General features: G+C 43.6%; 1 protein-coding gene and 1 pseudogene across 1 annotated transcript; one reads left to right on the plus strand and one right to left on the minus strand.

The window, feature by feature from the left end:
* Positions 1 to 25,131: 25,131 nt before the first annotated feature.
* On the plus strand, positions 25,132 to 79,514 carry LOC124712437 (atherin-like). Its single transcript, XM_047242731.1, has 4 exons — positions 25,132 to 25,478; positions 76,567 to 76,714; positions 76,932 to 77,066; positions 79,107 to 79,514. Exons 1-4 carry the CDS (start codon positions 25,132 to 25,134, stop codon positions 79,512 to 79,514), a joined length of 1,038 nt encoding a protein of 345 aa, XP_047098687.1.
* On the minus strand, positions 35,363 to 35,480 carry LOC124712883 (annotated as a pseudogene).
* Positions 79,515 to 144,179: the final 64,665 nt, after the last annotated feature.

A 144,179-nucleotide genomic window follows, 5' to 3' on the forward strand; every position in this document is an offset into this window, starting at 1 on the left:
CATAATCCAGTTAATACACATTCGCAGGGAACCAAAGTTTTAGAGCCAGACGAAATCACATAAGGGCCGATGTAGTGGCAAACATACATCGTGACAAAACCACATTACATAAAGGGTAGTGAGCTTAAAGCATTGAAGGTGCATCATAGCTTCCTGAGGAAATAGACCACCAGGGATACCAGCATTAATGTTACACCATAAACAGTACAGGTTCAAAGCCTTCGAAAAATTGTCTTCAAGCAAGGTTCTACTGGTCGTTCAGTATATTACCGTCCTTGAGCTCCAGATGTTTGAAAATTTGTAACTCTTCCCATAGATCTAATCTACGCCTTTTGACTTCTCTGTGTAGGATAATAGTGTCTTCTAAATGTTTAGGCGTATGGCCGGCTATCAGAAGGTGTTCATCAAAAGTAGAGCTGTGTATATTCGCTCCTTTTTTACCTAATAGGTGTTCTTTATATCTTGTTTTCACAGCTCTGCCTGTTTGACCAATATAGTATGAAGGGCAGTTATTACAGGTTAGTTTGTAAACCCCTGAGTTGGAAAACCAATCGCCGGCAATCTCTACTGAATGTACAATATTTCTTTTTAAACTGATAACTGTAACATCTCCTTCTCTACAGATAAACTTTTTCATTAGAAGACGTTTTATCCTATACGATATATTACCCAAGAAAGGAATAGAAATAAATTTTTTAGCTTCTTTGCTATCAGTGGGGAGGCTGTTGCTCAAAGTCGAACAGTTTTGGGAAGTTTTCTTACTGAACATTTAATCAATCACATTCTGATTGTATCCATTTATAACCGCAATCGCTTTGATGACATTCAATTCTTTTTGTTGATCGGCAGGTGATAAAGGAGTAGTTACCATACGGTGAATGGCAGAATGAAAAAACGCCAATTTATGAGCTTTTGGATGAGTTGAGTCAGCAGGTCTAGTGTCAGGTGTACATATTACAGTTTGAATATTGTTGATTAATTCTTTGCTGTTTTTAAACGAAAAATTATTTTCAAATATGAAAGCATTTTTAATTTTAAAATGGAGGCGCCTAGTGAGTGTGTGATGTGGACTACCTATTCATTCACTACAGGGCGAATCGGGTGATTTTGATTGTGCAGTTTAAACAGGCTTCTGAGCACGGGTGGTTTCGGGTTCATATTTATGACCTTTCTTTTGGAAGTTATTGAACAAGCTGACAGAACTAGCTAAAATACGCCGGATTTCTTTTTGCAATTCCGCGGTTGGATCTACGGTAACCTCAGTGATGCCATTTTCCTCAAAAAACTACAGTCTTCTCTATATATTCAGTTTTAAAAAGCCACGACAGCAGTGTTCCCTTTGTCACTCTTAGTGGCTAAGGCGTCGTGTTCTCTCAGTTTACGATTAATGCTTTTTACTATACTATATATAACAAGATATAAAGAACACCTATTAGGTAAAAAAAGGAGCGAATATACACAGCTCTACTTTTGATGAACACCTTCTGATAGCCGGCCATACGCCTAAACATTTAGAAGACACTATTATCCTACACAGAGAAGTCAAAAGGCGTAGATTAGATCTATGGGAAGAGTTACAAATTTTCAAACATCTGGAGCTCAAGGACGGTAATATACTGAACGACCAGTAGAACCTTGCTTGAAGACAATTTTTCGAAGGCTTTGAACCTGTACTGTTTATGGTGTAACATTAATGCTGGTATCCTTGGTGGTCTATTTCCTCAGGAAGCTATGATGCACCTTCAATGCTTTAAGCTCACTACCCTTTATGTAATGTGGTTTTGTCACGATGTATGTTTGCCACTACATCGGCCCTTATGTGATTTCGTCTGGCTCTAAAACTTTGGTTCCCTGCGAATGTGTATTAACTGGATTATGTACCAGTGTTCGTAATTCTGTCTTGACAAGAGCCATTATTGTCAATTTTAAAGTTCTGACATATATACCGTTTGTGGGTTTCACTAATATAGTAATGTAATTTTTATATTTTGGCTGTATATGCGACTGGGCGTAATTCTCTCGGCGTAAGCGCCACCTGCTTTTTTTATGTATAACTACATTATTTGTACCAATGCTCCCATACTGTTATAACGGGAGTGTTAAACGCCTTCCTTCTTTTTTATTGTTACTTTATCTAAGGACGTTATTAATACTGATAATTTACACGTTGCCTTTGTACGCCAATTGGCACATGGTTCTCGCCATGAGCGCCACCTGCCCTGGTCTCAGAGCAAATACGCTCGCCGATTACACTCAGTCGGTTTGAGCTCTGCAAGATCCATGTACTAATTTCTATTTACGTGACAAACCCTAATCCTAGGGCTATACCTCATTTTGACAAATGGATCTATGCCGACATTTGTAAAAACGGCGATGGTACATTAGTCTTTACTAATGTAAAATTGTAAGTACCAGTCGTCGTTCTCATATTTCTGTAATGCAAGAGTTCTCTAATTTGTGTTAAAATTTATTCTTGGATTAAGTTTCATGCTTTTCTAATGTAAGCTATGATGTTCATTGTCCTTAGGCCACCTTCTGAAGAAGACAAATTTATATTTGACGAAACCTAGGTAAAGAATTCTTTATCCATTGCAACTGGTCGGCTGTTTATAATTTTATTACGTGGAACCGTTGCTGTTGTGCAGCTATGTTTAAAATATTTGTCAATACACCTAGAATTTCTCACTTGAAATGTAGATATCCCCATTTATATGAGTTACTTTCGAAAATGAAAGCACTCGGACCATACACGCGTTTTCACATCGCTACATTATCGATACTTGTTGTAAAAATCCTTGGCATAGGCTATATTTCCTCTAAATATTCTCTAATCAGGTAGAAAAATATCTTTTCTTGTCTGTTACGTTCTGCATCACAGGACTAGAATATTAAACTCATTTTTGGCTGATGACGGAGTGCTAAGACCATGCCCTACCTCTGTCAGAAGATGCCTCCTCGCTTTCAAACTTTCACTTCAGCTAAACAAATTTCTCGTCTCATACGAAGTCCTCTCAAAATAAAAGCACAGAGAAGTTGTAAATATCATGTTTACATTATGCGTCACTTTATAAACTCTATAATATAGCTGATTTTATTATTATGATCTTCTCGCCCAGATCTCACAATAACGAAAAAACTCCTGGTTAATGCTCCAACTCTCGGATCATATCCACGGTACTCTCAACTTGGTATCCAGCCGTCGAGCAGCACGTCATTGATACAAAATTGATAGTGTAATTAATTAATGCGATCATGAGAGCCCCTTTGCATGATGAATAATTTTCTTTGCTGCAGTCGGATAACACTCGCCAGGTAACCATTACAGACGTTTCCATGTCGTCTCTGGACGCTTCCCACAGTCAAAGTAAACACTCCCTCTGATACTAAAATGGGTGGTAACTGTCATCAAATAGCTGAAGACATCCAACGCTATTTGTGTTATGTCTCTTAGTTGTATTGTCATGCCAGTGCAAGTAAGTCACTTTGAATTCTGGTTTACTACTCCGGAACTAATCCTGCTGAGACCTCTCGGACTGTGAGGCAGTAGGATGTTTCGCTCTCTCTTCCATCCCTGGATTGCATGTGAACAGCTGTCATCGGGGCACAAACTTCTATCCTCGGCCGACAACCCACCATTCGCCATGCCAGGCAGCTGTTAATGATTCCAGACTCACAAAAGACGTCCCTCCTTCCCAGAGGGACTGGGCAGTTAAATGTCGCTGAACAATATGCTTCCCGTCATCACTTCTGCAAACCAAAACGATCTGAGATGTGTTTTCGAAATATCCAGGAAATGCTGACACAGTGAGCAATAGCAAAATACCAGCATACTGACCGCTACATTCCAGACATCTAGAAACGTATGTTTTCCTCAGAGTACAGACCTATAGAAGCGTTCCCATTACCTCCTGTCAGATTAGTGGGCGGATGATTCCAGAACTCGAATGCGAATCCCTGCAGGGAAGACGATGTTCTAGTACGAAGAACTGGCTTTTGAAACTGTCCGCAAAAGTAGTCTACTTCCGCCAACATACATTTCGCATAAGTACCACAAAGATAAGACACGAGAAATTAGCGCTCATACGGAAACACATAGGTAGTCTTTCTCTCTCGCTGTATTTACGAGTGGAATGGGAAAGCAAATGACTAGTAGTGGTACAGGATACCCTCCACCACACACCGTACGATGGATTATGAAGTAAGCATATAGATGTAAATTTAGTCAACCTATTAAGATGTCGGTCCATCCATTTATAGGCATACAAAAGGCACGGAAGAATGTTGTCTCTGATTAGTTGAGAAAACAAAAGACAGAACTGCCGCTGATTCTCTCTCTGTAGAAAACTAATTTTCTTATTGAAGTTATTTCGCAAGACTGTGTGGGAGGTTGTAATATGTTTGTCCACAGTACTTGGAGAAACGGCATACAGCTCACCTCTCAATTCGTCTTTCGTCACAGTATCGCTTACCTGTCGTATTCTCACGAATCTTCCGGTCTTCGATATATACCATTTGAATCCACCTGAGTTCGACGAGTAAAAGAGATTCCCCTCAAGCCAAATTACAGATCCCCTGGTAACAGTCTCGAAATACCCTTATGTTCCGGCAGCACTGTTCCATTAGAAGACTGAAGGGTAGAGACATATCGCAACGAGCAAAATAGGACACTAACGTACAAGAGGAAATTTAAAACCATGCAGAGTACTCATAGATTGCACAAAGAAAATCAAAAGCGTAACATGTACAATTCATCAGTATCGAATGCCTGACAATAAATATCCCTCCTTTACATGACCTAATTTCACTGACAGAACAGTGCCCCCCCCCCCTCTCTCTCTCTCTCTCTCTCTCTCTCGATATTTTTGTAACATCCAACGGAATAAAACTACAGACTTTGAAAATTTCGCTAATGTCACCTGGTAGAAAACTCAATAACATTTTACTGCATCCCCCTCTTCAGATGTACCGGAAACAAATACTGTCTGTGTGTTGACATCGATCATACGTGGTGGTCCCATTAAATATACTTTCCCATTAAATATACTTGTATTGGTCCACTGGAGCAGGCGACCAGTGATAAAAGTCGCTTCCATTGACCTGCGTAAAGTTTTGTCGCCTGCACTGGAGGAAGATCATATCCCACAGGAACCCTCTCCTTGTGATTAATAGTCTGTGTTGTTGTTTCATAAGCAGTTTGATACATTGTTCTTGCTGTAACACACTGAAGCGGTGTAAGACTACAGCTGTGCACACAGCTATACGTTATGTTTTTCTACCGTGACTCAACATCAGTGTTAGGTAATAAACATTCATTAACATGTTTCGATCTATTGGTTCTCACAGAACACTGGGCATCGCATGGTGTAAATTATGCTGCTGCCACAACGCACAGGATGCTTGAATAAATGACAGAGGTGGTGCATTTTATTGACAAAAATGTGGAATACATCGCAACATATGGAAACTGGAAGAGTGTACGGCATTTTGGAATGTTTCCAAACAGCTGTCCAGAGGTGATGACCTCTACATTTAATCTCATCATCCACAGTGACATGGTAGCAGATGTCTTCCATTTTCGAAGGGACCGAGAGAATGGATTTCTCAAATTGATGGTGCATATTCCAGCCAGGTACACGACAGCTGCTTCCGTGTCCTAGGTGGTAGTCATCCGGACCAACAAATCTTTGTGTCTTTCATTTTTATGACTTACAGTGCATAGTGTCCAACCACATGTGGAACAGGGAAGTATTCTACAGGACTTAAACCCTAAGAGCATGGGTAATATGCACCATCGGGTGCCTATCCCACAGGTGGAGGAATGGAATGATTTCCATACACCTAGGCGAGTATGTAGATACCTCTCGCATTTTTATCGTTTTTCCATCAGCTTTACGTATTCTCTACCAACTTCGAAATTTTACTATGTTTTTAGTAAAGGGATCCTCTCTTGCGATTGATAATTTGTGGGATACGACGATGCTACAGTACAGGTGACAAAACTTTACACTGGTCTGTGCAAGCGAATTCCATCACCGTCCGCCTGGTCCAATGGAGCAATACCTGTATATTTAATAGGTTGGCAACATATGCTCAATGTTAGCACACAGACTGTATCTGTTTTCAATATATTGGAAGAGAGGAACATGGTAATGTCTCATCGAGTTCTCTACTGTGCAATGTTATCGCAGTTTTTATAGTTCATAGTTTTTCTCTGTTGGATAGTAGAAAATAACGAGGGTGGAGAGAATCCTTGGGTGACGCACACAAATGAACCCTGAGGAATGCGGACTGTAGTACCTGTAAGTAGATTGGAGATGCACTGCAATGCAGTAGCAGAATCCTTATCCTTCTTCCAGTTCCCACATGATGTGAAGTCTTTCTAATTTTTCCAATAAGAAACACCACTACAGCTGCTCTTACTATCTTTCCTATTACCTACTGGTGCAGAAGAAAGCTTCGTTTGGCGCTGGTCTCACACGTCGTACACAGTTGGCGGAGCTATGACACGATGTTCTCATTTCTGCCGAGTGGTCAAAACACGGTCGTGTCGCATTAGTTCTGCTGACCCTATTTCTCCATGGGATGCAGAGATATAGCACTCTCCGACTTCCGCTCGGTTCGAGCTTAAACTGGAATGACAACGTGGAGAAAACTGCTGGTAGGGCAGGGCAGAGACAGAGGGATTCGCTTCGTGACAGCCGTACTGTGCGTGGATCGCGTGCTGGGCTGCAGGAGCATGTACGGTACTGCTCCAAGTCATAGGAACCCGCTTGCGGGATCAGCCGCTCGTTTGTCCGCGCTGTGGCTTCCGAGCTCCTGATTTTATGATATCGGGAGCGGACTTACGTGAAGATTATGACACAGGCGGCTGGTTTATCGGCAGCTAGTGGGAAAAATTGTCGTTGCGTGTGGCGGGCTGTGGCTAGGCGTGGTTTGGTGAGCGTCCTGTCAGTGCCGCGGGCATCTTAGCTGCCGTGGAGATTATCTCTGCCCCTCCGAGTGTTAGGGTACTCAAGACGTCAGGGCCTGGTCACTGGCCACATACCCGCGCTGTCAGGCGTTAAGCCCGTCTCACACGGAGCAAGATTCGCTGTAAGTTTTCTTCCTGGCTCGTGCGACGGCTGCCTTGCGGGCTCCGTCGTCTGCTAGCTGGCTACCTTGCTGGGAACCTTGTAAGATTTCTAAGATGGGTCCGGTGCTATTTTTCTTGCAATGTTCCCTGCGTGCTACCTGCGTTGGCCAATCATGAGACGTTTCGTTTGTGACGTCAGACGCGGAAAGCTTGGGCTGGAAGCTTTTGTTCATAGTTGCTAGAGGTGGGCCAAACGGTCATTCTGCAGTAATCATTATCATAGTTCCAGTTATTCTCTGATAACCGTTATTGTTAACGATTATTAATAACTGCCAAGTTATTTTTCGCTAGCGAATACCGAATACTCCGAGAGTTAAATAACGACATAGTTGGAATCCATCAGTTTAGTTATCAGTATAACTACGAGTAGTCTGAAATGGCAGGAATATCGGATGAATCGTGTCATAACCTGAGCTTATTAACTCCGGGTACATTTTAGTTGATGTTAGAACGATTATTAGTGTTTCATATTGTATGTTTGTAGGTCATCGGTCGCTATTAGAAATATTATCTTCGCAGCTGCATCAGAAAGTACGCGGAACTTCGCCACAGCACTGTTTAAGTAAAATGTTAACAACGTACGTTTTTAAGTATGAAGTAATATGTAAACTGAGTACTGTAGGTTAAATTCGAAGCTTAATTTCTTGTGCTGCTCACATAATAGAATAAAGTGTACAGCCTTGCAATACAACAAAAAATCTACGTAATGTGATAGATTCCTTTACTCCTGTGCTGTAAAGTCCGCAGCTCGTGGTCGTGCGGTAGCGTTCTCGCTTCCCACGCCCGAGTTCCCGGGTTCGATTCCCGGCGGGGTCAGGGATTTTCTCTGCCTCGTGATGACTGGGTGTTGTGTGCTGTCCTTAGGTTAGTTCGGTTTAAGTAGTTCTAAGTTCTAGGGGACTGATGACCATAGATGTTAAGTCTCATAGTGCTCAGAGCCATTTGAACCATTTTGTGCTGTAAAAGATAGTCCTATTGGGGAAAGTGTGAGTACGCTAATCCAAGTTTTACGTGAGATTTGGAAACTGCTCGATTTCTCCAGCTACAGCATGTTTATAACATATGAAGACATGCAGATCGAAAAGGTTGACAGTGTTACATTGCTGGGACTACAACTCGATAATAAATTCAGTTGGGAAGGGCATACCACATTTTTTCACTCTATTATTTCATAAGGGAGCATATTCTGTGGTAACTCATCAAACGTAGCAAAAGTTTTTTGCATGAAAAGCGTGTAATAAAAATCGTTTGTGGTATAAATTCAAGAACATCATGTAGGAACCTGTGTCAAGGAACTTTGTATTCTAACCACTGCTTCCTAGTATATTTATTCCTTAATGAAATTTGTTACAAGTATTTCCAACCAATAGCTCAATACATAATATCAGTACCGTACTAGAAATAGGTACAGCAATCTACATAAACGCCTAAAATCACTTACCTTGGTCCAAAAGAGGTCCAATATTCAGGAACATGCATTTTCAATAAACTGCCAGCAAGTCAGCAACCATTAAAAACTTGGTTTCAGATAAAGCACGGTTTACAGTGTGTTTGAAAGACTTTTTGATACAGAAGTATCCGATTCCACCCGTCATCAATATGCCGGAAATGGCTATTTTAAGTGTGTCCATGACGTCACTACACACACACACACATGGCAACAAACACGAAGATACATATAAATAATACAATAACATCAACCACCAAAAATACAATCAAGCCAACGGGACAACTGTGGGAAGTTGGGGGTTTTAGGGTGAGGACAAGCTAGTAAAAAAAACACACCATGATCCCAAAACACAAAATGAAGAACAAAAAGAAAAAAATACAGCATTCTGCTACACCAACAAAAATCTGCAGGATTCGGACACTTCCCTTGAACACTATAGACCTATAGACCATAGGTGACCATACCAAAACACCAATACCCACAACTAAAAGCACGAAAATTGGAATCGGACATTTCCCTTGACCTACATAGGTAAACCTCAGATGACGATAGCAAAACATCAACACGTACAACTATGAAAATGGGAATCGGTCATTTCCGGTGACCTATATAGGTCCACCACAGCTACTGATGCCAAAAACCAACACCTGCAACTGCGAAAAATAAAACCACAATCCCAAAAGTCCACAAATCAATCATCCCTACATAAATTAAGTCACATTCAATACTCCAAAACAACACAGCTAAAAAGAAAAAATTTATTACCACCAGCAAATTCCGGCACTGCAAACTAGATCGGCCAGCCGCCCCCCCCCCCGCCCCCACACAAACCAACTCATAAACACCGTGCCGTAATGACATTCACACACAACAACACCTTTTTACGTCGAAGCAGACGGGTGGAATCGCACGCTTCCATTGACCTCTCCTTCTACTCTCTAGATGAATATCGTAACAGAGACTGATAGACCAGCTTAGGTAAAAATTCTGCTATATTTCAGTTTTGACAGCACTTGGTTGCAACAGTCAAGATCGGGTATTCTGTGTATGATAAATTTATTAAAAGTGCGTAACTGTGTTTTAATCTGACAGTGTATCAATTCTGTATATATTATGAGTTACTGTAATATATTCACATATTTTGACAATCTCCTGACAAATGATGAGGATAATAATTATTATATTCAACTGTATTATGTTATTCTTCCTGACATGTTATTTGTCATTAGCGATGACCAGCGGCTATTTCCGAAGAAGTACGTAAATATTTGTTCGCTCCAGTAACTATCGTCTCTGAAATATCACCGGGGTCTAAGACTGGAGTCACTGTGTCAGGAACACAGTTATTCCGTTACCAACATCCAGGTTACCTGTAATGGTAGCCCGATAAGGCTGGTATTACACTATCAAATTTCTTTGTCAAAGATTTGATCAAAGATGTGATCCAATATTCCGTCCAATATATTTGACAAAGATCTTTGACGTAGCGCTAGAAGGGGTATTACCATGGAGGTAATACCTCCATGGGTATTACACTGTCATCAAATTTTTCGTCAAAGTTCAAGATGGCTGACAACAACTTGTTATTAACCGCAGCAGTTCTATGTACTCCAATTGCATTGTGTGCACATGCGGAAAAGAAGTGGGGGAAAAAATGGAACCATACATACGAGGTTGACAGTCTTCAAAGTCCTGGGATTACAACTTGGCAATAAATTCAGTTGGGAGGAGCACACCGCAGAACTGCAGAAAGGCCTTAACAAATCTGTATTTGCAATTCGAGTGTTAGCAGACATAGGCAACATAAAAATGAAAAAGCTTGCATACTTTCATTCCATACGAGGTGCATTCAAGTCCTAAGGCCTCCGATTTTTTTTCTCCGGACTGGAAAGAGATAGAAACATGCGCATTGTTTTAAAATGAGGCCGCGTTCATTGTCAATACGTCCCAGAGATGGCAGCACCGTATGGCAAATGGAATTTTACTGCCAGCTGCGAGAATGAGAACTGTTTTAAATACTTAAAATGGCGACGTTTTCCTTACTTGAACAGCGTGCAATCATTCGTTTTCTGAATTTGCGTAGTGTGAAAGCAATTGAAATTCATCGACAGTTAAAGGAGACATGTGGTGATGGAGTTATGGATGTGTCGAAAGTGCATTCGTGGGTGCGACAGTTTAATGAAGGCAGAACATCGTGTGACAACACACCGAAACAACCTCGGACTCGCACAAGCCGGTCTGACAACATGATCGAGAAAGTGGAGAGAATTGTTTTGTGGGATCGCCGAATGACTGTTGAACAGATCGCCTCCAGAGTTGGGATTTCTGTGGGTTCTGTGCGCACAATCCTGCATGACGACCTGAAAATGCGAAGTGTCATCCAGGTGGGTGCCACGAATGCTGACGGACGACCACATGGCTGCCCGTGTGGCATGTTGCCGAGCAATGTTGACGCGCAACGACAGCATGAATGGGACTTTCTTTTCGTCGGTTGTGACAATGGATGAGACGTGGATGCCATTTTTCAATCCAAAAACAAAGCGCCAGTCAGCTCAATGGAAGCGCACAGATTCACCGCCACCAAAAAAATTTCGGGTAACCGCCAGAGCTGAAAAAATGATGGTGTCCATGTTCTGGGACAGCGAGGGCATAATCCTTACCCATTGCGTTCCAAAGGGCACTACGGTAACAGGTGCATCCTACGAAAATGTTTTGAAGAACAAATTCCTTCCTGCACTACAACAAAAAAGTCCGGGAAGGGCTGCGCGTGTGCTGTTTCACCAAGACAACGCACCCGCACATCGCGCTAACGTTACGCAACAGTTTCTTCGTGATAACAACTTTGAAGTGTTTCCTCATGCTCCCTACTCACCTGACCTGGCTCCTAGTGACTTTTGGCTTTTTCCAACGATGAAAGACACTCTCCGTGGCCGCACATTCACCAGCCGTGCTGCTATGCGTCAGCGATTTTCCAGTGATCAAAACAGACTCCTAAAGAAGCCTTCGCCGCTGCCATGGAATCATAGCGGCAGCGTTGTGAAAAATGTGTACATCTGCAGGGCGATTACGTCAAGAAGTAACGCCAGTTTCATCGATTTCGGGTGAGTAGTTAATTAGAAAAAAAATCGGAGGCCTTAGAATTTGAATGCACCTCGTAATGTCATATGCGATAATATTTTGGGGTAAATCTTGAAGTCAAACAAAAGTTTTCAACGTCCAGAAGCGTGTAATACGTATTATTTGTGGAGTAAATTCACGGACCTCCTGCAGAAACCTCTTCAAAGAACTGGGTATACTAACTACTGCCTCTCAGTATATTTACTTCTTAATGAAATTTGTCGTAAATAATATATCTCTTTTTCCAACAAACAACTCAGTTCATATATACAATACCAGGAACAAAAATGATCTGCACAAGGACTTAAAAGCACTTAATTTAGTTCAAAAAGGGGTCCACTACTCAGGAACACTCATCTTCAATAATTTGCCAGGAAACATAAAAAATTTAGTTAGAAATAAAGATCTGTTTAAAAGGAACCTGAAAGACTTACTACTGGCCAACTCCTTCTACTCCATTGGCGAAATTTTTAATAGAAACAAATGATGTATTGTATTTACTCATACTATTAGTATTGTTATTTCAGCTTAAAAGAAAATCGACGTGTTCCACATCCACGAGGATCTCCTCAGCACGGATCTATGGAACGAAAAACTAATCTAATCTGGGTGAAGCCGTGGGTTTTACGACGACACGATAAAAGCATTCAACAAAACTTGTTACGTGAGCTTACAGTGGAAGACGTCAAGTCGTACATCAATTACTTGAGAATGGATGAGCATACATTTCTGTATGTGCTCAATGAAGTGTATCCTCATATCACAAAGCACAATATTCACTTAAGAACTGCTACATCTTCAGAAGACAGGCTCACTATAACACTCCGATTCCTTGCTACAGGAGAGGGTTATGTTAGGTTATGTTAGGTTAGGTTAGGTTAGGTCAGGTCAGGTCAGGTTAGGTCTCCAATCTTCTTAATCTATTTTTGTATTCAGGGTGCCTCACGTTGTAAAGCGCATCAGCTTCAGACATCTCTATTAATTTTGTAGTTGTCGGCACACACCAATTGTATTTACCGGCAATGGTTATAAAAACACTACAGACGACAGAACGCTGCAGCGATGATAGCGCTCCATGTGGTAAGATGTCACATTGCAGTGAACAGAAGACAAGCGGTTTCTTTGATCAAATATACAGCGACGCCCTAGATTTGATCAAATATTGGACGACATTTGACAGAGTCCCTATTACACTATGAAATATCCTTGACAAAGATGTTGGACAAAGATATTGGACAAAGAAATTTGATAGTGTAATACCGGCCTAACTGCCAGAGAGCGAGAACTGTGATCCAATAACGATAACTGCCAGAGGAAAATACCGATCTCTGACAGTTATTTCCATAGTCGCTCGAATTCCTTATGGTACCTCTCTTTATACTACCCATCCAAGCTAAATTGACATATGAGGCGGTGGCTTAAGGGAACGACCGTACTTGTTAATGCCTGTACTGAAGCTCCTATCAGCCACCGCTCGGACATTAACTTTATTTAATTGTTTGTGCTAAAAGTAACGAAGACGCACGAAATAGTGCACAGTTCTTATCAACAGATGGCGCGCAGTCTCACAGTTATTCCCATGGCCTATAGAACGCCTACCAAATGGTCTACCCTCTCCCTAGTTCCTAGCCAGATCTCCGATGAGTTGACGGGAAAGCGTAGTACGATCTTCGGTCAACAATGGCGCGAGGCACTGTTGACATTAGACAGTTATTGAAATAACTGCCTGTATCAGAGGAACGGTTATCGCAGTAACCGTTACTTCTCAGTAACCGGTTATTTCTATCAGTTACGTTATTTTTTGCCACCTCTAATAGTTGCTTTTCTTTAAATGCGAACATTTTTAGGTTAGGCTTTACCGTGACTGTTACTGACATTAAATGAAACAACAACATTTATACATGTGATGTGTTACGACAGCAAAAGGAACCTGTGATCACTGAAGGCAGTGCCACAAGTTCCTCCAAAAATCGTAACACAACACACACACAAATGTAATATTTACTAATGTAAACCCACCTGATGATGGAGGTTTAAACCTTCGAAACGCGTCGTGGAAATAAATAAAACGGTGACTGGTAACAGTGAAGTTGCTTTTCTGCTGTTGTGAGGTGCGGCAGGAAGTTATTATAACTATTAAATAATGGCACTGCAGTGGTCCAAGGAAGCGATTGAAGCATCGATATGTACTTATAGGGAAGAACAGTGCCTGTACGTCGTGAAAAGCGCAAACTATTATAATAAACACTTGCATGCAGAAGCACTCGAAAGAGATGTAAGTGCCGTGTGTCTTGTTCAACCATATACGACGAGAAAGGAGTGCTATAGCAAAATGCACAGTTTACGTACTCAGTTTAAAGCGGAGCACGCCAAAGTAAAATCATCGAAAAGCAGTGGTGCTGGGATGAACGACGTAAGTACAAAACTATGATTTTGTGTTGAATCAGACACATTTAAGACTATTTCCTAGAAATATCACACTGAATATTCAACCGATTTTTGAAAGCACATAATCTTGAGTGTTAATGGATTACGATGTAGCTTTCCCACGTACATTTTACTATGTTAATATGAACTTACAATTTTTCAGATATACAAACCATCTTTATGGTATTATGAGAAGTTAATGTTTGCCAAGAAAAAGCACAGCCATAGGAAAGGCCTGACTCAACATTCCATGCCTGAGGACAATGAAAGTGAAGAGGTAAGTTACCTATTTACTTAAGACAAAAACTGAATTTCATGGGTGTTAGACACATTGCATGTATAATTAGAATACTGTGCTCCACTGTCGTAGCTATTCATACAAAATCATGTAGTGGATAGTAGTTTTGCAAAATTATTTTTGAAAATGAGGTTATTCTGTTTCAATCTATTTAAGAAGCATAGTAAACCCTGAAGGAAATATTTTTAAAATTTTTTAACCTTTTAAAAACTGGAGCAAAGTAGCCCTAGTGTGGATTAATTTGCTTGTGGACAGGTATCAGTTTTCTCTGTAGTTTTGATATGGTTTTATTTCTTCTGTATGACTCCCAGTCTTCATCTGAACTTTCGGGTCGACAGAAGCGTCCGATCCAACGCGTCGGCCTTGACCCGTGACGTAAGGGTGTTGTCGTGTGTGACGTCATGGCGGCGCGGAGTTTGGTTTGAGTGTGGCTGTCTCCAGTTCCGTTTTATCTTATTTTATTTACTTTTCTGATCTGATCGTTCTATCTCGTGAGATTTTTTTTTTAATTTAAAAACACTTATTACTTATTTTAATTATGTTTCCTCGAATTTCTGTTTTAGTTTATTATATTTATCTTTCTGATCTGTTCGTTCTATCCCGTGAGTTTTTTTTAAAAAAGACAAAAAACACTAATCAGCTACTGAAGCATCTTTATCTTCTATGGGTTGCAGGGGTTACGACCCCTGGGGAGGTGGGTGGGTATTCATGCATGGCTGTCTTCACTTACACGTTGTAGCTACGCAAGGCGTCTAAATTTGTTTATATTTAGTTTGCCCCCCACCCAAAACACCCCATTTCCCGCGCTTGTCCCGTTAGTGTCATTAGGCTTCTTGTGGAAAGTGTGTGTGTTTGTTTTTGTTTCCGCCATATTCGTGACGTCATGGGTGAAAGCAGACGGGTGGGATCGGACGCTTCCATATTTCCTTCCTTCTATCAGGTTGTTTACTAGTACCTTTCACTGATTCAGAAGCATTTTGTGACATTTTTAGCAAATGTTCCATTTGTTATGGATTACTGAAATTCTTTCAGATTTTGCGTACATTGTAATTTGCATATTGGTGTGCTCTTGGCTTTTGTTTGCATCCATACGCACTGTAACAACATTAATCTCTTAAGCCATATTCCTTTCAATGTGTTAAGATTCATCCCAAGTAGCTTCAGGTGTAAACGACAGCAATGAAAATATTGTGGAGCTATTTTGATCAAATATGTCAGAGGGAAAAAGTTGCCTCAGTTTCCCAGAAATTGAGGCAAAGAACACTCCTCCCCCCCCCCCCACTTTTATAATAACAAAATGTGATTTAAATAGCAGTTACCCCTTATGTAGTAATTGTTTCTTACATTATTTACAAAACTTCAGTATGCTCAATTGTTCATTGTGATGTTATGCATTTCATTCAGTTATAGTATTGCAATAAATTTCAGAATGTTTTGCAATTTACAGACATGCAGTCTCTCCTCTTCTCAAAGTGTGGATATACAGCCATGCCCATATCAAAACATGGAACACTGTTATAGTCTTGATGTGGATGTGCTGAATGATGTCTGCATTGTGGAACCATGTGCAGAAGTACCACCGTCGCCGTCCCATTCAAAGCAGGGATGGAAGAAGGAAGAGGCCTGGTGATGGGTACACGAGTGCTGTTGAAGTAATAGCTAATAAAATATGTGTCACCCAAGACCGACAACAACCCTCGGCAGAGTTAACAATGGATAGTTGCATGGTATTCATTGGTAACCTTTCAAAGGAAATAAATAGCAGTGAAATCAGGATGCAATTAATAAGAGACCTCGTTAACATAACAACAGAGGCACAATTGAAAGACCTACAGAAACAAATGCAGAACTCAAATGAAATTGTGTGCCCCAATTTAAATTGATTGCATACATTGTGCATTTTGGTATAGTATTCTTTGCTTGTTGTATATGGTTGATCAAGACACACAGCACCTACAACTCTTTCGAGTGCTTCTGCATGCAAGTGTTTATTGTAAAAGTTTGTGATTTTCATGATGTACAGACACTATTGTCCCTATAAGTACATGAAGCTAAAGCATATAATTGAAAATAAAAGGTATTTAAAATTATTTACTTTATTCCTTTCTTCCAAGTTCCCTTTAATTTTGACTAACATTTTGGCCAACAATATCTTTATTTGTTGTGCAACATACAGTAAAGAAATATGCCAGTCATTGAATTATAAAATTGTCACTCCATTACTTCAATTATGCCATTTACTTATAGCATATCATTCCACTACCATATGAAATGTTGATAAAATAAACGTTTTTTCCCTGCTGTGAGACTTCTATTTATCTCAAACCTGAAATTTTATGAAAGGCTTAAGAGAGAGAATTTAATTGGCTCTGAAAAATAAATTTCAGCCTTTTCTTCAGCAATGCAATGACTAGAAGATTATTTTAAACTAATGACATAAATTCTATTGAGGTGGAATGATGTAGACATTTGTATAGTTCTTCTGAGATTTAATTTATGCATATGTTTACAATGCTTTGTTGAACTGCTTTGAGAAGTCTGTTTTAAGGGTAACTATAAACAAATGCGAGAAGTGCTATAAGGTCCTTTGTCCACTTACTGCACTTAACATGAATATGAAGCTCCAAATTTAAAGGTAATATTTCAGCTAATTGAATCAGAAATCAGTTGTTTAGCAAGATCCTTTTTATGATTTATGTGCGTTTCCTCATGGAGCTGAACAGCAACTTTACCAACAGTAAATGCACTCTCAAAGATTTAATGGAAATTAATGATAAAAGTCTAATGACACATGCAAAAAGGGAAGCGTAGATAAAGAAAGCTGGGGACTAGTGTAGCAGGGGATACAACCCGTCGGCTTTGGACAATGACGTCACAAGCCGCCAAACGAGAAGCGATTCTTCTTAGTGTTGTAGCTCCCTTCAGTAGCTGATAAGTGTTTTTTGGCTTTTTAAAAAAAATCTCACGAGATAGAATAAACAGATCCACTTTATTAAGCAATCAGTAAAAAAACGAAACTGAAACATAACAGCAAAAGCGAAAATGGTAAACTGCTCTCTGGCGACTTGTGACGTCATTGTCCAAAGCTGACGGGTTGTATCCCCTGCTACACTAGACCCGAAAGCTGTAGTGTTGACTCGTGAGGTTTCTAATAATCCTAATGCTAGCTGTACTATCAACATATTTCATATTAAACATTTTTTTTTCATTTTTGAAAGCAATTTTCCAGGAAGGTAATTAAATGCAATACTAAAATCAAAGAAACCTATGTTCATGAAGTATCAGCATCTTGAAAATAAGAAAGTGATATATAAGAAATAGCTAGAACAATTATCAATAGCAATTTCGAAATTAAACCGCTAATATTGCTACATTTGCTGCCATGGGGTTCCACTAGCCACAGCAGAGCCTTGGCTATTGCTGCTAGTGGCCACATTGCAGTCAACATAAGAGACTGTCAAAGAAACCATATAAGCTATGTCTAGTAAGGAGAACTGTAAAATAGTAAAAAGAGAAGTAAAACAGTACACTGATGCAGGAAAGAGGCCATTTAGTGAAATAGAAATTTCTCATTGTCTGAAGGGAATGACTAAAGTATAATCGCTGTAACATAATTATATACTAGCAAACCCAGAAATGCTGGACAATTGTAAAATATGTGTGGGAATTGGATACACATCTTAAGCACTCCTCTCTCCCCATCCTTATCTTAGCACTGTATGATCTTGAGCCTTGATTGGAATGTCTCAATATGAGTAAGTGCATCCATTCAGATAACTGGTATACAGAGTATTCTAAAGACTTCTGCTACTGAATTTTTTAGGACAATAATTTCAATGACATTTCACAATTTTAATCTGCGTAGGAATAGGATTACAAAGTTTTATAATCATAACCCACAAGTGCAACTGGCCTCTTCCCTGTAAATATGATTGCTATGATTAAAACAAAGCAGCACATTCTGTATACAATTTGATTATACATAAGTAAGAAGAATTATGATAGGGGAAACAACTTGCATAATGGTAGAAATGCCAGACTAAGTTGGTTGAAGCACTGTGTGAGTAGATTAAGCTGTACATTTTCACGGCATAGCAATTTCTTCCTTGCAGTAACTTTATGCAGAAAACCTTAAGACATTTACAAAAAAGAGGAAAAATAGCCTATGTCAATATGAATGTATCAGGTAAAAATACAAAACATATTGGTAAAGATCTTGCTATAGACTTTTAGTAACACCCCCAAATGTTCATTAGACAGTGTAAAAATTTGAAGCAAAATTACCCAAGTACTTTGAGATATTTTGTAACAACATTATGCAGAGACTTGCCCATGTAGTAGCATAGCCTGCATGAAAGCTTTGCACTCAACTATACATTTAGATCAGGCTGTTTCACTAGAACAAATTTAAATATGCCATTCTGAATCCACTCAATAGTAAGGATTTCTAAATCTCTTAATAGGTAAATTACTTCAAGAGTATCACCCATAAATGCAGTAGTTGAGATATGTAGCCAATCATAGTTTGAGTTCGAAAATAAGCATGTACTTATGTGACAAACAATAGCAGCTGGAATTTTGTGATATCTAATGATATGATTGTATTTAAGAAATGGATTACAGTTAAAATATCATGGGATATTTAAATAATACACAGAGATACAAGTCATCTGCATGGCAAGTAATTACAATAGGAATTTAACATGATAGGAAACAGGAGTAAAATAAGCAGTAACATTTTTAACCAATTCTGTTTATGCATTGTATTTGCCTATTAAAATTTAACAACTGTATTAGACAAATACATAATGTGACACATTCATGAATGAAGTCGGCCGTGGCATTTTCGAGACGTCATCCCGGTATTCACCTTAGTGACAAGGGGAAAACACGAAAATCCAAGTGAGGATGGCTTGATATTTACTTAATAAACAAATAATCCCATAACATCTAATGGCTACAGTTAGCTCAATCCACAGACACAGGGTAAAAAATGTCAGTTTTTACATGGCTGCTTTGTTCTGTACACTTTTTAAATATGGACACATGAACTGCAACAGTATTTTCTTCATAACACTTCACAAGCATTCTTGAACGTGAATCCTATCATGTAGTTGGTGTATCTGCAGCTGCATCTGGAACAGAAAACCAGAAACGAACAGCAGAAAATCCCTTATGCAGAAAAACAGACAATATTCTTGAATGCATGCACACTGATTAAGAAAGTTTTATGCAACTGATAAAAAATGGAAACCATATTTTGAGACTTTGGTTGTATTCTTTAATACAGATAACTATACATTTCAGTACATTAAAATGATTATTCTTAATATTCCACATTAAAGAGTGTGCATATAATGAGTGTAGTTCACTTTACTGTACTCTGTGACATCCAATACGAATAAAAACCAGAAGTAGCAGTCACTTTCACTGTATGAAACTGTTTAAAATACTGGGTATTCTTACTGCATCAAGTGAATACTTTCATCAGTCTATTGTGTATATCTAACAAAACATTATTTCACTGAGAGTTCTACACATAGCAAAACAGAAAGGGAAAGTTTGTTTCTAAATTTACCAACAAACTCTAACAGTATGTTTTATCATGGAGAAAAATAAGATTTTAGAATTACACAAGAAGGGGAAGAAGAATACTGAAATACATCAGTTTCAAGTGGCAGCTAATACATTCTTCATAGGTAATTCATACTATACAATCTTAAACTGCCTGGAGCAGTGGTTGCTAATCTAGAGGGTAATTACCATCCAAGAGGTAGAAACAGATGGGTTCAACTGTTTCAGTCACTAATTCCGAACTCATTACTACTTTGTACAACTAATTGTGATTACACATATCGTTAAGTACAATGAATTACAAATACTACAGCTAATGTGTGACGATATGATGTAGGTCACATTTTCTGAAACGAATGTATGAGTATGTGCCTCACATATTCCATCCAATTTGCACATACTTTGTAGCAGCGATCTACGACAAAATTGAGACCTCATAAATATGTAAATATATTCTAAGAGTTGTACATAGTTCTCTTAACCATATATTGCTTCATTATTCTCTTTCCAGTTTCAAACATACATCAAAATTAATAGAAAGTAGGTAATAGTTCTTACACTGCTAAAGGAGGCTAGTGATAGTGTGCCTGAAAATAGGCAGCAAAATTTAAGCCTGTTCAGGCCACAAAAATTTTCAGTTTGCCTTCAGTGTAGCATTCCCCTCTTAGTGATGTGAGGAGCTGCCAATAACAACATGTCCCATCTTGATAACAGGATTAGATTAGGAATATGCAAGTTGCCGAAGTGGCATCACATTAAAAGAAAGGCACTTTGCCATTGTGCCACACAAATTATTATTATTATTATTATTATTCACTTCTCACACAGAACAGTAGCAAAGTGATGGCTTCTAGTTACTGGTATTTCAAACGCAAGGAGTTTAAAAATTAAGTGGCTTACAAACAGGACTACAATGCACCAATTTTAAGATGTTGTTATGAGAATACCAACATCATTCTACAAAAACAAGAGGTTATCAAAAAGTATTAGCAACAAAAATTGGTGTGCAAGGGTAGTAGCTAATATCTGACTCCATGTAGAAACATTGTTTCACAAAGGTTAGGAATCACTGATACAGTGTTAATGGAAGTGGTTAATAGTGATATGGGATAACTACATCATCTCGACACCGTAAAATACTGTAATCCTGTGGTAATATCTTAAGTGCATGACGGGGGATGAAGACTCAGGTCAGAGGTGGGAACAGAAGTATGTCTACCAGTGTGGAGCCAGTTTTCCAAGCAGACTAAAGTTAGAGCACTGTGTAAAGCAGCAAATTTGTGATCCAGAGTTATCACTAAGTGCTGTTCTGTGTCAAAAGTGAACAGTAAAACCACATTTGTATTAAAAGTTATCTGGAGCAGACAGTACTTAAATCAAAGAACATTGTACAATAGAGGCTAAACAGATGAGCCAGTCCAACTGTTAAAATCGTAACCTCATATTTTAGAGGTTGGAGCATGCCCTATTTGACCATCCTGATTGATGTTACCCTCATCAAGGTTCTGTCAAGGCCACAACCAACCAGCTGTCCTATCCCAAAAGCATACTTATGTGTATATTTACAAACTATGTCTTTCCATTGTATTATGGTCACAAATACCAGATAACTGTTGATGATCCTTTGATGAGTGAATAAATAAGTAAAATAAAAATAAGCATAGACATCAGTAACAAATATTGTGCAGTACCTTACTACCACAAATACAGTCAGCACAAAATTATCTTCCAAAACTGTTAATTTGGGATACATAAATGTTTAGTAGGTCTTTTCATACCTTTTGCATAACCATCAAAGAAAAATATTATTTCATAATAGTGGCTCTCTACATGTCCCAGGTAATTGATCGTGGAGCTGTTATACAAAATAAGATCAGATTTTTGCAAGGTCTTGCACAGGTTCCCATCATTGCTTGAGATACATATAAATTTATATTTCTCTCTCTCTCTCCCTCTCTCTCTCTCTCTCTCTCTCTCTCTCTCTCTCTCACACACACACACACACACACACACACACACACACACACACACACAACACTGTCAATATGCCAAAGGACTGAAAATGAAACAATGAATAACAGTATTGAAATACCATGTCAGATGTTTTGTCTCACTTCTCTTGCATTGGCTGCACTATAATTTGCACTCTGAGCAGCAATGCCAGGAAGACATGGTAATTCATCTACAGTTGGAGGGATATTTCCTTGAGAGTTTCTGGCAAGTACAAAATAATGTAGCAAGCAACACACATTTGTAAAGAGCTCTACTTTGGAAACAGATTGTGGAATAGTCTGCAACAAAATTCTGAATTTGTTTGACATTATGCCAAAGGCATTTTCCACAACTCTATGTGCTCTACAAATTCTGTAGTTAAAAATGCTTTTTTCAGGTGTCATGTCACGTTCAGGATATGGTTCCATCAAATTTTCGTTTACCAAAAGCATCATCTGCCACAAACATGTAGGGAACACAGATGTCACTACCTGGAAGTGGAGACTTTGGTGGCAAATTTAATGAACCATCCATGAGTTTCATGAACAAGGCACTCTCTCTGAATATTGCACCATCATTCATTCTCCCATTTCTGCCAATGTCCACCAACAAAAATTTATAATTAGCATCCACTAGAGCTAAAAGAGCTATGCTGCGTGACCTTTGTAGTTTCTGAATGATGAACCATCAGAGCGCAGAGGCCTAAACTTGACACGTTTCCCATCAAGTGCTCCAATGCAATGCGAGAATTTCCAGAGGCTGTGGAACCCATCTTCTATTACTTTCCACTCGGCAGGATCACGTGGACACTGCAAATTACATTTTATTTCACAGTCGTGCCATACCAAGAAGAAAATCGTAGCAAATACTTATAGCATTTATCTTGAGCTTACCTGTATCGCATTATCTCCTAACACGCTTGCTTTGGCCGTCAAAGTCTCTGGTATCATTCGGGAGAGCGTGTTGTTCGCTATTCGTGTAGAATAGGCCAAATCCTTGTGTTTCCGGGCGCTAGGAAACGCAGTGTGACAGCAAGCCTAGAGACGAATATTAAACATGTCTCAGATTGATCGTTAAATCACGATGGATTATAAATAAAAATTAATTTTCTCTTTCGAACATATAATAATGCACTTACCTCTCCCGGGCCGTAATTGCCTGACGCATCTCCGTATCTTTCTTCTGAATCAGAGGCGAAACCATAGAAAACAGTTCTTCAAATACCAATACATCCATTCGTATAAAATTTGCAAAGGATGTACGATCTTCTATCCTATGAAATAAAGTCGTATGTAACAGTCATTATTGGTATATTTACAACGTCAAACAGTAATGAAATGGTGATACTTTTCAAACAAAAGTAGGTGTTATGCGAACAACCTCCACTCTTTATGAAGCATTGAGTGCACACCTTTTCCAGCGTTTCTCCTCTTAATCCAGTTTTTCGTCCATTCTTTCTTTCTACTTCTCTCATTAGCATGGATTTCTGCATCGTTTAGCACCAAAACAGCTAATAATGGCAGTTTGCTCTGAACATCTGTACCTGAAACAGCCATCTTCGTTCGATACAACATGCTGCCGATCTTGCACCGTGGGAGAGCTTCGGCATGGAAGATAGCCGGTTCCTTTGCCTGCAAGCCGGCATGCATCCACGCCATCTCGCAAACTTGCGGCGAACCTTGCTCCATGTGAGACGGGCTTTAGGGTTGGTGCGCTGTTGGATACGTATAACGGTGTCAACGAAGGCAGCGCTCAACACTCCTTAGGCAGTCCTTGACTTTGCCTCCGTTTCCGCCCCCGGACGTGGAAGACACGGTCACACTAGAGGTGATGAGGTCCTCAGAGACAGGGTTCACCATAGGGCGAACTGATAGACCAGGTTTAGGTTTCCTACTATGAGATCCGCTCATCCAAAACGTCCTCCCCCACCTAGATCCGGAAGAGGAACGTAAACTCATGATGAGTGTCATGAAAACCGAACGACGTAGGGAAAAGGCTAGGAATGAGTTAGCAGAAAAACATAGACCTGAAAGGAAAATCCTCCTTAACCCCACAACAGGAAAATAGAGAAAAAATTCTCGCGAAAACAACAGGAAAAATAGCAGCCAAAATCCGGACCAAACGACGCGCAAAGTCATCTGCGCGCAAAACCAAAGGAAGCAGAGGTGCCGACACGCTACCACTGTTCCCCCAGTTCAGAATACAGAACAATCCGGAAGCACCCCACACAACCGACCCCGAAACAGGCCCCAGCGGTGGCGAAGGGACAAACGAGACTGCTGGCCCCAGTAGGGAAACCCAACACACCACACCCAGCTCGCTCAGAACTACAGATGTAGAAGCAGATTCGGTAACAGAAACCCTCTCCCTACAAAGCCCCGACATCCCAAGCAATGTAGGAATAACACCCCCCCCCCCCCCCCCCCCCACAGACACAACACAGGGCGAGGACGGCGAATTCCAACTCGCACGCAAAACCACCCGCCACACCGTACCACCTACACATACCGGCCTTCAGCCAACACAGAATAGATTTGCAGCACTCACCGGCGACGCGGAAAATCCACCTGCCCCAGCCCCACAATAGACCGCTACACAGCGGCCGAAAATCGTCCGACTCCCACCCATAGTGGCCACATTCCCCACCGCATACAAAGACCGGTACACCACTATTAAAGACGCGTTAGATGGCGATCACTTCCAGACCGAGTCAGCAGGAGGGGATAAGATCAAACTGACGGCACGAACCCTAGAGGACTACAACACCAGAAAATCCGCGCTCATAGAAAAAGATGTCCCACACTACACCTATCCCATTGGAGCGCAAAAACCACTGAAAGCAGTATTCAGAGGCGTTACCAAAGCAACCTACCCAGAGGATATAATGTCCGCCATAACCACACAAGGTTACGACGTACGATCGGTCAAGCGACATGGCTCGAGCCAAGAAAACCCACTCTATGTAGCCACTCATTAGTGGACTCTCTCCAACACAGAAAAATTTTCCAGGAACAGAGACTGATTGCACTGGTGTGTAATTCCAGAGCCACTAAAGCAACGATCGAGGGCGGCTCAGTGCTTTAACTGCTAAATGATAGGGGACGTTAATGCAAGCTGCAACATGCCACCGAAATGTGAACGATGCGCAGGGGACCAGGCCTCCCGAGACTGCAAACGGGAGAAAGACGAACCCCTCAATTGCGCGGCGGAGGACATACAGCCACCTACTTGGGCCGCCTCGCACAAAAGCGCGCAGGCGAGCGCCGACAAGGGGACGCGAAGGCCACGGCCAACACAAATCCCACCAAAAAGCACGGCAGCACAAACGCTGAGCCACGCATGAAAGGCAGCAGGCCTGCTGTAGACAAACCACCAGCGGCAGCAAACGCACCCGCCAACAATGACAACACCCCTCCCACCACATATGCAGCGGCGCTCTCGCCTCAACCACAGACTGCCCCAAAACAAGCAAACCAGGCACCAAACAGGTACCGCACAAACAGACACACACACACCCAAACCAGTCGACAACAACACAAATACGCAAGCACAAAACTTCTCCACTGCCCTCACACAAATCATTCAACTTATGGCTATGCTCATGCAGTCAGTGAGCATGAGCTTCGAGAAAATCATGACCGAAATACGATCGACTCAAAATGTGCACGTTTAACGCTAATGGCCTCGTCCAACAGGCACTCGAGTTCAGAGAGTTCCTGGCGGACGAAAACATCAATGTATGCATGGTGTCCGAAACTCACCTGAGACAAGGAATCAGAGTAAAGGCACCGAAGTACCTCAGCTACAGACGAGACCGACCAACTGCAGGGGGCGGGGTAGCAGCCTACATTAAAAGGGGGATTCCACATCACCAAGTATATCTACCAGACATGACGCAGTTGGAGACAGTAGCAATTGACGTAACAACAGCCACAGGTCCGGTAACTGAGGTTGCGGCATACCGTCCTCCCACACGCCCCTTGGACGAAGACGACATCGCAAAATTATCGCAAATTAGAGGCAAGCTCGTAGTTGAGGGAGACATCAACGCAAAAGACACAGACTGGCATTCCAGGTGTGCAAACCGAGCGGGCCGACAATTGAAAAGGATCGCGCGCACACACCACTTACATGTGTGGGGTCCAGAGGAACCCACACACTTCCCCCTGAACGGCAACAGGTCAGACGTTTTAGACATAGCTGTTACGAAAGGTCTCGCAGGTTTTGTGGCCGCGAGTTCGCTGACCAGGACGTCATCCGATCACAATCCCGTAATCTTTGAAATCGAAGTGGGCGGGTGGCCACCGCCCACCCAACGTCCTACCGTTCATAGGCGCATAAATTGGGAACAATTCGAAGAAACTGAAACAGCAGAAATTGCAAATATCCCGCCCCCTCTAGGCAACGTAGATCAAACGCTGAGAAGTTTTACCGAAGCGATCCTACAAGCAGTAAAGGGCGCTACACCCAGACCCAATACAACCCCTTCCCCCACCCATGATTGCCACCCCAGCTGGTTGCCCAGATCAGACACAAAAACAGGGTCGCGAAGGAATGGAAACTAAAGCGAAATCCCAACACCAGGAGGTTGCTCAATAGGTTACAAAAAGAACTGGCGTCGCTCAGTGAGCACAGAAACCAGCAATGGTCAAACCGCCTCACGACACTAAAAGTGCAGGACAGTAGCCTCTGGCAAGCACCAAGCAGTTCACTGATGGACGCGCGAGGATACCGCCTCTGCATGGACAGAGAGGAGTAGTGTTCAGCGCCCACGTATTCGACGTATTCGAAAAACAGTTCACACCAGCAGAGGCACAAGACCGCGAGCATGAAAGAATAGTTAGGCAACAACTAGGAGCATTTCTCGCGGCAGAAGATGTCGCTGACAATGCACCTACCTTCTCGCCAAAGAAGGTAGTCAAAGACATCAGATCACTGCCCACCAAGAAAGCCCCAGGCCACGATCTCCTCACCAATGAATTGCCTAAAAACTTGCCCCAGCTAGCGATAGAAAAACTTACAGAAACCTTGAACGAGATCACACGATCACAAAACTTCCCTAAAGTGTGGAAACATGCCGAAGTGGTCGCTATCGCTAAGCCAGGGAAAGACCCCATCTTCTCCCAGAACCACCGCCCCATAAGCTTACTCTCCACGCTCAGTAAGTTATACGAGCGCCTCCCACTGGTTCGTATAGAACAACACATATGCAGAGAATGACTGCTCCCCCAATTCCAGCTCGGATTCCGTAAGAGGCACTCAGCACTGCACCAACTAATGAGAGTGGTCGACACCGCTACATAAGCCTACATAAGGCTATTGTGGCCTCGTGCTACTAGACGTAGCCAAGGCGTTCGACAGTGTGTGGCACACCGGATCGTTGTACAAATTGTACACACTAGGGTTCCCTGGCCATATCGTTAAACTACTGGGTAGCTACCTATCCAACAGATCCTTTAGCGTCAAAGTAGACGACACCAAGTCCACCGAGCGTAGCATACGCGCAGGAGTCCCAGAGGGGTCGGTGCTAGGCGCAGTATTGTACAACCTGTACATCGCCCCACAGACACAAACAGGGCAGTACACTGACGACACTGCGTTTTTCGCAAGCAGCAGCAACAGAAGAATCGTCACTAATATACTACAAAACCTGCTCGATAAAACGGAAACTTGGGTCAAGAAAAGCGTATCACAATAAATAGCGACAAAACCCAAGCAATAATGCTAACACAGAGAAGGAGAAAGCGCTCGAATGAACACCTTCTACCCCCTCCTAAACATGACCAACAGCCTCACGGCAACCACAGGAGTGAGACTCTTACTACTGCACACTAATCCGGCCCATTTTCGAGTAAGTCTGCCCTGTCTGGGGTTACGCAGGAAAAACACACATGGTGAGGCTGCAAAGGATTCAGAACAGGGCATTAAAACGCGCGCTACATGTCCCAACCAGACTCCTAACAGCCGACGCACAGGAGGCAATGGGAATAAAGTTTCTGAAAGGAAGATTCCGAGAACTCGCGCCCACGTTTTACGAGACCGCGAGCAACTCGGAAAATCCTCTGATAAAATAACTTTGGAATTACCCCCAAGTGCAGGAACCCTACAAAAGACCCAAAGCAATCCTGCAATAACTGCAGAGTCGAGAAAACAACACAGCATAACCGTTAGGAAACTAAGTAAAGTCAGGAGCATTTAACAAATGCTAACACAACCAAAAACCCCGTTCATCTGAAGGAAATGTCCAAACCCCCAACAGCCTACCGAAAGGAAGTTATATGCAGTCAGCAGCAGAGACTGAGGCACAGTTACAAGATGCAGTCGGACTGTCTGGCACCACATTGGATTTTAGTATATGGGGTGCTTAGCTTTTTCGAACCCATCTGCTGACTCGTTTCGAGATACGAGAGTGCTACGAATATGATTCACCAGTGGCTGTAATCATTAAAAGACATTTCCATAGGATCAAATGCAAGTATGTGCTTGAATGCTGAGGCATGATCGTAAACTGCAGACAGCATTTATACCAGAAAGCGTAACACTGTAGAACTGAAAAGCCCGTGTACTGGTCATAGGATTTTGTGCATTTGATAGTCGGTGTGGTCTCCCTCCACTACAGGTAACGAAACTTTACATAGGTCCGTAGAAGCACTTTCATCACTGGTAGCCTGCTCCAGTGGACCATTACATGCATATTTAATGCGATCATCACAGGTAGTTGATGCCAACATGCAGACGGTATTTATTTCCCGATATATTGGGAGAGAGAGACGCAGTAAAATCTTACTGAGCTTTGTACCAGGCGACGTTAGCAAAGTTTTTATAGTTCACAGTTTTATTAATTTGTGTGTTACAGAAATGACGAGGACAGAGAGAGAAACTGTAATTGTGGCTGGGTCTGTGCTGATAGCACATAGTCGTATTTCTAGCATGGTAATCATGATAAAGGAAATTATTAATATCCCTTCCTTACGTGGACTAGTCAGTCATTCGATATCAATGAATTGCACATGTTATGAACAGTCAGAAATCTATGCGAATTGCTCATAAAACATTGTTTCGGAGTATGTATTTTCTGATTTGAAGAGGCGCGTTTCGCCGCGCGCACACTCGTGGTAGTTTTCTGAAGCTTGGAGCAAACTGCATATTGGCACTGCCTGGCCTCGTAAGCTCTGTGTGAAAGGCTCGGCCGTCGGTTTGTATACGCTTCTTACGGCAGGGAAGGAGCCACAGCTGATCTGGCTCAGAGCTTTATGTTCCTTCCGCCAGAGAGCAGTTGAGTGCAGAACCTATAGAAGCACGATACATGGGGGCGCAAACTTCTTGTAATCCAGTTTTACAATCTTTCTGCACGTTAATGCTAATGCATTCCTAAACGCAAATTAATGCTTAATTAAATCGAATACAGAAATAATACACTTAAATATCGTTATAAATAGCTATATACAGGGCTATTACAAATGATTGAAGCGATTTCATAAATTCACTGTAGCTCCATTCATTGACATATGGTCACGACACACTACAGATTCGTAGAAAAACTCTAAAGTTTTGTTCGACTGAAGCCGCACTTCAGGTTTCTGCCGCCAGAGCGCTCGAGAGCGCAGTGAGACAAAATGGCGACAGGAGCCGAGAAAGCGTATGTCGTGCATGAAATGCGCTCACATCAGTCAGTCACAACAGTGCAACGACACTTCAGGACGAAGTTCAACAAAGATCCACCAACTGCTAACTCCATTCGGCGATGGTATGCGCAGTTTAAAGCTTCTGGATGCCTCTGTAAGGGGAAATCAACGGGTCGGCCTGCAGTGAGCGAAGAAACGGTTGAACGCGTGCGGGCAAGTTTCACGCGTAGCCCGCGGAAGTCGACGAATAAAGCAAGCAGGGAGCTAAACGTACCACAGCCGACGGTTTGGAAAATCTTACGGAAAAGGCTAAAGCAGAAGTTACCGTTTACAATTGCTACAAGCCCTGACACCCGATGACAAAGTCAAATGCTTTGAATTTTGGGCGCGGTTGCAACAGCTCATGGAAGAGGATGCGTTCAGTGCGAAACTTGTTTTCAGTGATGAAGCAACATTTTTTTCTTAATGGTGAAGTGAACAGACACAATGTGCGAATCTGGGCGGTAGAGAATCCTCACGCATTCGTGCAGCAAATTCGCAATTCACTAAAAGTTAACGTGTTTTGTGCAATCTCACAGTTTAAAGTTTACGGCCCCTTTTTCTTCTGCGAAAAAAACGTTACAGGACACGTGTATCTGGACATGCTGGAAAATTGGCTCATGCCACAACTGGAGACCGACAGTGCCGACTTCATCTTTCAACAGGATGGTGCTCCACCGCACTTCCATCATGATGTTCGGCATTTCTTAAACAGGAGATTGGAAAACCGATGGATCGGTCGTGGTGGAGATCACGATCAGCAATTCATGCCATGGCCTCCACGCTCTCCCGACTTAACCACATGCGATTTCTTTCTGTGGGGTTATGTGAAAGATTCAGTGTTTAAACCTCCTCTACCAAGAAACGTGCCAAAACTGCGAGCTCGCCTTAACAATGCTTTCGAACTCATTGATGGGGACATGCTGCGCCGAGTGTGGAAGGAACTTGATTATCGGCTTGATGTCTGCCGAATCACTAAAGGGGCACATATCGAACATTTGTGAATGCCTAAAAAACTTTTTGAGTTTTTGTATGTGTGTGCAAAGCATTGTGAAAATATCTCAGATAATAAAGTTATTGTAGAGCTGTGAAATCGCTTCAATCATTTGTAATAACCCTGTATAATTTGATTACAATTATGCCCTTAGATTTTGAAACTGAGAGACATTATTTCAATATTGGTATATTTCACAACAGCAGGTTTATTGGTACAGAACAAAAAAAACTAACGTATTCAACACCTGTTGAGCATCTGTTTTCCAAATATCGGTATAGTATTTCTGTTTATATTCGTTGCGATCATGTAATACAGTTCTGTACAAACGCGTTGTAGTTATTATAAGGCCAGTTAATTGACCGTATAAAGCTGTGTGCACAGTGTTATTTCTAAGAGAAAATTCAGTTGACTGTGAAAATAGCTAACATGAACAAAATAAATGAATTATTAGAAACGCTATTTAGCGACAGGACTCACAGTGAAAAAATTCAGATGAAAAACACTATGTAGGCCACTCTAGAATCTGAGTCTGCAGCAGCAAACAGAAACACGATGCCGTAAGTTCAATCCAGAAATTTACCAAAAGAGTAAATGGATTTGTGGCTGTGAAGAAAGCAACACTGTTTTTTGTTTTCCTTGTGTGTTATTTCGGGGGAGATGTTCATCGCTGTAAGACAGGAATAACTGAAATTTGGCACATATTGTTTAAAATGGAACTACATGAAATGTCAAAGCAACACATTAATCGTGTACTTTATCTTTCATATCTAGGCAAAACCAACATTCAGCAGAAATTAGATTTGCAATATAGACAAAAACAACTGACAGCCAGAACAAACGTGTAGAAAAGAATATACACACATTAAAAAAAAGCTTTGCGTCACCTCGGTTGAGGAGTGGGACAATCTCGACTAACAGTGCCTTTAAAAATAGTAGATAGTATGCCACGACGAATACAGGCATGCATCAATGCCAGAAGACGTGCTATTGGGTATTAGAGGTACCGGTGTGTACAGCAATCTGGACCCACCACCTCTGAAGGTATCGCTGTGTGGTGGTACAACATGCTATGTGTGGTTTTCACGAGCAAGGGAACCGACGTGATGCAAAGCTTTTTTTGATATTTAATACTGGCCATTAAAATTGCTACATCACGAAGATGACGTGCTACAGACGCGAAATTTAACCGACAGGAAAAAGATGCTGTGATATGCAAATGATTAGCTTTTCAGAGCATTCACACAAGGTTGGCGCCGGTGGCGACACCTACAACGTGCTGACATGAGGAAAGTTTCCAACCGATTTCTCATACACAAACAACAGTTGACCTGCGTTGCCTGGTGAAACGTTGTTGTGATGCCTCGTGTAAAGAGGAGAAATTCGTACCGTCACTGTAACGCATGTTGGAAGTGTACCATGAAGAAGTTCGTAAAGAATAAAACATGCCGAGTATGTTGCAATAATCGCAGAGGAAATCAAATGTGTGTCTTGCGAATTTCAATTGGCTATTCTTTTGCATTATGTTGTTGAGGGAAAACCGTTTAAAGATTTTGGAACGTTGTTAGTTCAGAATGTCAGAATGCTCGTACTACGGCTGAGAGTATTCTAAAAGAAATTGAACCATTAATTGGCGGTGACCGAGTAGCAGCGCGAGATTACCCGAGCGGTCTGTGGCGCTGCAGTCATGGACTGTGCGGCTGGTCCCGGCGGAGGTTCGAGTCCTCCCTCGGGCATGGGTGTGTGTGTTTGTCCTTAGGATAATTTAGGTTAAGTAGTGTGTAAGCTTAGGGACTGATGACCTTAGCAGTTAAGTCCCATAAGATTTCACACACATTTGAACATTTTTGTTGATCGAGCAAAACTAATAACTCAGAGTTACGACGATGCAAACGTTATGAGTGGAAGTCGAATGGGGTTCAGAAATTATTTAAAGACAAATACCCAAATGCAAACTACATTCATTGTTATGCGCAGCAATTCAACCTCATTATGTCTATGGCAGCCTCTGTTAATCGCAAAGCCCGCGTCTATTTTGCCCATCTATCTGGTATATCAACTTTCTTTTCTAACTCGCCACAGAGATCAAAAGTGGTGCCTAGCATTATTCAAAAAAGCTTGTCCCATGTGTGTGTCACGAGATGTAGTCACCATTCGCGAGTAGTAAAAGATGTTTCAGCGTAATAAGATATTCACTGTTTCAAAAACAAGTGAGAGAATGAAACTATTTTCTACTGTTGAAGAAGTTGGTTCGTACAAACAAAGACTGCAAGATAACGAATTCATTTTCCGGCTATCATTTTTCTATAAGATAATGCCTGAGACGTACTGCCGGCCGGAGTGGCCGAGCGGTTCTAGGCGCTGCAGTTTGGAACCGCGCGACCGCTACGATCGCATGTTCGAATCCTGCCTCGAGCACGGATGTGTGTGATGTTCTTAGGTTAGTTAGATTTAAGTAGGTTTAAGTTCTAGGGGACTGATGACCTCCGCTGTTAAGTCCCATAGTGCTCAGAGCCATTTGAACCATTTTTTTGCGACGTACTTTTTAATCAGCTTCAGAAGAAGATAACCGAACCGACCAAAACAAACCAAGACATCCAGAACTTTGAAGTGGTAATGCTAAACATCAGAGATGACATCGACTCCATCCTTGACGAGTTTAATTTCGAAAATGATGAAACGACGCCTGCCAAGAAGCAACGGATTCTAGATGGGCATAAAGAAAGGGATGCTTTGGGAGTGTGCGATGCCATCCTTTCTGAAATAAAATTGTTTCCAGTTCACTGGACACCTCATTGCAGCCAACTTGTTTTGATGTAAATCAGTTTCACAAATTTTCCAGACAAATACCTTGAAATTATACACACATATACATTTCTGGAGAAAAGAAAGTTAAAGGGTGAGCTGCGTGCTTTTCAGTGCTGAAGAGAATAGAAACGTACCTACGAAACACCATTAAAGAAGACCGACTGAGTGCCTTTTGGGATGCTATCCTGTGAAAAGTCCGTGTGTCACATTGAAGATTTCAGTTTGAGAGTGACAGATTTATCTGCCAACAAGAAGGAGTGACGAATGGATTTCCAGCACGGTTCCTAGTAATTAGCTGTCTTTCCAAAGTCATGGAGTTGATGCTTTTGGTGAGTACAATACTTTTAGTTTTGAATGTTGGTAATTTGATTAAATTTCGGAAAATCCAGATTACTAGTTCGAATAATTTATACACGCTCTATTATTTCTCGTACTGGCAGTCGTGTTGTAGCGAACACTTTTCTGGCAGTCGGGCGCGAACGTAAAAGAAACGAGGACTTTTGGCTGTCGAGGGGAGAAGAGCGGAGTGGGGGGACAAGTCACCCCTCCCTCTCACAGGGCTGCCCCTGGGGACGCAGCACCGATGTAACAATGGACGTATGGATCGCTGATTACATCTGGTGTTGAGGGAGTTGTGTTCGAACCCTGTGACAGAGCAACATTGTTTGCTTTCCTTATTTTGAAACGAGGGCAGAGAGCAATCAGCATACACAACTCAAAGCAAAGCGGAGCGAGCACTAAACCGATCCGTAACGGCTAGAGCGCAATTGTTAGCCGAGGTTGGCAGTGTTGTTAACGTGACAGTTCAGGCCCTATCTCCACCGGTATCTAAAGCAACCATTCATCAAGACACCCCCTACTTGCGACTGCTACGTAAAACTGATCACACACACCCTGTGAGCAGTGAAGAATTGTGCTGTTGATAGGTGTGAGCGCGCGTGCACTTGTGTGTGAGAGAGTTTCGGAGTTAGTGTTACGTTTTATATCTCATGCAGACATGCGAAGAAGATAGCTAAAGCAACCACTCTCTCTCTCTCTCTCTCTCTTTCTCTCTCTCTCTTTCTTATACAAACGCTTGCTATCGTATTCTCCAAGAATATATCAAACTCTTACGTGGATAAGAAGGGCGCTGTTGTAGTAAGTGTTTACTTCTATTTCCCTATACGTTTTGTTTGATATAATAGCTTATGAAATACATGAATTATTGATAAAATTCCGTAATATGTTTGATGCTACCAAAGTAATTTTTTTTGGCACCGCCACTAAATGCCTCAGCGGCCGCCACAGGTGATAGTTCACCTGTCAGCCTTCTAACTAATGGAACCGTGCTGTCGGAATCTGACGAGATTTCCCTGTTAGTCTGAATAAGTTTCCTTATAGTCTGAAAGTTTTCATGATTCCCTCATCCGGCACTTCAAATGACAAGTTGTAGATACGTTTCTAATACCATACTGAGATTGCTGTATCGTAACGTTACTGGCGGTCCCATCCCTGTTGTTGAGCTTCCAAATCCCATTGCCTGTCTTCGCTACTGTTACTACTTCTTCTTGGTTGCCTGCTTTTACAAAAAAAGTGAATGCAGCACAAAATCTAGCTGCAACCCGGTGATGTTTTCGACAGGGATTTTCAAACCATGCAGTTACGAATTTCAAATGCAATTGCCCTTTCGTAATTCCGGTCGAACATGCATTGCACTGCGTCACCACTGTTTACTGTTGCCATAGCTTCCAGAAACAGTTACTTTTATTCCTGCCCCTTCTACTTAAAGATCAGCACTCGCAAAGGCGATGAGCGCTGCAGCTCGCGCGGCGAACACCGCAGGTGGCTGGCGCGGTGCGGGGTCGGTCCGTTGGTCTGCCGGCTTCGGCGGGGCGGCCCGTCACCCTCGGCTACCTGGCACTCAGTGGAGCGGCGGCACACCTGTTCCCAGGCGGTCACCCATCCAAGTTCTAACCCGGCCCGATGTTGCTTAACTTCGGGGATCGGACGAGAATCGGTGTATTCCACACGGTATGGCCGTTGACGATGGTGTAACGTAATGGCACGTCGTAAGTTGCGTGTGGCGAATCCGTCGCCTACCGTGCGTCTGGAGTCCTAGAAGGCTTCGACTTTGTCAGAGGCACCGTACGCCCGACGTCCCAGAAGCGATTGCCGAATAGCAGGCGGGCCCCCACGTTGCGTGGGTGAGGCGATGATCGATGCACCGTCTGTCATTAGCTTCCGACACTGGCGAAGGACACATCTCGTTCCTGCTGTGTGGCGCAGGGCTTAAACACGGCGGAGCAGCGGAAAATCACAGTTTCAAAAAATGGGCTCTGTGCTATTTGAGAAAAGATCTGCGGAATCGCACAGTTTCCTTATTTTCCTGTCATTTTTGGCAGTTTTCCTCAAATTGATATCATTAATCTTGTGTCATTCGTTTATTACAGTGATGTAATGATTATGAAGGATCAGAACGGTAGCATGAAAAGAGGGGGTGGCGGGATGAAGCGAGAAAAAATCAAGGGAACCAACAGCACCTTTTTTGTTTAACGTTCATAAAGCTTTATTCAGCTGGTTATTGGCATACGAATAAACATAGTTGAGACAAGTTTCCATTTACATTTCGTTTCATTGTTTTCCTTTTAAAAAGTCCCTTTATTTGTCCTTTTCATCGAAAGTCCTTTTTGTCATTTAGATTTTTATCACGATTAATGTCATCAAGTTACATGTTTTATGCTGTCAAATATATATTATTACAACTGCAAAATTTCATGAGAGAATTAGAATTACAGTCTACAGTTCCGCTGTATTTAGATGGAGTCTTTTCTAAGTCGGTTTCTGGTATGACATCCGTTAATATTTGGGGGGTCTTATTTTGTGTGAGCTTGTTAACCCATTTAAACATAATGTAAAACGGATGCAAACAACAGCAATCTATGGATATAAAATGGGTAACAACATATAAGAAAAAAATTTGAAATATTTTATGAGTTTTGCACTTCGGAAATTTACGAGAAAAGGTTTTCGTTCCTTTTTTTTATTTTAGGAGGTTTTAGTTAGCTGCGAGTTTGGTGGCACAGTTGACATGTGGTTATCGCATATAAATAAAGAATATAACTATGATTATACCATGGTTTACAACACTTCAACATATTTTTATGAATAATTTAAAGAATGAAATCTCCCAAACGCCGAAATTCACACGTGCAAAACTTCCGTTGGTTTGGTGGAACATATTTTTACCAAAGCCAAAGGGACAGTGCATACACAACAAATCAAAACAAGGTAAATCAAAACGAAACAACATTGCATTTGGTTTGAAACTGAAGAGAGAAGGGAATATTTTTTTACGACAACATTTCAATTGGTTTGTGCAAATTTTTGGCGTAGATTTTTCCGTTGTGTTTTTGCCGGCTCATTTCGCAATTTTCAGGTAGAAGGTGAGTATTTATTTTCTTTTTGATTTTGCTTACTCTGCTTGTCACTCAACCCTGAGACCAGCACAAAGGCACGTAGCAGACGACACTGTGTCGCCGCGCTGCTGGAGTTTCCCGGCGGGCGGGGCGAGACCGGGAGCTGCTGCCGCCTCCCTCCCTCCCGTCTGCGCAGCGAGGGGTGGGCCGTGACGTCACGCGGGCTGCGTGGCTTTCCTGAAAGCCGCCTCGAGTGCTACTTTCAGGAAGTTCATAAAGTCTGTCTTGTTCTTCTCGGCAACCGTGGCTTTTTTTCTTCCCATAGATGTGATTGGTAGTTTATTAGTCTGTTTATTCTAGTTTGATTAATGAGTGCACTGTCTGGCCCAAAATCCATAATGCGCTTTCCGTTTTCTGTTTTGGGAAGGGTTTTGTGCCTGTTGCGGTCAGTAGCTCCAGTTTTATGCTCGTCAGTGTCGTTCTGTTTTTTAGCGCCAGCATCCATTTGCACGCTTCCCATATTTTTGCTGCGTTCCCGCATTGGGATCGGTGCTCTGAGGTGTCAGTGCCATCACTAACTTGGTATTTATTCGACGGTCTGAGGTTGATTGCCGCTAGTTCTTCGTTCGTTAGTACGGCGTCATTGATGACTTCGTACCCGGTTGTTTTTATCTCTGAATTTAAGGTGAATTCTTCGAGGTTCTGCCACTCTTGTTTCCATTTTCATTGCGTTTTTTTAATCTTTGAGTCGCGCTTCTCCTCTTAATTCTGTGCACAGATTTCCAGTTCTTCTTGTGCGTGGGTCGTCGGCTGTTTACGCTACGTGTGCTTTTTGCAGGGAAAATTCTCTGATATACTTCGACTTCAGTGGTATCTGTGCTACGTATTTACGGGCGCTCTTTCTGATTCTGGCCTGTGTGTGTTTAAAATGGCGGCCGGTAAGCAGTTCGCGTTTCTTTCTGCCGTGCTACTTCAACGATGGATCAAGAGTGCTGCTCATTTTCTCTGCGAATCGACGAGGCCCAGTCCCCCTTCCTGTCTTCCCAGTGTGCACGTGGTGTGCTGCACTTTGAAGATTTCGCGCCGTAGAAGGCAGTGTGTATTGCCCCTTCTATGGCTCTCACAATCTCTTACGGCGGGTTTGTCACTTGCGCCACAAACCACTCTTTTGAGGGTAGCTCCTCGTTTATGAGTCCCGCCTTTTGGAACAGATCCAGCTCTTTATTCCCTTTAGTTCTGGCAAGGCCTGTTATTGCAGTTCTGTATGGCAGTTTTGTGGCGCCATTTTCTTGGGACACGAGTATAATTGTAGCCCAGGGCATTTGCGCGTTTCGACCGCAGAGTACCGTGCACCGTCGTCGTTTCCGCGTTTGTTGCCGAGCGGTACGAGTACGGTTTCTGCCGGGTTAATTTTTGTCCCTGCCGCGTGTTCGAAGTCTCGTAAAGCTTCTTGGCTTCTCCGAACATCTGCTTTTCTCTTGTACAAAAAATCCCACGTCGTCGGCGAAGGCTTTGCATTTGATTGACGTGACACGCAAAGTCATTCCGTGGATGGAGTTGCCGGTTTTCGCACCAGGAGGTCGAGAGCAGTGGCAAACAGGGCCATCGAGAGCGGGCGTCCCTGCCTCACCGGCCTCCGGCCTCGCACAGGTTTCGTGTTTCGGCCGCGCTCTGACGCCGTTCAAGTGGCACTGCTCAGGACGTAGGTGTCACCGACCCTAGTTCTCCCCTACAAGAAGGGTAGCGCAAGTGATCCACAAAACTACCGCCCAGTATTCTTGACATCGATTTGTTATAGAATCTTAGACATATTCTGATGGCAGGCAGGCAAGCATCTCGAACAGACCGATCTCCTCCATGCCAACCAGAACGGACTTCGGAAATACAGATCATATATAACCAAACTCGCACTTTTCTCACGTGGCATACTGCAAGCCATGGATCAAGGTAATCAGGTGGCTGCAGTGTTTCTCTGTTTCCGAAAAGCATTTGACTCTCAGTACTACACCTACGTTTGTCATCAGAAGTGTGAACATATGGGGCGTCGAGAGGGATTTGTGACTGGACCGAGGGTTTTTTGGTAGGGAGAGCGCAGCACGTTGTCTTGTACAGAGAGTCATCGACAGATGTAGGAGTAACTTCTGGTGTGCTCCAGGGAAGTATGCTGACTCCCTTACTGTACATGTGAATTATACACCTTGCGGACAATATTAAAAGTAATCTCAAACTTTCCGCCCATGAAGTAGTTACCTAAGATGAAGGACAGTCTGAACGAAGCTGCACAAATATTCAGTCAGAGTTTGATAACATTTGAAAGTGATGCAAAGAGATCCAACTTGCTTTAAATGTTCAGAAATATAAAATTGTGCACTTCACAAAACGGAAAACGCAGTTTCCCATGAATATAGTATCAATGCCTCACAACTGCAATCGGTAAACTCGTACAAATACTTGCGTCAACACTTACATGGGACGCGTCTGACCTCGAACACTCGAAACCACGCGAAACCGTACTTAGACCACCGTTTTTTTTATGATCGATCGGTATTCTATGTCATTTCCATGCAAAACGTTGTATTCCACCACAAGTGACAATTTAATAGAAAGAAACAAAGCTACATAGGAGGGAAATTATACGTCATTCAGTGACGTCAGTGTACTATTACATTTTCAATCAATAGTGCAGATGCAGGATTTCGATGAAGTGGTTAAAACAAAGTGAAACAGAACAATGAGAACACCTCACTAAAGCCACGTTTTTACATTCATAATCTCTTCCGCATTCAAGCTGTCCAATAATAAAAGTTACATTAATTTCATTTTATTTTCAAATGACAATATTGGTACATAACCTGCCTTTCTCCAAGCATATTGCCACATAGGCGCAGAAAATTGATTGTAAATCATAGAGTGAAGTTTGATGCTGAAATTCCGACCCCGTACCTTCACTTGGGGTTTGGCACACTGTACTCGTGCAAAATCAATATTCCTTCTGATACAGATTTTATATTGCCGAAAGAAGCAAACAACAGAGAGTGAAGTTTGATGATGAATTGCCGACCACGTGCCTTCATTTGGGGTTTGGCACACTGTACTTCTACAAAATCAGTAATCCTTCTGATACAGATTTTATATTGCTGAAAGAAGCGGACATCATAGGGTTCGCAATATTTTGTTGTTTCGGTGGCAGTATCTTCAACATAACTTCTTTGTTTGGCAAACTTGCGTCTATAAGGGTACGATCTGTATGACCTGATGAGAAATCACACGCTCTTTTCAATTGTTACATTTTCCGGCCAAAGACTGAAGTTAGGAAACTTTTCACGTTTTCTGTAGTCATTTCTCCACTTTTGCTTGCCCCCACATGAATGTTTCGTGGGCAGGTTAATTCAAATAACTTTGAAATACTTGAACCGAAAGCGCCTTGTGCCTCTTGGAAACAAACTGATAAAGACACATCAGCTGTATTGCTGTGAGTAGAGCTGTATAGAGACTGCAACACGCTAGCTGTAGTTTCCTTTCCTCTGTGAGACAGTGTTGATGATGAAGACATTTCATATTGGAATTGACTCTGGTCACTGTACCATACATTTCCTTTAACCACACCCTGGTCTGTCATAAACGCGTTCACTTCCTCCACAAAATGTTGTGCCTTCTGACGTGTACTCTTACAGTGTTTTATTTCCTTACATGTGACAAACATAGTAGTATGGCTGAATCAAAGGGCATATTCAGCCTTAAGATTGTCCATAAAAGAAATCGAAGCTCTGAAATCGTCCAAGCTAACCATTTTAGATGCTTGTAGTGGCCACATTTGCAGATGCCAATAGTGAACATGCTCTACCAAACTGCAATATTACATGCTCTTCTATAGTTTGTAATTCTGACAGCGTGTTTCCTTTGCAAAGCCCCTGCTCTCTTTTTGCCAGACACATAATTTAGAATTGATCTCCAATTTGATTTACTTTAATGAGGCGCGATACGTGCATTAAGTTTGCTACAGGAAATGAAGCCACGATTGTGACAGTCTTAATAAATGTTCTCTAGTAGACTGTCATCAATATCTTCTAATACAATGGGCCTCGATTTTTGGGTGGCGATAATTGGTATTCATTTTGACTCTACTGTCCCTGTTGCTCTGGAGATGACCGTCGTGTACCCCTTGAACAGCCAGCCACCTTCAGGTCCAGGTTCTTCCTGTCCTTCAGAATCAGTATATCTATCCAGTGGATCCGCATAATTTCTGTGTCATTTCCATTATATGTCTGAATTATTGTGTTATAGAACATATCTGCCAACTCCCTATCCTCGAGCCGGCCGTTGTGGCCGAGCGGTTCTAGGCGCTTCAGCCTGGAACCGCGCGACCGCTACGGTCGCAGGTTCGAATCCTGCCTCGGGCATGGATGTGTGTGATGTCCTTAAGTTAGTTAGGTTTAAGTAGTTCTAAGTTCTAGGGGACTGATGACCTCAGATGTTAAGTCCCATAGTGCTCAGAGCCATTTGAACCATTTTTGAAACTATCCTCGACCCCGATTTCATTTCCATGTCCAGCACGTCACAACTATGTCCCTGTTACTTGGACCACAGTCGTAGCATTAATTCTCTTCATGATATCACTATAAACAGTTTACACAACAGCCGGCATGCGAATACTAGGAGACACATTCGTATAGCAGCTATGTGACCCGCGCAACTGAATCACTTGTTGGTGCCGTTTGATGGTGCTAGAAGAAATGTGCGGAGTTCTGCATGAATGTGACACAGACCACTGTTGTGTTTATGATCGTGTGTTAGTCTAAGCATAGTTTCGTGCGGTTCCGAGCATTCGAGCTCAGAGGTGTCCCCTGTTATTAGGGAACGATCACATAGGCTCAGTCACTGACGAAGCAGACAGCAGACTTCGGTTTATTGTAGAACACTAGGGAAATACAATCTACAAGGGAGACTGGTTACAAATCACTCATGCGACCCACCCTAAAATACTGCTCAAGTTTGTGAGACCCGTACCAAATGGGACTGAACTACATCTACTTCTACATTATTCCTTCCCAAGCCAGCTGACGGTGTCTGGCAGAGGGTACTTCTGGTATTACTAACTGACCGTCCCCCTCACAGTTCCACTCGCGAATGGCGCGTGGGAAGTATGAGCGTCGGTAAGCCTCTGTATTAGCGCTGGTTTCTCGAAATTTCTCACCCTGATTATTTCACCAGATGTAAATGGAAGATAGTAATATGTTTTCCGACTCTTCTTCCAGTAGTAAATCTCTCCGTGATGCACAACACCCCTCTTGTAACGTCTGCCAATGGAGTTGGTTGAAAATCTCTGCAGCGCTCTCGCGTCGACTAAACGATCACCTGACGCAATGCGCCGCCCTTAGTTGGGTCTTCTCTATCTCTGCTATCAGTCCTACCTGGTGAGCATCCCCGACTGATGGACAGTAGCCAAGAATCTGTCGAACAAACGCCTTCTAAGCCATTTCTTTCGTGGATGAGTTTCATTTCCTTAAGATCCTTCCCATGAATCTCTGTCTAGCATCTGCTTTTGCTGTGTTTGTGTTAAGTGTTCATTGCCACACTGGGTAGTTACTCCTACATATTTTACAGTAGATGCTGTTCCTAGCAATTTGTCATCAATAGTGTAGTTTTGGGCTTACAGGAGTTGATTTCTTTTCCTTTGTATGCGCAATATGTTATATTAATTTACGTTAAGGGTAAACTGCCAGAGGCTGCACCATTCATCAGTCTTCTGTAGATCGTTTGCAAATCGATAGTCTTCCTGGCGTTGCCACTTTCTTATAGACAACCGCATCATCTGCAAACGGTCTTAAAGAGCTTCTGGCGCTTTCTACTAGGTCATTTATATACAATGTAAACAGCAACGGTCCTATCACACTTTCTTGGGGTACTCTGGAAATTATCTTTACCTCTGTCGATTTTGTTCCGTTCAGAGCGATGTGTTGAGTTCTGTCTAAATCCACTCGCAAATCTGGTCCGATACTTGGTAAGCTCGTATTTTTTCGCTAAGTGGAAGTATGAGGCGGTGTCAAACGTCGTCCTGCAGTCAAGAAACAGGGCTGCAGCGCTGTGGATAATACGAGGGAACAGAGCGAGCTGAGTGTCGCAGGGTCTCTGTTTGCGTAATGCGTGTGGATTTCTATAGAGAAGATATCCGTTCTCCAAAATTCGTCATTATACGTGAGCGTAAAACATGTTCAGTAATTCCACAACAGGTTGACATCAACGAAATAGGTCTATAATTATGGCAACGTAGTAAAAAAATGGTTCAAATGACTCTGAGCACTATGGGACTTAACTTCTGAGGTCATCAATCCCCTAGAACTTAGAACTACTTAAACCTAACTAACCTAAGGACTTCACACACATCCATGCTCGAGACAGGATTCGAACTTGCGACTGTAGCGGTCGCCCGGTTCCAGATTGTAGCGTCTAGAACCGCTCGGCCACCCCGGCCGACGCCAACGCATTATCTTGCAATCAGTACGGGGCACTTGTCCTTTGAGTAGAGGGTGAGATCTGCAACCTTTGCTTGTGATTTTATTTGTGAGATTATTCCGGAAAATACATTTATCACTTCTCGCCTAAACATGTTATCGAACCACGATAGGGTAATTCCCTGCCACGAGTAGAAAAATGTTGATTGTGTAGCTCGTGCTTTGTTGTGAAATATTGATAGTTGAGAAGGTTATTTTAATCTTTCAAATACTGCACCACTGGACTGTTTTGCTAAAATGTTGGGCTAATTATCTGTGGATAAAGTGAAGTTTGCGACAGCTCTTAAATATCACAGAGTCGTCGGCGTAAAGATCTGTTTCGTGACCTATCTGTTTAAGTATGTCGCTCCCCTAAAAAGCGTACGGTACATAACGGGGACTCACGCACTCTTGTAGTAATCCTTCCTCAACTCATCCTACCTGACTGAAACGGGAAGTATTCACTATAAGTAATTGCCGCTTTGGAAGGAAGGAGTGTGTAGTCCAGATTATGTGCCTGAGGCACGCGAATTGGTTTAATTTATAGGTGACGCCAGTGCGCACGACTCAGTCAAGAATTTTTGAATGCCTAGAGACAGTGAGTGCTCGTCTGTTCTCTCTGAAGATGTCAGCTGTCCCGCGAGAGCCGTCTTACTTAGCTTCAAGACCCAGTATGGAGTGTGGAAAGTTGGCATATACAGTAACTGCCGACGTGTCGCTCGGTTAGTGACGGCATAACAAGTTAAATTACAGAGCCATTTAAGCAGTCATTCCTACCGACATCCATACGCAACTGGAACGAGAAGAAAGTCTAATACGTGGGACAGCGGGTTTACGGAGTGTGGGAGAGGGTGTATAGAAGGCAGAGCCTCAGAGCGTTGGAGTCATACCTGAGGGGGGAAGGCGAGCAGCGCAGTCCTGGTACGAGTTTCACACGGTTTCCTTGGGCTCTTATAAACCGAGAAGTCTTGAACAGCGCACAATAATCTTGGTAATCCGGGCAATGTTATTGGAAGCAAATGAGACTACAGATTGCACTTTTTAATATTGTCTAGCGAGACAGTGGTTGTTAAGGTAATCTTTATGAGTAATTTAGCATACAACCACTAATATTAAGAGCATAATCCACAGCAACGCGTTCTGGGAGTCAAGCTCCCATCACGTGACTGTATAACTTAATCCTACATAAACTGCACTTCAAATGCATTTAATGTCAAAGTATAAGAACAAATAAATGTATTTGGACATGAAGTCTTCGTCTTACTTTACCAGAGCCTCTGCTCCACTTATCCGTGTTTCCGCACATTCTCCAAAGCGTTGCTTCCGTGAGCCGCTAAACAGCGGTCACATCAGCTGCCTCACAGTGCACCGCTAGTTCGTAAACATGTGTACTTACGGCTCTGCCAGACTGCACTGAGCCACCAGCCGTTCCTAAACATTCCAAAGATGGTACAAAGCGATGGAGAGACACCGTACTAGTAGTAACCTGTGCCAAATTGTTCAAATTTATCGTACTAACGCCAGCCTTAAAATAATGTAGAGACAGTTGCAGAAGGCATTACCATTCTCGCCAAACTTAACCCGGTGGATTGCTATTTCACGTTCCTCAAGCTGGTCCGGTTTCTGTCCTTTCTCCTCTGCATGTATAACCTCTAAGTCACCTTTTATGCCTTTCATATGTTGGCAACCACCGATCTGCCGTAATTGTCCAATCTAAAAGTGTTTGTACGTTCCCTGTATCTTGTCGAAAATTTCCTGCCTGTTTGTCCTACACGTTTCGCTTCACACGAAGTACACTGCATTCTATGAACGCATGCTGCAGTAAACGTCGGGTACGTTGCAAAGGCGGTAAATCGTCTTAGTCACAGTGGCAAGAAGAAACGGATTAGTCTTACCGATTTACCACTGCCTTTCTCCGCCTGTTATAAACCATTAGTGTATCGATCGCTGACTGGGATGGGTGCTTATGCCATGCGGAGGCTAACTTCCGTTGTGGATGAGTGAGGAAAGAAAGGTAGGAACGTGAAGGAACCTGCTGTTGGCACGCAGAACGCGACTGTCGAGTAACACTGAGGAGGCTGCCGGATTTGACGGCCGGCGCCCCCCTCCCCCCCCCACCACACACACACACACACAACCCTAAAGCAGCCAGCGCCACACGGCGTCACTTCACGAGACATCGGCCAAGTTCTGAAGTACCACGGTCAGACTGACGTGCGGTCTCATGCTCGGAAAACTTATTTCTCCACCTCTTCTGCTCATTTGCGATGAATACCGGCGCTGGAATTTCTTCCACCATCAGAATTAGAACAGCTTGTTCCCAATCGAGCACCACTGATGCAATGCTTGTCAGAGATCACGACTTGGCATGTGATTTGAATACAAGGAACCTAATCCAATTCGTATCACATATTGTGAGTACGTCTGGCAATCCAGATTTAGGTTTATCGTCGTTTCCGTAGATCACTTACGACAAATCTGGAATGATTCATTTTGTCAAGAACGTCACTTCCTTCTCCAGTCTTGTCCTGTTCCGTCTGTAATGACCTCGAAGAGCCGTTAGGTCCCCAAGCTTCATTCCCTCCCCCCGAACGATGTCGCGTATTGGTAAAGAAATGAGCGTCGTATTCGTAGAGAGCAGTTTGCAAACCAACATCCAGCTTTCGTGAGTTATGCTTCCCATTGCTCCGTAAGTCGCCTCAGGCGAATAACAAGATGATTGCTTTATATTGGCTCTGTGCTATCCGTATGCAAATGAGCTATCGCAACGTTCCCAATAATTTTGATTTGGAGAAGTTGTAACACCCCACCCATCACTTATCTGGTTTTGGCGTGTGTTCACCCCAGCTAATGACTAACATATCAACAGAGAGTGCAAAACTGCTGCAATATCGGATAACACAAAGAAAGTAAAAAGGCCCTGTGACGCCTGATTGAACTGCGGTGGCAGTGTTGACATTAACTGATTCAGAATTGATACCTTTTTTAATTAAAAAAGGGGTGCACATTGATGTTATATTCAGCTATTGAACACCAGATGCAAATGTTGAACATAAAATTAATTAAGAAAGTGATCTGGGGTTTCAACTACTTGATTGAAAACAGATGCAGTCGATTAGCACAAATTTATTTTAACTCACGTCCTTCAATCATCACATTACATGACTCTCCAACAGGCAGTGGGAATAAATTGTGTTTACGTGGAGTAAAGCGCGATAAATCAAAATTAATTCCTATCGTCTGACCCAGGCGTAATGCGAATTGCGAGAAGAATTCTACAATACACGACCCATGAAATCATGCCCATAGCCTTGAGACGTTTTGAAATGTCTTGCTGTGTCACTCCCACTAACAGTGCCAATTCTTCGTGAGTCTTTACTCAGCAATGTCTCCAATTCTGCATCTTCGAAAACATTGTCTCTTCCACCACTATGCCTGTCTACGACGTTCAAATCACCGCTCTTGAAGAGTTGAAACCACTCGAGACACATTCTTTCACTAATAGCGTCCTTACCACACGTACTTGAGAGCATTCGATGAGCCACAGCCGCTGTTTTCTTCCTAATGCCGCAAAACAATAACACCTCCCGCAAATGACGAGACTTAGGCTCGTAAACTAACATTTTGAATCAAGAACAACTTTATGATGCAGACACAAATATATAGATTAACGTTTGAATGAGGTTATGTTGACCGAGGTCCAAGCTAACTGTCTGACGTCTGCGATCTGTTTCTTTCGACCGCTACTTACCGTTGTCGCCACCTATCGGCAAATGGCGGAAGCAAAGTTGTACACCTTTTACATTCCTGCAAATACAAAGAAGGGAAAGAACCACAGTACAAATAGAGAAAAATAAGTTCGACTTAGACGGGTCCTTCAAAATTTCTGTATAATCAGACACACTTTTGAGGACCAAAACATTTCTCACGAGATCTTCAGCTTCTGTAAGATTACAATGCATGTTTTAGAGGTACACGAATCACTGAACACTTCCTTTGTAAGTTTCACGTTACAGTCCATGTTATTAATACTGAGGTTGCGTTTTACATTGTGGTACACAAATACCTGCAGTTGCGCTGCATAATTCTTTTTGTGACGTGCCGCACAAGAAGTTAGATTTATTGTTTGCCGCCTTAACTTCCCTTTCCCTCTCATTGTGACCTACCAAGACAGAAAAAAAGTTAGTCACTGCTGCATTGTGTTGCTTAAGAAACGAATAACATAAAATAAATAGTGACGATAAGCCTATAATTCATACAAATTCATTCATACAAAGGAAAGGAAGTGACAAAGAGTATCAAAGTAATCATCGTCTAATGGTTGGAGTTCTGAAAATGCGAGATATGTCTTGAAAATTACGGGATCCGGGATTTTCGTTCAAATTAAGTGAATATACCGGATTTCCCGGTTTATACAGGATGGTTGGCAACCCTACATACGTGCGTCATCAGATTTTCCTGTAACAAAACAGCGCGCTCGACAGTTACTTTGAAGAGACGTCGCGAACGTTGGGCTGCCAGATGGCAGCACGGGAGCCTACCGTCCCCACCGCTTCGCCGGACGTCCCCCACCCTTAGCTGCCCTACAGGCGTTGTTAACGCAACGCATCAGTACTCGAGACTAGGATCCGGGAACGTTGGGGATTACGTATCTGTGAGAAAATACAGAATTTTCTCGTAATTTCCTTAAATCACTGCAAGTGGACTGCCAAACTCTCGCCCACAACCTTTCATAAACTTAACCCACTCTCCTCAGTCCCTGGTGACTCTGACGTCGACGAGTCGCTTATCCGGTGTTTTTCTTTTTCCTTATTTTTTTACTTGTAATGCTTCTACTAGCGTTTGTAGATTATTTCTGTATTATTTCTCACGTCTGGCATTTTAATAAAACGAAAGGACGATCACTACAATGTCGAATCAGACTGCAAAAAAACCATTCCGTTTTTACTGCGAACTTTGTGCCTCCGCTGAGTGGTTATTTAAATATATTACACTGAGAAGGGAGTGAGACAGTGATGCAGCCTATGTCTCATCTTATTCAATCTGTACACAGACCAAGCAGTAATGGAAAGCAAGGAGAAATGTGGGAAAGAAATCGAAGTTCAGCGAGGAGAAATGAATATGTTGAGGTTTGTCTGTGATACTGTAATTCTGTCTGAGGCAGCAAAGGGCTCGGAAGATTGGTTGAATGGAGGTGATAGTGCATTAAAGAAATTTTTTTAGATGAACGTCAGTAATTCAAGGCAACGGAGTATATTCCAATTGGTGAATCAAGGTAACAGAGTATATTGGAATTAAATCCTATAGTGTTGAGAGCGTTAGATGAGGAAATGAGGCGCTAAAAGTATCATGTTCCGCGAAAATCAGGAATACAGAAATACAAGTCGCTGAGGAATGAAATAAATAAGAAGTGCGGGGAAGCTAAGACGATATGGCTGCAGGAAAAATGTGAATACATCGAAAAAGATATGATTGTCGGAAGGACAGACTCAGCATACAGGAAAGCAACGGTGGTAACATTAAGAGTGCAACGTGAATTCCACTGTTAAATGCAGAGGAGAGAGCAGATAGGTGGAAAGAATACATTGAAAGCCTCTATGAGGGTGAAGGTTTGTCTGATGTGATAGAAGTAGAAACAGGAGTCGATTTAGAAGAGATAGGGGATCCAGTATTGGCATCGGAATTTAGAAGAGCTTTGGAGGACTTACAGTCAAATAAGGCAGAAGGGATAGGTAACTTTCCATCAGAATTTCTAAAATCATTGGGGGAAGTGGCAGCAAAACGACTATTCACGTTGGTGTGTAGAATATATGAGTCTGGCGACATACCATCTGACTTTCGGAAAAGCATCATCCATACAATTCCGAAGACGGCAAGAGCTGACAAGTGCGAGAATTCTCGCACAATCAGCTTAACAGCTCATGCATCGAAGCTGCTTACAAGCATAATATACAGAAGAATGGAAAAGAAACTTGAGAATGCGCTAGGTGACGATCAGTTTGGCTTTAGGAAAAGTAAAGGGACGAGAGAGGCAATTCTGACGTAATAATGGAAGCAAGGCTAAAGAAAAATAAAGACACTTTCATAGGATTTGTCGACCTGGAAAAAGCGTTCGACAATATAAAATGGTGCAAGCTGTTCGAGATTCTGAAAAAGTAGGGGTAAGCTATAGGGAGAGACGGGTCATATACAATATGTACAACAACCAAGAGGTAATAATAAGAGTGGTCGATCAAGAACGAAGTGCTCGTATTAAGAAGGTAAGACAAGGCTGTAGCCTTTCGCCCCTACTCTTCAATATGTACATCGAGCAAGCAATGATGGAAATAAAAGAAAGGTTCAGGAGTGGCATTAAAATACAAGGTGAAAGGATATCAATGATACGATTCGCTGATGACATTGCTATCCTGAGTGAAAGTGAAGAAGAATTAAATGATCTGCTGAACGGAATGAACAGTCTAATGAGTACACAGTATGGTTTGAGAGTAAATCGGAGAAAGACGAAGGTAATGAGAAGTAGTAGAAATGAGAACAGCGAGAAACGTAACATCAGGATTGATGGTCACGAAGTCAATGAAGTTAAGGAATTCTGCTACCTAGGCAGTAAAATAACCAATGACGGACGGAGACGGGAGGACATCCAAAGCAGACTCGCTATGTCAAAAAAGACATTTCTGGCCAAGAGATGTCTACTAATATCAAGTACCGGCCTTAATTTGAGGGAGAAATTTCTGAGGATGTACGTCTGGAGTACAGCATTGTATGGTAGTGAAACATGGACTGTGGGAAAACCGGAACAGAAGAGAATCGAAGCATTTGAGATGTGGTGCTATAGACGAATGTTGAAAATTAGGTGGACTGATAAGGTAAGGAATGAGGAGGTTCTACACAGAATCAGAGACGAAAGGAATATGTGGAAAACGCTGATAAGGAGAAGGGACAGTATGATAGGACATCTGCTAAGACATGAGGGAATGACTTCCATGGTACTAGAGGGAGCTGTAAAGGGCAAAAACTGTAGAGGAAGACAGAGATTGGAATATGTCAAGCAAATAATTGAGGACGTAGGTTGCAAGTGCTACTCTGAGATGAAGAGGTTAGCACAGGAAAGGAATTCGTGGCGGGCCGCATCAAACCAGTCAGTAGACTGATAACCAAAAAAAAAAAAATTCACCTGAGCGCAGGTAGTTAGGATTTTGAATCTCTCCATATTAATCTAATCTATCAGACACAGTTCCTGCGTTTTCGTCAGGGTCTACAGTAGAGCTGCGCAGAATGTGCCGATAGTCCATTTATCTGCATAGTTTACTTTTCCACGCTCTTAAGTATGGACAGGGACTGCGACTGTTGTGTCCGGATGCGAGCCGAGTTGGCGACACTTCGCTCTCAGCTTCAGGCTGTGATGGCTTCGGTTACACAGCTAGAGGCTGTAGTGGATGGGCACAACTGTTGAGGGCTGGCCGTGGGGATGCAACGGACGTCCGAGCCCTCCGATCGGTCCTCACCGGTGGCCAGCCCACTGAGGTTGACGCCTCACATGTGGTCGACTAGGAGGTCGCCCCGGGGCGTAGCAGGAGGCGAAACTCTTCCCAGAGTTCGCACATAAGGCCCCCCCTGTTTGTCTGACAAACAGGTTCCAGGTGCTCTCTGTGGCTGACACTGTCGCTGAGCTGGATGCTGTCACCTGTCCTGTTTCAGAGGAAACCTCTCAGCCTGCAAGATCCGGACAATCACAGAGGGTGGGATTATTGATAGTTGGGAGCTCCAATGTTAGGCGCGTTAGAGGGCTCCTTAGGCACATTGCTGCCAAGAAGGAAAAGAAAACCAATGTGCACTCCGTGTGCATACCGGGTGGAGTCATTCCAGATGTGTAACGAGTCCTCTCGGATGCCATGAAGAGTACAGGGTGGAGCCAACTGCAGGTGGTTGCTCACGTCGGTACAATTGATGTGTGTCACTTTGGATCAAAAGAGACTCTCTCTGGTTTCGAGCGGCTAACAGAAATGGTAATGGCTGCCATTCTTACTTGCAGGATGAAAGCAGAGCTGACCATTTGCAGCATAGTCGACAGGACCGATTGCAGACCTCTGGTACAGAGGCGAGTGGAGGGTCTGAATCAGAGGCTCAGACGCTTCTGTGACCGTGTAGGCTGCAGATTCCTCGACTTGCGCCAAAGGATGTTTGGGTTTCGGGTTCCACTGGTCAGGTGTCCACTATATGCAGGAGGCGGCTACATGGGTAGCAGGGGCTGTGTGGCGTGGACTGGGCGGTTTTATAGGTTAGAGGGTTCGGGAGAACACAAGAAGGGCTTCAGTCACACAGGGTGCAGGTCGAACACAGGATGAAAGTTGATACAGGAACCATCGGTATAACGGTTGTAAATTGTCGTAGCTGTGTTGGGAAACTACCAGAGCTCCAAGTGCTAATAGAAGGCACAGATGCTCAAATCGTTATAGGCATTGAAAGCTGGCTAAAGCCGGATGTAAGTTCAGCCGAAATTTTTGTGAAGAAACTAACGGTGTTCCGAAAGGATAGGCTAAACACGCTTGGCGGTGGCGTGCTTGCTGCAGTTAAAAGTAGTTTATCTTGTCGCAAAATTGAAGTAGATAGTTCCTGGGAGTACATATGGTCGGAGGTCATTGTTGGCAACCGCAATAAAATGATAATTGGATCCTTTTACCGACCTCCCAATTGATGATAAAGTTGCTGAAAGCTTCTAAGAAAACTTGAGTTTGATTTCAAACACGTTGCCGACTCTTACGATTATAGTTGGTGGTGACTTTAATTCACCCTCGATATGTTGGCGAAAATACATGTTTAATTCCGGAGGTACGCATAGAACATCATCCGAAATTGTGCTAAACGCATTCTCTGAAAATTATTTCGAGCAGTTAATTCATGAGTCCACGCGAATTGTAAACGGTTGTGAAAACACACTTGACCTCTTAGCAACAAATAATCCTGAGTCAATAGCGAGCATCAAATCGGATACAGGGATTAGTGAACACAGGGTTGTCGTAGCGACATTGAATACTGTAACCCCCAAATCCTCCAAAAATAAACGAAAAGTATACCTATTCAAAAAAGCAGATAAAAATTCACCTGACGCCTTCCTGAGAGACAATGTCCACTCCTTCCAAATCAATAATGTAAGTGTAGATCAGATGTGGCTTGAATTCAAAGAAACAGTATGGGCAGCAGTTGAGAGATTTCTACCAAGTAAATTAACAAACGTTGGAGCTGGTCCTCCTTGGTACACAAAACGGGTCACAAAACTGTTGCAGAAACAACGACACAAACATGCCAAATTTAAACAGACACAAAATCCCTACGATTGGCGATCTTTCACAGAAGCTCGAAATTTAGCGCGCACTTCAATGCGAGATGCTTATAACAGTTTCCGCAACGAAACTTTGTCTCGAAACCTGGCAGAAAATCCAAAGAGATTCTGGTCGTATGTGAAATATGCTAGCGGCAAGACACAATCACTGCCTTCTCTGCGCGATAGCAATGGAGATACTATCGAAGACAGTGCTGCCAAAGCAGAGCTACTAAACACAGCTTTCCGAAATCCCTACACAAAAGGAGACGAAGTAAACATTCCAGAATTCGAATCACGAACAACTGCCAACATGAGTAACGTAGAAGCAAATATCCCCAAAGTAGTGAAGCAACTTAAATCACTTAATAAAAGCGAGTCTTCTGCTCCAGACTGTATACCAATTAGGTTCCTTTCAGAGTATGCTGATGCATTAGCTCCATACTTAAAAATCATGTACAACCGTTCGCTCGACGAAAGATCCGTAGCCAAAGACTGGAAAGTTGCACAGGTCACACCAATATTCAAGAAAGGTAGTAGGAGTAATCCACTTAATTGTAGGCCTATATCGTTAACGTAGATACGCAGCAGGATCTTGAAGCATGTATTGTGTTCAAACATTATGAACTACGTCGAAGAAAACGGTCTATCGACACACTGTCAACATGGGTTTAGAAAACATCGTTCTTGTGAAACACAACTGGCTCTTTATTCGCATGAAGTGTTGAGTGCTATTGACAAGGGATTTCGATTTCGGATTTCTGGATTTCCGGAAGGATTTTGACACTGTACCACACAAGCGGTTTGTACTGAAATTGCGTGCTTATGGAATATCGTCAGTTATATGACTGGATTCATGATTTCCTGGCAGAGAGGTCACAGTTCGTAGAACTGTCGAAAAGTCATCGAGTAAAACAGAAGTGATTTCTGGCGTTCCGCAAGGTAATGTTAAAGGCTGTTTGGTGTTCCTTATCTATATAAACGATTTGGCAGACAATCTGAGTAGCCGTCGTAGGTTGTTTGCGGATGACGCTGTCGTTTATCGACAAATAAAGTCATCAGAAGATCAAAACAAATTCAAAAACGATTTAGAAAAGATATCTGAATTGTGCTAAAAGTGGCAGTTGATCCTAAATAACGAAAAGTGTGAGGTCATCCTCATGAGTGCTAAGAGGAATCCGTTAAACTTCGGTTACACGATAAATCAGTTTAATCTAAAGGCCATAAATTCAACTAAATACGTAGGAATTACAATTACAAACAACTTAAATTGGAAGTAACACACAGAAAATGTTGCGGGGAAGGCTAGCCAAGAGTGCGTTTTATTGGCAGAACACTTAGAAAATGTAACAGACCTACTAAGGAGACTGCCTATACTACGCTTGTCCGTCCTCTTTTAGAATACTGCTGCGCGGTGTGGGATGCTTACCAGATAGGACTGACAGAGTACATCGAGGAAGTTCAAAGAAGGGCAGCACGTTTTGTATCATCGCGAAATATGGGAGAGAGTGTCACCGAAATGAGACAGGATTTGGGCTGGACATCATTAAAAGAAAGGCGTTTTTCGCTGCGACACAATGTTCTCACGAAATTCCAGTCACCAGCTATCTCCTCCGAATGCGAAAATGTTTTGTTGACACCGACCTACATGGGGGGAAACGATCACCACGATAAAATAAGGGAAAGCAGAGCTCGTACGAAAAGATATAGTTGTTCATTCTTTCCACGCGCTGTACGAGACAGGAATAGTAGAGAGTCGTGAAGGTGGTTCGATGAACCCTCTGCCAGGCACTTAAATGTGATTTGCAGAGCATCCATGTAGATGTAGATGTAGATGACGCGCGTGTCAAAACATCGAAAAGAGAAGCGACCGATGAATTGCAGCGTGGCATGAACTACTCTGACAAACGATTTGACAATGAAGAGACCTTGTACAAAGCTTTCAAAGCACTTTCATTAATTGGGAAACAGTGCTTAGTCTTAGAATTCGTAGAAGTGACGTCTCTATATGAACTTCGTGTAGGCGAGGATCTGATGTTCGAAGAATGTGTACAACTGAACACATTTATTAAGGATGAAGTGCAGAATTTTTTAAGGTGAAGTCGCATGATAAGTGTATGAAATTTTTTCGACGTTATAAAAACAGTGAAAACTTGTACGAAGTTGCCTGTTTCGTGTTTTTTATACCTCATTCCATTGCTGCTCTAGATCGAATTTTCAGGCTGATGAGGAACACTTAGCGAGCTAAGAGAAACCCTTTGCCAACACCTCCATTGCAAATTGAATTAATGGTGAACACGATTCAGTCAGTTACGTTCCTGAAGTTTCCTTGTTTTATCGGCGGGGAAGAGGGGAAGATCCTACTAGGAAGGTTAAAAAGCGAGCAAATATATCAATAAGGCAAAATGCAGTGTTTTGTTTTATTGTATTTTGAATTTTTGCCTAAGTTCGTTTTGTCTAGGGTTCGTAAAAAAATCCCGATTTAGTTCAGAAAGAACCTGGCGTCGATGGTCGCGGGTACTGATGGGAACAGCCGAATATAAACATTCGACTCAGTCAGTTGTTGGGAAGGAATCCCATCACTCGGCTGTACGTTTACTTATCGGTTGAACTATCCATTCATTTCTTGGATTGTAACCGACCTGTGTCAACAACCGACGAGTTTAAATTTAATAGAATGGCTATGCCTCCGCCATGTTTGTGGCAAACTGAATACCTGTCAGGCATTTTATGTGTAATCAAGGGCGTCGCTGCTGTGTCACCGCTCGGAATTGACTTCGACTAACTTCGAATTCTTCATGCCAGCTTGAATTTTTCTCAAAAAACAGTACACTTGCGATTTGTATGTACAATGACAGCAACAAGGAAAGTTGTAGTCGAATTAAGGATAAACTTTTCGATGTATTGTGTTGTTGTATAAGTTCGTAGCCTTTTTTCCGAAAGTTTAATAAACACAACGCATACATAGTCATCAATAATACATTCTCTTTGACTATTTACAAGTCTTCCAACACTGGGCAGACGAGAAGAACCCGTTTGACCTAGTTCGGACTGCATTTTCATCTGGAAAGCAAGTCCCTTTAAGTTTCTTCGAAAGAGATGGGAAAATGTGGAAATATATTAACTGAGAAATCCGAACAAATATGTAAGTGGGAACGCCTCTGTGGGTGAAAACATTGAATAAACTTGATACAACAGTCAAGGACTTGTGTCAATTGATTGTCGCACGGTATGCGAAACCACTGAAATCCAGAGAGTGGGTGACGAACATCCACACAGCCGACGTGGCTGCAGAGACTGGTCACTCTCGACTGAAAAAACCGATTGGCCAACCGGTTATCAGAAAACATCCGGTTGTCCCGTCTCTAACCGTAAGTACTGTACAACAGTACAGCTTAGTCGGCAGAGCGAAGGTAAAAACTGCGGGTTCTAAACCCAGCTCTAACATTCCAGCCTGCTTTAAATGGGAGGACACTCCGTTGCAGAGTGAATGGTTCATTATGCACAATAAAAACGTACAGCAAGTAAGAAAATGCGAGAAAAATTAGTTGTGTGGTGGAACGGCGCCTATTCTCGGGCCCTGGGCCACCTGGACTGGGAAGAACCGCCGCCTCGCTAGCGACTACTCCGGGCCTCGGCTCCCTGGCTGAGACTTTGCTGCGCAGTTCGCTCTCATAGCACGTCGCGTCTTACTGTCTCGATCGGCCTCGGCCGCGTTTCGTGCGGCGTCGCGAGGTGAGCAGCGGCCCTGTCTTCAGGCGGCTGTCGAGCACGGAGAACCCCCTCACACCCCCGGGTCAATGCTCGGGGACGTCGCCGCAGTCGTTCTGGAGCTCACAGAACGATCGAAACTGCGTGCACAGCCGCAGTTTTCTCCCACACAACGGCTCCCCAGTCGCTTGGGTTACAGGAACGCGCCACCGCTCCCAGCCGGGAGTCGCCTCTCTGGAAGCGCACGACCTCCGACGTCGCACGGAACCTACAAGGAGAATGTTCTCAATTGCCACCACACTCATTTTAACCAATTTTAGTGCATTCAGATTACTAAACAGTAAGACATTATCCAGTAAAAATCACGCTGGTGACAGAATTATAATAATACGACGCAAAAAAACATCTATGACCACAGATAATTCTAAAACTGGGACAGCCACAGCTAAAATAGTTATACACTATTGACTGACAATTTGTAGAGTAGACAGTTGTTTAAATAAAGCTGTTAAAACTATAAAATATAAAACTGAATGAAGGGTCCGATACTCCGCTGTAGCAACACTAGCCTGATGACCAGGATGACTCTTACTGAATAAAGACAGACACACCAAACTGTTGGACTCCTCATTCAGTTTTGTATTTAATAGTTTTAACACGTGTGTTTAAGCAACCGTCTGCTGTGTGAATTGCCAATGACCACGTACAGCTATGGCTACACTTGGCAGCGTCGCCGTTATGCCCACTAGATCAGTGGTTTCCACTTTTCCTAACAACGTTAACCCAGACGAGATGGAGTATGGTCCAGTAAGGGCGCCTTCAAGGCCCCACTCACACGAGCCACGGGAGACGCGCAGAGAGCAGCTGCTCCTTCGCCGTCGCTGACTGTCGCGCCTGCCTCGCCGCCGTACTCCGGTTGTGTCATAAAGTCTGCTGACCGGGATGACTCTCTTTTACTTATGTTACTGAATAAGAAAAAAAGGAGTTAATTTAAAAGTAAACACACGGTGCCACTATTTCTCGAAGGAAGAGTAGTTAAAGGTTTACAAAGAAGGCAGGCATCGAGCCAGATGACTGTGCGCCGCTTAATTACAAAAACTTGCTCTAGATACTGTTCCTGGGTTGTGTGATTCGCACCACAGATTGAGGGTCACTGAAGATGGAGCAAATAGAAAATCACCAGATTGACGTGTGTTTCAAGAATTCATTGCTTCTTAAAAAGTTAACTTACAATGAAATTAAATTTCCTCAAAGCAGGCAGTTGCATAAAGGCTCTCATTACTTTCCTCTTGCAATCGTTGTTCATAAGTTTCTGCGTTAATGCAGATACAATTTCTTTTTAGAGAGTTTTCGGGTAGTCTCTGTGGGGCTAGAAGATACACTTAGGTGACAAAAGTCACGGGACAGCGACATGTACGTATACAGACAGGGCCGTTTCCACAGCCCGTGCTTCCGAAAGCCAACGTTCAGCGTGCTGCTGAACGCTCAGGAACCCCGCGAGTTGCGCACACGGCACGTCGGCCTCCACGTGGTGTACGCGATCGCAGCGAACTGTTTACGAAATGGATGCGCGTAAAATTCCTACATTAGGTCCACGAGACGCACATTTCCTCCATTGTCCACACGCTAGTCATCTTGCTGTGTCTGTCGTATACACAAAAAATTCAATATCCATGGACATGTTTTAAGGCAGAAAGGAAGGTACCACGTCCAGTCAATAAAGGACATCGCCTTGTAAAATTTCCATTATAAACAGTGCGATACGAATTTACAATAGTTCTCCACATAAGATAAAAATTCTTTCATTATTCTCACTTTTAGGAAAACCCTAAGGTGACTTTCAGTTGGTCACTGTAGCTACTCAGAAGCCAACCGAACAAACTCACTACTCGAAAAGAGCGCACTTATATTTATAAAACAGCGATTGTATACATTCATAAGAAAGTGTCAGAACCTATCAAAAACGTGAAGGTTAGAACAAAAATATCTGGATGTAGTGGCACGTGAACCATCAACACATAATACTTGTCGATACGAAGTTGTGGCGCTCCTCAAGCCGACATGTAGACCACGATTCTTGCTTGGATGACCGTCTCGCATCTTACCATCTCCTGCAAGCTTTAATCGTAGGTATACTGCTAACTGAAATTTAATTATAACAATTTGTACCAATGACGATATCCTTCTGATGGATCCTCAACATGCCGTTCCCTTGAAATGGCGTCCTCTCGTAATAAGCAAGTTATAATAACTCTTTCACCACGGATACTACGTTTTTCGTCATTTTATTACAACGAATCGTACAATCAACTACGGGTCTGCGACTGATCCTCAATTTGCTCGTGCTCAGAAACGGCACATATAGCCCATATATTGGCTTCAGCTGGAGGGCCGCGCGGTTAGAGGCTCCACGTCACGGACTGCGCGGACCGTCCAGCCGAAGGTTCGAGTCCTCCCTCGGCCATGGCCATGGGTGTGTGTGTGTTGTTCTTAGCATAGGTTAGTTTAAGTTGGTTTAATTAGTGTGTAGGCCTAGGGACCGATGACCTCTGCACTTTGGTCCCTTAAGAACTCACACACATTTGAACATTTTTCAACTAGAGGCCAATATGGCGCCTCACATCTCTGTACTGAAGGGAGATGCTGGCCGATGTGGCCGAGCGGTTCTACGCACTACAGTCTGAAACCATCAGTTTCGAATCCTGCCTCAGGCATGGATGTGTGTGATGTCCTTAGGTTAGTTAGGTTTAAGTAGTTCTAAGTTAAAGGGGACTGATAACCTCAGAAGTTAAGTCCCATTGTGCTCAGAGCCATTTGAATTTGAAGTGAGATGGCGTGCGTGTCACGTAGGTGACGCTCTGCCGTCAACGTTCAAACGCGCCTTCAGAGTATCTGACACGCTAGATATTCCTCCGCATTTTCGGAAAGACTCCCCTACTTCCACGCAATGACGCTGGAAACTCGGCACGCTCAACGTTCGGATGCAAGGTCCACGTGCCGACGGCTTTAGGGAAGATTACGTGGCCATCTGCGGTGGCAAAGTTTTAGTGGCGGCAAAAATCACTTTCAAATGAAAATGTGAAAAAAACTGAGCAAATGAGGAGGAAAACTGAAGAAGAGGAAAAATCAAAACACCGAGTTGTTTTCAAAAGCATACGGACCAGTTACTTAATGAGCCTTTTTAGTTACTTTGACGAAAGTGTACCTCTAATCTAACGCAGTCGCTACTGCGTTCGAAACGGAAACAAACCATGACCCTGATTTCCATTGCTCTGCCGTTGGACGTTAGTGGTGGCGGTTGATCAGGGTGTGTGTGGAGGGGGTGGGGGTGGAGGGGGGGGGGAAGGGGGAAGCGCAGGACAACGGGCCGACGGATGGTAGTAGGAACGAGGGGGCGTTATTTTTCAGTTCTCGCCTTGGGCAGCAAACCAGCTATACTTTGTTCATTATAATAATAAACCTATTCTAAACATTACGGCATGTCTTCTTCCGCGTTTTCTTGAATCTCATTGGATTTCGTTTCACGTGGAGCGGAAGGCAGCTGTGAGAGCAGTACAGTCAAGTACGATAGTAAGGATACGTTTTATGCTGTGTTACACGCATATAGACTGAGCAATAATGCGGGACAAGGGCTTTACCGGCGCATTAAACTTGGACAGCACTGGCCAGCCAGTGGTCCAACTAACCTGCAAGGTTGCGAGCAGTTGCGGTTTAGACATGAAAGAGACGAGCAAAGAAACAATATAGACTAGAATGTCATTTAATTTTTACAGAGAATGAAATAATATTGGGCGAAACTGCAGCACTGCCACGCGCTTCTTAGGTGACCAGACGGAAAGTATAACATGCTCTCGTTCTCACCCGGCAGTATTCTAATTACAAACAAGAGTGATGAAAATTTCTAACTTAAACACAGGGTAATTTTTCTGGAAGAGCTGTGTGTGACGCAAAGGCATACTGCAGGGAGTTCACCGTACTGTCGAATGCTGAAGCCATTGAAAGTATTAATATTACTGCCAGCCGTCTGGCAATCTTTTAGCACCTTCGTTATCCGAATCCGAGAAATACGTTTCTGTTCTGGAAGTGTCATCTGCTGCGTTGATAACGAGCCTATCAGCAACAGAATGCACCTTCTTTTATAATGAGCCGTTCTATATCCTCTAGTGTTCGGCAGTGACGTGTGAAAGAGCTGCGTGCGTTAGTTCCAGTACGTCTGGCAGCTCAACAGTCTTGTTACTTCTCGGGCAAAATCCCGTGACTTGCTCCCAGATCAGTTCTGTCGGGTTCATATTGTAATGATACGGTGGCAAATGTAGAAACGCGGCATTTGTATGGTGTGCTCGATGCTGTGAGAATGATTGTTTTTCATGTTTCTACGACATTTATCTACATCCGTGGTATAAAACGATGGACATAGTCCAAATAAAGAGCATTTGGTTTTTGCCTTAAAAAATTAAATTGTTACATTTTATTAATTTCAGCAACTTTCATTAACAGTCTTTCATAAAATATCGATAATTAAGAATTTCTGTTTGAAATGAAAATATGAATTGCACGTGCAATACGTAATTCGAAACAAGAAAACTTGTATTATTCATAAAAAATGATGATGAATTTTACAATTACGAGATGTAGGTATTTCAAACCAAACGAGAAAAAAAGGACGTTGGCCGAATTTGAATCAGAGAACAATGAACTACAGAATGCTACCATGCTACCATCACTCTAGAACGGTACCATTTCCGCTATACGGCCAACCTGGTCTCAGCTGTGACTACTACAATCCCTCGAAAAACTTTATAGCCTATAATCTCTGTAAATTTAAGAAAAACATTAAGAAAAGCCTATTTCACGTGACTTTTTAACCGTGTTCCACACGCGTGTGTCACTACGTAACAGGAAGCAGCCTCAGCCATTTTGATACTGGGCATTGACAACGCGACAATCAGCACAACAGTGCAGAGGCTTTACACGATTTTTTAAATAAATACATAACTTAAAAGTGATTAAGAAAAACTTTTATGGCTGTTAATACAGTTGAATATATCAAAGTTTCATTTAACGTAACTTAGTAATAACACACCGAGGCGCCAAAGAAACTGGTATATGCATGCATATTCAAATACAGAGATATGTAAACAGGAAGAATACGGCGCTGCGGTTGGTAACGCCTATACAGGGTGGTCCATTGATCGTGACCGGGTCAAATATCTCACGAAATAAGCGTCAAACGAAAAAACTACCAAGAACGAAACTTGTCTAGCTTGAAGGGGAAACCAGATGGCGCTATGGTTGGCCCGCTAGATAGCGCTGCCGTAGGTCAAACGGATATCAACTGCGTTTTTTTAAATAGGAACCCCCGTTTTTTATTACATTTTCGTGTAGTACATAAGAAATATGAATGTTTTAGTTGGGCCACTTTTTTCGCTTTGTGATAGATGGCGCTGTAATAGTCACAAATATGTGGCTCACAATTTTAGACGATCACTTGGTAACAGGTAGGTTTTTTAAATTAAAATACAGAACGTAGGTACGTTTGAACATTTTACTTAGGTTGTTCCAATGTGATACATGTACCTTTGTGAACTTATCATTTCTGAGAACGCATGCCGTTACAGCGTGATTACCTGTATATACCACATTAATGCAATAAATGCTCAAAATGATGTCCGCCAACCTCAATGCATTTGGCAATACGTGTAACGGCATTCCTCTCAACAGCGAGTAGTTCGCCTTCCGTAATGTTCGGACATGCATTGACAATGCGCTGACGCATGTTGTCAGGCGTTGTCGGTGGATCACGATAGCAAATATCCTTGAACTTTCCCCACAGAAACAGATCCGGGGACGTCATATCCGGTGGACGTTAGGGCCATGGTATGGTGCTTCGACGACCAATCCACCTCTTATGAAATATGCTATTCAATACCGCTTCAACCGCACGCGAGCTATGTCCCGGACATCCATCGTGTTGGAAGTACATCGTCATTGTGTCATGCAGTGAAACATCTTGTAGTAACATCGGTAGAACATTACGTAGGAAATCAGCATACATTGCACCATTTAGATTGCCATCGATGAAATGGGGGCCAATTATCCTTCTTCCCATAATGCCGCACCATACATTAACCCGCCAAGGTCGCTTATGTTCCACTTGTCGCTGCCCTCGTGGATTTCCCGTTGCCCAATAGTGCATATTATGCCGGTTTACGTTACCGCTGTTGGTGAATGACGCTTCCTCGCTAAATAGAACGCGTGCAAAAAATCTGTCATTGTCCCGTAATTTCTCTTGTGGCCAGTGGCAGAACTGTACACGACGTGCAAAGTCGTCGCCATGCTATTCCTGGTGCATAGAAATATGGTACGGATGCAACCGATGTTGATGTAGCATTCTCAACACCAACGTTTTTGAGATTCCCGATTCTCGCGCAGTTTGTCTGCTACTGTTGTGCGGATTAGGCATGACAGCAGCTTAAACACATACTTGGGCATCAACATTTGTTGCATGTCGTGGTTGACGTTTCGCATATGGCTGAACACTTCCCATTTCCTTAAATGACGTAACTATCCGGCGAACGGTCCGGACACTTGGATGATATCGTCCAGGATACCGGGCAGCATACATAGCACACGCCCGTTGGGAATTTTGATCACAATAGCCATACATCAACACGATATCGACCTTTTCCGCAATTGGTAAATGGTCCATTTTAACACGGGTAATGTATCACGGAGCAAATACCGTCCACACTGGTGGAATGTTACGTGATACCACCTACTAATACGTTTGTGGCTATTACAGCGCCATCTATCACAAAGCGAAAAACGTGGTCCAACTAAAACATTCATATTTCTTTACGTACTACACGAATATGTTATAAAAAATGGGGATTCCTATTAAAAAAAACCGCAGTTGATATCCGTTTGACCTACAGCGCCATCTAGCGGGCCAACCATTGCGCCATGTGGTTTCCCCCTTCTAGCTAGACGAGTTTCGTTCTTTGCAGTTTTTTCGTTTGATACTTATTTCGTGAGATATTTGGCCCGGTCCTATCAATGGACCACCCTGTATAAGTCAAGAAGTGTCAGGTGCAGTTGTAAGATCGGGTACGGCTGCTGCAATGGCAGGTTATCAAGATTGAAATGAGTTTGAAGTTGGCGTTGTAGTCGGCGCACGAGCGATGGGACGCAGCATCTCCGACTTAGCGATGAAGTGGGGATTTTCGCGGACCATCATTTCACGAGTGTGTCGTGTATATCAGGGATCAGGTAAAACATCAAATCTCCGACATCACTGCTGTCGGAAAAAGATCCTGCAAGAACGGGACCAACGACGACTGAACAGAATCGTTCAAAGTGACACAACCGCAACCCTTCAGCAAATTACAGCAAATTTCAGTGGTGTGCCGTCAAAAAGTGCAAGCGTGCGAACCGTTCAAGGAAACATGATCGATATGATCTCTCGGAGCGGAAGTCCCACTCGTGTACCCTTGATGACTCCACGACACAACGCTTTACCTCGTCTGGACCTGTCAACAACGACATTGGACTGTTGATGGCTGGAACGATGTTGCCTGGTTGTACGAGTCTCGTTTCAAATTGTATCGAGCGGATGACGTTTACGGGTATGGAAACAACTTCATGAATCCATGGACCCTGCATGGCAGCGTGGGACTGTTCAAGCTGGTGGAGGCTCTGTAATGGTGTGGGGCATGGGGATGTGGAGTGATGTGGGACTCCTGGCACTTCTAGATACGACTGTGACAGGCGACACGTAGGTAAATATCCTGTGTGATCACCCGCATCCATTCGTGTCCATTGTGCATTGGGCAATTCCAGCAGGGCAATGCGACACGCCACACGTACAGAATTGGTACAGAGTGGCTCCAGGAACCGTCTTCTGAGTTTAAACACTTCCGCTGGCCACCAGAGTCCCCAGACATGAACATTATTTAGCATATCTGGGATGCCTTGCAACGTGCTGTTCGGAAGAGATCTCCACCTCCTCTTACACTCTTACGGATTTATGGACAGCCCTACGGGATTCATGGCGTCAATTCCCTCCAGCACTACTTCAGACTTAGTCGAGTCCATGCCCAGTCGTGTTGCGGCACCTCTGCGTGATCGCGATGTTAGGCAGGTGTACCAGTTTCTTTGGCTATTCATTGTATATCTAATACATAAGTAGGTCGTACTTCCAAGAGCGTAACAACACCACTATACGTGTGCTACGGCCCTGACCAAGCATCGCGTGTGTGTTTTTTTTACATCATGTTTGTTCTTATATGAACGGAGTATAGCAACGACCTTGTGTACAGATGGCTGTAGTACTGCGTACACAAGGTATAAAGAGGAACTGCGTTGGTGGAGAGTCATTTGTTCTCAAGCGATTCATGTGAAAGGGTTCCGACGTGATTGTAGCCGCACGAGGGGAACTAACAGAATCTGAACGCGGAATGCTAATTGGACCTAGAAGTGTCGGACATCGCATTTCGCAAAACGTTACGGAATTCAGTGTTCCGAGATCCACAGTGTGGAGAGTGTGCCGGGAGTGGCGCATTCCAAGCAGTGCCGCTCACCACGGACAACGCAGTGACCGGCGGGCTGCAGTTGACGAGCGAGAGAAGCCGCGTTTGCGTAGAGGTGTCAGAATTAACAGGCAAGCAATACTGCGTTAAATAAACGCAGAAATCAATGTGGAACTTACGACGAACGGGTCCTTCAGGACACTGCGGCGAAATTTAGCGTTAATGGGCTGTGGCAGCAGACGACCGACTTGAAAAGTTTTGCAAACAGCATGGCACCGTTTGCAGCGCCTCTCCTGGGCTTGTGGCCGTATCGGTTGGACTGTAGACGACTCGAAAAACGTGATCTGGTCGGACGAATCCCGATTTCAGTTGGTATGAGCTGACGGTAGAGAGTATAGTGGAAAACCAAAGAAGCAGTGACCCAAGTTGTGAACAAGCCACTGCGCAAGGTGGTGGTGGCCCCACAATGGTGTGCCTGTGTTTACATGTGATGGATTGAGTCCTCTGGTCCGATTGAAACGATCATCGAATGGAAACGGTTATGTTCGTCTACCTGGAGGCCACTTGCAGCCATTCCTGGACTTAATGTTCCCAAACGACGATGGAATTTTTAAAGATGAAAATGCGTCATGTCAGTAGGCCACAGGTGTTCCCTATTGGTTTGAAGATCATTGTGGACAGTTCCAGCGAATGATTTGGCCATCCTTATCATCCGACACGAATCCTGTCGAACATTTATGAGACATAATCGAGAGGCTACATTTTACACTGAATCCTGCACTGGCAACACTTTCGCATCTATGGACGCCTATAGAGGCAGCACGGCTCAATATATCTGCTCGGGATCTGCAGAGAGTTGCAGAGTTCGCGTTACGTCGAGTTGCTGGACTATGCCAGGCAAAACGACGTCCGACGCGACGTTAGAAGGTATGCCTCCACTTTTGTCACATCAGTGTATTTTGAATGTACTTTTGGTATTCTCGCTAAAAAGTGTAGAACTTTTGATCGGCCTTTGTATATACAGTCTTAGACATAAAAACTGACCGCCGGCCGGCCGCCACAGAGACTAAGTCCGAGTAGTTCACTTAAGGTGGCCAATAAAACTGACCGCCCCTGACAACTCGAAGTCCGGCCATCTGCACACTCTGGCAACACTGTAAGATGCGGAAGTGTCAGGAGGAAGTGTTGACTACTTCCGAGATGATCTGGATTGAGTGAGCCTGTGGTCTTGCGGTAATCGCCGTGCATTCTAAACTTGTAGCCGCATGTTCGCGTCCAACTGTTTTTTTTTTTCTTTTTTTTCACATTTCGGTCTAAGGTTATGAGTCTGATTGAACATCGAAGATAATTCGCTTAACATTCTACACACCAGCAATAACAAGTACTTCCAGAAACAATTCCGCACGACAGCTCGTGGCTGCGTCGCGATCATAACAGCTTAAGCTCGAGCGTTTCCTCGTGCTGCAGCGGCTACCGGCCACCGGCCAGACGTCACCCACCGCCTGAAATCCGGCGCCGCTCATGTGTAGGCGGCGCCACACTGTCAGTGTTATGTATCAATGCCATTTTCGAATTTAGTTTTAGTTATTATCTTGCAGTTAAGCATTGGATTTTGCATACTTGAAAATCATGAACTACAGTTAAGCATTGCAAAATTGAATCGGAAGTGGAAAAGGTGTAACATCTGCAACACGACATTTAATTTGGTATAACAGAGGGGTGAATGTAGAGGAGGCAGCTAGAAAGACTTGAACTGTGTTTGTAACGAGCGCTTTTGGTAAAAATACGCCAGAAAAAGATATTCTTGTTTCAACAAAGATCGTTCTGGCATGAATGATTTTCCACACTAAGGAAGTCTCGACTACTGATATATGTGACAGATTACCATTTTACCATCATGTGACATTTGCATTCAACAGGCTAAGTTCAGAAGACTGGTATAAGAGTATTGCATTCTCTAATTCGAAACAACGAAATCAACGCAGTGGCTATTATTGAACGTCATCAGGTCGCTCATTGAGCATTCCTATGCAGTACTGTTACTCGTGACGTGTTATGATGCCTTTATCGTTAACTTCCTAAGAAGAAATGAAAGGCTGAGCCTCACCAAAATACGTAGACTAGAGTAAAGAGTAGTGTGAACATAACATTTTACATTTGATAGCTCCAAAAGTGTGTTTTGGACTACGAATTCTGCCCAAAGGGGTGTGTGCAACACAGCTGGAATTTGTTGTCAACAATTGAGACACCTTTCGGTCGCAAAGGAAAAAATTCGAGCAACAAAACTACATCAACCTGTGCTAAAAAATGGTTCAAATGGCTCTGAGCACAATGGGACGTAACATCTATGGTCATTAGTGCCCTAGAACTTAGAACTACTTAAACCTAACTAACCTAAGGACATCACACAACACTCAGTTATCACGAGGCAGAGAAAATACCTGACCCCGCCGGGCAACCTGTGCTACTGCATGATAACTCACTCTGTTGATTTGAGAAACAAAACTATCCAGGAGTTTAATAGGAAAGTCGTCTCTCGGGCACTTGTATTGATAGGGAAGTCCTCTCTCAAGCACTTGTCCCTTTCGTCAAATATTCTTAAAATTTACTTTTCCTGCTCTTGATCGATCAACCGTCAAGGAAATTCATTTCTAGACGAAAATACTCTTAAAACTACACTGGTTTAAGGACATCGTTAGAACCAGTGGGTTTCTACAGGCGTAGAATTGGCAAACAACTTTAGCATTGTCAGATTGTTTTAGACATCGTGAAAGAAGATTCAGATTCTGATTATTTTCTTTTTGATGATTACTGTTGCGATTAGTAAACTAATGGAAAATGCAATTAAAATATTCGCTGTACTAATACAAATTAAATTCAGCTTACTACAGAAACTTCACGACGGCAGTGTATCTTAATAAAGTATTAAGTGTCTGTAAGACAATTCAGCCTATTTTAACACGAATTAGTAGGATATTACCGACTTTTGACTTCGAAAAGATCTGTATTTACTTCATTTCCTGTATCATTCGCAAGTATTATGAAAATGTGGCATTTCATACATAAAATTATGTATTCACAACAACAAAAAATATGTCGGCAGAAAACAGAAGTGGCATTATGAAATTGGCAGTACCATAAGGTTTTTGCTCTGACACTAAGCGTTACTATAAGTAGCAAGACGAATTTTGCTCGAGCGTTATCTTACGATTCTCTTATTGAGTTTGTATCTGCCTGCTTGTAGCTCAGCTACAAAGAATTAAAAATCTGGCTTTCAGCGTGTCTCGAAAGGCGAACAACAGCAGCTTGCACCTCGTAGCCAAGCATGTTACCTGGGAACTGGTTTTTTCCTAAAGTGGGAAGACTTCCTTTTGTGGTTAAATTGTTGGCAAATGTCAGTCAGACGTGTGCCGTTGGTCTAACGTTTCGGTATGTTGAATTTCTACCAATGATTTTTCTACAGGTTTTCTCTGTTCCAAATAGAGAGCTGAAGTCTCCCATTAGTATTTTCACGTCATCTTGGTGAACTTTGCTCATAGTGTTTTCGAGTGTGTTCCAGAATTTTTCAACAATTTTGGTGTTTTTCATATTTTCGATGTTGGCGGGGGCATGTGCATTGATGAGTGTGTATTTTTTACTGGGTCTCTGAATGAGCATAGTCATAAGTCGATTGTTGATGGGTGTGATTTCTTTGGCAGAGTTGATCATAGATCTGTGTTCGAGAAAATCGATGCCAAAGTTTGGTACGCCTTTCGCTACCTTTTGTTGTATTTTGCTCTTGAAGATGCAATGGTTTCCGTAATGCAAGCTTTCACTGTCAGTTAGTCGTGGTTCGTGAAGAGCAGGGACGAGAATTTTCTATTGGTCGATTTTTTTTGGTGAGATTATTTAGTTTTCGTGCTTGGATCAACGTATCGATGTTTAGTTTTCAAATGCATGTTTTCTGCTTGTAGGGAAATTTACCAGAGATCTTCGATATTCTCTGCCGTGCTGACCTGGACTCCCCAGAATCCGAAAATCCAACTGCCGCCTGTCGACAGCCGGGTTGTGTACCACCTGGGGTAAAGCTGACGTTGCTTGCACAATTCATGTTTGATTGTGTTTCGTTGGTTTGGCCTGCGTGATTCCAGGAGCGGACAGGACCAGAGGGTGTTGAAGCCTTTGGAAACAAATATTTTCAGCCGAGCTCATTGAGCCAACAGGCGGTGACCAGAGTAGCGGTGATTTTCACTCAGACGTGCGTGGCTCTGAGCACTATGGGACTTAACTGCTGAGGTCATCAGTCCCCTTGAAAGGGTACAGTACCACCCGACATTGAAAATAGGTACAACATACTTCATTATTTTTGTCAGAACAACACATTTTTTTTGTAAAATAACTCAATTTCAATTAATACAGTGAAGCCGGATACCAGTGTGGGAAAGAATGACAATTTATTTATTTAATTGATCACATGTGCACTCCCACAAAGTAAATCCCTACATCCAGTTTGGTGAGATCTGTGAAATGAATGAATGTATGGCCGTCTGCTAACCGCAGATAGTGAATGTGAATATATGATCATCTTTGAGTCGATCCTTTGGCCACCTTTGGTGGGACCAAAGAGATGAAAGTTACCAGAGCTTTGAGCGTCTGAAATGTGGCTGACCAATACGATAGCAAGGTGCTTCCCCCACCTCGACACAGGTGCGAGAGGACCTAGAGAACGGCCATGTTTCGACACTCTGCCGCTGGATCTTGTGCTGTTAAGACTTCCTTTAGTTGTGCTTCGTAATGATGAAAGAGTGGAGACATGGTATGCATGTGGAATATTTAAGAGTAGTTTGAAATAATAATTTCTCTATTTCAGGAACTTTTGTGGGGAGAATTAAATGTCAGGCAGGTAATATTAATGGGATTGTAGGAATCTTCAGAAGTGACCAACGGTCACAATGAAACCACGTGTAGCAATAAGTTGAAATACTTCCGAGTGCTTAAGTTAAGCTGAATTACTAGCGTGTGTACAATAAGTTGAAATATTTAAGAAATAGCGTGTGTACCATAAGTTGAAATATTTAAGAAATGGCGTGTGCAGGACTTGAAATTAGAGACGAGTACTTCCACGTGGTGAGTACTGTGTGAGTCTCAAACTGTGTATGAGACAAAAGATAAAGAGAAGTACTCGTCCATGGTATCAGTTGAGGACTCGCGTGTGTGCTTAATATTAAACTGCATGATATGATTCCGTGTGACGCTAGATTTAAACTCTGAGAGAGAATCAAGGTGAGTCGGCCGTCTATCCAGCAACGCCACTTGGCTTGCATTGCACAGGAAGACGTGCATTTATCTCCAGAGTTCACGGTAGGAAAGTAGAATTACAAAGTGGGGCAGTGTCGTGTGAAACTGGGATAAATATTGATTGAAGTGGGAAAGCTGATAGTGATAATGTTGTAACCATTCTTTGTGTAGTATTTCATATTGTTGTGTGGTGTATGTCATGTAATTTGGGTATGTGTGGTTCGCATGGGGGAGTAGCAAGGTAGTTTCAAAAGATTTGTGGGTTATGCTTGTTCCTTCTGTATCGCTCGATCTGGAGGAAAGTTTCGTGATGATGATTGTGAGAGTCGAAGTGTGAGGTATAATAAAAGATCCACCATCCTACCCAGAAAGTGCACTGTAGCGTTAAAAGTAATTAAGAGACCATAATATAGAGATTCACTAATGTAAAGCCATGCCCACTGGGCGGAATTTCTCATGTGATATTGTTGTAGGTTGTAGAATTTGTGTGTTTAGGAATAAATCAGATAGTGAAAAGAAAGAGATTGGTTGCCTTTTTCATTGAATTGTATGTTGTCATAATGTCCCGAATTTATAATGTGTGCACCATTCGTATTCAGTGGGATGGCCACGTGTTAATAAAAGCCGTTAAATAAAAGACAAAAAGTAAATGTGGTATTGCCAGTGCGTAGTGTACAGTCAGAGTTCTATAAATCACTGATAGTCAGATGCGTGTTTCTGTTGCGTATTATTCATACAGGAGAGTAATTTGTAATAAATAGTAAGATACGAGAATTCATGTTACTCGATAAATTAAGGAAGAATCTACTCGCTTGGCAAACCACTCATCTTGCAGGCCTGACTGCTTGATGCAACAGTATGAGCAAGGCAAGTGGGTGCCTCTCACCCTAGAACTTAGAACTACTTAAACCTAACTAACCTAAGACGTGCGTGGATTTTGGGTACAACGGATTGAGTAGCCGTTCAGGATTGTGTTAGTATATGGTTCACCCATATGGGGGAGGGTTTCCCCTATCGGCTCCACGGGATTTTTATTGTTATTATTATTATTGTTATTATTGTCATCAGCAAATCCGATATGGTGCATCTTCCCACCACTGAAATAGATGTGCATTGTCCGATTCAGTATTTCCATCACATAAATATGGCTTATAATTACGTTACATTGCTGCTAGTAGACATATTTCTCACTTTTTCTTAGGCAGTTGCTACCTGTTACTCCATCATAGGAATTTATGTGCGCAGCATTGTTGCAATACAGACGTTCAAATTATCCGATTACTGTAATTTCATTTCGATACCAGATCGTTCTAATCGGATTCAGCCAGTCAGGCTTAATGTGGATATCCGAATACGACTCTCATCATTTCATAGACTGGGTGAACCACATTCTTAATCGGACGGTTGAATCTAGATCACTTATTTATCACAGGGCCTAAATTCTTAAACACTGTGGAAAATAATGATACACTGTGCTTATTACTAATGTGTTATTTAAATATAAATATATGAACGAACGAGATAACAGTTTATTTACAGGAGCAGAGCCCCATCCATCATAGCAGAACAGTGCGAGATTGGTTTCAGGGCCAAGAGAGGATAAAGCTGTTGCCGTTTGTTCCGAACATTAACCAGATAGAGAATATGTGGGCAGAGGTAACAAGGTCATTGCCATGTGGACCTACAAATGCAAGCGACCTTTGGACGCATATAGAAAACGTATGGTGGGAAGTAAACCATCACGCTACACTGTCGACGACTTAATGAAATCAATGCCCCTACGCCTTCGAGAAATCTTGTGTAATGATCGTGGGTGGGTTGGTTACTAAAAGTATACTCGTCCACAAAACCCATGTGGACAATTATCCTATAGTCTGTCAAACTTCGCTTTGTCGCAGCTCTTTAGATACAAATCCATTTACTTTCAGTCTCCTCCTTACAATTCTTGCAATGCAAGATAATTGAAAAATCTCATCCACTCGACGCCAACTGAGGAATTGACTGGTGCATGTGTTGTTCAACACACAGTAGTTGTCACCCTCACTGGAATCAATGATTGTTTGTGTGTGTGCGTGTGTGTGTTTTCGTGTTCACGCACAATCTGAATCAATACTATTAACATTAGAGAGACAACCAACAATAAATATTGCATCAGATATGACTGTAAAGTATTTCAATGCGATGGGAAGTTACAAACTGAATTTTTACCCAACCATGACCTGCATATTACGTTAAGTATGATGTATTAACTCCATAGTATCGTTAGCAGAGAGAGTTCGCTCTTGTTGTCGAGACTCGCGACAAGTGCAGCGATTAGCAGTGCCCAATGCCGCCGCGATTTGTTTATGTTGGCTGAGCGCGGACACTGCAGCAGACGCTTCGCCATAAACAGAAAGAAATCACTTTGGCTATGACTGCACGTGAGCGGATATCACTGCCTGCGTGTTCTTATAGTAACCAACGTGAGACCCTACTCACGGGTGTCATGGAGGAATTGCAACGGGTATCATGTCATTAGTCATCAGAATATTAACCAGTGATGAAATGTCCACTCTATTTGAATCCCAAGAAAATAGGAACCTTCTCACAAAGGAATGTGAGGTGATATCAAAATTTATCCAACATACAAAATTAACCGCAGGGCTTTCATGTATGCAGTAGTAGCACACAAGGAAATATTATATCTTGGAAGCGTATATTTCATTTCCTCTTCTCATATCAAGTGAGAAAATAAACACGAAAAACTAAAGTTCCTGAGAAGCATATCAGTCATTTTCTCTTTTCATAACTTTAGTTTTAGTATGAAGTAAAGAAATAAACAATTTATGGTTATGAAGCATAATATGACACCAGATTCTTATCGTAGGCGCTATCGGAAACGCAAAAAGCAGGGAGCTGTCCATTCTTTTGTCCAACAGTTTGTCTCTTTTCATGCATTACTCCCGGTAGGAGATTCTTATTTAAGGACTTGTTATGTTATTGTGCTAATTACGGTATGTAAAAAATGCAACAAAGACGATTTCCCCTAAAGCAGTGGGGATATTTGCAAATGTCTGTATTCATCAATGACTGCCAGCTGCCACAACACCTCACAGAATCCACGCGGCACAGAGCGGGGTGGCGCAGTGGTTAGACACTGGACTCGCATTCGGGAGGACGACGGTTCAATCCCGCGTCCGGCCATCCTGATTTAGGTTTTCCGTGATTTCCCTAAATCGCTTCAGGCAAACGCCGGGATGGTTCCTCTGAAAGGGCACGGCCGACTTCCTTCCCAATCCTTCCCTAATCCGATGAGACCGATGACCACGCTGTCTGGTCTCCTTCCCCAAACCAACCAACCAACCAATCCACGCGGCAGGCAACACAACTGTGCGTGCCCTTCAGACTTCATTTAGTAAGACGTCAGGAGATGGATGGAATCATGAAATTAACGTCACTTTCCGAGTCGTATTCAATCCAGAATGAGGTGTTATGAAGGTAGTTGAGCGTTCTAGCAACTACACTTTTATAATTCCCATATGAGTATTCCGATAGCCAAAAGAACCCGTTAGTGTGAAACTATCGGGAACTGCATTAATATCAAACTGCAAGAACTTGAGACAATACGTGGACTCTTCTCTTCGGTGGGTGACCTATTACTGTTATTATGGATTCTCTCCGTCCTAGGCGTAATGCAAATTGAACTTCAGAGGCGCTTTCCGCTATTCTCGACAAACATCAGCAACTTGTAATCAGTGCGAGTTACAATTGCATGATGATATGGCTCAGGTTGTCAGTAGTTGTGGTGGTGTTATACTGTCAAACTGCTTACAGTAACGTTAATGGTGCCCCCCCCCCCCCCCCCCCAGTTTAGCGCTGACTACCTTCTTAAGTAAAGATAGTGTTGTGGCGTCGTCGCTTCTCTTTATTTGGCCTCGGCTTGAGTAATCCGATTTAACGAACATAATACTCCATTCGCGGGCTGCTAATGATACAGTATGACTACAGAGATCATCGTGCGGGTATACATTAACTCTGCAATGAATTACTGAACAAATATTACCCTCAGCTATGCAGCTGGAATGACTCATTACACAGGTACTCTATGTTGCACTTGGTTAAGGGATCAGTTCGCTGCAATCCTGCTTCTACTGTTCGTAAATACCTGTATACTTCATAAATGGCTGAAATGGCTCTGAGCACTATGGGACTTAACTTATGACGTCATCTGTCCACTAGAACTTAAAACTACTTAAACCTAACTAACCTAATGACATCAGACACATCCATGCCCGAGACAGGATTCGCACCTGCGACCGTTACGGTTGCGCGGTTCCAGACTGTAGCGCCTAGAACCGCTCGGCCACCCCGGCCGGCATACTTGTATACTGACCATTCGTTATTTAACTAAATATGAACTACAATCTGATTCGCATATATATATGGCATGGGTTAGCGCCAGCACAAAGCAATGACTAAGGGTTGGATGCCGTTGAAGTCCCGTTACACTGATAGCAGGACAAATGTTCGCAAATCACCTCTATTGTCTCAAAAAACAATTGGATCTTAAATATCGAAGGACCGACGTCCACACTGTCACAGCGCGTTGAAATACAGCTAAGACGGCAGATGAATATTTGTGACCGACTGGGCTTCGAACCTGGACCTCCTGCTTACTAGACAGACATGCTGATCACTGCACTATAATTTTTTTTAGAGTTTGAGAAGACTTTCTGCACCAGGTAGGCGGAGGCAAAGAGGGCAGGGGGCGAGGATCCAAGGCCTGGCCTCAATGCCTCCCCCATACCTGTCACTGAGCAGCTGCATTATTCACATGTATTCCATGTTTGCACCCATATATACCTTTAAATTGTGGAACAAAATTGAAGTAGTAATTAAGGTAAAATGAATTACAGATTGCCGCCTCCAATGGCGTGCGTTCCTTGTAGAACATAACTTATAACAGTGAAAAGGGTGACGGAAAAATACATAACAAATATTCATTCAGAAATATATTCACAATTTAAGTTATTATGCCATTAACCACAATCCGAGTTGGAGTCTTTCTTCAGTTACAGCTATCCACTGCGCGCCTATTGCACTCTTGTAAGAACCGAGATGCAGTATTTTGGATTTAAAATTTTGTAAATTCGTCTGTAAGAACTTATGAGATCAAGCTGCTTAGGTCATCGGTCCCTAAGCTTACACACTACTTAACCTAACTTAAACTAACTTACGCTATGGGCAACACACACGCCCAATTCGGAGGGAGGACTCGAACCTCCGACGGTGGGCACTGTCGGAATACAGCAGCCAACCTCTATTCAGCACCTGTCTACACACGCGGTACCACCAGCCCCAGCCCCCAGAATTATCAGATGACAGATGGAATCTGTCAGATTTCACTAATTATGATTGCATTATTAACTGTTGATTCACAGGCGCTTTTCTGCCGCTTATTGTAACTGTTATTTGAATGTTAGAGCTGGAAGAATAGAAACATCAAATTTTCGCCATATGGAATGTTCGAATTCACCCTAAGTCTTCACGTTTCGAATGAAGGCATAATATTCGTCAGGAAAGCTGACAACAATAAGCCAGGCCATGCCTGTCTTCCTGTGGATGTGCCAATGACAGTGGTCTCAATAACAATATTGTACAGCAAATATACGTTGCCAACTCAACCACTGGAGAAGCTTCAAAACTGTGACTCGCTTCTGGTAAATACCCTTTCAAGGTTTCGGTGCGATTAAGTCAGTAAAACACAAATCATTGCCGCAGTTATTAATTTATGACATTTAGTTTGCATTCAGTGCATCGATGTATTACAAGTAATTGCACTCTAGCCCCTAAACCTAGTTACAGAAATGCGAATAATATTCATTGACATATAATGAGGATCTTGCGGCCCTTGCCACTCGCAACTTTGAGATGAAGCTACAGTCACTTCCGAGGTCACTCACAGAACACATCAGCTGGTATCCTTCCTGGCACTATATCTGAAACTTGGCAACAGCGCAGAATATGTTTGGCAATTTAGTGACCGACGAGTTACTTCCTTGATGGCACAGAACTATCCTGCTAAATTCACTTGATATTATCGTGTCATTTCAATTTGATACTGAGTGATTTTCGCTTGCGATGTGACATAAGAATATCAGTTAATCCCTTTGAGTCCACGAAAGTGGTTCCACGTGGGAAGTACAACTACTGTCGCCTCTTATGTTGCGGTTTATCTGTCACAGCGCTTACTGGGTGAATAAGTAAGTGGAAGACACCAAGCCTATTCGCTAGCTCCTACGTATTGCCAACTGCCATACCGTGTGGAATACACCGGTTCTCGTCATATCCCCGAAGTTAAGCAACATCGGGCCGGGTTAGAACTTGGATGGGTGACCGCCTGGGAATAGGTGTGCCGCCGCTCCACTGAGGGCCAGGCAGCCGAGGAGGGTTAACGGGCCGCCCCGCCGTCGCCGGCAGACCAACGGACCGACCGCGCGCCGCGCCAGCCACCTGCGGTGTTCGCCGTGCGAGCTGCAGCACTCACTGCCTTTGCGAGTACTGATCTTTAAGTAGAAGGGACAGGAATAAAAGTAACTGTTCCTGGAAGCTATGGCAACAGTAAACTGTGGTGACGCAGTGCAATGCATGTTGGACCGGAATTACGAAAGGGCAATGCATTTGAAATTCGTAACTTGATATTACACTACCGATCATTAAAATCGCTGGCTGGCCGCCTGGCAACACGCGTGCCGCTCGCTATTGTGCGTCCCAGGTAGCCGAGGATTACCGGCCGCCGAGCCGCCGCCGCCCGACATCCTACCGCGCCGCGCCCGCGCCCGCCGCCTGCCGGCTCCCGCGCCGCGCCTGCCGTAGCTGTTTCGCTTCTACCGCACGATCCAACGATTCGGTAAGTCACGATGACGACGTATAACCGCTCGAAGACGACGTTGCAATTGCAATTCGATCGAGAGTACGTGAGTCCGACGGCCTTTGAAATCGGAGAATGGATGTTCGACGAACTGCGTATAGAGGAGGAGGAACTACAGGGGCTGATGCTCGATTTTACATTGTATAGTTTATTCATAAAGATACTAATACGGTGTGAAACCCTTGTGTCCACACATGGTGGAATACGAAAATTTAAGCACAGAGACGGCGCAGTGAGTGATGTGAAGATCTCCTTCGCCGGATACGGTGTGCGTCATTTGAAAGTGTATAATCTTCCATTTGAAGTGCCTTGACCAAGTGGGACGTTACTTGCGTCTTTATGGCGAAGTAATATCTGTTAACCGCGAGTTCTGGGGTGCTGGCCACCGGTACAAGGTGGACTCTGGCGTCAGAGCAGTGACGATGGTGCTGAAAAAACACGTGCCTTCCTTTGTAACGATCGGCGGGCGTAGGGGAGTCGTGCAATACAACGGCCAACCCCAAACGTGCTCAATCTGCAGCTCCACGGAGCACATGAGGGCAACCTGGCCGTGGAGCAGACGTCCGGCGCAATTGCCGCTCACAGAAGCCGCGGATCCACCGCAAGAAAACACCACTGCCAGCTACGCGGGAGCGGTAAACGCGCGACGCTGCCGGTGCTCACGAGGCGGCCACAGCGGAAGCGGCTGCACCGTTAGCCGCCACCACGGGAAGCCCGCCGGCTGCCCCCGCCCCTGCCCTGGTCCTGGCCGGCGCAGGCAGCGTGGGAGAGGAACGCCAGCTGAGCTCCGACGGAGGATCCTAAGTTCACCCAACCTGGATATGATGTGACGTCATTATGACGTATATACGCTTTAGTCGATTAACACACCTATCGACTTTTACGAACGTTCGAGATTCTAAACTGTCGTCAGCTAGTGGTTTGTTTTGACACGTGCGATTCTGAAAACAGCTCAGTGTGGCAGCGTATATGTATTTCGCCAAAATAAAACTAAAAGAGCTGGATATTAATAGAAATACTCCTGAGCGTGGCCTTGAAAACACCACGGACAACACGTTTCGTAAAAAAGTGAAGTCTTCTTATGTCCAGACCAGATTAGATTGTGTGATTGTTGTATTGAATGCTTACGCCGAAAATAATATTTATTTATTATCAACATTTTAGTGTGGTTTCATACGATTGGTCTTGTCAGTACATATTAGATTGTAGCCGCATACTCTTGCTGACTTTTTTTTCTTAATTTATATAGCTGAAAGAGAACTCGTGCAACTTTGTTAGCTAAGTAATTTATATGTCCATCCCAAGATAGTCTTTTATCAACCATAATTCCAAGTAATTTTACACTCGGACCGCCGAGACAGGTACCTTGGTGTCCAGTAATGACTGCTGTGTAGAATAATTCAATTTCGAACTTGAAAAGAAAAATATGAGGCATTGTCGAAGAAAAATCGTCGACCGGAGATGAAATACGAAGGGAAGTGGATTTCTCAATGTAATCTTAACCAAAGGTTAGTGTCTTGAAGCATCTGAAGATTTTGGCTTCTGAGTGCTTCTTCTCACCGAGTACGAATAACCGACGCACTTCAGCTGGGTCAGAAGTACATCAATTTCTGCTTGAGATTCACAATAACCACGCAATTGCCCGTCATCATCGATGCTGAACTCTTTCAGCTTTTCTCTCATTAGTCTCCTGAATGCTGAACACATAATTAGAGACGAGCAAACGAAAAACAACGCACAGGACACAAACACAGTACAATACACGATTTAAACGCAAGGAACGCTAAGCACATTTAAACGAATGGCGCAGAGCACAGCGCTACCCTTTCACAACCTCTCGAAAGTTCACAAAAGTCGAATAGTCGATATACGGTTTCTATCGTTTTCTATGTAGCGTGTATACGTCATGATGACGTCACATCGTATCCAAGTCCGGTGAACTTAGCATCCCCCAGCTCCGACTCAAGAGGGCGAAAGTACAGTGGAGGATGAGGCAGCCCCTCCCCCGCCACCCACCAGCCGAGGATCGCGGAGTTCAGCGCCCCCAGCCAGCCGGCAGCAGCGCCTGCCGACACACCTGCCGCCCAGGCCGGGCCCAGCGCCGACGCCGCCACGACGTACAGCGAGATGCGTGAGCTTGCCATCAAGAAGCAAGTCACCAAACTGGCCCGCATTCTGAAGGAATCAGAAGACGAGCCGACAGAAAACAACGTGGACGTCCCGGCCGCGGGGAAATCCAAAAAGCGCCGGAGCAAGAGGCGAAGTCTCAGCCGTGAAAAAGACGACGTTAAGATGGACGTATCTGAAGCAGAGGAGTCACATACGGCATCCGCGAGCAGACAGGCAACAACCCCCAAAGCAGAGGACGTAGTACTACGGCCAGAAGGGCCACAGCACACGACAGACCCGCCTCCACAAAGCGATTAAATGCATCAGGGCTCAGTATACAATGCAATTACGTGCAACGTGAACCGAATGACCGCCGCGTTAAAATTAGACGCCCTAATTGACTTCCTGCAGCACAAAGCCGCAGACGTGGCTATGTTACAGGAAGTGGTCACGACGGCAATAGAACAGGTACCGGGATACGAAGTCATCTGGAACATCGACGCAGAAACTCGCTGCGGAACTGTCACACTAGTCGGGCACGGCCTCGAATTTGGCGATGTAAAACTGATGCCCGACGAACGCTGAATAGCGGTGAAGGTGGAAGACACTGATTTTGTAAACATTTACGCTCCGTCGGCGACGGAAAACAAGCGTGCCAGGAGCAAATTCTCAACGAGGACATCTGCGAGCTGCTAGTTCACAACAACAACAACGTCGTGGTGGCAGGTGACTTCAACTGCGCAATTTCACCCGAAGACCAGATCCCGGTACCCAACATGTGCGCCGAACTGCAGGATTTGGTTAGCTGTCTAAAATTAGCAAACACCTGGCGTCTACTACACCAAAATCACACCGAGTTCACGTACCTGTACAACCGCGGCAGAAGCAGAATCGATAGAGTATATATAAACAGAGAGATGGCCATCTCTGTGACACAAGTAGAAGTCTGCCCTGTGATCTATTCAGATCACTGTGCCTATCAGTGCAAACTCCGTCTACCGAGAAGCAAGCTTCCAGCAGGAAGAGGAACGTGGAAGCTGAATACAAGCCACCTCACGGACGGAAAGCTAAAGCAGGAAATTGCTGACACGATCCAGGCATGCAGACAGCGGCGAGGCGAGTATAATTCTACCACTGAGTGGTGGGTAGAACACGCCAAACCGCAAATAAGAAGGGAACTGATAAGGCACAGCGCTGAGAAGGTTTCTGGAAACGAAACACGGTGACTTCTACACAAGATGCCTACGAGACGCGATGGACGCCCCTGCGGACGACGAACTGTTTCTGCCGCGGATCAGAAGACTCAAGGCACGTATACTGAGCCTGGAAAGGGACAAAATGAGAGGAGTCATCGCCCGCAGCCAGACAAACGGCGAAATCGAAGATGAACCTGCCACGCTGCACCACCTGCACAGGGAAAGACAGAGGGCTAACAGCAAACAAATAAGGCAACTCGTGGACAAGGACGGGAACAGGTTAACGACGAAGAAAGACATCATGAGCTACGTCGAAGACCATTTCAACGACCTCTTCCGACGAGAAGAAAATGACGACGCAGAAGTGGCGAGGATCCTGCAAGAAACCCGCCGGATCCTTACCAACGCAGACCGGGCACTATTGAACGGAAAAGCTACACATGATGATGTGAAAGCCGCCATCAAAGACAGCAGGAACGGAAGAGCACCAGGGGCAGACGGAATCCCAACGGAATTCTACACTGCGCTCTGGGGCACAGTCGGCGGAATACTCACCGAAATAATAAACGAAGTTCTCAACGGGACAGAATTGCCTTCAAAATTTCTGCAAGGGACGATGATTCTGCTGCCCAAAAAGCAGGCAGCCAACAAAATCGAAGAATTTCGGCCAATAACCCTTCTAAATTCAGACTATACGATAGCAGCAAAGTGCCTGGCTGCTGCCATCAAGGTCGCGTTACAGAAAGCCATTAGCCCATGGCAAACCTGTGCACTGCTTGGCAGGAACATTTTCGACGCCGTCTGCACATATAGGGACATAATAGCCCACGCAGCAACAACTAGGAGACCCGCAGCCGTAATCTCTGCCGATTTCCACAAGGCTTTCGACAGGATCAGTCACCGGTACCTGCTAAAAACTATCGCACGCCTCGGATTCGGAGTAAAATTCGGAAAAAAAATCAAGAACGTCATCACAAATGCCACCTCAAAAGTAACAGTAAACGGATGGACTTCCAAGTCAATAAGATTAGGAAGATCCGTCAGGCAAGGATGTCCATTATCGATGGCACTTTTCACAATAGCCCTCGAGCCCCTACTACGAAAACTAACAGCCGAAATCGGAGGATACACAATGGGTGCAACAAACATCGCATGTATGGCCTATGCCGACGACATGGGCATTTTCATCCAAAACTAGGAAGAACTAGAAATAATCCAGCCTATCGTGGAATCCTTCGAAAGGGCTTCAGGTGCCAAAACGAATCCGAGGAAGACAGTGCTACTACCAATAGGCAACGGCAGACTGCGACCAGCGAGACAGTGGTACCGAGTGACAAACAACCATAGGGCACTTGGAGTGGAAGTACAACAGTGCCCATTGAAAATGGCAGCACAAAACTGGCGCAGCGTCTTGAACACAACGTGAGGAGACACGCGAACCGGAGCCTGACGCTGAGCCAAAGAGTGCAGTTGGTAAATGAAACGATCCTGTCGAAAGCGTGGTACATGGCCCAAATACTATGTGCTCCGACAGAAATTGCGCGAGCGATAGGAGGCGCGGCGTACTACCTGCTGTGGAGGAGGGAAATCTTCAAGGTATACCAGGCGACGTGTTTCCTGTCGAGGGATGAAGGCGGACTCGGACTGAAGGACGTAAAAACAAAATGTGCGGCACTGCTCCTACACCGTGCGATGAAAGTGAAGCACCAGAACAACAACAGCATAACATCCAGCCTGATCAACGACTACAAACCGGAATCTGAAGATGCTCCAGTGGACATCACCCACATTCCATTCAAGTTGCGGCATATAAAACAGATGGCAATCGACAAGAGTTACATCACCGCGGTTGTTGCCAACCCACAACAAAGAACGGCGAGGAATATTTACAGCGCTCTGAGGGGGAAGGCAAGCAAGTCCAAAATAGAGACGAGACTTCCAGATCACGATTGGCCACAGGTCTGGAAGAACGTCTCAGAACGGATACTTCCTGAGCACGCCAGGGACACGTGGTGCGAAATCATCCACCAAACAGTGCCGACAAATGAGAAACTAGCACGCATAAAAACGCGGGAATCCCCAAACTGCGAACTCAGCAACCAGACCGACACCATCAAGCATCGTTTTGGTTGCAGAGAGAGCGGGCAAATATGGGCGACAGCGAGAATAATGATCGCCCACATCAACTGAACCGACGAGAGGGCGATACACGTCACAGCTGTCACTGTCCCGGACGCGAAGCCTTTCCCCAACGCAAAACGCCTGGCCACAATGTGGATCACCGCCATGACGGCACACGCCATCGTCAGCAAACGGCAGACCGACTTTGCGCAGTTCCTCACAGGAGGGCCAAACAACGCTCCAAGTACCGCGAGACCTTCCAGAACTTCCTGCAAGTCCCGCTGGACGCCGCCTTCCGAGACGCCGTGACCGACGCCCCCCCACAACACCCACACCCCAGTCACTGAGGACGTCGCCCACTGATCCCTCCAAAGCCCCGACGGCAAGAGTGGTGCAGTGCGGAAATCGTTTGCGACAATGTGCGCAAAGTGAAAGTGTGTATGTGTAGCAGTGCCAAAGTGAGAGTGACGTGTGCCAATTGTAGTCATACAGTGTCCAATAGGCAAATAAAGCAGGCAAAAGGAAATGATCAACCATTAATTTAGTGCAAAGGATACAAAGAAGTGTTCCAAGAAAACAACAAAATGTCAAACAGTGTATTTCATGTAATTAATGTGTTTCTCTCACTCACATTCTCTCTCTCTCTCTCTCGCTCTCTCCACTCAAGGTACGTTAAAACTGTTGCGTCCACCTTTATGCAGTACATTAATAATCTCCTGCATTCACTAATTTTCTCACATAGATGTTCTGGTCTATACTCCCCATTTCGCCTTTGGCAAACATATAGCGAGCATGCCAAAATGGGTACCATAGAGGAAAAAAATTGTTTTTCTTAAATTCAAAAATTAAAAAAATCAAAATAACGCAAGTTTGTATGTAAAAAGACATAAACAACTGACAGGAAAAATTATCTGAAGGACACTTAGTGAATAAAAGTGTTGTAACTCAACCAAAAGACTACTAAAAGAACAATCAGAACAGAAAACGAGAAAATGAATATCACCGTTCAATAATCAAGCACACCATTTCATGTAAAGATCTGTAATTGTTAAAAATTGTAAATAAAAGTTTATATACGTTACAACAAAAAAAAGGTGCTGTTGGCTCTATTTCATTTTGCCGGCACGGTAGCTCAGCGTGTTCGGTCAGAGGGTTACGTGCCCTCTGTAAGAAAAAAAACTGAGTTAATCGATCATCAACGAACTTAAACGGATGTCTTACGACGTCCGCCCCGAGCAGACGCAACGAACAAAAGCGAACAAAAATAAGGTTAAAAAAAAGGGTAACTTGCTTGCCTGTCAGGTGCATGCTGCCTCTGTTCGCCTGTCGAGCCTCGCCAAAAGCCAGATTTTTTATTGTTTTATTGTTTTGGCAGATACAAATTCAATGAGGGAATCGTAAGACAACGCTCTAGCAAAATTCGTCTTGCTTCTTTTAGTAACCCTTAGTGTCAAAGCGAAACTCCTTGAGGTACTGCCAAATTCATAATGCCACGTTTATGTTTTCTGGCGACATATTTGTTGTTGTTGTGAATACATAATTTTATCTATGAACTGCTACATTTTCATAATACTTGCGAAGCAAATCATGTGAAGTAACACTTCACCAACTTGGGAATGTGGAAAAAGCACTATCCTTTCTGGATGCTCTCTGTATCTTCCTGGATGTCGAGTAATACGACCTTCGAGTAAATGGTTAGAGATGAAGAACCTAGTGGTGAATGAACTCATAGATGAGCCGAATGCGGGAGACTGCCCTTGAAACGAATAAGTAGACGATCTATTCACAGTAAGACTTAGAAAATTTGCTAGTACTGTTAAACCTATGTGCACTGAATATTGTGAAAAAGTATTTAAAGACGAGCCCCACGAAAATTGGTGTAGTATTATTTATGGGGAAGTATGTCCAGCACACATACTGAAAAATTATGTTTCTCGATGAAACTTTAGAGAGGGGTGTAGTGTATCTAGAGGTAGCCCTGGATGGAAAACTATTATGAACACCTCATATAAAGAATATGTTCCACTGCTAAAGACAACCTTATAAGCACTAGAAGCTGCTGTAGGGTAAATGGGGTCTAAACCCAGTGCATACTGGATATACATCCCTGCAAAAAGACCAATGATAATTTATTGGCCTATAATATGAACAAATTCGAACAGAAGGTGGCTGCTAGGGAGTCTGCCAAAGTGCAGAGACTGGCCTGCTTTCACAAACAGATGGAATTAGCAGGACATCCACTCTTGGAATGGATATTATGCTAGACATGCCCGCCTTACACTTGTGGCTTAAAATGGAGGCAGCGGCAGGGACATAAAGGCTAAAAATTGGAAATAACTGGATATAGTTAGAATATACGGAATCCCAAATCAGGCGATGGCTGGGGAAATGCTGACTAACTACACAATAACTTCTAGATGTTTCAATAAACTTTGCCATGTAACAGCTGGAAGCAAGGAGCAGTGGAAAAACGAACCACAACACTGTGCAGGAGACATAATATAGTGGTTTACTGACAGGTCGAAAACAGATGAAAGTATCAGGTGTAGTGTACTACCTAGAATCTCTTTAGGGAAGATGACCACAGTATTACACATTAGCCGGCCGTGGTGACCGAGCGGTTCTAGGCGCTTCAGTCCGAAACCGCGCGACTGCTACGGTCGCAGGTTCGAATCCTGCCTCGGGCATGGATGTGTGTGATGTCCTTAGGTCAGTTAGGTTTAAGTAGTTCTAAGTTCTAGGGGACTGATGACCTCAGATGTTAAGTCCCATAGTGCTCAGAGCCATTTGAACCATTTAGTATTACACGTCTTTTTTCTGTCAGCATGTGCACGGAGGAAAATTAGAGTAGACCCTACAAAAATTGTAGCATCTACTTTTATTCAGACAGCCAAGCAGCTCTGAAATCTGTATCAGCCCCTGCAACTAGATCGAAGGTCGTTGCAGAATGCCATGAAGCATTTTCTTTCGGACATGTCCGAAAGAACGGACACCACACATATATCCATATACAGCGTGTTTCAGGAGGAAAAGTAGATATTTTAGCAGATGGTAGTACAGACGAAAAAAATTCCATATAAATGTGTCCACTTTTTATTGAGTACAGAGATACAGCTGTAAGTACGTAACGCTAGCAAACTCAAAGCAAAGGCAAATGAGGACATTCAAAGTTGATTTTCAAAAATTCACCAACCAACTTCAATGCACATTTGACTTCTCTTGATAACACCACGTGTAGCTCTACTGAGGTCGTCTTTGCGTTCTTTTATGAGGGCTGCACTATTCTTAACCCGAACGATCAAATCGGCTCCTGGGTTTACTTTTTATTTGTAGACTTCGCCGTTAACCATCCCCACTGGCAAAAATCCAAAGAGTTAAGGTTTGAGGGAGGACCTTGATGGCCAGGAAAAGTGCCCATATCTAATGATCCACCTTCCGGGAAATGTTAGGTTTGGATAATGTGTCACCTGACGACTAGAATGTGCAGGAGCCCCGTCATGCTGGAGGAACATACGCATTCTTGTAGCCAAATGAACCTGCATCTCGGTTCTTACAATAGTGCAACAGGTGCGCATTGGTTAGATGTAACTGAAGAGAGATTCCAACTCGGCTTGAGGTTAAGGGCGAATCCCAAGCGCATGGCCACGAACAATTGGGAGCGGACACTTAATGTCATCGGAACCTTGTTGAAGGACCATGACATGTGATTGTTAGAAAGACTGCAGAAAGTTCACTTTATAAATACATACATACTTAGCAAAATATATCATGTCGCAGCAGTCTCACCGATACTGCAGGTCACTGCACATAAAATATTAGCTGTAGCCTCTTGGTATGTGTGGAAACAATATATCTTCAAAGTATCCCTCCACACGGCGACTTTGCAGAGGCAAAACGGAGGACTTGGAATTAAAGACGTGCTTTTAAACAAATACATGCCACTAAGACAGGCATCACGAAACTTCTGTTCTTCTCGTTAGATCCTGGGGATAGGAACGCTCCTGTTAATGTAGCATGCCAGCCTAGATTACGTCCGAGAGTACTATGGAGATTGGAGCTGTATAAGACTTCCACCATCACAAACCAACACTAGAACGGTCTATGATTATATTAGCAGACATCGTCTTCACAAACCAATTACGGTTAATTAACCTACAGAAACTGGATGAACGTCTGGAAAAATATCAACAATAAAATTCTACCAACTAGAGTCAGTGCCGTATGGTGCGACGTTGTAAACGAAACCATACCCTCAGCGGAACGATTATGGAAAATCAGATTGAGACCATCTCCATACTGCGACAAATGTCGGCATGTAGAAACTGTAGCGCACATCTTCTTATGTGAAAATAGTATCAGAATTTGGAACTGGACTAAGAAGAAATTAGCACTGCCAACAGAACCGCAGAAAGTCATATACCGATAACTGAAGCTTTACAACCCGACTGGAAATGTTACCCGTCCGTTACTCGTGGCTTCTGGGACAGTTTGTGTTTTACATCGTAGCAAACAGAACTTAGAAAAGTACATGTTTTATATTGCAGAAGAACATTTTAAGCTGAAGAAGAATAACAAATATAAGGAATGGTTTCAAATATTTTTATCTATTGCTTTACGTGGGCTACGAAGAGGTAGACAGTTTTTTTGATTAGAAGCAGAATACTATTCTTTCACTTTTTTTTATTCCTGGAATATTCTTTTACGTTGGTTCTAAAATCAGAACTGTTCTAATTTGGCAAAACCACTCCGGCTCCGAAATTTTTTTCATTTGTTGAAAAATATATGGCTTCCTTACAGACCTCATATGCATCCAGTGCAAAATAACTTAAATTGCGAATATATTTCTGAATGAATGTTTTTTATGTATTTTACCGTCACCCTTTTCACTGTTATAAGTTATGTTCTACAAGGAACGCACGCCATTGGAGGCGGCAATCTGTAATTCATTTTACCTTAATTACTACTTCAATTTTGTTCCACAATTTAAAGGTATATATGGGTGCAAACATGGAATACATGGGAATAATGCAGCTGCTCAGTGACAGGTATGGGGGAGGCATTGAGGCCAGGCCTTGGATCCTCGACCCCTGCCCTCTTTGCCTCCGCCTACCTGGTGCTGAAAGTCTTCTCAAACTCTAAAACAAATTATAGTGCAGTGATCAGCATGTCTGTCTAGTAAGCAGGAGGTCCAGGTTCGAAGCCCAGTCAGTCACAAATATTCATCTGCCGTCTTAGCTGTATTTCAACGCGCTGTGACAGTGTGGACGTCGGTCCTTCGATATTTAAGATGCAATTGTTTTTTGAGGCAATAGAGGTGATTTGCGAACATTTGTCTTGCCATCAGTGTAACGGGACTTCAACGGCATCCAACCGTTAGTGATTGCTTTGTACCGGCGCTAACCCATGTGCCGGCCGAAGTGGCCGTGCGGTTAAAGGCGCTGCAGTCTGGAACCGCAAGACCGCTACGGTCGCAGGTTCGAATCCTGCCTCGGGCATGGATGTGTGTGATGTCCTTAGGTTATTTAGGTTTAACTAATTCTAAGTTCTAGGGGACTAATGACCTCAGCAGTTGAGTCCCATAGAGTTCAGAGCCATTTCTGCTAACCCATGCCATATATATGCGAATCAGATTGTAGTTCATATTCAGTCAAATAACGAATGGTCAGTATACAAGTATGCCGGCCGGGGTGGCCGAGCGGTTCTAGGCGCTACAGTCTGGAACCGCGCGACCGCTACGGTCGCATGTTCGAATCCTGTCTCGGGCATGGATGTGTCTGACGTCATTAGGTTTTTAGGTTTAAGTAGTTTTAAGTTCTAGTAGACTGATGACCTCAGAAGTTAAGTCCCATAGTGCTCAGAGCCATTTGAACCATTTATGAAGTATACAAGTATTTACGAACAGTAGAAGCAGGATTGCAGCGAACTGATCCCTTAACCAAGTGCAACATAGAGTACCTGTGTAATGAGTCATTCCAGCTGCATAGCTGAGGGTAATGTTTGTTAAGCAATCCACTGCAGAATTAATGTAATACCCGCACGATGATCTCTGTAGTCATACTGTATCATTAGCAGCCCACGAATGGAGTACTATGTTCGTTAAATCGGATTATTCAAGCCGAGGCCAAATAAAGAGAAGCGACGACGCCACAACACTATCTTTACTTAAGTAGGTAGTCAGCGCTAAATTATGTGGGCCACCATTAACATTACAGTAAGCAGTTTGAGAGCATAACACCACCACAACTACTGACAACCTGAGCCATATCATCACGCAGTTGTAACTCGCAGCGATTACAAGTTGCTGATGTTTGTCAAGAATAGTGGAAAGCGCCTCTGAAGTTCCATTTTCATTACGCCTACGACGGAGAGACTCCTAAATAACAGTAATAGGTCACCCAGCGAAGAGAAGGGTCTACGTATTGTCTCAAGTTCTTGCAGTTTTATATTAATGCAGTTCCCGATAGTTTCACACTAACGGGTTCTTTTGGCTATCGGAATACTCATATGGGAATTATAAAAGTGTAGTTGCTAGAACGCTCAACTACCTTCATAACACCTCATTCTGGATTGAATACGACTCGGAAAGTGACATTAATTTGACGTTTCCATCCATCTCCTGACGTCTTACTGAATGAAGTCTGAAATGCACGCACAGTTGTGTTGCCTGCCGCATGGAATCTGTGATGTGTTGTGGCAGCTGGCAGTCATTGCTGAATACAGACATTTGCAATTATCCCCACTGCTTTAGGGGAAATCGTCTTTGTTGCATTTTTTACATACCCGAATTAGCACAATAACATAAGGCTTGTTCTGCTGAAGAACTTGATGCCCACAATTCCTTAAATAAGAATCTCCTAGCGGGAGTAATGCATGAAAGGAGACAGACTGTTGGACAAAACAATGGACAGCTCCCTGCTTTTTGCGTTTCCGATAGCGCCTACGATAAGAATCTGTTGTCATATTTTGCTTCACAACCTTAAACTGTTTATTTTTTTACTTCATACTAAAACAAAAGTTATGATATGAGAAGAGGAAATGACTGATATGCTTCTCAGGAACTTTAGTTTTTCGTGTTTATTTTCTCACTTCATACTTATACAAGGGCGTTAATATGAGAAGAGGAAATGAAATATACGCTTTTAAGACATAATATTTCCTTGTGTGCTACTACTGCATACATGAAAGCCCTGCAGTTAATTTTTGTATGTTGGATAAATTTTGATATCACCTCACATTCCTTTGTGAGAAAGTTCCTATTTTCTTGGGATTCAAATAGAGTGGACATTTCATCACTGGTTAATATTCTGATGACTAATGACATGATACCCGTTGCATTTCCTCCATGACACCCGTGAGTAGGGTCTCACGTTGGTTACTATAAGAACACGCAGGAAGTGATATCCGCTCACTGCAGTCAGAGCCGAGGTGATTTCTGCTGCAGTGTCCACGCTCAGCCAACATAAACAAATCTCGGCGGCATTGGGCACTGCTAATCGCTGCACTTGTCGCGAGTCTCGACAACAAAGGCGAACTGTCTCTGCTAACGATACTATGGAGTTAATACATTTTACTTAACGTAATATGCAGGTCGTGGGTTGGGTAAAAATTCAGTTTGTAACTTCCCATCGCATTAAAAAACTTTACAGTCATATTTGATGCAATATTTATTGTTGGTTGTCTCTCTAATGTTAATAGTATTGATTCAGATTGTGCGTGAACTCGAAAATACACACACACACACACACACACACACACACACAGTCTTTGATTCCAGTGAGGGTGACATCCACTGTGTGTTGAACAACACATGCACCAGTCAATTCCTCAGTTGGCGTCGAATGGATGAGATTTTTAAATTACCTTGCATAGCAAGAATTGTAAGGAGGAGACTGAAAGTAAATGGATTTGTATCTAAAGAGCTGCGACAAAGCGAAGTTTGACAGACTATAGGATAATTGTCCACATGGGTTTTGTGGACGAGTATACTTTTAGTAACCAACCCACCCACGATCATTACATAAGATTTCTCGAAGGCGTAGGGGCATTGATTTCATTAAGTCGTCGACAGTGTAGCGTGATGGTTTACTTCCCACCATACGTTTTCTATATGCGTCCAAAGGTCGCTTGCATTTGTAGGTCCACATGGCAATGACCTTGTTACCTCTGCCCACATATTCTCTATCTGGTTAATGTTCGGTGATCGTGGAACAAACGGCAACAGCTTTATCCTCTCTTGGCCCTGAAACCAATCTCGCACTGCTCTGCTATGATGGATGGGGCTCTGCTCCTGTAAATAAACTGTTATCTCGTTCGTTCATATATTTATATTTAAATAACATATTAGTAATAAACACATTGTATCATTATTTTCCACAGTGTTTAAGAATTCAGGCCCTGTGATCAATAAGTGGTCTAGATTCAACCGTCCGATTAAGAATGTGGTTTACCCAGTCTATGAAATGATGAGAGTCGTATTCGGATATCCACATTAAGCCTGACTGGCTGAATCCGATTAGAACGATCAGGTATCGAAATGAAATTACAGAAATTGGATAATTTGAACGTCTGTATCGCAACAATGCTGTGCACATAAATTCCTATGATGGAGTAACAGGTAGTAACTGTCTAAGAAAAAGAGAGAAATATGTCTACTAGCAGCAATGTAACGTAATTATAACCCAGATTTATGTGATGGAAATACTGAATCGAGCAATGCACTTCTATTTCAGTGACATTTGCTGATGACATAATGACAATAATAAAAAGAGACATGAGGCCGATAGTGAAAACCCTTCCCCATATGGGTGGTACCGAGGAAATCAAATGCTTGGGGTGAACCAAATACTAACACAATCCTGAACGTTCGCTCACCCATTGAACCCAAAATCCACGCACGTCTTAGGTTAGTTAGGTTTAAGTAGTTCTAAGTTCTAGGGGACTGATGACCTCAGCAGTTAAGTCCCATAGTGCTCAGAGCCACGCACGTCTGAGTGAAAATCACCGCTACTCTGGTCACCGCCTGTTGGCTCAATGAGCTCGGCTGAAAATATTTGTTTCCAAAGGCTTCAACACCCTCTGGTCCTGTCCGCTCCTGGAATCACCCAGGCCAAACCAACGAAACACAATCAAACATGAATTGTGCAAGCAACGTCAGCTTTACCCCAGGTGGTACACAACCCGGATGTCGACAGGCGGCAGTTGGATTTTCGGATTCTGGGGAGTCCAGGTCAGCACGGCAGAGAATATCGAAGATCTCTGGTAAATTTCCCTACAAGCAGAAAACATACATTTGAAAACTAAACATCGATACGTTGATCCAAGCACGAAAACTAAATAATCTCACCAAAAAAAAATCGACCAACAGAAAATTCTCGTCCTTGCTCTTGACGAACCACGACTAACTGACAGTGAAACCTTGCATTACGGACACCATTGCATCTTCAAGAGCAAAATACAACAAATGTAGCGGAAGGCGTACCAGTCTTTGGCATTGCTTTTCTCGAACACAGATCTATCATCAATTGTGTCAAAGAAATCACTCCCATCAACAATCGACTTATGACTATGCTCATTCAGAGACCCAGTAAAAAATATACTCTCATCAATGCACATGCCCCCACCAACATCGAAAATAAGAAAAACAACAAAAATGTCGGAAATTCTGGAACACACTAGAAAATACTATGAGCAGAATTCACCAAGATGACGTGAAAATACTAATGGGAGACTTCAACTCTCTATTTGGAACAGAAAAAACCTGTAGAAAAATCATTGGTACAAATTCAACATACCGAAAGGCTTAGACCAACGGCACACGTCTGACTGACGTTTGCCAACAAATAAACCACAAAAGGATGTCTTCCCACTTTAGGAAAAAACCAGTTCCCAGGTAACATGCTTGACTACCCGGTGCAAGCTGCTTTCGTTCGCCTTTCTAGACTCGCTGAAAGCCAGTTTTTTAATTCTTTTGTAGTAGAGCTACAAGCAGCCAGATACAAACTCAATAAGGAAATCGTAAGATAACGCTCGAGCAAAATTCGTCTTGCTACTTACAGTAACCCTTAATGTCAGAGACAAAACCTTACGGTACTGCCAATTTCATAATGCCACTTTTGTTTTCTGCCGAGATATTTGTTGTGGTTGTGAATACATAATTTTATCTATGAAATGCCACATTGTCATAATACTTGCGAATGATACAGGAAATGAAGAAAATACAGATCCTTTCGAAGTCAAAAGTCGGTAATAGCCTACTAATTCGTGTTAAAATAGGCTGAATTGTCTTACAGACACTTAATGCTTTATTAAGATAGACTGCCGTCGTGATGTCTCTATAGTAAGCTGATTTTAATTTGTATTAGTACAGTGAATATTTTAATTGCATTTTCCATTAGTTTACTAATCGTAACAGTAATCATCAAAGAGAAAATAATCAGAATCTGAATTTTCTTTCACGGTATCTAAAGCAATCTGACAATCGTAATGTTGTTTACAAATTCTACGCCCGTAGAAACCCACTGCTTCTAAAGATGTCATTAAACCAGTGTAGTTTTAAGAGTATTTTCGTCTAGAAATTAATTGCCTTGACGGTTGCTCGATCAAGAGCGGGAAAGGTAAAATTTTACGAATATATGACGAGAGGGACAAGTGCTTGAGAGAGGACTTCCCTATCAAAACAAGTGCCTGAGGGACGACTTTCCTATTAATCTCCTGGATAGTTTTGTTTCTCAAATCAACAGAGTGAGTTATCATGCAGTAGCACAGGTGATGAAGTTTTGTTGCTCCAGTTTCTTATACTGCGACCGAAAGGTGTCTCAGTTGTTGACAACAAAATCAAGCTGTGTTGCACACACCCCTTGGGGCAGAATTCGTACCCCGAAACACACTTTTGGAACTATCTGATGTAAAATACACTTCTGGAAATTGAAATAAGAACACCGTGAATTCATTGTCCCAGGAAGGGGAAACTTTATTGACACATTCCTGGGGTCAGATACATCACATGATCACACTGACAGAACCACAGGCACATAGACACAGGCAACAGAGCATGCACAATGTCGGCACTAGTACAGTGTATATCCACCTTTCGCAGCAATGCAGGCTGCTATTCTCCCATGGAGACGATCGTAGAAATGCTGGATGTAGTCCTGTGGAACGGCTTGCCATGCCATTTCCACCTAGCGCCTCAGTTGGACCAGCGTTCGTGCTGGACGTGCAGACCGCGTGAGACGACGCTTCATCCAGTCCCAAACATGCTCAATGGGGGACAGATCCGGAGATCTTGCTGGCCAGGGTAGTTGACTTACACCTTCTAGAGCACGTTGGGTGGCACGGGATACATGCGGACGTGCATTGTCCTGTTGGAACAGCAAGTTCCCTTGCCGGTCTAGGAATGGTAGAACGATGGGTTCGATGACGGTTTGGATGTACCGTGCACTATTCAGTGTCCCCTCGACGATCACCAGTGGTGTACGGCCAGTGTAGGAGATTGCTCCCCACACCATGATGCCGGGTGTTGGCCCTGTGTGCCTCGGTCGTATGCAGTCCTGATTGTGGCGCTCACCTGCACGGCGCCAAACACGCATACGACCATCATTGGCACCAAGGCAGAAGCGACTCTCATCGCTGAAGACGACACGTCTCCATTCGTCCCTCCATTCACGCCTGTCGCGACACCACTGGAGGCGGGCTGCACGATGTTGGGGCGTGAGCGGAAGACGGCCTAACGGTGTGCGGGACCGTAGCCCAGCTTCATGGAGACGGTTGCGAATGGTCCTCGCCGATACCCCAGGAGCAACAGTGTCCCTAATTTGCTGGGAAGTGGCGGTGCGGTCCCCTACGGCACTGCGTAGGATCCTACGGTCTTGGCGTGCATCCGTGCGTCGCTGCGGTCCGGTCCCAGGTCGACGGGCACGTGCACCTTCCGCCGACCACTGGCGACAACATCGATGTACTGTGGAGACCTCACGCCCCACGTGTTGAGCAATTCGGCGGTACGTCCACCCGGCCTCCCGCATGCCCACTATACGCCCTCGCTCAAAGTCCGTCAACTGCACATACGGTTCACGTCCACGCTGTCGCGGCATGCTACCAGTGTTAAAGACTGCGATGGAGCTCCGTATGCCACGGCAAACTGGCTGACACTGACGGCGGCGGTGCACAAATGCTGCGCAGCTAGCGCCATTCGACGGCCAACACCGCGGTTCCTGGTGTGTCCGCTGTGCCGTGCGTGTGATCATTGCTTGTACAGCCCTCTCGCAGTGTCCGGAGCAAGTATGGTGGGTCTGACACACCGGTGTCAATGTGTCCTTTTTTCCATTTCCAGGAGTGTATTATGTTCACACTACTCTTTGATCTAGTCTACGTCTTTTGGTGGGGCTCAGCCTTTCATTTCTTCTTAGGAAGATAATGATAAAGGCATCATAGCACGTCACCAGTAACAGTACTGCATAGGAATGCTCAATGAGCGGCCTGATGACGTTCAATAATAGTCTCTCCATTGACTTTTGTTGTTTCGAATTAGAGCATGCAGTACTCCTACACCAGACCTCTGAACTTTGCCTGTTTAATGCAAATGTCGCATGATGGTTAAATGGTAATTCGTAATCCATCACATATATCAGTAGTCGAGACTTCCTTAATGTGGAAAATCATTCATGCCAGAACGATCTTTGTTGAAACAAGAATATCCTTTTTGGCATATCTTTCCCAAAAGCTCTCGCTCCACGCACAGTTCAAATCTTTCTAGCTGCCTCCTCTACATTCACCCCTCTGTTATACCAAAAGTAAACGTTGTGTTGCAGATGTTACACCTTTTTCCACTTGCGTCTCAATTTTACAATGCTTAACTGTAGTTCATGATTTTCAAGTATGCAAAATCCAATGCTTAACTGCAAGGTGATAACTAGAACTTCAAATTTGAAAACGACAGTTGATACATACACTGACAGCGGCGCCGGATTTCAAGCGGCGGGTGGCGTCTGGCCGGTGGTAGGTAGCCGCTGCAGCGCGAGGAAACGCTCGAACGTAAGCTGTTATGATCGCGTCGCAGCCACGAGCTGTACTGCGGAATTGTTTGTGGAATACTTGTTATTGCGGGTGGGTAGAATGTTAAGCGAATTGTCTTCGATGTTCAATCAGACTCACAACTTTAGACCGAAATGTGGTAAAAAAAAAAAATACAGTTGGACGCGAACATGCGCCTCTAAGTTTAGAATGCACGACGATTACCGCAAGACCACGGGCTCACTCCGTCGATATCAGCTAGGAAGTAGACAAGACTACCTCCTAACACTTCCGCATCTTACAGTGTTGCCAGATTGTGCAGATGGCCGGACTTCGAGTTGTCAGGGGCGGTCAGTTTTATTGGCCACCTTAAGTGAACGACTCGGACTTAGTCTCTGTGGCGGCCGGCCGGCGGTCAGTTTTTATGTCTAAGACTGTACATGATGAGGATTGAGATTCGTAAGTGTTACAAAATAAATGTTGTGGCTAACCTGTGATAGTTCGATGAATATCGCTCGCTCATTGTCGTGTGTTTGATGTTTATTTACTCTTTTGTATTCCTGAAATTATTTGTAGTGAATCCTGGTTATTGAAGTCACTGTTTTATTGAAGGATAATGATGGGTAAACGGAAAGTGAGTAGAAATCCTCTGAAGGTTTTTAAGGAATGGAAAAATGTTGCAAAGCCAAAGGCATGTTTTATTACCATAAACAATGAAGATGATAACCAAGTGTATGAATGTAACCTTGCTGGTACACCTGCCCATTGCAATGAAGATAAGAAAGAACTACTTCGCAGAGGAACCTTGGTTCAGTTAGTGAAAAGTATGAATGTTTTATGGGTGAATTTCAAGGAATACTATTGAGAATCGACGTTTGAAGCTGACTGCGGAAGAATTCTACTGCGGCCAACATTCATTCCACGGACGGGCCACGAAGATAAGAAATGACAAATCGGCGCTCATACAGAGACATACAGACAGTCGTTTTGCCCCTCGCTCTGTTTGCGAGTGGAATAGGACAGGAAGTGACCAGTAGTCGTACAGGGTACCCTCCGCCAAGCACCATACGATGGCTAGCGAGGTACGTATATAGACATAGATGTCACTCCATCCATTTATAGGCACACAGAACTCACGGAAGAATGTTGTCTCTTATTTATTGAGAAAACAAAGACAGAAATTCTGCTGCTGATTGTCTCTCTGTAGAACCCTTCGTATTACCCACTAATTTTCTCATTGCAGTCACTTCGCGAGATGTATATGAGAAGTTGTAATATGTTTACCCGCAGCACTTAGAATAAGCTTACCTCTCAATTCCCCCTTCGTCAGAGTATCGCCTACCGGTGTCTTCACGAATAATCCAGTCTTCGATACGTAGCATTTAAATACAACTGATTCAACGATTGGAGATGTCCGCCGCCAAGTTACAGACCCCTGTTGATTATGCCGAAATCACATCACGCTCCGACAGCACTGTTCCATTAGTTAGTTAGAAGGCCGTTTAGTCCTCCACCCGTCACCGACTAGGGAGACAGCTATCACTACCAGAAAAATAGCACATCTACGTACAGCAGGAAATTCACAATCGTGCAGAGTTCACATGGATTGCACAGAGAAATTCAAAAGCATAACACCTACAATTGATCTATATCGAATAACTGTCTATTTATAAACTTGATGCGTAACTTAGTGTTCTTTATCGTATTCCTATGATTACCACGTTGGAAATACGAAAGGGTAATGGCGTCCCAGTCTTCGTTGACTGCACCACAGTGGCCCCCCTTCTCTCTCCCCCCCCCCCTTTTCACCTTCCCTCCCCCTTGTTACTTTTTTAACATCCAACGGAGGTAAAACTACGAACTATGAAAACTTTGCCAACATCATCTGGTAGAGAACTGAATAAGATTTTAACACGTCTTTCTATTGACCTACATCGGAAACAACTACCGTCTGTGTGTTGACATGGACCATACGTGATGACCCATTAAATATACTTGTGTTGGTCGACTGGAGCAGGCGGACAGTGATCGAAGTCGCTTCCACGGACCTGTGTTAAGTTTTGTCGCCTGTACTGGAGGAAAACCATGTCTCACAATCACAAGGAAAGGGTTCGTGTGCTGTAGTTTCGTAAGTAGTTTTACACATTGTTTCTTGCTGTAACATACAACACAACAGTCGGGCATGCGAACACTAGCAGACACATTTGCATAGCAGCTACATCACCCGCGTAATTGAGACAGTTGTTAGTGCAGCTGCAACATGCTGCCGCTTGATGGTGCTAAAAGAAATGTACGGAGTTTTGCATGTAAATGACACAGACCACTGTTGTTTTTATGATCGAGTGTTAGTCTAAGCATAATTTCGTGCGGTTCCGAGCATTCGAGCTCAGAGGTGTCCCCTGTTATTAGGGAACGATCACATAGGCTCAGTCGCTGGTAAAGCAAACAGCGGACTTCGGTTTATTATAGAACACTAGGGAAATACAATCTACAAAGGAGACTGGTTACAAATCACTCATGCGACCCACCCTAAAATATTGCTCAAGTTTGTGAGACCGGTACCAAATGGAACTGACCTAAATCTACTTTTACATTATTCCTCCCCAAGCCAGCTGACGGTGTCTGGCAGAGGGTACTTCTGGTATTACTAACTGACCGTCCCCCTCCCAGTTCCACTCGCGAATGGCGCGTGGAAGAATGAGCGTCGGTAAGCCTCTGTATTAGCGCTGGTTTCTCGAAATTTCTCACCCTGATTATTTCACCAGATGTAAATGGAAGATAGTAATATGTTTTCCGACTCTTCTTCCAGTAGTAAAACCCTCCGTGATGCACAACACCCGTCTTGTAACGTCTGCCAATGGAGTTGTTTGAAAATCTCTGCAGCGCTCTCGCGTCGACTAAACGATCACCTGACGCAATGCGCCGACCTTAGTTGGGTCTTCTCTATCTCTGCTATCAGTCCTACCTGGTGAGCATCCCCGATTGATGGACAGTAGTCAAGAATCTGTCGAACAAACGCCTTCTAAGCCATTTCTTTCGTGGATGAGTTACATTTCCGTAAGATCCTTTCCATCTCTGTCTAGCATCTGCTTTTGCTGTGTTTGTGTTAAGTGTTCATTGCACTTAATGTCACACTGGGTAGTTACTCCTACATATTTTACAGTAGATGCTGTTCCTAGCAATTTGTCATCAATAGTGTAGTTTTGGGCTTACAGGAGTTGATTTCTTTTCCTTTGTATGCGCAATATGTTTATATTAATTTACGTTAAGGGTAAACTGCCAGAGGCTGCTCCATTCATCAGTCTTCTGTAGATCGTTTGCAAATCGATAGTCTTCCTGGCGTTGCCACTTTCTTATAGACAACCGCATCATCTGCAAAGGTCTTAAAGAGCTTCTGGCGCTTTCTACTAGGTCATTTATATACAATGTAAACAGTAACGGTCTTATCACATTTCTTTGGGATACTCTGGAAATTACCTTTACCTCTGCCGATTTTGTTCCGTTCAGAGCGATGTGTTGAGTTCTGTCTAAATCCACTCACAAATCTGGTCCGATACTCGATGAGCTCGTATTTTTTCGCTAAGAGGTGTGAAATATCGGCCTGCAGTCGAGAAACAGGGCGGCAACCTGAGCGCCGTTGACTGCGGCGCTGTGCGTGTGGATTTCTATAGAGAAGATCTCCGTTCTCCAAGATTCGTCATTATACGTGGGCGTGAAACATGTTCAGTAATTCTACAACAGATTGACATCAACGAAATAGGTCTATGATTACGCCAACGTAGTAGCTTGCAATCTGAAGGGGGCACTTGTCCTTTGAGCAGAGGGTGAGATCTGCAACCTTTGCTTGTGATTTTATTTGTGAGATTATTCCGGAAAATACATTTATCACTTCCCGCCTAAACATGTTATCGAACCACGATAGGGTAATTCCCTGCCACGAGTAGAAAAATGTTGATTGTGTAGCTCGTGCTTTGTTGTGAAATATTGATAGTTGAGAAGGTTATTTTAATCTTTCAAATACTGCACCACTGGACTGTTTTGCTAAAATGTGGGGCTAATTATCTGTGGATAAAGTGAAGTTTGCGACAGTTCTTAAATATCACAGAGTCGTCGGCGTAAAGATCTGTTTCGTCACCTATCTGTTTAAGTATGTCGCTCCCGTAAACAGCGTACGGTACATAACGGGGACTCACCCAGTCTTGTAGTATTCCTGCATCAACTCATCGTATCTGGCTGAAACGGAACGTATTCCCTATAAGTAATTGCCGCTTTGGAAGGAAGGAGTGTGTAGTCCAGATTATGTGCCTGAGGCACGCGAATTGGTTTAATTTATAGGTGACGCCAGTGCGCACGACTCAGTCAAGAATTTTTGAATGCCTAGAGACAGTGAGTGCTCGTCTGTTCTCTCTGAAGATGTCAGCTGTCCCGCGAGAGCTGTCTTACATAGTTTCAAGACCCAGTATGGAGTGAGGAAAGTTGGCATATACAGTAACTGCCTACGTGTCGCTCGGTTAGTGACGGCATAACAAGTTAAATTACAGAGCCATTTAAGCAGTCATTCCTACCGACATCCATACGCAACTGGAACGAGAAGAAAGTCAAATACGTGGGACAGCGTTTAACGGAGTGTGGGAGAGGGTGTATAGTAGGCAGAGCCTCAGAGCATTGGAGTCATACCTGAGGGGGAACGGCGAGCAGCGCAGTCCTGGTACGAGTTTCACACGGTTTCCTTGGGCTCTTATAAACCGAGAAGTCTTGAACAGCGCACAATAATCTTGGTCATCCGGGCAATGTTATTGGAAGCAAATGAGACTACAGATTGCACTTTTTAATATTGTCTAGCGAGACAGCGGTTGTTAAGGTAATCGTTTTGAGTAATTTAGCATACAACCACTAATATTACGAGCATAATCCACAGCAACGCGTTTCGGGAGTCAAGCTCCCATCACGTGACTGTATAACTTAATCCTACATAAACTGCACTTCAAATGCATTTAATGTCAAAGTATAAGAACAAATAAATGTATTCGAACATGAAGTCTTCGTCTTACTTTACCAGAGCCCCTGCTCCGCTTATCCGTGTTTCCACGCATTCTCCAAAGCGTTGCTTCCGTGGGCCGCTAAACAGCGCTCACATCAGCTGCCTCACAGTGCACCGCTAGTTCGTAAACATGTGTACTTACGGCTCTGCCAGACTGCACTGAGCCATCAGCCGTTCCTAAACATTCCACAGATGGTACAAAGCGATGGAGAGACACCGTACTAGTAGTAACCTGTGCCAAATTGTTCACATTTATCGTACTAACGCCAGCCTTAAAATAATGTAGAAACAGATGCAGAAGGCATTACCGTTCTCGCCAAACTTAACCCGGTGGATTGCTATTTCACGTTCCTCAAGCTGGTCCGGTTTCTTTCCTTTCTCCTCTGCATGTATAACCTCTAAGTCATCTTTTATGCCTTTCATATGTTGGCAACCACTGATCTGCCGTAGTTGTCCAATCTAAAAGTGTTTGTATGTTCCCTGTATCTTGTCGAAAAAATCCTGCCTGTTTGTCCTATACGTTTCGCTTCACACGATGTACACTGCATTTTATGAACGCATGCTTCAGTAAATTTCGGGTACGGTGCAAAGGTGGTAAATCGTCTTAGTCACAAGGGCAAGAAGAAAGTGATTTTTCTCGGTTTGGGTTTTAGTGTTACCGATTTACCACTGCCTTTCTCCGTCTGTTATAAACCATTAGTGTATCGATCGATGACTGTGACGGGTGCTTGTGCCATTCGGAAGTTAACTTCTGTTGTGGATGAGTGCGGAAAGAAAAGTAGGAACGTGAAGGAACCTGCTGTTGGCACGCAGTACGCGCCTTTCGAGTAACATTGAGGTGGCTACCGGGTTTGACGGCTGGCGACCCCCCCCCCCCCCCCCCACACACACACACCCTAAAGCAGCCAGCGCCACAGGGCGTCACTTCCCGAGACATCGGCCAAGTTCTGAAGCACCACGGTCAGACTGACGTGCAGTCTCATGATCGGAAAACTTATTTCTCCACCTCTTCTGCTCATTTGCGATGAATACCGGCGCTGGAATTTCTTCCAGCATCAGAATTAGAACAGCTTGTTCCAAATCGTGTACCACTGATGCAATGCTTGTCAGAGATCGCGACTTGGCATGTGATTTGAATACAAATAACCTACTCCAGTTCGTACCACATAATGTGAATCGGTCTGGCAATCCAGATTTAGGTTTTTCGTCGTTTCCGTAGATCACTTAAGACAAATTCTGGAATTATTCATTTTGTGAAGAACGTCACTTCCTTCTCCAGTCTTGTCCTGTTCCGTCTGTAATGACCTCGAAGAGTCGTTAGGTCCCCAAGCTTCATTCCCTCCCCCCGAACGATGTCGCGTATTGGTAAAGAAATGAGCGTCGTATTCGTAAAGAGTAGTTTACAAACCAACATCCAGCCTCCATGAGTTACGCTTCCCATTGCTCCGTAAGTCGCCTCAGGCGAATAACAAGATGATTGCTTTATATAGGCCCTGTGTTATCCGTATACAAATGAGCTATCGCAGCGTTCCCAATAATTTGGTTTGGAGAGGTTATAGTGCAACCTTTCTTCTTTCTACCCTTAGCCACCAATAGCGAAAGCACTAGTCTCAAATCTCGCAGAAAGCTCATTTATTTTGTTGAGATTGATTCGTAACGTCTAACGCATCATTTTCAAATCACGTAATACACACATCAAAAAAAGTTTTGCATCACGCCGGTTCCCAGAACTCCCGAAGATAGACGTTGACTGTGGGTACTGTATCACAGACACAGTCCCTTTGAGTATTCAGAGATGTCGCTAAACCCGTCCATAGATGTAAACACCATGCATGAGCAGCGCCTATTAGACGGAGGGGGTCCGACAGCCCATCGGTTCCAGTCATTCCACCAGTAAGGAGGTACACGGCTCGTGTTGTCTGTAGTTCAATCACGCCTAAACGGTCAGTACCGTGACTCGATTGCGTCCGCATTGTTACTTTGTGCCAGGAAGGGCTCTCAACAAGAAAAGTGTTCAGGCGTCTCGGAGTGAACCAAAGCAATGTTGTTCGGACATGGAGGAAATACAGACGTTTTGAAATGGCTTGCTGTGTCACTCCCACTAATTGTGCCAATTCTTCTTGAGTCTTTACTCAGCAATGTCTCCAATTCTGCAGCTTCGAAAACATTCTCTCTTCCACCACGATGCCGGTCTACGACATTCAAATCACCGTTCTTCAAGCCTTGAAACCACTCAAGACACGTTCTTTCACTAATAGAGTCCTTACCACAAGTACTTGAGAGCATTCGATGGGACTCAGCCGCTGTTTTCTTCATATTGAAACAAACCAGTAACACCTCCCGCAAATGACGAGACTTAGGCTCGTAAACTGACATTTTGAATCAAGAACAACTTTATGATGCAGACACAAATCGATTAACGTTTGAATGAGGTTACGTTCACCGAGGTCCAAGCTACCTGCCTGACGTCTGCGATCTATTTCTTTCGATCGTTACTTACCGTTGTCGGTACCTATCGGCAAATGGCGGAAGCAAAGTTGTACAGTCGTGGACAAAACGAGCGAGACCCCTCGCCTTTTCGTTATGCTGACCCGCACGGCTTTAAAGTCTGCTACACAGCATAACAGGCAAGGCGACGAAGTGCTACCAACATACTACGCACAGGCGTGAAATTGACAAACTATCTGAACTTTTTTAGACTGTTTTCAATAATTTGTAAGACTATATTAATGCTGATTAGTGTGTTAAATACAACACCTAAATATAAGACAGAACTGAAAGAAGAAACGCTAATTGGTATGAACTGTACCAAAAACATGAATTTCAACTTATCGAGATAACATAACTGTTTTATTAAGACAAAGAACCCCAGATTGTTACGAATTAGCAAAATATTATCCGCATTCGGCCGCGAAACGGTCTGTGTCAACGTTCAGACCAGTCATACTGGATTACCGTTGCTGACCTACCATGAAAGTGTGCAAACTTAGCAACGCGTGAAGATTCATAACGAAATTCAGTTAAAAATCATTCAGTGCCAAACTTAAGTCAATTCCATTATTGACAGAAGCGGAAAAAGTAGGCAGTGACATGTATGAAATTCTACAAGAGTGTCATATTGACATCCACAGGGCGCCAGTCAGAATAAAGGTAGCGATAAAACGTATTGGGGACGCGAGAATTTCTTAAAATTGCTTTCCTGATATTCTATCTGCCTCCATCGAGATTAGAACCGAAGACAAACCAGATCTTCCTTTCACTACGCTAGCAGACAACCCAGGTAAACAGCCCTCTATTATTACCCCAGACATGAATAAGCCGGCAATTTCGCAATGAAAATGGCAAAATGATCTGTAGTTTCTGTTGCATAGAGCTTTCTGGACTCAAAACCATGAATTTTCTTCCTTTATGTCACCGCTTATGTGACAATCATTCGGGATGTTTATCGAAATAACAAAATACTGTTATTAGAGAGTAAATTTAGTAGGGTAATTCTGCACCACCCCAGGAAATAAACGGCTACATAGCTGCCAAACGTATTCTACACTGTTTCAAATTCTCCACTAGACTCGCCACAGCCAGAAAACGTTCATTAGCCGAAGTGTTTCTTAAGCTAGCTAATAATGGGAATGTTCGCACTTCTAAAACGCGGTGTCATTGATACTGGGATGTGAATTACCACGTGTATAGGCAAATGGATTCTATTTGCATTCCTGTAAACGTGAGTTAGATCGAAAGCGTAGATACGATTAATATGGTGATGTATCGACTGCAACTAGAACATTTCGAATAAAGAGTAGGGGGTGTTATTTATGCGGCCCTCATCTTCAGTAGCTGTCGTAGCTGTTTTCGTTGTTAGGATTTCGTCACCTAAACCGGTAAAAACGGAACGCTACTAGTCTCACTTTCTTGACCGTCTATCGGTCTACCCAACCCTTGAAACCCGTTTTCCTCCAGAACGGGTAGACATAATAAGCGCAAATGTATCGCACTTCTTGCGGTAACCGGTTCCTTGGTGGTGTTAAAAAGTGAGCTTCTATGTCAACACAATCTAAAGATACGCCCGTTTATGTAAAGAAAATTTACGCGAAAGGTCAAAAAATGGGTTCAAGAACTATGCGACCAAACTGCTCATGTCATCAGCCCCTAGAACTAGAACTACTTAAACCTAGCTAGCCTAAGGACATCACAGACCTATGCCCGAGGTAGGATTCCAACCTGCGACTGAAGCAGCCGTGCGGTTCGTGACTGAAGCGCCTGGAACCGCTCGGCCACCGCACCCGGCGAAACCCTATTCACCTCATGTATAATGATAAAATATACTGTCTAGTGAGGATAAACTGTACTCGCCAGCAACTCAGATCGTTTGATCTCGGAACTTTTACGAAGCTACATTCAAACGTTGTTCGAAGTCGTCTGCAATATCCATTTATAAACACCCTAGGAACGTCGTATGCGATATCCACTTCTGAAGATGCTGGCAGATACTGCAGTACCATAGCAAGTAGGTAAGAATTTATTGTTATTGGTTCATGCATGACACTTTATTTCAATATCAAGTTAACGAGCCTAGGTGTTTGTATGTGGCTGAAGCTAATGAACAAAAAGTAAGTAAACAGCATGCAACTTCGACGTTCAAATCAAATGAAAGTCACATGTCGCGATTACAACGTAATTTCGTTGTTACATCTACATGACTACATCAACAGGATTTCTTTGCAATCCAAGACTTACGTGCCTGGCAGAAGGTTCGGACTATTTCTCTACCGTCCCACTCATTAACAGTGTGCGGGAAAAAGGACCACTTAAATTTTTTCTTGCGAGTCTTGAATTACATTATTACTATTGTTTCTTCCTGTGTAAGTTCCCGAGGGAATAATGTTTTGGCATTCAGAACAGATGTTGGTGATTGAAATTTCGTGAAAAGATCTCGCGGCAACGAAAAACGCTTTTGGTTTCATGAATGTTACCCCAACTCGATTATCAAATCTGGGACCCTCTCTCCCCTATTTCGTGACATTACAAATCGTGCTACCGTTCCTTGGACGTTTTTGCGTGCACAGTCAATCACGTCTGTCAAACGTAGTGTAGGCAGTGTTTTCAGTTGGCCTGTTGCGTATTCTTAGTGTGCGGCCAATAAAACGCAGTCATTCGTTTGCATTCCCCACAAAAATGTGTTTTCGATCGTTCCAGTTTAAGTTTTACTGGGTACTGAGATGAACTGACAGTGCTTCGACTTGTGTTTTGTCGTGTAACCGAAAGTTAATTATTGTTATTGGACGCAGCTTTCGTGTTTAATGTATTCCTCATTAAACAGAGTACACTCCTCGTACACCACACATAACTGTTTCAAAGTATTAAATTGTTACTGATATTACCAAGTTGCAGTAGTCATCTTAACTTGCCGTTTTGAAACAAAGGAAAATATTATAGCAAAATGTAGCAACTAAGAAGCGGAGTATCCAAATAAACATACATTTCCGGTTTAAGTAGTTGCAGTAGGTCTACTACACAGTAACGTAAATTAGGAGCAAAGTCCATTAGTAGATCGTTATCAGGAAAACCAGCCCTCATAATCCGAAGTGCTACTACAAGAAAGAAAATTTCCAAACATGTCAATGAGTAGTCGAGGAAAGTGGACGCATTCTGTCTACTGAATTCCAACGCCCGCCACTTACGAGGGGACACGCCAAGTGTCACACCCCGATCTTGCTGAAACTTCGCTCAGTGAGAGAGGGGACGAAATAAGCGAACACGTGTCTCGGCTCATCTGCTTACACTCTACCGCTTCTGAGAAAACGACGGTCAAAGTTTTCAATGCGCTGTTGCTATAGTGTAGATACCTCTTAGCGGGTAAGGATTCAACTGAAGCGGTGGCTCTGCGGCTACCATAGCGACTACGGAACTTTGCGCTGCGAGTTCGAAACCCGGTTTTTCCTTTTTTCCCCCCTCACTCTCTCAGTTATCTATGAATGTTTATTCCAATTTATGTTGAAACACTGTTGTCGTTATTTGTCAGTTAATTTACTGTGTAAAGAAATAAGTTAAACAGGGAACACATAGTGCGTAGTGGGGCGATCACTATGTTGTAGAAATAATTCAGAAGCCAAGATCGCTTAAATACTGTTTACTGGATAACCGATTTCAACACACTAAAGGTGCCATCATCGGATCTGAATGTAGATTAACATTTATAAACCATTTGGATACAACGATACATGAGGCAGACCAGATGATTTTAGATCAGCTTGTCTCATTCTTTTATTATTTTTTAAATTCATTAATTACACGTAAGTTAATTGGCGAATAATGACAACATTATTTCAATATAAATTAGAAAAAAACATTCGTAGATAATTCTGATAGAGAGGCAGGAAAAAAATAATAATAAAAAAACCAATATGGTCTCGAACACGGGAATCAAAGTTAAGAAGGAACGACGGTAGCCACTGAGCCACCGCTTCAATTGCGTTCTCGGTTGCAGAAGGTGTCTACACTATAGCAACAGCGCTTTGATAACTATGACCGTCGGTTTCTCGGAAACGGTCGAGTGTCTGCAGATAAGCCGAAACACACGTTCGCTTATTTTGTCCTCTCCTTCACTGAGCAAAGTTTCCGGACAATCAGCCTATGACACCTGGTGAGTTCCCCTCGTTAGTCGAGTCGCTTCTTACGCCCGGCTAGAATTATGTATGCCTCAGAGTAAACTGCGCCATTTGGAAACACGGCGAGCGGGGATAAACACGTTTTCCTTCTTATAAGGCAACCTTCTACAGCTAAAATTCACGGAATGTTCTTCAGCTTGCCTCAGATATTTCAGAAATGTTTCTTGCGTTAGGCCTGCCGCATATGCAAAACGTAAACATTTCATTTCGTGTAATATTTATCAGGATAAGACATGACAAGAGTGGACCAGTCCCTTCTGAGAAAAATTACAGATTCTAAGTTGCTCTGCTATGTAAAGACACGGGTACGGGCTTGCGATCTCTCGTTTATGCCATCGATTTCCGTGTTACACATACTTGGCCACTGCGTTGTGGCTGCCATCGTGGAGGAGGCAGTCTATTTCCTGCTAGCGCTGTTTCCGCAGCAGATATTAACGGCGACGAATCATTCAGTCAACGCTAAATGGTCCATCTAGCTGACGCAGACAATGGCGCTATAATAGCACTCCATGCATAAGGATCTTCAAATGGCTATACAGCAAGAACTATGGGTCGTCACAAGTCGACGGTAGCCAGGTGGATCAGACAAAAGGAAGAGAGTGGTAACCTGAATGGGAGGCCTCGTGGCCGTCGCCGCAAAACAACAGCAGCTCAGGATCAACAGATACTCCGTGTCAGTGAGAACCACCCATTTGTCAACGCACGACAAATTCAGCAGACTTTGGGTCTCAATGTTTGCAGTAAGACCGTCACTCGTCGTCAAAGGGAAGGTGGACTGAGAGCAAGAAGCGCTGCTGTGAAAGAGACATTGACTGTTTCCCACAGGGAAGTTCGCCTTGCTTTTGCTGCTGAATATGTCGACAAACCTCTCCAGTTTTGGAGGCGAGTGATTTTCACGTACGAAAAAGTTTTCTCTACGGCATCAACCGGAAAAGTGTTTGTTTATCGGTCAAAAGGTGCCACGTATAATCCAAAATGTATTTACAGTTGCCGAAGGGAGTCGGTAACGGTATGGGCATGGATATCGGCCGAAAGGTGTGGGCTCCTGTGAGAAGTGGAAGGAAGATTCGATGCGCGCAGTTACATATCAATTCTGGAGAACGTGATGTTGCCTTCTCTGACAGCAAGATTTGGCGATGATCAGATCATGTTCCAACGAGATCGCTCGCCTATTCATATGGCACGTGTGGTTAAGAGGTGGTTCGACGATCATAGTAATATTACTGTAATGGAATGGCCACCTAAAGGAGCTGACATGAATCCCATTGAGAATATTTGGGCAGAAATGGTCAGAGTAATACGAGAAAAGGGGCAGTCACCGTCGACTCGCCGACAGCTTTCTGATGTGATTCACGACGCTTGGAATGAGTTACTTGAGTCTCCTAGTTATGTGGCTCGAGTTTTGGGCTCAATGCCCAACAGACTTCGAGCTGTTGTGGAAGCCGAAGGAGGCTATACGCGATACTAAGCAGCATCAGCAGATATGTTTTTTTTTTCAGCCCTTCACCAATCAGCTGCAACAGCTGTTTCAAATTTTTTTTTCTTTTTAACGCAGTAAGTGGAATGTGGACAAACAAATTACAAGATATCTAATATTTAATTTGATAAGAGAAGAAATACTCACTTTATATATGCATGCAGTCTCTAAAAAATACATGACACACGTGTATGTGCAAGAAGGGTACAAAACAATTCAGCACAAATGAAAAATATCGAGGAGAAGCTCGCCGATGAAGGCGTAATTGGAGAACAAAGGTTGGGCTAGAAGGAGAGGTAAGGAGGCCCGAGAAAGCAGAGAAAAATCAAATACCCAATATTGAGTCGTTGTCGCAGCAGAGGGCGGTTGGTATATGCAATTCGGAGCAACAGTAGAAGAATAGTTTTATTTACTGATTTTTGAGGCTTTATTTTGTGACGGCCAAACAGTGCTGCATCATGAGACCCACAATTTGTCCACATGTGGCTAAACATCAGAGACGTAAAAAATTTTGAGAGGTTGCGAAGTTCTCTGGAAGAGTAACGTGTTTTAGACAAGAAGATGATTTTTAGTTCATTTCATTTTAACCATTCACACTATGCTTTGACATTCTAATCTTTGATTTCATATTATTATTATGTATCTTTTCTTCAGTGAAAGTCAACGGTAGTAAGTTTCAAGATATGAAGAATAACTGGAAGTTTTTAATTTGTGGAATAGCGTATTTAACAGTTAATATTTTCAACAAATCTGTATTTACAGGACATATTAAGAAGCAAGTCAAAAATGGCATTGTGGAAAGATCAGGTTGATCTCCAAAGGGTAACGACGGTAAAATAGCAAATACGAAACTATGGGTAACAACTATTGTTAATGGTGAGGAGCCATAATCGATATGCCACTACTCTGTAATTGTGTTTCTGAAGTTTATCGTCAATCCTAGGACTGAAACCGATACTCTGTTTTACGTAAAGAATATAACCTTCAAAATTTATTTAGCAACGCAGAATATTAAATCATAGTTTATAGATCAGGAACCTAATCCAACTGCCTTTAATTTTATTCTCACGGATGGCATTGAGATAGTAAATAACAAGAGAAATAACAAAACTCTCAGAATCAATATAGAGAATTCAAGTGTCCAGTGGATTCAAAAGTTTGCTGTGATAGCGAATAATTGCTTTTACTGACTCCTTCATGCCTACGTTTTCTGTCAGACAATGTTTGAAACTAGGACTAGCAAGGTAAACAATTTTTCCACAAATTGTCAAATTGGAAGTCGGAGAGCCAGTTACATAAATTACGATGACAACAAACGTTTTTCTAGTAAACTGATCACAGGAGGCATCCAATGCATTTATTGTGTGTTACATGCACAGTATGTAAACTGGCAACGCCACCAACACACAATACCACTAACAAGGGAACATCCCCATCGCACCCTCCTCAGATTTAGTTATTAGTTGGCACAGTGGATAGGCCTTGAAAAACTGAAAACAGATCAATCGAAAAAACAGGAAGAAGTTGTGTGGAACTATGATAAAAATAAGCAAATTATACAAACTGAGTAGTTCATGCGTAAGATAGGCAACAACAAGGATAGGGTGAGCTCAGCAGCGCTCTGATCCCGTGGTTAGGGTGAGCAGCTGCGGAACGAAAGGTCCTTGGTTCAAGTCTTCCCTCGAGTGAAAAGTTTAAGTTTTTATTTTCAGACAACTATTATCTGTCCGTCCGTCCGTCCGATGCGAGGTAACTGCGCCGTAGTATGGGGACGCCACACCTAAACAAACATCGAAACACAGGATGTCAGTCGACTACAGCGCACGGAAGAGAGAGTATTCCTGCTAACGAGGCTCCCTGGCTGGCAGTTGACTGTTCACTACTTTGGACGAGAGTGCATTAAATACGTGAGATGCATTCCGTGGGCAATATGAATCCAGCAAATATAGCTCGCGACTTCAATAACAATGTCAATGAATATTTTCCGAACTGTAAGGTACCAGAGTGCTCCTTAAGGCTCAAAATGGTTCAAATGGCTCTGAGCACTATGGGACTTAACATCTAAGGTCATCAGTCCCCTAGAACTTAGAACTACTTGAACCTAACTAACCTAAGGACAGCACACAACACCCAGTCATCACGAGGTAGAGAAAATACCTGACCCCGCCGGGAATCGAACCCGGGAACCCGGGCGTGGGAAGCGAGAACGCTACCTCACGACCACGAGCTGCGGACGCCCCTTAAGGGATCGAACGATTGTCGAACATGATTATTTCCCACATTTGTTGATAAACAGTACGTGTGGTGGTGATTCTCTGAAAATAAAAAATTAAACTCTTCACTCGAGGGAAGACTTGAACCAAGGACGCCTCCTTCCGCAGCTACCGAACTCACACTCTCCTTGATGTTGATTATCTTGCACATGGACTACTCAGTTTGTATATTTTGCTTTTTTTTCATAGTTCCTCACAACTTCTTCCTGTTTTATCGATTGATCTTTGTTCAGTTTTTCAAGGCCTATCCACTGTGCCAACTTATAACTAAATCTGAGGAGGGTGCGATGGGGAGGTTCCCTTGTTAGCTATGAACCAACTGTAGCAAAACGGACCATCCTCATTGCCCATGTGATGGATAAGACGACTAATTCTCAACATAAATGTCTATGTAAGCATCAATTTCTGTTGGAACGTGCTTACTGGACCAAATAACATACATTTCCTGCGTCAATGCGAATCATGTAGCAAATGTAATTTAAAGGACATAAAAATATCGAGTGAATTTACTAACATAGTTATGAACCATTCACGAACATAAATCGATGGTCACATAGTTGTCAAAAGTATTCTACAGTATTGCCATTGTCCATTAGACTAGCACGCGAAGAGAACGTTCGCTCAGCTGTGCTGAGATATCTTGCACTGACGAAGCTCGAGCTTCGAAGAGGTCACAGCATCGTCTGCCACCATTTCATGGGATACGAAATATCTCAAGTATACAGTCTTAGACATAAAAACTGACCGCCGGCCGGCCGCCACAAAGTCCGAGTCGTTCACTTAACGTGGCCAATAAAACACAATCTGGCAACACTGTTAGATGCGGAAGTGTTAGGAGGAAGTGTTGTCTGCTTCCGAGATGTTCTCGGATTGTGTGAGCCCGTGGTCTAGTGGTGCCGGCACGGTAGCTCAGTGTGTTCGGTCAGAGGGCTAGCTGCCCTCTGTAATAATAATAAAAATAAAAAGCTGAGTTAGTGGATCAACAACGAACTGAAACGAGTGTCTTTCAACGTCCGCCCCGAGCAGATACAACGAACGAAAACGAACAAAATGATATAAACTTCGTGCATTCTAAACTTATGGTCGCCTGTTCGCGTCCAACTGTTTTTTTTTTTTTTTTTTTTTTTACCAAATTTCGGGCTAAAGTTATGAGTCTGATTGAGCATCGAAGATAATTCACTTAACATTCTACCTACCAGCAATAACAAGTATTCCAGAAACAGCTCCGCAGGACAGCTCGTCGCTGCGTCGCGATCATAACAGCTTACGCTCGAGCGTTTCCTCGCGCTGCAGCGGCTACCGGCCACCGGCCAACGCCACCCGCCACCTGAAATCCGGCGCCGGCCATGTGAAGGCGGCGCCACGCTCTCAGTGTATATATCAACTGCCATTTTCGAATTCGAAGTTCTAGTTATCATCTTGCAGCTAAGCATTGGATTTTGCATACTTGAAAATCATGAACTACAGTTAAGCATTGTAAAATTGAGTCGCAAGTGGAAAAAGGTGTAACATCTGCAACACAACGTTTACTTTTGGTATAACAGAGAGGTGAATGCAGAGCAGGCAGCTAGAAAGATTTGAACTGTGTTTGGAGCGAGTGCTTTTGGGAAAAATATGCCAGAAAAAGATATTCGTGTTTCAACAAAGATCGTTCTGGAATGAATGATTTTCAACATTAAGGAAGTCTCGACTGCTGATATATGTGATAGATTATCATTTTACCATCATGCGGCAGTTGCATTCAACAGGCAAAGTTCAGAAGTCTGGTGTAGGAGTACTGAATGCTCTAATTCGAAACAACAAAAATCAACGGAGTGACTATTATTGAACGTCATCAGGTCACTCATCGAGCATTCCTATGCAGTAGTGTTACTGGTGACATGTTATGATGCCTTTATCGTTTACTTCCTAAGAAGAAATGAAAGGCTGAGCCCCACCAAAAGACGTAAACTCGAGGAAAGAGTAGTGTGAACATAATATTTTACATCTGATAAATCCAAAAGTGGCTACGAATTCTGCCCCCAGGGTGTGCGCAACACAGCTGGAATTTGTTGCCAACATCTGAGACACCTATCGGTCGCAGTATAGGAAAATCGAGCAACAGAACTACATCACCTGTGCTACTGCATGATAACGCACTACGTTGATTTGAGATACAAAACTATCCAGGAGATTGATAGGAAAGTCGTCTCTCAGGCACTTGTATTGATAGGGAAGTCCTCTCTCAAGCACTTGTCCCTCTCGTCATATATCTGCAAAATTTTACCTTTCCCGCTCTTGATCGATCAACCGTCAAGGAAATTCATTTCTAGACGAAAATACTCTTAAACCTACTCTGGTTTAATGACATCGTTAGAACCAGTAGGTTTCTACAGGCGTAGAATTTGTAAACAACTTTAGCATTGTCAGATCGTTTTAGATATCATGAAAGAAAATTCAGATTCTGATTAATTTCTCTTTGATAATTACTGTTGCGTCTAGTAAACTAATGGAAAATGCAATAAAAATATTCACTGTACTAATACAAATTAAATTCAGCTTACTACAGAAACATCACGAAGGCAGTCTATCTTAATAAAGCATTAAGTTTCTGTGAGACGATTGAGCCTATTTTAACGTGAATTAGTAGGATATTACCGACTTTTGACTTCGAAAAGATCTGTATTTATTTCATTTCCTGTACCATTCGTAAGTATTATGAAAATGTGACATTTCATAGATAAAATTATGTATTCACAACAACAAAAAATATGTCGGCAGAAAACAAAAGTGGCATTATGAATTTGGCAGTACCATAAGGTTTTCGCTCTGTCACTAAGGGTTACTGAAAGCAGCAAGACGAATTTTGCTCGAGCGCTGTCTTACGATTCCCTTATTGTGTTTTTATCTGCCTGCTTGTAGCTGTGCTACAAAAGAATTAAAGACCTGGCTTTCAGCGAGTCTCGAAAGGCGAACGAAAGTAGCTTGCACCTGGTAGCTAAGCATGTTACCTGGGAACTGGTTTTTTCCTAAAGTGGGAAGACATCCTTTTGTGGTTGAATTGTTGGCAAATTGTCAGTCAGACGTGTGCCGTTGGTCTAAGCGTTTCCGTGTGTTGAATTTGTACCAATGATTTTTCTACAGGTTTTTCCTGTCCCAAATAGAGAGTTGAAGTCTCCCATTAGTATTTTCACGTCATCTTGGTGAATTTTGCAGTATTTTCGAGAGTGTTCCAGAATTTTTTGACATTTTCGGCTCATCTAAAGTTTTCAGTGCTAGACGCACGACATCGTCCGAACCCACGCGGGAATACAGTGTGGGGGCGAGCGAGTGGAATAATGGCCGGGGGGCTTGGTCTAATAAGTTCTTATCACAAATTTACAAAATTTTAAATCCAGAATACTGCATCTCGGTTCTTACAATAGCGCAATAGGTGAGCACTGGTTAGATGTAACTGAAGAGAGACTCCAACTCGGATTGTGATTAAGGGCGAATCTCAAGCCGTGGCCACGAACAATTGGGAGCGGAAACTTATTGTCATCGGAACCTTGCTGAAGGCCCGTTGCAATTGCTCCATGGCACCTGTGAATAGAGTCTCACGTTGGGTACCATAAGAACACGCAGGCAGTGATACCCGCTCACTGCAGTCAGAGCCAAGGTGATTTCTTTCTGTTTATGGCGAAGCGTCTGCTGCAGTGTCCACGCTCAGCCAACATAAACAAATCGCGGCGGCATTGGGCACTGCTGATAGCTGTGCTTGTCGCGAGCCTCGACAACAAGAACGCACTGTCTCTGCTAACGATACTATGGAGTTAATACATCTTACTTAACGTAATATGCAGGTCGTGGGTTGGATGAAAATTCAGTTTGTAACTTCCCATCGCATTAATTTACTTAACGTAATATGCAGGATTTGGGTTGGATGAAAATTCAGTTTGTAACTTCCCATCGCATTAAAATACTTTACAGACATATAAGATGCAATATTTATTGTTAGTTGTCTTTCTAATGTTAATAGTATTGATTCATATTGTGCATGAACAGGAAAGCACACACACACACACACACACACACACACACACACATACACATACACACACACACACACACACACACACACAGTCATTGATTCCAGTGAGGGTGACAACTACTGTGTCTTGAACAACACATGCACCAGTCAGTTCCTCAGTTGGCGTCGAGTGGATGAGTTTTTTCAATTACCTTGCATTGCAAGAATTGTAAGGAGGAGCCCGAAAGTAAATGGACTTGTATGCTAAAGAGCTGCGACAAAGCAAAGCTTGACCGATTATCAGATAATTGTCCACATGGGTTTTGTGGACGAGTATACTTTTAGTAGCCGCGCGGGATTAGCCGAGGGGTCTGGGCGCTGCAGTCATGGGCTGCGTGGCTGATCCCGGCGGAGGTTCGAGTCCCCCTCGGGCATGGGTGTGTGTGTTTGTCCTTAGGATAGTTTAGGTTAAATAGTTAGTAAGCTTGGGTACTGATGACCTTAGCAGTTAAGTCCCATAAGATTTCACACACATTTGAACATTTTTTTATACTTTCAGTAACCAACCCACCCACAATCATTACGTAAGATTTCTCGAAGGCGTAGGGGAATAGATTTCATTAAGTCGTCGACAGCGTAGCGTGATGGTTTACTTCCCAACATATGTTTTCTATATTTGTCCAAAGGTCGCTTGCTATTGTAGATCCACGTGGCAATGGCATTGTTACCTCTGCCCACATATTCTTTATCTGGTTGATGTTCTGTGATCGTGGAACAAACGGCAACAACTTTATCCTCTCTTGGCCCTGAAACCAATCTCGCACTGCTCTGTTATGATGGATGGGGCTCTGCTCCTGTAAATAAACTGTTATCTAGTTAGTTCATATATTTATATTTAAATAACGTATTTGTAATAAGCACATTGGATTATTATTTTCTACAGTGTTTAAGAATTCAGGCCCTGTCATAGATAAGTGATCTATATTCAACAGTCCGATTAAGAATGTGGTTTACCCAGTCTATCATATGATGAGAGTCGTAGTCGGATATCCACATTAAGACTGCCTGGCTGAATCCGATTAGAACGATCTGGTATCGAAATGAAATTACAGAAATCGGATAACTTGAACGTCTGTATTGCAACAATGCTGCGTACATAAATTCCTATGATGGAGTAACAGGTAGCAACTGCGTAAGAAAAAGTGAGAAATATGTCTACTAGCAGCAATGTAACGTAATTATAACCCACATTTATGTGATGGAAATACTGAATCGAACAATACACATCTATTTCAGTGGTGGGAAGATACACCATACCGGATTTGCTGATGACATAATGACAATAATAATAATAATAATCGCGTGTGGCGGATAAGTGAAACCCTCCCCCATATGGGTGGTACCGAGGAAATCAGATACTGGGGGTGAACCAAATACTAACACAATCCTGAACGGCTACTCAATCCGTTGAACCCAAAATCCAGACACGTCTGAGTGAAAATCGCCGCTACTCTGGTCACCGCCTGTTAGCTCAATGAGCTCGGCTGAAAATATTTGCTTTCAAAGGCTTCAACACCCTCTGGTCCTGTAATCACCCAAGCCAAAACAATGAAACACAAGCAAACATGACCTATGCAAGCAAAGTCAACTTTACCCCAGGTGGTACATAACCCGGCTGTCGACAGGCGGCAGTTGGATTTTCGGATTCTGGGGAGTCCAGGTTAGCACGGCAGAGAATATCGAAGATCTCTGGTAAATTTCCCTACAAGCAAAAAACATGCATTTAAAAGTAAACATCGATACATTGATCCAAGCACGAAAACTAAATAATCTCACAAAAGTAATCGACCGACAAAAAATTCTCATCCTTGCTCTTCAACAACCACGACTAACTGACAATGAAACATTGCATTAGGGAAACCATTGCATCTTCAACAGCAAAATACAACAAAAGGTAGCGAAAGGCGTACCAATCTACGGCATTGCATTTCTCGAACACAGATCTATCGTCAACTCTGTCAAAGAAATCACACCCATCAACAATCAAAAGGTTAAAATGGCTCTGAGCACTATGGGACTTAACAGCGGAGGTCATCAGTCCCCCAGAACTTAGAACTACTTAAACCTAACTAACCTAAGGACATCACACACATCCATGCCCGAGGCTGGATTCGGACCTGCGACCGTAGCAGTCGCGCGGTTCCGGACTGAAGCGCCTAGAACCGCTCGGTCGCGAAGACCGGCCTATCAACAAGCGACTTATGACTATGCTCATTCAGAGCGCCAGAAAAAAATATACACTCATCAATGCACGTGTCCCCACCAACATCGAAAATAAAAAAAAACACCGAAAATGTCGAAAAATTCAGGAACGCTCTCGAAAATACTGCAAAATTCACCAAGATGACGTGAAAATACTAATGGGAGACTTCAACTCTCTATTTGGGACAGGAAAAACCTGTAGAAAAATCATTGGTACAAATTCAACACACGGAAACGCTTAGACCAACGGCACACGTCTGACAATTTGCCAACAATTCAACCACAAAAGGATGTCTTCCCACTTTAGGAAAAAACCAGTTCCCAGGTAACATGCTTAGCTGGTTCTAACGATGTCATTAAACCAGAGTAGGTTTAAGAGTATTTTCGTCTAGAAATGAATTTCCTTGACGGTTGATCGATCAAGAGCGGGAAAGGTAAAATTTTGCAGATATATGACGAGAGGGACAAGTGCTTGAGAGAGGACTTCCCTATCAATACAAGTGCCTGAGAGACGACTTTCCTATCAATCTCCTGGATAGTTTTGTTTCTCAAATCAACATAGTGCGTTATCATGCAGTAGCACAGGTGATGTAGTTCTGTTGCTCGATTTTCCTACACTGCGACCGAAAGGTGTCTCAGATGTTGGCAACAAATTCCAGCTGTGTTGCGCACACCCTGGGGGCAGAATTCGTAGCCACTTTTGGATTTATCAGATGTAAAATATTATGTTCACACTACTCTTTCCTCGAGTTTACGTCTTTTGGTGGGGCTCAGCCTTTCATTTCTTCTTAGGAAGTAAACGATAAAGGCATCATAACATGTCACCAGTAACACTACTGCATAGGAATGCTCGATGAGTGACCTGATGACGTTCAATAATAGTCACTCCGTTGATTTTTGTTGTTTCGAATTAGAGCATTCAGTACTCCTACACCAGACTTCTGAACTTTGCCTGTTGAATGCAACTGCCGCATGATGGTAAAATGATAATCTATCACATATATCAGTAGTCGAGACTTCCTTAATGTGGAAAATCATTCATTCCAGAACGATCTTTGTTGAAACACGAATATCTTTTTCTGGCATATTTTTCCCAAAAGCACTCGCTCCAAACACAGTTCAATTCTTTCTAGCTGCCTGCTCTGCATTCACCTCTCTGTTATACCAAAAGTAAACGTTGTGTTGCAGATGTTACACCTTTTTCCACTTGCGACTCAATTTTACAATGCTTAACTGTAGTTCATGATTTTCTAGTATGCAAAATCCAATGCTTAGCTGGAAGATGATAACTAGAACTTCGAATTCGAAAATGGCAGTTGATATATACACTGAGAGCGTGGCACCGCGTTCACATGGGCGGCGCCGGATTTCAGGTGGCGGGTGGCGTTGGCCGGTGGCCGGTAGCCGCTGCAGCGCGAGGAAACGCTCGAGCGTAAGCTGTTATGATCGCGACGCAGCGACGAGCTGTCCTGCGGAGCTGTTTCTGGAATACTTGTTATTGCTGGTAGGTAGAATGTTAAGTGAATTATCTTCGAAGCTCAATCAGACTCATAACTTTAGCCCGAAATTTGGTAAAAAAAAAAAAAAAAAAAAAACAGTTGGACGCGAACAGGCGACCATAAGTTTAGAATGCACGAAGTTTATATCATTTTGTTCGTTTTCGTTCGTTGTATCTGCTCGGGGCGGACGTTGAAAGACACTCGTTTCAGTTCGTTGTTGATCCACTAACTCAGCTTTTTATTTTTATTATTATTACAGAGGGCAGCTAGCCCTCTGACCGAACACACTGAGCTACCGTGCCGGCACCACTAGACCACGGGCTCACACAATCCGAGAACATCTCGGAAGCAGACAACACTTCCTCCTAACACTTCCGCATCTAACAGTGTTGCCAGATTGTGTTTTATTGGCCACGTTAAGTGAACGACTCGGACTTTGTGGCGGCCGGCCGGCGGTCAGTTTTTATGTCTAAGACTGTATACTTGAGATATTTCGTATCCCATGAAATGGTGGCAGACGATGCTGTGACCTCTTCGAAGCTCGAGCTTCGTCAGTGCAAGATATCTCAGCACAGCTGAGCGAACGTTCTCTTCGCGTGCTAGTCTAATGGACAATGGCAATACTGTAGAATACTTTTGACAACTATGTGACCATCGATTTATGTTCGTGAATGGTTCATAACTATGTTAGTAAATTCACTCGATATTTTTATGTCCTTTAAATTACATTTGCTACATGATTCGCATTGACGCAGGAAATGTATGTTATTTGGTCCAGTAAGCACGTTCCAACAGAAATTGATGCTTACATAGACATTTATGTTGAGAATTAGTCGTCTTATCCATCACATGGGCAATGAGGATGGTCCGTTTTGCTACAGTTGGTTCATAGCTAACAAGGGAACCTCCCCATCGCACCCTCCTCAGATTTAGTTATAAGTTGGCACAGTGGATAGGCCTTGAAAAACTGAACAAAGATCAATCGATAAAACAGGAAGAAGTTGTGAGGAACTATGAAAAAAAAGCAAAATATACAAACTGAGTAGTCCATGTGCAAGATAATCAACATCAAGGAGAGTGTGAGTTCGGTAGCTGCGGAAGGAGGCGTCCTTGGTTCAAGTCTTCCCTCGAGTGAAGAGTTTAATTTTTTATTTTCAGAGAATCACCACCACACGTACTGTTTATCAACAAATGTGGGAAATAATCATGTTCGACAATCGTTCGATCCCTTAAGGGGCGTCCGCAGCTCGTGGTCGTGAGGTAGCGTTCTCGCTTCCCACGCCCGGGTTCCCGGGCTCGGGCGGACGTCGAAAGACACCCGCTTCAGTTCGTTCACTTCCGCATCTAACAGTGTTGCCAGACTGTGTTTTGTTGCCTACCTTAAGTGAACGACTCGGACTTAGTCTCTGTGGCGGCCGGCAGGCGGTCAGTTTTTATGTCTAAAACTGAACGCCAATGTGTTTCATTCACATATCTGTGTGGCGCTAAAGTGTGGTTATGGATAATAGGTGTGCTCGGATTGCGAATCTAACATCATAAATAAAGAGAGGGAAATGAATTACGCGTCCTTCGTCTTCCGTAACAACTAATATATTTTAGTTATTCAGTCTTAAATGGACTGCACAGAAAATCATTCACCAGAAGTAAATAACTTGTTAGCAACATCAGATGATATTAACAGATTGCCTGCGCGGGTTAGCCGTGCTTTCAACGGCGTCATATCGCGGATCGCACGGCTGCTTGCGCCGTCGGTTCGAATCCTTCCCCGGGCATCGATGTGTGTTAGGTTAGGTTGGTTTTAGTAGTTCTAGGTCTAGGGGCTAATGACATAAGCAGTTTGGCCGCATAGTTCTTGAGCCCGTTTTTTGACCTTTCGCGTAAATTTTCTTTACATAAACGGCCGTATCTGTAGATTGCGTTGACATAGAAGCTCACCTTTTTACACTACCAAGGAACCGGTTACCGCAAGAAGTGCGATACATTTCCGCTTATTATGTCTACCCGTTCTGAAGGTAAACGGGTTTTAAGGGTTGGGTAGACCGATAGACGGTCAAGAAAGTGAGACTAGTAGGGTTCCGTTTTTACCGGTTTAGGTGACGAAATCCTAACAACGAAAACAGCTACGACAGCTACTGAAGATGAGGGCCGCTTAAATAACACCCCCTACTCTTTATTCGAAATGTTCTAGTTGCAGTCGATACATCACCATATTAATCGTATCTACGCTTTCGATCTAACTCACGTTTACAGGAATGCAAATAGAATCCATTTGCCTATATACGTGGTAATTCACATCCCAGTATTAATGCCACCGCGTTTTAGAAGTGCGAACATTCCCATTGCTAGCTAGCTTAAGAAACACTTCGGCTAATGAACGTTTTCTGGCTGTGGCGAGTCTAGTGGAGAATTTGAAACAGTGTAGAATACGTTTGGCAGCTATGTAGCCGTTTATTTCCTGGGGTGGTGCAGAATTATCCTACTAAATTTACTCTCTAGTAACAGTATTTTGTTATTTCGATAAACATCCCGAATGATTGTCACATAAGCGGTGACATAAAGGAAGAAAATTCATGGTTTTGAGTCCAGAAAGCTCTATGCAACAGAAACTACAGATCATTTTGCCATTTTCATTGCGAAATTGCCGGCTTATTCATGTCTGGGGTAATAATAGAGGGCTGTTTGCCTGGCTTGTCTGCAAGCGTAGTGAAAGGAAGGTCTGGTTTGTTTTCGGTTCTAATCTCGATGGAGGCAGGTAGAATATCAGTAAAGCAATTTTAACAATTTAATCTCGATGGAGGCAGGTAGAATATCAGTAAAGCAATTTTAACAAATTTTCGCGCCCCCAATACGTTTTATCGCTACCTTTATTCTGTACTGGCGCCCTGTGGATGTCAATATGACACTCTTGTAGAGTTTCATACATGTTACTGCCTACTTTTCCGCTTCTGTCAATAATGGAATTGACTTAAGTTTGGCACTGAATGATTTTTAACTGAATTTCGTTATGAATCTTCACGCATTGCTAAATTTGCTATTGCACGCTTTCATGGTAGGTCAGCAACGGTAATCCAGTATGACTGGTCTGAACGTTGACACAGACCGTTTCGCGGCCGAATGCGGATAATATTTTGCTAATCTGTAACAATCTGGGGTTCTTTGTCTTACTAAAACATTTATGTTATGTCGATAAGTTGAAATTCATTTTTATTGATACAGTTCATACCAATTAGCGTTTCTTCTTTCAGTTCTGTCTTATATTTACGTGTTGTATTTAACACACTAATCAGCATTAATATAGTCTTACAAATTATTGAAAACAGTCTAAAAAAGTTCAGATAGTTTGTCAATTTCACGCCTGTGCATAGTATGTTGGTAGCACTTCGTCGCCTTGCCTGTTATGCTGTGTAGCAGACTTTAAAGCCGTGCGGGTCAGCATAACGAAAAGGCGAGGGGTCTCGCTCGTTTTGTCCACGACTGTACACCTTTTACATTCCTGCAAATACAAAGAAGGGAAACAAACCACAGTACAAATAGAGAAAAATAAGTTCGACTTAGACGAGTCCTTCAAAATTTCAGTATAATCAGACACACTTTTGAGGACCAAAACATTTCTCACGAGATCTTCAGCTTCTGTGAGACCACAATGCATGTTTCTTGAGGTACACGAATCACTGAACACTCCCTTCGTGAGTTTAACGTTGCAATCCATGCTATTAATACTGAGGTTAAGTTTTACATTGTGCTACACAAATACCAGTTCTCCTGCAGTTGCGCTGCATAATTCTTTTCGTGACGTGCCGCTCAAAGAAGTTAAATTTATTGTTTGCCGCCTTAACTTCCCTTTCTCTCTCTCTGTGACCTACCAAGACAGAAAAAAAGATAGTCACTGCTGCAATGTGTAGCTTAAGAAACGAATAAATAAAATAAATAGTGACCGTAAGCCTATAATTCATACAAATTCATTCATACAAAGGAAAGGAAGTGCCAAACAGCATCAAAGAAATCATCATCTAATGGCTGGAGTTCTGAAAATACGAGATATGTCTTGAAAATTACGGGATTCGGGAATTTCGTTCAAATGAAGTGAAAATACCGGATTTTCCGGTTTATACAGGAAGCAGGTATTCCTGTAACAAAACCGCGCCTCATAAGTTACTTTGAAGAGACGCCGCGAACGTTGGGAGCCTACCGTCCCCACCCCTTCGCGGGACGTCCCCCACCCTTAACTACCCGACAGTCGACTGTTAACGCAACGCAGTCGTATTCGAGACAAGGATCCGGGAACGTTGGGGATTACGTATCTGTGAGAAAATATACAATTTTCTTGTAATTTCCTTAGATCACCGTAAGTGCACTGCCAAACTCTCGCCCACAACCTTTCATAAACAGACATACAACCTTTCATAAACTGAACCTAATCTCCTCGGTCTCTGGTGACTCTGACGTCGACGAGCCGGTTATCCGATGTTTTTATTTTTTCTTTTTTTTTATTTGTAATGCCTCTTCTAGCGTTTGTAGATTATATATTATTTCTGACGTCTGGCATGTTAATAAAACGAAAGGACGATCACAACAATGGCGAATCAGACTGCAAAAAAAAAAAAAATAATAATAATAGTAATTCAATGGAGTTTACTGCGGAATTTTGTGTCTCAGCTGAGCGGTTATTTAAATATATTACACTGAGAAGGGACTGAGACACTGATGTAGATTATGTCTCATATTGTTCAAACCGTACTCAGACCAAGCAGTAATGGAAAGCAAGGAGAAATGTGGGAAAGAAATCGAAGTTCAGCGAGGAGGAATGAATATGTTGAGGTTTGTCTGTGATACTGTAATTATGTCTGAGGCAGCAAAGGGCTCGGAAGATTGGTTGAATGGAGGTGGTAGTGTATTGAAGAAATTTTATTAGATGAACGTCGGTAAATCAAGGTAACGGAGTATATTCGAATTGGTGAATCAAGGTAACGGAGTATATTGGAATTAAATCCTAAAGTGCTGAGAGCGTTAGATTAGGAAATGAGACGCTAAAAGTATCAGGAGAGTATAGCCACTTGGGTTGTAAAATAATACACAATACCGGAAGTATTGAGGATATAAAATATACGCTGGAAGTAACGATCCAGCGTTCCCGAAAAATAGAACTTTGCTTCGATGAAATATAAATTGACTACAACAAAATATTATATCCTCGGATTACTTTAAGACGCTAGCTTGTGAGACAGGGAGGACAGCGAGATCAGGATGGAATGCGTGGGGCCGTCTTCCTGGCACACCGGCCAGCCTGAGTGCGGCTTTTAGGCGGTGCTCCACGCTGTTTCAGGCAAATGCTTCTCCGGTCCCAAGTCTGTGCCTCATGAAATACTATACACAAACAGTTAAAACGCGATAACACGGAGCGGTGGCGCACACGACTTCCAGCCCATCGGTTAACTGAGGACTGTGGCGACAGGAAGTTTAAATGAAAATAAAGTTGCCAAATCACGAAAACAGTACAGAGGTGTGTGTGTACCGTTATGTATCAGTGAAATGTGAACGATGGAAAGTGCAAACAACAGAAGTGCGTGGGTTGGTGCCGAAGAGCTATTGAGGTGAATCGTGTACGGAAGACCTCTGTGGCACAAGTAGACGATAAGAAAGGGTAGGTACGTAGGACACGCTCTGAGGCATTACCCAATAGTTCATTCTGCGATGGACAGAAGTGGCGAATAGAAGTTTTAGCGGGACACCAGAGCATGAATGTAGTAAGCAGAAGATAGACCACTGCAAAGGGCGTCGTCAAAACAGTCTTGTGACTTATGACTACGCCAGCAACAACCAGCTCCGGATTCAGGTCATTTGGACTGAGGAGAAGGAATGGGTGGGGGCGGGGGGACAGGGGGGCAGCGTTTGTTATTTTTCTACCCACCACCCGCCCAAAAAGATAGCTTATTCCCACCTCCACTTTTGGCAATTTTAATGTCCACAGACGCCTAAAATCTGAATAATAATTGCAATAAAATACATAAATGCTTTAGTGCAATACTAATAATGGTAATTTCTTTACAGTAGCGCCTAGTATATCCCTTTAGCACAAGTTGCAAGAAATTACTATTCTGAAAAACACATCGTCTTACAAGCATTCGTTCGAAAATCTGATAAGCACGTTTAATGCAACTGAATTAAGAACTCCGAAACTGTCAAAAGTGTGACGACGTCAAATTTGCACTCCCCGGGGTCAGCGTTAGGACTGTGGATGCAGGTCTGCAGTCTGACTATAGGGGCACGTAAACGGAAGAAATGCTGGCTCTTTCAATCTTTTCCACTTCTATTCGTGACAGTCGGTCTTCCTTGTCACTTTTCTCGGGTGTCTTTCCCTTCCTGTCTCGGTTCACTCGACCTGTTGATAAATGTAAATGACGTGTGGCTAGGGCCTCCCGTCGGGTAGACTGTTCCCCTGGTGCAAGTCTTTCGAGTTGACGCCACTTCGGCGACTTGCGCGTCGATGGGGACGAAATGATGTTGATAAGGACAACACAACAGCCAGTCCCTGAGCGGAGAAAATCTCCGACCCAGTCGGTGGGAACCCTGCCGGACTTGGTGCTGGCAGCGCGTGAGGCCGGCCCCTGAGTGTTCGCCTTCTGTTGTCTGCAATGTTCCCTGCACGCACTCATGTCACGCTGACAGGTAAGAGCGTGTAAAGTGGCCTGCTTCTTCTCTTTCACCACGGATACTACGTTTTTCGTCATTTTATTACAACGAATCGTACAATCAACTACGGGTCGGCGACTGATCCTCAATTTGCTCGTGCTCAGAAACGGCACATATAGCCCATATATTGGCTTCAGCTGGAGGGCCGCGCGGTTAGAGGCTCCACGTCACGGACTGCGCGGACCGTCCAGCCGAAGGTTCGAGTCCTCCCTCGGCCATGGCCATGGGAGTGTGTGTGTTGTTCTTAGCATAGGTTAGTTTAAGTTGGTTTAATTAGTGTGTAGGCCTAGGGACCGATGACCTCTGCACTTTGGTCCCTTAAGAACTCACACACATTTGAACATTTTTCAACTGGAGGCCAATATGGCGACTCAGAACTCTGTACTGAAGGGAGATGCCGGCCGATGTGGCCGAGCGGTTCTACGCACTACAGTCTGGAACCGTCAGTTTCGAATCCTGCCTCGGGCATGGTTGTGTGTGATGTCCTTAGGTTAGTTAGGTTTAAGTAGTTCTAAGTTATAGGGCACTGATGACCACAGAAGTTAAGTCCCATAGTGCTCAGAGCCATTTGAATTTGAAGTGAGATGGCGTGCGTGTCACGTAGGTGACGCTCTGCCGTCAGCGTTCAAACGCGCCTTCAGAGTATCTGACACGCTAGATATTCCTCCGCATTTTCTGAAAGACTCCCCTACTTCCACGCAATGACGCTGGAAACTCGGCACGCTCAACGTTCGGATGCAAGATCCACGTGCCGACGGCTTTAGGGAAGACTACGTGGCCATCTGCGGTGGCAAAGTTTTAGGGGCGGAAAAAATCACTTTCAAATGAAAATATGAAACTGAGCAAATGAGGAGGAAAACTGAAAAAGAGGAAAAATCAAAACACCGAGTTGTTTTCAAAAGAATACGGACCAGTTACTTAATGAGCCTTTTTAGTTACTTTGACGAAAGTCTACCTCTAATCTAACGCAGTCGCTACTGTGTTCGAAACGGAAACAAACCATGACCCTGATTTCCATTGCTCTGCCATTGGACGTTAGTGGTGGCGGTTGATCAGGGGTGTTGTGGTGGGTGGGCGGAGGGGGGGGGGGGGGAGAAGGTGGAAGCGCAGGACATCGGACCGACGGATGGTAGTAGGAACGAGGGGGCGTTATTTTTCAGTTCTTGCCTTGGGCGGCAAACCAGCTGTACTTTGTTCATTATAATAATAAACCTATTCTAAACATTACGGCATGTCTTCTTCCGCGTTTGCTTGAATCTCATTGGATTTCGTTTCACGTGGAGCGGAAGACAGCTGTGAGAGCAGTACAGTCAAGTACGATAATAAGGGTACGTTTTATGCTGTGTTACACGCACATAGACTCAGCAATAATGTGGGACAAGTGCTTTACCGGGGCATTAAACTTCGACGGCACTGACCAACATGCAAGGTTGTGAGCACTTGCAGTTTGAACATAAAAAGAGACGAGCAAACCAACAATATATCTTCGAATGTCATTTAATTTTTACAGAGAATGAAATAATATTCGGCAAAACTGCAGCACTACCGCGCGCTTCTTAGGTGACCAGACGGAAAGTATAAAATGCTCTCGTTCTCACCCGGTAGTATTCTAATTACAAACAAGAGTGACGAAAATTTCTAACTTTTTCTGGACGAGCTGTGTGTGACGCAAAAGCATACTGCACGGATTTCACCATACTGTTGAATGCTGAAGCCATTGAAGGTATTAATTACTGTTTTTTTAAATTAAAATACAGAACGTAGATACGTTTGAACGTTTTATTTAGGTTGTTCCAACGTGATGCATGTACCTTTGTGAACTTAACATTTCTGAGAACGCATGCTGTTACAGCGTGATTACCTGCGAGTACCACATTAATGCAATAAATGCTCAAAATGATGTCCGTCAACCTCAATGCATTTGGCAATACTTGTAACGACATTCCTCTCAACAGCGAGTAGTTCGACTTCCGTAATGTTCGGACATGCATTGACAATGCGCTGACGCATGTTGTCAGGCGTTGTCGGCGGATCACGATAGCAAATATCCTTGAACTTTCCCCACAGAAAGAGATCCGGGGACGTCATATCCGGTGACCGTGCGGGCCATGGTATGGTGCTTCGACGAACAATCCACCTGTCATGCAATATGCTATTCAATACCGCTTCAACCGCACGCGAGCTATGTGCCGGACACCCATCATGTTGAAAGTACATCGCCATTCTGTCATGCAGTGAAACATCTTGTAGTAACATCGGTAGAACATTACGTAGGAAATCAGCATACATTGCACCATTTGGATTGCCATCGATGAAATGGGGGCCAATTATCCTTCCTCCCATAATGCCGCACCATACATTAACCAGCCAAGGTCGCTTTTGTTCCACTTGTCGCAGCCATCGTGGATTTCCGTTCCCCAATAGTGCATATTATGCCGGTTTACGTTACCGCTGTTGGTGAATGACACTTCGTCGCTAAATAGAACGCGTGCAAAAAACCTGTCATCGTCCCGTAATTTCTCTTGTGCCCAGTGGCAGAACTGTACACGACGTGCAAAGTCGTCGCCATGCTATTCCTGGTGCATAGAAATATGGTACGGATGCAATCAATGTTGATGTAGCATTCTCAACACCAACGTTTTTGACATTCCCGATTCTCGCGCAGTTTGTCTGCTACTGTTGTGCGGATTAGGCATGACAGCAGCTAAAACACATACTTGGGCATCAACATTTGTTGCACGCCATGGTTGACGTTTCACATATGGCTGAACACTTCCCGTTTCCTTAAATAACGTAACTATCCGGCGAACGGTCCGGACACTTGGATGATATCGTCCAGGATACCGAGCAGCATACATAGCACACGCCCGTTTGGAATTTTGATCACAATAGCCATACATCAACACGATATCGACCTTTTCCGCAGTCGGTGAACGGTCCATTGTAACACGGGTAATGTATCACGGAGCAAATACCGTCCGCACTGACGGAATGTCACGTGATACCACGTACCTATACGTTTGTGACTATTACAGCGCCATCTATCACAAATTGAAAAAAGAGGTCCAACTAAAACATTCATTCTTCTTTACGTACTACACGAATATGTATGGGAGTTCCTATTTAAATAACCAGTTGATATCCGTTTGACCTATGGCAGTGCCATATGGCGGGCCAACCATAGCGCCACCTGGTTTCCCCCTTCAAGCTAGACGAGTTTCGTTCTTTGCAGTTTTTTCATTTGATACTTATTTCGTGAGATATTTGGCCCGGTCCTATCAATGGACCACCCTGTATAAGTCAAAAAGTGTCTGGTGCAGTTGTAAGATCGGGTACGGGTGCTGCAATGGCAGGTTATCAAGATTGAAATGAGTTTGAAGTTGGCGTTGTAGTCGACGCACGAGCGATGGGACGCAGCATCTCCGACTTAGCGATGAAGTGGGGATTTTCGCGTACCATCATTTCACGAGTGTGTCGTGTATGTCAGGGATCAGGTAAAACATCAAATCTCCGACATCACTGCTGTCGGAAAAAGATCCTGCAAGAACGGGACCAACGACGACTGATCAGAATCGTTCAAACTGACACAACCGCAACCCTTCAGCAAATTACAGCAAATTTCAGTGGTGTGCCGTCAAAAAGTGCAAGCGTGCGAACCGTTCAAGGAAACATGATCGATATGATCTCTCGGAGCGGAAGTCCCACTCGTGTACCCTTGATGACTCCACGACACAACGTTTTACCTCGTCTGGACCTGTCAACAACGACATTGGACTGTTGATGGCTGGAACGATGTTGCCTGGTTGTACGAGTCTCGTTTCAAATTGTATCGAGCGGATGACGTTTACGGGTATGGAAACAACTTCATGAATCCATGGACCCTGCATGGCAGCATGGGACTGTTCAAACTGGTGGAGGCTCTGTAATGGTGTGGGGCATGGGGATGTGGAGTGATGTGGGACCCCTGGTACTTCTAGATACGACTGTGACAGGCGACACGTAGGTAAATATCCTGTGTGATCACCCGCATCCATTCGTGTCCATTGTGCATTGGGCAATTCCAGCAGGGCAATGCGACACCCCACACGTACAGAATTGGTACAGAGTGGCTCCAGGAACCGTCTTCTGAGTTTAAACACTTCCGCTGGCCACCAGAGTCCCCAGACATGAACATTATTTAGCATATCTGGGATGCCTTGCAACGTGCTGTTCAGAAGAGATCTCCACCTCCTCGTACACTCTTACGGATTTATGGACAGCCCTACGGGATTCATGGCGTCAATTCCCTCCAGCACTACTTCAGACTTAGTCGAGTCCATGCCCAGTCGTGTTGCGGCACCTCTGCGTGATCGCGATGTTAGGCAGGTGTACCAGTTTCTTTGGCTATTCATTGTATGTCTAATACATAAGTAGGACGTACTTCCAAGAGCGTAACAACACCACTGTACGTGTGCTACGGCCCTGACCAAGCATCGCGTGTGTGTTTTTTTTACATCATGTTTGTTCTTATATGAACGGAGTATAGCAACGACCTTGTGTGCAGATGGCTGTAGTACTGCGTACACAAGGTATAGAGGGGAACTGCTTTGGCGGAGAGTCATTTGTTCTCAAGCGATTCATGTGAAAGGGTTCCGACGTGATTGTAGCCGCACGAGGGGAACTAACAGAATCTGAACGCGGAATGCTAATTGGACCTAGAAGTGTCGGACATCGCATTTCGCAAAACGTTACGGAATTCAGTGTTCCGAGATCCACAGTGTGGAGAGTGTGCCGGGAGTGGCGCATTCCAAGCAGTGCCGCTCACCACGGACAACGCAGTGACCGGCGGGCTGCAGTTGACGAGCGAGAGAAGCCGCGTTTGCGTAGAGGTGTCAGAATTAACAGGCAAGCAATACTGCGTTAAATAAACGCAGAAATCAATGTGGAACTTACGACGAACGGGTCCTTCAGGACACTGCGGCGAAATTTAGCGTTAATGGGCTGTGGCAGCAGACGACCGACTTGAGAAGTTTTGCAAACAGCATGGCACCGTTTGCAGCGCCTCTCCTGGGCTTGTGGCCGTATCGGTTGGACTGTAGACTCGAAAAACGTGATCTGGTCGGACGAATCCCGATTTCAATTGGTAAGAGCTGACGGTAGCGTGTATGGTGGAAAACCAAAGAAGCCGTGACCCAGGTTGGTGACAAGCCACTGTGCAGGCTGGTGGTGGCCCCACAATGGTGTGCCTGTGTTTACATGTGATGGATTGAGTCCTCTGGTCCGACTGAACCGATCATCGATTGGAAACGGTTATGTTCGTCTACCTGGAGGCCACTTGCAGCCATTCCTGGACTTAATGTTCCCAAACGACGATGGAATTTTTAAAGATGAAAATGCGTCATGTCAATAGGCCACAGGTGTTCCCGATTGGTTTGAAGAACATTGTGGACAGTTCCAGCGAATGATTTGGCCACTGTTATCACCCGACACGAATCCCGTCGAACATTTATGAGGCATAATCGAGAGGCTACATTTTACACTGAATCCTGCGCTGGCAACACTTTCGCATTTATGGACGCCTATAGAAGCTCAGTATATCTGCAGAGAGTTGCAGAGTTCATGTTACGTCGAGTTGGTGGACTATGCCAGGCAAAAGGACGTACGACGCGATGTTAGAAGGAATGCCTGGAGTTTTGTCACGTCAGTGTATTTTGAATGTACTTTTGGTATTCTTGCTAAAAAGTGTAGAACTTTTGATCGGCCTTTGAATGTACGTCCAGAATTTTCTCAAGAAAGTATAAAAACTTGCTGAGCGTTGCGCAATTTTGTACACGATCGGTTCAAAAAAATGGTTCAAATGGCTCTGAGCGCTATGGGACTTAACTACTGAGGTCATCAGTCCCCTAGAACTTAGAACTACTTAAACCTAACTAACCTAAGGACATCACACACATCCAAGCCCGAGGCAGGATTCGAACCTGCGACCGTAGCGGTAACGCGGTTCCAAACTGACGCGCTTAGAACCGCACGGCCACACCGGCCGGCTGTACACGATCGGCATGGATACAGAACTGAAGACGTTTCGAGTACTTGTGGGTTACACGACATGTCAACAGGCCCAACTCAAGCGGGAAGAATTGTGAGTGACGGTCACCAACGTTTGCCTCCAACGTCCGGTGAAAACTTCGATTTTCTGCAGTTTATCTGAATATTCCTCAGACCGTGTTGCACATCGATGTTTCCTTTTCAGCTTCAAATATGAAATCTTCTGTACTGACTTTCATCTGAAGCCCGCAGTATGCCCTACACGAACTTACTATCAGATAACAGCGTGTAGCAATCCCAAAACGCCAAGGGCGGACCGTCATTATAAACATGGGGCGCTGCCAGCTAGAGATGGGCAGTTCGCGAACGAACGGGTGCAAAGGTACGGTTCACCAAGATGAACGAAAGGACCGAGGAACGAATTCCATGGAACGATCGGTCGCAGCGGACTGGTCAACTTATAGTTCCCGGGAACGAGGAACGATCGGTTCGTAGTTCACTAGTTCACTTGGGTCGCGGCGGTCAGTTCGGCAGCTCTCGTTCCAGCCTCGGTCGCGTGCTCGTCTCGGTCTCGCTCTCCCTCTCCCGCACTCGTCGTTCTTCGCATGACCACCTGTCTCAGTTCCACTGCCGGCTGCTCCTAGTTAGTTCAGTATCCAGTTGTTCGTTTCGTTCAATGTGCTCGCCCATATTACATGTGTCCCAAACTGTTCTTGCACTTAGTTCTGGCTATTCAGCGTCCACGACCGGTAATCAAAAAGTATTTTATAGTTACGTAAATTACGTAAAAATTACGTTGTATCTAAGAGGTACGTCTTTTCAGGTAACAAAAGGGCATGTCAGCTCACTTTATTACATCGACGAACAGCAGAAGACACTTATAACAAGGCAAGTTTTTTTGTTATTCATATATTTTTTGGTTTCATCGACTTGATTTCGCAACTAACTTTCAATAATTTGCATAATTTTTAGTGTAAGAAAATTCATATAAAACGATTTTCGTGTATCTTTCATATACGAAACATTACAATTAGTAAGGCTCTAATGATTTTTGGGTTTGGTTGTTTCCAATTTGCATCACCTGCTAGTTTGGTTTCTCTGAAAAAAAAAAAAAAAGTTGGTTGTGGGTCATTTTGGCTCTGTAAGAAAAGTGGTGCCTCTCCATTTGAAAAAGACATAGATTGCCATAAAATCGTATTTACTTATTTTCTCAACAACATTTGTTCAGAAGGAGCTTTCAAACCAAAAACTTTATTACTGCGAACTTAATTATTATTATTGCTGAATTAACTTTAATAATTCAACATAAAACCTAATTTTTACTAAGCGTGTGACGCAAGTATGATGCACTCCGTCTACAGGCCCAAGTCGCCTACCGGGACCAACCGACCGCCGTGTCATCCTCAGCTGAGGATGCGGATAGGAGGGGCGTGTGGTCAGCACACCGCCAAGTATGATGAGAAAATAACATTTTATTTCATGCTTCCATAAAGTCTCTACTTCGCCTACGAACTCAGAGACAACGTGAAGTATACAGGGTGTTACAAAAAGGTACGGCCAAACTTTCAAGAAACATTCCTCACATACAAAGAAAGAAAATATGTTATGTGGACATGTGTCCGGAAACGCTTACTTTCCATGTTAGAGCTCATTTTATTACTTCTCTTCAAATCACATTAATCATTTAATTGAAACACACAGCAACAGAACGTACCAGCGTGACTTCAAACACTTCGTTACAGGAAATGTTCAAAATGTCCTCCGTTAGCGAGGATACATGCATCCACCCTTCGTCGCATGGAATCCCTGATGCGCTGATGCAGCCCTGGAGAATGGCGTATTGTATCGCAGCCGTCGACAATACGAGCACGAAGAGTCTCTACATTTGGTACCGGGGTTGCGTAGACAAGATCTTTCAAATGCCCCCATAAATGAAAGTCAGGAGAGCGTGGAGGCCATGGAATTGGTCCGCCTCTACCAATCCATCGGCCACCGAATCTGTTGTTGAGAAGCGTACGAACACTTCGACTGAAATGTGCAGGAGCTCCATCGTGCATGAACCACATGTTGTGTCGTACTTGTAAAGGCACATGTTCTAGCAGCACAGGTAGAGTATCCCGTATGAAATCATGATAACGTGCTCCATTGAGCGTAGGTGGAAGAACATGGGGCCCAATCAAGACATCACCAACAATGCCTGCCCAAACGTTCACAGAAAATCTGTGTTGATGACGTGATTGCACAGTTGCGTGCAGATTCTCGTCAGCCCACACATGTTGATTGTGAAAATTTACAATTTGATCACGTTGGAATGAAGCCTCATCCGTAAAGAGAACATTTGCACTGAAATGAGGATTGACACATTGTTGGATGAACCATTCGCAGAAGTGTACCCGTGGAGGCCGATCAGCTGCTGACAGTGCCTGCACACGCTGTACATGGTACGGAAACAACAGGTTCTCCCGTAGCACTCTCCATACAGTGACGTGGTCAACGTTACCTTGTACAGCAGCAACTTCTCTGACGCTGACATTTAGGTTATCGTCAACTGCACGAAGAATTGCCTCGTCCATTGCAGGTGTCCTCGTCGTTCTAGGTCTTCCCCAGTCGCGAGTCATAGGCTGGAATGTTCCGTGCTCCCTAGGACGCCGATCAGATGCTTCGAACGTCTTCTTGTCGAGACACCTTCGTTCTGGAAATCTGTCTCGATACAAACGTACCGCGCCACGGCTATTGCCCCGTGCTAATCCATACATCAAATGGGCATCTGCCAACTCCGCATTTGTAAACATTGCACTAATTGCAAAACCACGTTCGTGATGAACACTAACCTGTTGATGCTACGTACTGATGTGCTTGATGCTAGTACTGTAGAGCAATGAGTCGCGTGTCAACACAACCGAAGTCAACATTATCTTCCTTCCATTGGGCCAACTGGCGGTGAATCGAGGAAGTACAGTACATACTGACGAAACTAAAATGAGCTCTAACACGGAAATGAAGCGTTTCCGGACACATGTCCACATAACAGCTTTTCTTTATTTGTGTGTGAGGAATGTTTCCTGAAAGTTTGGCCGTACCTTTTTGTAACACCCTGTATATAGGGTGTCAACGATTATTGTTTACAACGTAGCATAGCTATGTAGTGGAAGTCGAAACGAATTTTATACAAGGCACTTGTGGTCTATTAAGTTGGGAAACAGCCACCAACAGGTTTACAAGACTGCATGAGCTATAGCCCATGCGCGTCGCGTGAAATTTTCATGATCTCTTCTCCAGCCCTCTACACATCGTCATCGATTATTTCGCAATTGTTACTTGCATTAGCTTGTTATTTCTTCACTGCCCAATTATTACATCTTTGTTGTATCTTCTCGTAACGGGCAACACATCGTAATCGGCGAGCAGTCTGTACTCGGGGCCGGTTTTCCGTGCGCCACCCTATATTATTCCCCTGCGATCAGCCACACAACGCTACAGTTAGCTAAACGAGAGGTGCTGCAGAATCACAGAAATTACTTCTAAAAGTGTGTAAGAACTCAGTAATGAATAAAAACTCTATACTCCAGGGGGGGGGGGGGAGGCAAGTGCCCTCTCTTGGTGCCCTCCAGTCACCTACACTACTAGTTTTCAGTTTTTCATAAGAACCATATACCAAGCACAAATGAACGGTGAACGAGTAAAAATGAACGGTTTCCAAAAAAGAACGATCAGCAGTGATCTAGTCCCCAAGGATGAACGAGTTTGCCCATCTCTACCGCCAGCTGCTCTGCCGGTCGGCAGCGCCGCCGCGCGGCCTTTGTGGAGGCCGCAGTCGGGAGCCGCTTCCGCCACAGGAGCGCCGCGCCGTGGCGCTCCACGTCTCGTGGCGCCCATGTAAACCAACGCTTCGCCAGCGGAAGGGGAAGCGCTGCTCACCATGGACACTCCCCATCGCAGCCCCTCACATTTAGTGATAAGACGGCACAGTGGACAACTGAACACAGGTCAAGCATGAAAACAGGAAGTATGTACACTGGACTGTGAAAAAAAAAAGCGAAACAGAAACAGCGAATGGTCCAAGAAAATGAACTGCAGTGTAGAGCAGGTGGTAAAGAAATAGTGGTCATTGTGTTGGACTGCTATGCGGGCGAGCCGTGTCCAAACCTCCTACGTGCAACATTTTTTTTTTTTTTTTTCGCTGTTCGCTTTAGCCAAACTTGCGTCTGTGTCGTGATGTAACGTCCGTTTGCAACAACGTCGCGTAAGGACCTATAATGACAGTCGGTTCTGCACAACTACTCTGTTAACAGCCGAAAGGGAGTGGCTTTCGAGTGGGAACCGCAAACTCTTGATGACAAGGCGACGAGTGAACCGAGTCCTCCACAGGGAGACACGTCTGGCGTGTCATGCGCGGCACTAGCGACACTGCGTGTGTCATACGACAGGAATCTCTTATCGACGCACCTGATTTGTACGACTGGTAAGTGAGTGAGGTATGCTTCCTCGCCCGACGTAGGTGTTCGTATCAATGTGAACGCGATCACTCCCAAGGAAATGATGAGCACACAATAGTTTGTCAAATAAGCTGGAACAAATGAACGCAACAGTTTCCCAATCACGCAGTTTCACAGTGCTCTGTCAGCACATATGTTTTTAACGGTTCTGAAGTTGCGTTCCGTTTTGGAAGTCTTGACTCTTGAATTCCCTTTTTGGAACACAGTTCACACCCGTTTCTTTGTGATTTTCGTGAGACGTCTATGAGGCATCTCGCCTGCTCTCACTATTCGTCACATTTACTTGCGACGGTAACGTGTTCTTACCACATGATTCATATTCTATAACCAATGTATAGTATAGTAACTGCCAAGACTACAGAAGCAGAACAAACATTTCTTTGTATGTATCAAAACATGTGGTGCGTGGTCGAAATATTCTCAGTGACAAATCTAAAGTGTTCAGTGAGAACAATTTAGTGCAACAATAAGAATGCAGTGGGAATGCATTACATCTGTTGGACGAATGTTATGAAAACAAACACTCCAAACCGACGTTCCACAACAATTAATCTGTAAAAAACACACCACATGTCATAAAGAAAGCCTGTAAACCGTCTGATGATGAATCACAACGATTCGAAACCGGTAACGGTACCCTTTGAATAAACGAACTGAAAGTAAATTTGTGGCTGGTTGCTGTCCTAGCACCATCAACATTTGTCTTTAAACAACAACCACGGTCTCCATCATGTCATCATATGACAAAATGGCATTAAGGATTTCAATATCCGGACGGACAGTTCATAATGTCGTGGAAAAAATAAATAAATGGCACAATGGAGTTTTGAACGGCTCGCCCGAATCGCCATCCAACACCACGATCAGTTACCTACGACGCCCTTAGTGCATCCGGTTGACAAACTGCCTATTGGCTTCTGTCTCGAGTTCTTCGGCCGACGTTCATCTAATGATTTTTCTGACGCTTCGCCAGCAAGAGTGGCTGCCATTGTCAAAGCTTCACCCTTCATTGCCGGTGGTGAACTGGAGCAGAGCTCGCGGCCGCAGACTGTATGTACCTGGCGCGCCAACGTCCGAGGGCTTCTCCGCGGTCATTTCCGGTGCGGGTCTCCCCTTGCTACAGGGTGTTTCAAAAATGACCGGTATATTTGAAACGGCAATAAAAACTAAACGAGCAGCGATAGAAATACACCGTTTGTTGCAATATGCTTGGGACAACAGTACATTTTCAGGCAGACAAACTTTCGAAATTACAGTAGTTACAATTTTCAACAACAGATGGCGCTGCGGTCTGGCAAACTCTATAGTACGATATTTTCCACATATTCACCATGCGTAGCAATAATATGGCGTAGTCTCTGAATGAAATTACCCGAAACCTTTGACAACGTGTCTGGCGGAATGGCTTCACATGCAGATGAGATGTACTGCTTCAGCTGTTCAATTGTTCCTGGTTTCTGGCGGTACACCTGGTCTTTCAAGTGTCCCCAAAGAAAGAAGTCACAGGGGTTCATGTCTGGCGAATAGGGAGGCCAATCCACGCCACCTCCTGTATGTTTCGGATAGCCCAAAGCAATCACACGATCATCGAAATATTCATTCAGGAAATTAAAGACGTCGGCCGTGCGATGTGGCCGGGCACCATCTTGCATAAACCACGAGGTGTTCGCAGTGTCATCTAAGGCAGTTTGTACCGCCACAAATTCACGAAGAATGTCCAGATAGCGTGATGCAGTAATCGTTTCGGATCTGAAAAATGGGCCAATGATTCCTTTAGAAGAAATGGCGGCCCAGACCAGTACTTTTTGAGGATGCAGGGACGATGGGACTGCAACATGGGGCTTTTCGGTTCCCCATATGCGCCAGTTCTGTTTATTGACGAAGTCGTCCAGGTAAAAATAAGCTTCATCGGTAAACCAAATGCTGCCCACATGCATATCGCCGTCATCAATCTTGTGCACTATATCGTTAGCGAATGTCTCTCGTGCAGCAATGGTAGCGGCGCTGAGGGGTTGCCGCGTTTGAATTTTGTATGGATAGAGGTGTAAACTCTGGCGCATGAGACGATACATGGACGTTGGCGTCATTTGGACCACAGCTGCAACACGGCGAACGGAAACCCGAGGCCGCTGTTGGATCACCTGCTGCACTAGCTGCGCATTGCCCTCTGTGGTTGCCGTACGCGGTCGCCCTACCTTTCCAGCACGTTCATCCGTCACGTTCCCAGTCCGTTGAAATTTTTCAAACAGATCCTTTATTGTATCGCTTTTCGGTCCTTTGGTTACATTAAACCTCCGTTGAAAACTTCGTCTTGTTGCAACAACACTGTGTTCTAGGCGGTGGAATTCCAACACCAGAAAAATCCTCTGTTCTAAGGAATAAACCATGTTGTCTACAGCACACTTGCACATTGTGAACAGCACACGCTTACAGCAGAAAGACGACGTACAGAATGGCGCACCCACAGACTGCTTTGTCTTCTATATCTTTCACATCACTTGCAGCGCCATCTGTTGTTGAAAATTGTAACTACTGTAATTTCGAAAGTTTGTCCGCCTGAAAATGTACTGTTGTCCCAAGCATATTGCAACAAACGGTGTATTTCTATCGCTGCTCGTTTAGTTTTTATTGCCGTTTCAAATATACCGGCTATTTTTGAAACACCCTATACATGCGACAGTCGTTCGCTGCAGTACCAGAAGCCAGGGTTCTTTCACCTTAAGGCTTTCCTCTTTCTCGTTGAAACTGTTTGCGTGTTTTTGTATTTCTACAGCTTCTCTGAACATGCGGCTGTGATAGTGCTTCTTTACAGCCACAACTTCCGTATCGGCGAATTTTATTACCTGGTCGGTCTCACTCAGTGCGTGCCCTGCCACTGCCGATTTCTCCACCTGCCCCAAACTGCAATGTCGCTTATGTTCTTTGATCCAGGTGTAGATTGATCGTCCAGTCATTCCGACATAAACTTTTCCGCATGTGCATGGTATACGGTATATTCCCAATATTGCAAGTGGGTCCCTTTTCTCCTTTGCCGATCTAGGCCACTCTTTGAGCTTCCTTGTCGGTTTGAAAATCGTCTTTACGCCGTGATTGCGCTATAAACGGCCGGTTCTGTCCGTCACTCTGCGAATGTATGGTAGAAAGGCCGTACCCGACATTTCTTTTTCTGATTCCTCACTTCGCCGAGTGTTTGGCTCTGTTACACCTCTAATATAACTTGTGGAGTACCCATCGCTCCTCAGAACACATCCCAGGTGTTGCATTTCGCATCTGAGGTACTGCGGCTCGCATATTCGTCCTTCTCGCGTTACGAGCGTACTAATCATGCCTCTTTTCTGGGTCGGGTGGTGGTTTGATAGTTTGTGCAGGAATCGGTCCGTGTGTGTCGGTTTTCGATACACGCTGTGTCCCATGTTTTCACCATCCCTTGTGACCAGCACATCTAGAAATGGCAGTTTTTTGTCCTTTTCTACTTCCATGGTAAATTTTATGTTGGCATGGAGGCTGTTCAAGTGTCTTAGGAAGTCATCGAGCTGTTCATCACCATGGCTCCACACAACGAAAGTATCATCGACGTACCTGTACCACACCTTAGGTTTGCAAGTCGCCGAGTCCAGTGCCTGTGCTTCGAATTGTTCCATGCAGAAGTTGGCCAGCTGGCAAGTATGGCCGAGCGGTTCTAGGGGCTTCAGTCTGGAACCGCGCGACCGCTACGATCGCAGGTTCGAACCCTGTCTCGGGCATGGATGTGTGTGATGTCCTTAGGTTAGTTAGGTTTAAGTAGTTCTAAGTTCTAGGCGACTGATGACCTCAGACGTTAAGTCCCATAGTGCTCAGAACCATTTGAACCATTTTTGAAGTTGGCCACCACTGGACTAAGAGGACTACCCATGGCGACGCCTTCCCGCTGTTCGTAGAAATCTCCATTCCACGTGAAATAGCTATACCTATGGAGGACATCATTGCCAACACCGAAGTGACCATTCGGACCCTTCCTTGTGAAAGGGCAGAGGAAATACGCACTGAAACAGCCAGGATATTGCGGCGAGCAAAACCACTGGCTTGTAACCTGAAGACAAAAGAGCTACAAGCCATTAAGAATCTCAACGCCGACAAGAATATATTGGTACTGCCTGCCGATAAGGGGAATGCAACCGTCGTAATGAAGACCGAAGATTATGAGCAAAGGATCCGAGATCTATCAGATCCGACGACGTACCGAAAACTAAGCGCAGATCCGACGCAGCGTATCACACGGAATACGAATCGATTAATCAAGGCGTCTTCTCTGCCGGCGGACATACAGAGAAACCTGCGCAATACAGAATCCCTACCACGTCGGCTGTATGGATTACCCAAGATCCATAAGAACAACGTTCCACTGAGACCGATTGCTAGCGCTCCTGGCCACCGACGTTGATGTTGTTGTGGTCTTCAGTCCAGAGACTGGTTTGATGCAGCTCTCCATGCTACTCTATCCTGTGCAAGCTTCTTCATCTCCCAGTATGTACTGCAGCCTACATCCATCTGAATCTGCTTAGTGTATTCATCTCTTCGTCTCCCTCTACGATTTTTACCCTCCACGCTGCCCTCCAATACTAAATTGGTGATCTCTCGATGCCTCAGAACATGTCCTACCAACCGAACCCTTCTTCTAGAAAAGTTGTGCCACAAACTGCTCTTCTCCCCAATCCTATTCAGTGCTCATTAGTTATGTGATCTACCCATCTAATCCTCAGCATTCTTCTGTAGCACCACATTTCGAATGCTTCTATTCTCTTCTTGTCCAAACTATTTATCGTCTATGTTTCACTTCCATACATGCCCACACTCCATACAAATACTTTCATAAACGACTTCCTGACACTTAAATCTATACTCGATGTTAACAAATTTCTCTTCTTCAGAAACGTTGCCAGTCTACATTTTATATCCTCTCTACTTCGACCATCATCAGTTAGTTTGCTCCCCAAATAGCAAAACTCCTTTACTACTTTAAGTGTCTCATTTCCTAATCTAATTCCCTCAGCATCACCCGACTTAATTCGACTACATTCCATTATCCTCGTTTTGCTTTTGTTGATGCTCATCTTATATCCTCCTTTCAAGACACTGTCCATTCCGTTCAACTGCTCTTCCAACTCCTTTGCTGTCTCTGACAGAATTACAATGTCATCGGAGAACCTCAAAGTTTTTATTTCTTCTCCATGGATTTTAATACCTACTCCGAATTTTTCTTTTGTTTCCTCTACTGCTTGCTCAATATACAGATTGAACAACATCGGGGAGAGGCTACAACCTTGTCTCACTCCATTCCCAACCACTACTTCCCTTTCATGCTCCTCGACTCTTACAACTTCCATCTGGTTTCTGTACAAATTGTAAATAGCCTTTCGCTCCCTGTATTTTACCCCTGCCACCGTCAGAATTGGAAAGAGTATTTCAGTCAACTTTGTCAAAAGCTTTTTCTAAGTCTACAAATGCTAGAAACGTAGGTTTGCCTTTTCTTAATCTAGCTTCTAAAATCAGTCGTAGGGTCAGTATTGCCTCACGTGTTCCCATATTTCTACGGAATCCAAACTGATCTTCTCCGAGGTCGGCTTCTACCAGTTTTTCCATTCGTCTGTAAAGAATTCGCGTTAGCATTTTGCAGCCGTGACTTATTAAACTGATAGTTCGGTAATTTTCACATCTGTCAACGCCTGCTTTCTTTGGGATTGGAATTATGATATTCTTCTTGAAGTCTGAGGGTATTTCGCCTGTTTCATACATTTTGCTCACCAGATGGTAGAGTTTTGTCAGGACTGGCTCTCCCAAGGCTGTCAGTAGTTCTAATGGAATGTTGTCTACTCCCGGGGCCTTGTTTCGACTTAGGTCTTTCAGTGCTCTATCAAACTCTTCATGCAGTATCATATCTCCCATTTCATCTTCCACCGACGTATAAACTTGCAAAACACTTGGCCGCTCTGCTCCAGCCACACGTGGAGAAGGCCGACAAATACGTAAAGGACTCAGGACATTTCATTGAGAAGCTGAAGGAATTGAAACTTGCACCAAACGACATCCTGGTCAGCTTCGATGTTGTTTCTTTGTTTACAAAAGTGCCACTCAGTGACGCTCTGGAGCACATCGGTTACATTTTCCCGCAAGACATCACAAAGCTCTTCCACGTCTCACCTCGAGCTATTTCACGTGGAATGGCGATTTCTACGAACAGCTGGAAGGCGTCGCCATGGGTAGTCCTCTCAGTCCAGTGGTGGTCAACTTCTTCATGGAACAATTCGAAGCACAGGCACTGGACTCGGCGACTTGCAAACCTAAGGTGTGGTACAGGTACGTCGATGATACTTTAGTTGTGTGGAGCCACGGTGAAGAACAGCTCGATGACTTCCTAAGACACTTGAAAAATCTTCACGCCAACATAAAATTTACCATGGAAGTAGAAAAGGACAAAAAACTGCCATTTCTAGATGGGCTGGTCACAAGGGATGGTGAAAACATGGGACACAGCGTGTATCGAAAACCGACACAGACGGACCGATTCCTGCACAAACCATCAAACTACCACCCGACCCAGAAAAGAGGCATCATTAATACGCCCGTAACGCGAGCAGGACGAATATGTGAGCCCCAGCACTTCTGACGCGAAATGCAACACCTGGAAAGTGTTCTGAGGAGCAATGGGTACTCCACAAGTTATATTAGAAGTGTAACAGAGCCAAACACTGGGCGAAGTAAGGAATCAGAAAAAGAAATGTCGTGTACGGCCTTTCTGCCATACATTCGCAGAGTGACGGACAGAATCGGCCGTTTATAGCGCAAACACGGCGTAAAGACGATTTTCAAACCGACAAGGAAGCTCAAAGAGTGGCCTAGATCGGCAAAGGAGAAAAGAGACCCACTTGCAATATTGGGAACATACCGTATACCATGCACATGCGGAAAATTTTATGTCGGTATGGCTGGACGATCAATCTACACCAGGATCAAAGAACATAAGCGACAGTGGAGGTTGGGGCAGGTGGAGAAATCAGCCGTGGCAGAGCACGCATTAAGTGAGACAGACCACGTGATAAAATTCGCCGATACGGAAGTTCTGGCTGTAGGGAAGCACTATCACATGTGCTTGTAGAAATACAAAAAGATGCGAACAGTTTCAACAAAAAAGAGGAAAGCGTTAAGGTAAACGGACCCGTACTGCAGCGAACGACCGCCGCAGGTAGCAAGAGGAGAACCGCACCGGAAATGACCGTGGAGAAGCCCTCGGACGTTGGCGCGCCAGGTACGTATGGGCTGCGGCCGCGAGCTCTGCTCCAGTTCACCACCGGCAATGAGTGGTGAAGCCTTGACAATGCCAGCCACTCTTGCTGGTGAAACGTCAGTAAAATCATTAGATGAACGTCGGTCGAAGAACCCGAGGCAGAAGCCAATGTGCAGTTTGTCAACAAGGGGCCACGAAAGCCTTAACAATTTTGTATCCGGTTTCTCTTTACTGCACTTCTTGTTCTTGGACCGCTCATGGTTTGTGTTTTGCTTTTTATTCACAATTCAGTGCACCTTCTTCCTATCTGGGTTCAGTGTTTAACGGGCTATCCATTCGGCCATCTTATCACTAAATTTGAGGGGGCTGCGATGGGGAGCTTCCCTTGTCAGTAGCTCGGTGTGTAGGGGGCTTAAACTCAACAAACTCCAGCGAGAAATGAAGATTTGTACCAAGGGCGGGTATAATTTATCGCTTCCGTCTGCATATATACATCATAGATGCTCGAGACCAGAAGAGGTCTCTGGAACCGTGTAGTTTCATTCACTTATTTTTGTTGGTTTCTATTAAATCAAGAAATACTGAATCGACGAAGCGGTTAGTACTGCCTGTTTGCAAGTCAAACTTTTGGTTTCATTGGTAACAAAGACGACAATGGAGTTTCCAATGTGCCTGAAATGAATTTTTTAATGGTCACTGTGTGTTACTCGTTTTGACTTACAAACAGCGAGACACAGCGAAACATGGGCTGGAAATACCGTGAAAACCGTTCAAAAGCTGGGATTCGTTCACTGAGCAGCAAAGAGACACAGAATGCAAATTATTGGCTCGTACGAGAGAGAAACAAGTGTAACAGGAAACAGTGACGGTAACGTAAGGCAGTGTAAGTGGGTGGGATATGAAGCAAGTCGATTGGATGACAGATGTACCAACGAAGTTCTTTGCTCGATTCCAAGAAACACCAAAAGACTGTGACGACTAC

The sequence above is a fragment of the Schistocerca piceifrons genome, chromosome 8 (genome assembly GCF_021461385.2).
Source record: "Schistocerca piceifrons isolate TAMUIC-IGC-003096 chromosome 8, iqSchPice1.1, whole genome shotgun sequence".
Taxonomy (NCBI): Eukaryota; Metazoa; Arthropoda; class Insecta; order Orthoptera; family Acrididae; genus Schistocerca; species Schistocerca piceifrons.

Bases quoted from the DNA above. Each gene is read 5' to 3' on its own strand.
- LOC124712437 (XM_047242731.1), top strand. From the start codon at position 25,132: ATGCGCAGGGGACCAGGCCTCCCGAGACTGCAAACGGGAGAAAGACGA. The intron at 25,479-76,566 runs GTACCGCACAAA...GCCTGGGAATAG, and splicing joins GCAAACCAGGCACCAAACAG to GTGTGCCGCCGCTCCACTGA. The intron at 77,067-79,106 runs GTAAGTCACGAT...GCCACCCACCAG, and splicing joins CCGCACGATCCAACGATTCG to CCGAGGATCGCGGAGTTCAG.